The 144,179-nt window shown below is 38.7% G+C and overlaps 3 protein-coding genes and 1 pseudogene across 3 annotated transcripts; 3 read left to right on the plus strand and 1 right to left on the minus strand.

Annotated features, from left to right (window-relative positions):
* The first annotated feature begins 2,872 nt into the window (after positions 1 to 2,872).
* On the plus strand, positions 2,873 to 19,853 carry ppp2r2aa (protein phosphatase 2, regulatory subunit B, alpha a). Its single transcript, XM_052108283.1, has 10 exons — positions 2,873 to 3,112; positions 3,571 to 3,642; positions 7,842 to 7,939; positions 8,470 to 8,635; positions 10,665 to 10,777; positions 10,916 to 11,093; positions 11,408 to 11,572; positions 14,688 to 14,857; positions 15,324 to 15,415; positions 17,892 to 19,853. Exons 1-10 carry the CDS (start codon positions 3,106 to 3,108, stop codon positions 18,178 to 18,180), a joined length of 1,350 nt encoding a protein of 449 aa, XP_051964243.1. The 5' UTR covers positions 2,873 to 3,105; the 3' UTR covers positions 18,181 to 19,853.
* A 4,667-nt stretch (positions 19,854 to 24,520) lies between these two features.
* Positions 24,521 to 40,247, plus strand: bnip3la (BCL2 interacting protein 3 like a). Its single transcript, XM_052108295.1, has 6 exons — positions 24,521 to 24,651; positions 30,380 to 30,614; positions 32,798 to 32,879; positions 33,008 to 33,114; positions 34,791 to 34,946; positions 38,848 to 40,247. Exons 1-6 carry the CDS (start codon positions 24,597 to 24,599, stop codon positions 38,894 to 38,896), a joined length of 684 nt encoding a protein of 227 aa, XP_051964255.1. The 5' UTR covers positions 24,521 to 24,596; the 3' UTR covers positions 38,897 to 40,247.
* A 7,074-nt stretch (positions 40,248 to 47,321) lies between these two features.
* Positions 47,322 to 79,878, plus strand: dpysl2a (dihydropyrimidinase like 2a). The gene is made up of 14 exons (XM_052108280.1): positions 47,322 to 47,595; positions 56,332 to 56,420; positions 56,514 to 56,698; positions 58,649 to 58,813; positions 64,231 to 64,292; positions 64,606 to 64,686; positions 64,904 to 64,972; positions 67,293 to 67,413; positions 70,265 to 70,421; positions 71,429 to 71,570; positions 75,986 to 76,156; positions 76,572 to 76,751; positions 77,652 to 77,817; positions 78,116 to 79,878. The coding sequence occupies exons 1-14, from the start codon at positions 47,554 to 47,556 to the stop codon at positions 78,205 to 78,207; spliced, it is 1,722 nt and encodes a 573-aa protein (XP_051964240.1). The 5' UTR covers positions 47,322 to 47,553; the 3' UTR covers positions 78,208 to 79,878.
* Positions 79,879 to 94,484: 14,606 nt separating this feature from the next.
* On the minus strand, positions 94,485 to 111,694 carry LOC127630646 (alpha-1A adrenergic receptor-like; annotated as a pseudogene).
* Positions 111,695 to 144,179: the final 32,485 nt, after the last annotated feature.

Consider the following 144,179-nt stretch of genomic DNA (forward strand, 5'->3'; position numbering starts at 1 on the left):
AGCAGTGCTGATGTAGGGCCATTTCACACTCTTGCTCGTGTGATATTGCTTATATACAACAGTTCAATGAACAAGCACATCTAAAAAAATTGGGAAAAACTGAGTACGGTCATAAAAACGTATTTGTGCATGGAAATACTTTCTTATGTGACTGATCAGAATCTGCCGTTGCTGTTCAAAACAAATGATGCGTCCAAACCTTCATTAGTCATTCAAAAATGTCACTTCAGAAATAAGCTTGTGCTGTTTCTAACAAGTTATTGGATAAACGAGGATAGATGGATGGATATGTGTGTGTGTGTGAGAGAGAGAGAGAGAGAGTGAGAAGGAGTGTGTGTGCTCCATTTTGTAATCACCTGTTGCCACACCCAAGCAGAGATGCTGTCAGCTTTCTGAAGATCAGCTTTCTCAGTGGAAAAATGGCATCCAAGCGGGTGTATTTCTCCCTATTTCGCCGGTGTGCAAGAGTCATTCGCTAAAGAAACCACAATGTCCTCAATTTTAAACAGTGTGTCCACTCCAGTGTGGAAAGTCCGATAAGAAGTAAGCGCCTTCAGTTTTTGTAATTAATCAGTCTGTTGTGTCTTTCAGCTGTGATGAGCGAAATTCTGCAGTTGTTTTTTTTTTTATAGCAGTTTAAAGCTATTTCCTAGTTTTAGTAGTACATGCAATCACGAAGAGCTGTTGTATGTAAACGGCTGAAGCGGCTTCACTTCACGTCACCTAACTGGCTCATATTACACATAAAAATTATGTTTTGCCACCACCTGCTGTCTAACATATGTAATGTTAAAAAAAATGTACAAAAAAAAAGACAAACAGTAGCTTTTAACACATCTGCACTGCTCTTACACTTTAGTTTAGAATGGCACGAACACAACAGGAGTGATGCACACAGTGAAGCGTCCGATTACTGATGGTGTCAGACCATCAGTTCTCATGGAACTGTTGTATATATATATATATTATTCACCAAAGTGGCATTCAACTGATCACAATGTATAGTCAGGACATTAATAACGTGAAAATGTACTATTAAAATTTGAAGAAAAAAATTCTGAACTTCTTAAACTACTTCAAATTGTTCCTCCATGTGCACTTCTCACACACCTTACAGTCTAGCTGATCCCACAAAAGCTGTCAGCAGAGGACATGTGTGGCGTCTGTTTCTCAAACTAGAGACTCTGATGTACTTATTCTCTTGTTTAGTTGCATCTGGTCTTCCACATCTCTTTCTGTCCTTGTTAGAGCCAGTTGTCTTTGAAGACTGTAGTGTAAAGCTTTATATGTAAGCTCCAGTTTTTTGACAACTTCAAGCATTGTATATCCTTCATTCCTCAAAACAAGGTGTTGGAGTGATGCTGCTGTCTAGATTTGATCAAAAATAAAAACTTTCAAATAGCGATGGAGCTGTTTTTTTACATCAGTAATGCCCTGACTATTGTGATCAGTTGAATGCCACTTTGGTGAATTAAAGTACCAATTTCCTTCCAAAACAGCCAAATCTGTACTTTATTCCAAACTTTTGGCCACCAGTGTGTATATATATACACACTCACCTAGAACTTTATTAGGAACACCTGTACACCTACTTATTCATTTGATTATCTAATCAGCCAATCATGTGGCAGCAATGCACTGCATAAAATCATGCAAATATGGGTCAGGAGCTTCAGTTAATGTTCACATCAACCATCACAATAGGGAAAACTGGTGGCATGATTGTTGGTGCCAGACAGGCTGGTTTGACTGGTATAACTGCTGATCTCCTTGGAATTTCATCCACAACAGACACAACAGTTTACTCAGAATGGTGCCAAAAACAAAAAACATAACAGTCAGCGGCAGTTCTGTGGACAGAAACACATTGTTGATGAAAAAAGTCAACGGAGAATGGCTAGACAGGTTTGAGCTGACAGAAAGGCTACAGTAACTCAGATAACCACTCTGTACATTTGTAGTGTGCAGAATAGCATCTAAGAATGCAAACACATTGAACCTTGAGGCGAATGAGCTACGACAGCAGAAGACCATATTGGGAACTATTTTTAGGACCATACTGTTTCTAATAAAGTTCTAGGTGAGTGTATATTGATGTTCAAATGCACTTTGGATTGCATCATTTATATATATAAATGTTTTCCATTTGAAAGGACTAAATATTAAATGAAACAAATGACATTAAAATGCAAAGTAATCTCTTCAGTAATCAAAATACCTTTTGAATGTAACTGTATTCTAATTACCAATTATTTAAATTGTAACTGTAGTAGAATACAGTTCCTTATATTTTGTATTTTAAATAAGTAATCCTATTACATGTATTCCGTTACTCCCCAACCCTGTGTGTATATACGTATATTTGATGTCACTTCCTAGATAATAATTAAATAATTTAATTTCAAAAATATATTTTTTAGAAGTTAGTGGATGGCCCAGTATGCCAAAAATGACAACATTTGCTCATGCCGTAGAGGTGAAAATACATAAGATTCACGTCTTTGTTCACTTTTTACAACAGTTGCTGTATTGCGTAAAGAGAACTACATTTCCATATTTAAAAAATAATAATAAAAGTCATATTTTATCCAATATATAAAAACATTAAAATGTCATGGAATACCTTAGGAGGAACGACCCAGCTATGATATTTTAGCGGAAACTATGTTTTTTTTTTATTGAACAAAAGACATACATAAATCTTACACAAATCACACACAAAAAAAAACACTTAAAAAAAAAACAAAAAACTCAAGGTAGAGCAAGGCAATAAAATACATTTTTAAACGGAAACGATGGTTACCGTGCTAATTTTTTACTGCGCGATCAACAACACGTGGTCACTGTCGGGGTTCCTGCGTCGTGACGTCATCAGCTCACGCACGTCCACATCGTGTGTGCGTGGGAAATGTTTACTGTGCGGATCTAATAGAGAGACTAAACGCGCTTTTGTACTGAGGGAATTATGAAATCAAACCTCTTTTAACAAAAACGCTATTCTCTAATCAAAATATCTTTCTTCAATAATCGAGTAAGAACAATTGACGCTTTGGAAATCAAGATCGAAAATAAAGAGGCCCAGGATTGATCGAGGTCCCTCCCAGCATGGAAGGTACGTAAAACTTATTATTAGTGAACTCTTAATATTTCATTTAATACATGCATGAATGTAATGTTCAGCTATGCGTTGCACTGCAATTAAATTGAGCCTTTATTTCGAGACGCCTGATTAGGTCATTTTAAGTATGTTGTATATGAGGAGTGATTGGGTTTGTTACATTTGATTTGAATTGCACCTCTTGTTCATAGAAACAAAGCCCCACCTCTCAATGTTATTATTCATGTTCAGATAATCACATGTTTGATGCTGTTGTGGTCAGATGTTTGGCAGAGGCTACTGGACTAAACAGCTTTCCTCCAAATCCAGTCAATCTTAGAGGATATCTTTTTTTTTTTTTTTAATCAATTTTATCAAGATTTTAAAGACTTAAACTACGTAAACCTACAGAATATTTCTTTCAATGTGGTCTTCATGTTGGACATACAGTGTGAATGTGTCTTCGGTTTCAGGAGATGTAGACGGTCCGAGCAGCTGGTGTTTGTCCCAGGTCAAAGGGGCAGTGGATGATGATGTAGCTGAAGGTAAGACATTCCTGATGTTACCTGCAAGATTCCAGGGATACAAACAGGCTGATATTTTCTGTTGTGGAATTCTAAAGGCAACAAAACATGTTGACTACTTACATGATGTGATAATCGTAGTACCTATAATTACACATTTCTAAAATACCACAGTTCAGTTATAGTACCAAATAGTATAAAAACTTAAAAAGCTTTCAGAAATATTGTCATTTTGTTTAATTTCTTGATTTGAAGATTTCTTTGGTGGCTAATACCAAGTTACTACAGTTTTACTAATACAGTTTTTTTTGTAATTATCGATAATATTTGTTTAATAACTGAAATAGGCTTGTAGAAATTCTTAGTAGAAATTATAGACATTTTTGGGGGGAAACGTAGGTTTAGGAAAACTTGGTTGTGTTTGTTCTCTTTTGCCGTAAAGTTGGAAACATTCATGGAAATTTCTATGACGAATACAGTTTCTTCACTATAGTAAGTTATGCTAAATCGGACATATTTTATTGGTGAGAAATAGCTCTTTGCGAGTGCAATCCTGATCCAGTATTTTTAAATGACTACAAAGGTCATGGAAAATTCAAGGATGTTCATTGCTGAAAAGACGTGGGAACCCTGTTCTTAAAAGTGGCTTTGGTTTTACAATCCCAACTCCGAAAACATTTGGCCATCATTGAAAAATCCAATTCAATCTCATGAAAAGTCGTATGAATTTGTAAGAGGTGATTAATTCGTATGAAGTCATACGAGGTTGTTTCTATACATTTGTACGACTTGTTGACGTGCAAATCCCTAGATGTGTAAGGCGGAAGTGAAAGTTCAGTGTGTCAGATGTTGTGTACGTGTTTCTTAATTGTATATCCATACCCAAACCCTAGAATAGAGTCCCAAAGCATAATATGAAGCAGAAAGAATATGTAATGTATGATGGATTGTTGTGTTTTAGAAGGAGAATAGCGAGAGTCACCTGATTGGCTGTTGTAAAACATGTACAAAGTCGTACGACCAAACTCGTACAATTTTATTGATTTATGCAGCTCTTACGAATCCTTACGATTTCTCTGTGAGAGTACAGTCGCCACGGTGTTACCGATTTTACTCTGTACAAAGGGCAACACTGGTGTGACTTTTTATAATGGGGAAAAGAGGGAAACATTAAGAATGGAACTTCCAATATCAATAAAATAACCTTAAAGAATAGTTGCCTAAGAGTTTGCGACACATAATAAATGAATCTAAATAATGCATTGAAAGATGTCAGATGTTATTTACCAACGTATCAGATTACACGGCAGCAAAGTACGCGCACTGACAGATGATGTTTAATTGCAGCTAGTGAATATAATGTGCATGGTGAGTAACTGTAAGACGTCTTGGCTTCAGAATGACACAAGAAATGCTGTTAGACACACAGACACGCACTTGAAGAAACAGAAAAGCCGTCTATGCTCATGTCTGATGTGCTGTTTGTTTGGAGGCTCGCCGTCTCGTGGAGCACGCGTATGTAAAGTGTTCTCAATCTTTGTTTCAGTCTTCGGAAAACATTTTGCAAGGATAGTATCGTCTATGAGAATGCTGCAAATGACCTCAGACATCTCAGCTCAGGAAGTGCCCTGAGTTCAGTTCATTGTGAGCGCAACTCTGCTGGGCCACTTTATATTAGCCTCTATACATCTGTGATTAAATCATAAAATAATACAAAAACACGTTCAACGTGAACCATGAATTATTGCAACATGATTATTTCAATGATTATTATATCATTATAATTATTTTGTTTACATTTAAAATAGTTTTTAGATCTTAATTTGTATTAGTAATTTTCCACCTGTTGTCATGGATGGATTCTTGCGTGACGGTACGCAAATATGTCATATCGCAATATCGTGAACATATTTCAGCCCTAGCAGGGAACAAAACAAATGTATTCACTCACATTCAAAGTCATTACCCTACTGAAGCAGCTAAACTGGGTCCTGGGATGAAAGGGAATAGAACACCTGCATTAAACCCGCAATAATTGATGTATTTGCACCTGACTGGTGGCACATGATGGAGAGACTGCACAGATGAAGTAGGTTCGTTGGCAAAGAGATGTTGCCCTTCACAACTGTTGAAAAGCCATTTTCACAACTCACATTTTATTTGCACTTCATTTTTTCCAGTTCAAAGTTTGAAATCATGCTGCCTTGCGTTTTTGTGTAGGCTATTGCTTAACGAAAATGACACCATAGTACCTCTTAGCATTCAACCAGAGGTAATACCGGTGTTATTCGGTTTGAACATGAATACAGCACCAGTGTGAAAATGATGGTATCGTGGCAATGTGTGAGTGTGATGAAAATGCTAATAAAAACAGAAAGGACTGATTCATAAATTCGATTAAACCTGTGCTATATTGAAAGCCCTACAACAACACATTATTTGATGTTTTACGTTCTGAATTACATTTATATATATATATATATATATATATATATATATATATATATATATACACACACACACACACACTAATTTCAAATCGGACGATTGCAACATGCTCCAGCAAAGTTCAGACGGGCAAATTAGGACTATTAACAATCTAACGAGTTGAAATAACAACGTGATTTGAATCATGAGATGTTAAACAGGTGAGGTAATCACCTCCTAAAAAGCCTGATCCTTTAAGAGCAAGGATGGGTTGAGGCTCGCCAATTTGTCAACAGATGCGTCAGCAAATAATCCAGTGCTTTAAGAACAATGTTCCCCAAAGTCAAATGGAAAGGATTTGGGGCATTTTATCCTCTACAGTGCACAATATAGCCACTTCTGAATGCGTCTTCTGATCCCTCAGACGTCACCGTCTTAAAAACAATCATGAATCTGCTATGGATATCATCAACATGAGCTCAGGAATACTTCGGGTAAACCTTTGTCAAGCAAACTCCAAGACTTTTCTATGTAAAGCAGAAGCTGTACATCAACACTGTTCAAAAGCACTGGCGACTTCTGTGGGCTTGGTCTCATCTGAGATCGAAAGTAGAACAGTGGAATCGGGTTTTGTAGTTCGACGAATCCACATTTCAGGTTTTTTGGGCCAAAGAGAAAAAGGGCCATCCAAGCTGTAATTCAGTGTCTGTCATGGTATGCGGGTGTGTTAGTGCCCATGGCGTGGATAACTTGCACATCTGTGAGGGCACCATTAATGCAGAAATATCTATACAAATTTTAGAGCAACATACTGCCATCTAGATGCAGTGTTTTCCAGGGACGTCCCTGCATTTTCCAGCAGGACATTGGCAAACCACATAATGCCCGGATTGCAAGTGCATGGCTGTGTAAGTAGATGGCGTGTGCTAGATTGGCCTGCAATTGTGAATGTGTGGCACATTATTGAATGTGAAGTACACAATACGGCAACGAAAACCCCATATAATTGTGCAGCTGAAGACCTGCGTAATGGATGAAATCTAAACAAACTTGTGTCTTCAGTGTCCAAACGCTTAAGTGTTATTAGAAGAAATGGTGATGTAACATAGTGGTAAACGCTCAACTGTCTCAACATTTTGGAGCGGGTTGCAATCATCTGGTGTGTAATGAGCGTTTTAATAATAATAATTAAATTCACAAGGTAAAACATCAAATAATGTGCTGTAGTAGTGGATTTGAAATAACACAAATGTAATGCAAGGGTGAATATAATTTACAAATCAGTCCTTTTTGTTTTTATTAGCATTTTCCATACTGTCCCCTTTAATATAATATAATGTAATACTTTTGATGTATTATATTATATTATGAATTAGTGAGAGGTCCTGTTTAACTTTATCTGCATTAGGGGACTGTAGACGGATCAAAACAACATATGTTTCTCAAAGTGTAGTCATATGAGGGTTTATTGTGCATGTGTTGTAAACAAACGGCCTGTTCTTCAGAGCTGAGTCAGAACATGGCACTGCCCAGCACCACCCTGCTGCACACCACAGTAATACGAGAGAGAGCGAGAGAGAAATTGTTATTCTTAGGGAGAGAAGGGTTGGGGGTTGTTGGATTGTACTGTGCCTGCAGATGCCAGAGATGCCTTTTAATGCCAGGCTCTGCATATGCCCACACACACAAATACAAACAGTCACTTATGTTCTTGAGAATACTCAGTGAAATAGTATGGTTATATAGTTGCTTTTTTCAATTATTCAATCAGTATTGTGTGTGTGTGTTGTTAGCTGACATCATCTCTGCGGTGGAGTTTAATCATTCCGGGGAGTTGTTGGCCACAGGAGACAGGGGTGGAAGAATAGTGATCTTCCAACAGGAACAAGAGGTAAGACGGATTACTGAAGGATCACTGTAAATGTAAAGGAATAGTTCACCAAATGTTAGATTTTAGTCTGTACTCATCCTTGTTCCAAACGTGTTTTGAAGATGTTTTAAAGATTGTAAACACTGCTCTTTTCCATAAAATGAAAGTGAATGGGGACTCGGGCTGTCAAGCTCCAAAAATGTATTAAAAAAGCTCCATTAAAGTAATCCATTCAACTACGTCTATATTCCAAGTCATCTGAATCCATATGATAGCTTTATGTGAGGAATAGACCGAAACCATTTGAGTTCTTAAAAGTCTGCTTTTATGTTTCTCTTATGGTTTTCGTCCATGACAGTTGTCAGACACTCTGTGCTTTCATTGCATATAGAAGAGCTGAATTAACACAGTTAATGGTTTTGGAGTAATGTGGAGTGTAAATAATGACAAAATGTTTATTATTGAGCGGACTATTCGGTCAATGATGCCAATTGCCGGCACCATTGAAGACATGCTGCTGAATAACGAGTAACATCTGTGTTTTTTGTCAGAGTAAGAGTCTTGCGCAGTGCCGTGCGGATTATAACGTCTACAGCACGTTCCAAAGTCATGAGCCTGAGTTCGACTATCTGAAGAGTCTGGAAATCGAGGAGAAGATCAACAAGATCCGCTGGCTTCCTCAGAAAAATGCTGCACACTTCCTGTTGTCAACAAACGGTTAGTTACAAATGATGTGTTTGTTTTAGGGATGCACCTATGTATCGGCCGCCGATATTGAATGACCCATTAAAACCCGTCTGCAAATCGATTTAAATATGAAAATGTAGATATGAAAATCCTATGGTTTATTTACAGTGTAATTATCATCACTCATCAAAACTCTGAATGCAAATGCACTATCCAGAAATAATGATAGCTACAGAATGTAGAAGGGTATTGGCATTACTAAGAACATGTCATATTAAATTTATCATCGTTCTTGTTTTCACATTGACGAAAGAAAACTACGTTACAGATGTGACCGTTGTGAAAGCAGCAATTACCACCTATACATGATGGGATAAAACCATTGCAAATGCTTTGAAACCAGCAAACTTTGACTTCTGAGACATTGGTATAGGTATTCATTAAGGCTACACTATTGATTGAGTTCAGATTGAAACCGAAATGTGGTCTTAAGCGATTAAGCTTGAAAGGCTGCATTCACGCTTCAGGCCACATTCACACTAGTATGCTTTCGTTTGAAAACGCATCTTTTTCTCTACGTGTTGTCCTTCCGTCCACACTGAAACAGCGTATTTGTCAGCGAAAACAGCTTTTTGAAAACGCTCTTCCAAGTGAATACATTTGAATACGCCATCTTCGCGTCGTAAAAACTGTGGTCTGGGAAAACTATGATTTCTGAAAACAATTTGTGGTCATGTGATTCATTTAATCAAAGCAATCAAGATGTTTGCGCCCTGTGTAATAGCAGTGCTGTTGTGCCTGATATTCACTTTGATAGCATTGTTAAAGATAAATGTTACTTTTGTACATTCACATTGCATTCCTTCAAAGGCAACGGGAATTCTAATCGGAATTGGCAACGGGAATTCTAATCGGAATTGGTGTCCGGCGACAGAACACGAGAACAATTGTGTTTCAGACTGTACATGCAACGTTGATTTGCATGCGCCGTGAGGGGATTTAAGCGCATTCACACGCTTTCAGTGTGGACGAGCAACTTTTGAATAACGCTTGAAAGCGGCCGAGAGCGTTGAAACTGAAACACTTTTTTCAAATGTATCCGGATTAATGTAGACAAAGCCGTATTGAGCAAAACTCAATGAAGCCCTTTCAGTTTCTGTGTGTATTTGACTAGTTTTCCACCCCCAGATAAGCATTTTGCGATATCGCCTATTGATAAAAAAAAACGCAACGGCTTTGTTTTAATTATAAAAATAAAAAGCCTGCATGTGCAGCGTGCTAATATCACACTAGGACTGTGATAGAGACCGGAGCGGTCACAAGGAGAGATCACACCAGGAGAAGGAATGGCGTTCCAAAATATGTTTAATCAATCAGAGGTGCAAAATGTGCATGTTTAAAAGCGAACATAAAACCAAGGTCGCATGCCTGTTTTTGATACTAAGAGCGCATTACCAACTCACCACCCTAAACAATGGAGGCCGGAGTATATTGCACTCAAGCAGCGTGAGCAACCTTGTCCATGTGCTCCAAACACTCATCGTCCATCTTTTTTCATTGTTCCTCTCCACTAGTGGCAGCTGGTTTAAATACAAAATGTTCCCACCTTTGCTAATGGCAACAAACCATTAATTTATATCAAACTAACCCTCAATTCCATTCTTAAATAGAATACAGTGGAATATATACATAAGAACAAGAGATAAATGAGAGTTAAAACGCCAATGAATAGGACGGATACAAATATTTGGACAATAAATCCCAATAAATATTGCAAAATGGAGTGTCCTTGGAACACAGTAAAATTCCATGATGGGAGACTGATCCACAGGCTCACCATCACAATGACATATTGTGATTTGAATTTTGATTAATTGTGAATTCATACATTATGCATAAGGCTTTATCCGATATACATGTCAAATTCCGTGAAGTACTGTAGTTGATTCGATTTTCACGACTGGTTGCCGCAAATCATAGAGCCCTATTTATGTTTTCTGCTGTGAAATGTGCAAACAATGTTTTTTACTAAAACACATCACCATTGCCTTGTATGTAGACAAAACCATCAAGCTATGGAAAATCAGTGAGCGAGACAAGAGACCCGAGGGGTATAACCTGAAAGAGGAAGATGGGCGCTTCAGGCATCCTTCATCACTGACAACACTACGGGTTTGTTCCGACACGAACATGCTCTTGTTTACTTTGACTGATGGCACATAAAATAGGACTCTTATCAATAATAACATCACTGCTCTCTCTCTGTATCATTAATCTCCATGTAACCGTAGCCCGAATGATTCCTCACAGGTTCCAGTATTCCAGCCGATGGATTTGATGGTGGAGGCGAGCCCAAGACGCGTTTACGCCAATGCTCACACGTACCACATCAACTCCATCTCAGTAAACAGTGACAACGAGACTTATCTATCTGCTGATGACCTCCGGATCAACCTGTGGCACCTGGACTTCACCGACCGAAGCTTCAGTATCCTGTTTTTTCGTGTATGTGTTGACACACATATAGCGACGCTAACAACAGGACATTAGATCTGTGTCGTTTCCAGCGAGGTCTTTAAACGACATGAAATAGGATTGACCCACATTTAAGTTCCATAATGTGATGTGTTTATGGGAAACTGGATATTCACCGGTGAATAAAGGAGGGCGGGTTTGTGTCCATCTGGATTTGATTAGATGATGTGAAGTGGGCTGTGATGCTATTGGGCAATATTGTTTTGAATTGCTTTAATATTTCATGTTTTATCTGAAGTTTAGCTCTTAACCACTGACCGCTCTCAGACATTGTTGATATCAAGCCGGCTAACATGGAGGAGTTGACAGAGGTGATCACGGCATCAGAGTTTCATCCGCTCCAGTGCAACACGTTTGTGTACGGCAGCAGCAAGGGTTCAGTGCGACTGTGTGATATGAGAGCGTCGGCTCTGTGTGACCAGCATTCAAAATGTTAGTGACATCCTTTCACATACACAGTAAAATCTTCCCATATTTCACAGCCTTTTAGGCCACATCCACATTAGTGATGAACCAATATATCATCCAGGCCGATTAATTGGCATACAGTATATTTGGCCATTTTGCAAATAAATAGATAGAATAGAAGTTTTTAAATCAACTTTAAGTGATATTGTAAATATTTTATGGATGTAGACAGTTAACCGGCATTAAGAATTTGCTCGATTAATAACAACGGTTAAAAATGAACCGAGAGAGCGGTTAACTCAGGAAATAACAGAGACCTAATTTGATGGGGTTTTCATATAGGGCATGTTATGTACACAAGAGAGAGCTGTTAACTTTCTGCTGTTGGCTGACAGAAGTGGAACCCAATTTGGGCTTCTGCATTTGTAGACCATTCGCCTCAAGGGTTGGCATGTTGTGCATTCTGAGATGCTATTCTGCTCAATACTATTGTACAGAGTGGTTATCTGAGTTACCGTAGACTTTCTGTCAGTTCGAACCAGTCTGGCCATTCTCCGTTGACCTCAAGGCGTTTTCTTCTACAGAACTGCCGCAATATGGATGTTTTTTGTTTTTCACACCATTCTCTATACACGCTAGAGACTTGTGTGTGAAAATCCCAGAAAATCAGCAGTTACAGAAATACTCAAACCAGCCCACCTGGTACCAACAGTCATGCCATGGTGCAAATCACTCAGATCACATTTTCCCAATTTTGATGGATGGATTTGAACATGAACCGAAGCTCCTGACCCATATCTGCATAATTTTATGCACTGCTGCCACATGATTGGCTGATTATAAAATCATATGAATAAGTAAAGTAGGTGTAAAAAATTTAGTCTGCATATATATATTTATATATGTGTGTGTTTTTATATATATAAATGTATTAGGACTGTCGATTTAACACGTTAATTCGGTGCGATTCATTTTACAAAAAATAACGCGTTCCAAAAATTTACGAAATTAATCGCAATGCCCCCGGACTGTAATAAGGAGGATTCCTGAGTAATGCAAGCTTGTAGTACCACCTGTTTACTCCAGAGGGCAGTATGTCAAATTTCAGCTGTGTGAGCAATGCGCAGTTTATACAGCGAAGAAAACAACCCACAACACATACATGCATTACGTTCTTGCATTCAAAACACTTGAAGGAGCGCAAATGCGAACAAAGGGATCAAGATGCGTTTAAAGATTGAGTATTAAACTAGATTTAACTTGACACAGTGACCTAAAAGTTTTATTTTTATGACGCAACGCACCCGAGACGCTACACAAGCATGTCTGATGCAGTTGTACATTGACGGGTCCTTAAACAAGCCCTCATAATAAATCTCCAACTGATTGACAAATTCACTTGTGTAATGATTACTGTGAACTGTGTGACAATGATCTTATGATCAATAATATGGTAGTAAACAATACATTGTATTTTAAAGCCGCTTTTTGTATCTTGTTAATGATGAACTCTTCTGCTACAAGAATGTAAAGCATTTTAATTATCTGAATATTTTTTAGTTATATATATATATACACTCACCTAAAGGATTATTAGGAACACCATACTAATACTGTGTTTGACCCCCTTTCGGCTTCAGAACTGCCATAATTCTACGTGGCATTGATTCAACAAGGTGCTGAAAGCATTCTTTAAAAATGTTGGCCCATATTGATAGGATAGCATCTTGCAGTTGATGGAGATTTGTGGGATGCACATCCAGGGCACGAAGCTCCCGTTCCACCACATCCCAAAGATGCTCTATTGGGTTGAGATCTGGTGACTGTGGGGGCCATTTTAGTACAGTGAACTCATTGTCATGTTCAAGAAACCAATTTGAAATGATTCGAGCTTTGTGACATGGTGCATTATCCTGCTGGAAGTAGCCATCAGAGGATGGGTACATGGTGGCCATAAAGGGATGGACATGGTCAGAAACAATGCTCAGGTAGGCCGTGGCATTTAAACGATGCCCAATTGGCACTAAGGGGCCTAAAGTGTGCCAAGAAAACATCCCCCACACCATTACACCACCACCACCAGCCTGCACAGTGGTAACAAGGCATGATGGATCCATGTTCTCATTCTGTTTACGCCAAATTCTGACTCTACCATCTGAATGTCTCAACAGAAATCGAGACTCATCAGACCAGGCAACATTTTTCCAGTCTTCAACTGTCCAATTTTGGTGAGCTCTTGCAAATTGTAGCCTCTTTTTCCTATTTGTAGTGGTGATGAGTGGTACCCGGTGGGGTCTTCTGCTGTTGTAGCCCATCCGCCTCAAGGTTGTGCGTGTTGTGGCTTCACAAATGCTTTGCTGCATACCTCGGTTGTAACGAGTGGTTATTTCAGGCAAAGTTGCTCTTCTATCAGCTTGAATCAGTCGGCCCATTCTCCTCTGACCGCTAGCATCAACAAGGCATTTTCGCCCACAGGACTGCCGCATACTGGATGTTTTTCCCTTTTCACACCATTCTTTGTAAACCCTAGAAATGGTTGTGCGTGAAAATCCCAGTAACTGAGCAGATTGTGAAATACTCAGACCGGCCCGTCTGGCACCAACAACCATGCCACGCTCAAAATTGCTTAAATCCCCTTTCTTTCCCATTCTGACATTCAGTTTGGAGTTCAGGAGATTGTCTTGACCAGGACCACACCCCTAAATGCATTGAAGCAACTGCCATGTGATTGGTTGATTAGATAATTGCATTAATGAGAAATTGAACAGGTGTTCCTAATAATCCTTTAGGTGAGTGTATATATTATTAGTTTTTAAATATTTCAAGATAAGTATGTATAATTATTTCATTATATATTGAATTATTGTTATATGAGGGGTTTTCTTAGCAAATATTTGTATATGCGATTAATCGCGGTTAATTAATTGGGACACCATGTAATTAATTCTATTAAAAAATTGAATCGATTGACAGCCCTAAAAAATATATATATATATAAAAAAAAAAGACTCCAATTAATTGGTTATCTGCTTTTTCCACCACCTTGTTTATCGTTATCGGCAAAACCACTATCGGTTCGACTTCAAGGCTTTTTCGGTGTGCTTGTAACTATTTTATCACTATGTTCTTCCACGTCTAGCGTTCGAGGAGCCTGAAGACCCCAGCACACGCTCTTTCTTCTCTGAAATCATCTCCTCCATCTCAGACGTGAAGTTCAGTCACAGCGGACGATACATGATGACCAGAGATTACCTGACCCTCAAGATCTGGGACCTTCACATGGAGAGTCAACCGGTGGAAACTTACGAGGTATGACGATATTGCGGCTTGGTCTACTCTGACCACCAGATGGCGACAGGAATCCATTGCTGGTATTTAATGGTGAAATTTCATGGATACAATTTTTTCAGTCACTGTGGATTTATAAAGGTTAAGATAAAGCTCAGAATGTTAAAGACAACAAGAAACAGCATATGCATATGGGGTTTCATGCTTTGGAATTTGAATGAAACATGAAAAGTTGTCTGTAATATAAAAAAGGCACTTTTTTTACTTCCTTATTGTGAGTAGAAGGATGTTTAGAAGGACGTTTATTGGCCTAATTGTTTGATATTACTGTAATGTGGATCTAATTGCCCATTTTAAATACTTTATTCATTCTGTAAACATCCATTCATTGAAATATTCATGAGTAGCTTTCCCTGCTGCTGTCTTTTAAATGTAAACTATGAATATCGTACAAATGTGACATTAATGTTTCTTCGTCTCTCATCAGGTTCATGGTTATCTCAAAAGTAAGCTGTGCTCTCTCTATGAGAACGACTGTATCTTTGATAAGTTCGAGTGCTGCTGGAGGAGTGATGACAGGTGAGATGATGTTTTGAAGTTAGACTCATGTACCGTAATGTTCAGTGTGAGCCGTCACTATGAAGTGTTACCCCGCATATCCCATTCAGCTATGAGCTCCTGTATATTTTGATAATGATAAAAGCAAATCCAAAGCAAACCCCAAACAGACATGAACTGTGTATAGAGAGGATCTATTGAGGATTGATGCTTTTATCTGTCACTAACAGAGTGCTGACTTATACAGACACACACACACACACACTGCAATTGGTTGGATGTTACATTCATACACTTTGTTGTGTTTATTTGGAGTCTTGCAGCATCCTTGCATCTACAACCATCCCTTCCCCTATTACTAACCTTAAACACAAATATTAAAAACTGAATTAAAAAAAATTAAGAGGAGAAAACTCTAGTGGTTTGCTAAGCTAATAGGCTAACCGGTTATCTTGTGAGCTAAATCGAGAAAACAAAACAGATAAATGTTTAATTTCAGCATTTATATCTTCGGTTTAATAATATGATATGTGACAAATAATTTAAAAGTTATTTTATGTTATATTTACACAGTTAAGACAACATAATTCATACAGTGATTGAATAGGATATTAATTGTCCTTTTAACCAATAGAATTGCTTTATGATCCAATGGGGCATTACTTGGAGCATCCTTATAGTGCGTTCACATGCAACACGAAGCAAGCGTTTCGCACGGCGCGATTACATACAAAGTCAATTCTAAGGTGCGAATTTGCAGCGTGAACGGCACGACTGGAACACGCGAAATCGCTTCATTGGCTTAATTCGTGTAAAAATCCGCATGACACGTTGTCGCGAAAGCCTATCAGTATTGAGATGGTCCGGATGTCACTGACGTAATGACATAATAGCAGAAGAAATCTGGAAAAATGGATGAAAAAATTGTTGTAGCGGTGTGTGGGCACCCGGAGTTGTATGACACAACGTCATACATGTACAGAGATCGGACGAAAAAAGATATTGCTTGAAGGAAATTGAGCGAGGAAGTTGGACTACCTGGTAAATTCTGAAAATATGCGCATCTACTTGATACCAGCTATTGGTTGAACTTTACTATGAACCAAGTGGTAGAAGCCCCTCATCCTGTCCTTTTCCAGAAGAGAAGGGGGAATACTCGCGGGTTCACGTTACCTACTTCGCATGAACGTGAGTTTAAACACATTTATAATGCAGCGGTCAAACTCGCGCGAGCAATGCGAGGCAAAAATGTCCTTTGCCTTGTATGTGAATCACCATAACACCTACAACTATCCCTATTTCTAAACTTAACCACAAAGATTAAAAACGGCAAAGTTTATAAAATTATTGAATATACCGCAACTTAAAAGTTCTATCGAATACAATATCACATTATCACTAGGTGGCGACAGTGAGGAGAAATATGTTAAAAATTAAGATGAGAAGCTAGTGATTTTCCTGATTTCTTGTTGTTTATTTTTTAGTTTTTTTTTTTTAACCAAAAAGTTATCCAACACCTATATAACCCATGTGAAAAACTAACTGCCCCCTTAAACTTAATAGTTGGTTGTGCCACCTAGCAACCACCTAGCCAGACCTTAGCAACCAACCAGAACAACCTAGCAACAGCATATTAATCGTCAAATGTAAAAAAAATTCTGGATTATCATAAAATGTGCAACAACAAAAAAATCCATAGATTTCTGTTGAAGGTGGAAACTGAGTCATATACACCTAGCAACCTCCCAACCCACCTTAGCAACCACCAAGAACAACCTAGCAACAGCATATCAATACTTAAATGTACGATTTTTGATGTATCGCCATAAAATGGGAAATAACCCCAAAAAAATCAATAACTTTCATTGGAGGAACCAGAGTCATATCAACCTAGCAACCATCTAGCATCGTCGTGACAACCGACAAGAACAACCTAGCAACCGCATATCAATCGGCATATGTAAAGATTGTGCCACCTTTTAGCAGCAACAACTGCAACCAAACGCTTCCTATAATTGAAGATCAGTCTTTAATAAACCTGTGGTGGCATTTTGGCCCATTTTTCTTTGCAGAACTGCTTTAGTTCAGCCACATTGGAGGGTTTTCTAGATTTGATCAAAATGACTTTTTTCAAATAGTGAAATTGCATCAGTAATGTCCTGACTATACTTTGTGATCCGTTGAATGCCACTTTGGTGAATTAAAGTACCAATTTCCTTCCGAAACAGTAAAATCTGTACATTATTCTACATGTATATATACACATACACACAGAAAGAGAGAGAGAGACTGATGGATAAATAGAGTATCACTCTTCCTTTGTTTATTTGCTGAAAAACAGCGTGGCAAACATGCTTCGATTTAAAATGAAGTAAAACAAAATGTTACAATGGCTATTTGGTTTCAATGATATTCCAGCTATACCATTACCTTAAACTGTTGTCCATTTTCATATAAAAGTCAAAAATCAAAAAACATAATTCATCTCCTCTTTCAGTGAGGTCATGACCGGCTCCTATAACAACTTCTTCCGGATGTTTGATCGTGAAGGCCAGCGCGATGTGACCCTGGAAGCCTCGTGGGAGAACGGCTTGCCTGGCTGCCCGCTCAAGACCTGGCGGGTGAGTGCGGGCAGCAGGCGCAAGAGAAACGAGATCGGCGTGGACTGCCTCGACTTCAGCCGAAAGATCCTATACACATCCTGGCATCCTCAGGATAACATCGTTGCCTTGGCGACAGTCAATAACCTTTACATATTCCAGGAGAAACTGAATCAGGACTTTTAAATTGGTTCATCCCTGTTCCTGGCTCTAGGAGTTTGGCGGGATCAGTTCTAACCTAGTATCCATGCACAACTTTTCTCCTGCAACTCATAGTCTTACTATTAACTACTGTAGTACGAGAGAACCTTTGGATTATTATATTATGTTAATTGAAACACTGTTGGCCGAAGGGATTTTTATTTTGTTTGTTTGTTTTTGTTTTTCATATTTCTGTATTTGGTCTTTATTTTGCACGTCATTGACCTGTCAGTTTTAGCTTTAAAGTGATAGTTCAGCCCCTCCTCAAACAAATGATAATTTGGTCATTATTTACTCACCCTCATGGCAAATTCCAAATTCTGTATGCTGTTTTTTTCCATCTGATTAAAGTGAATAAGTCCTCCAAATAAAAACAAAAGCACCATTAAGTAGTCCAAACGACTCCTGCACTATTTTCCAAGTCTTCCGAAGCCATACGATAGCTTATGTGAGGAACGGACTGAAATTGATGTTGTTATTCACTGAAAATCTTTCCCTCTGCTGTAGATAAAAATATCAAATCTGTTTAATCACAAGACTTATCAGTGCACATTATTTGTAATCTTTTTGTTTTATTTTCAGTGAATAACAACTTAAATTTTATGTTGCTCACAAACTGCTGTCGTGTGGCTTTAAATGACATGGAATATAACACACAAGTCACATGGACTACATTTATGTTGCTTTTTTTGATAAGTTTTGGAGCTTGACAGTCCCAGTCCTCATTCACTTTAATAAAATGGAAAAGAGTGGCCGGTACGTTCTTCAACATTTCTCCTTTTGTGTTCCATGGAAAAAGTCATATTGGTTTGGAACAACACGAGGTTGAGTAAATGATGACTATTTAAATTTTTTGGGTGAACTATTCTTTTTAACAGGAACACGTTCAAGTTATTTTCAAAATCTCAAACTCTCAACCAAACTGACCTACGCAACCCTAGAATCCTGTTTAATAAGTTTGCATAATCATGATTAACACTGAATCAATTTCTTAAGGTGAAACTCATGCGCTGGTCTCCCCCCAAAATAACCTTCTCTTTTCCCACTTAAAGTACATTCTCCTTCTCAGAACTCAGGCCTGGGCAACAGGATTTTTCCCGCACCCAAAAGTCTAATGCCTGATATTCGTACACAAGTGCAATTGACTTGAAGCAGGGTTCCCAAATAGCAACAGTGCATTATTTCTGATAAAGTCCCTAGTGGATACAACTAATTGTGGCATTAATTTTATGCAATATCGTTGTGGAAACGAGACTTTTGATCTGTCTCTTTTTATTGTTTTATATGGAGACACAAATGTTTTAAGTCTTAAGTAAATGTTGGTGCTGATGTGCATGTTTATAATGTCTTATGGTTTTGGCATCTAGTGTATCTTTTTATTTGCAGCTTTTTAATACAGGATGGTTCTTATGAGGTAAAGTGAATGCTCTAGATATTTTTATATGAATTTTCAAAAATCGAGAAATTATCTCCTTGACAGTGTTCATTGTATTTAATGCAGTCATGTGACTGTCCAAGAGCTGTTGAGTGGTGCAGAATGATACTGTAGCGCGTTTACATGATCTGGCCTGCTGTATATGAACAAACCCTGATATATGTTCCCTTTTATCCTAATAGTTGTAAAACCCAAATGTAAAATAAAACTTAAATTTTAAGTCTAATAACCAATTTTGTTATTTTTGCTTCTGGATGATGTTTAAGGAAAACACATTAAAGTGCAATTTAATTGTCATTATTGTTAAAATATCATCATAAGGCAGATTAGAGAACATTACACAGCATATCTCCTAAAAGACATCATTTTGGTGGATGACAACAGTGATGATGGTGAGCAATAAATTAAGAGAAGAGAACTGTTGCTTTGATGTACAAAAATGATGTTTCAAAAATGTACAAAATCATATTTAATTGTTATTTAGTGGTTAACTAATGAAAAGCAAGCAGAGGTGTGCTATCACTTATAAGCGATCAGCCATATTATTTTTGCTAAGTGACCATAAAATGGATAGACCAGAGTATCATAAATACCTAATGTTTTTTTGTTTTTTTACTTGGACCAGTAAGCAACCACCTAGCTATGCACATCAACCATCAAGAACAACCTAGCAACAGCATAGCAACTACCAAATGTGCGAGTTTCGCTGGCTGACAATAAAATGGGCAACAACAAAAAAAAAGTCCATAGATTTAAGTTGGAGGAACCCGAGTCATATCCACCAAGCAACACCTTAACAACCTAGCAAGAGCATAGCAACTGTCAAATGTGCACTGATGGTGATCTACTTTGACTTGGACCAATAAGCAACCATCCAAAACAACCTAGCAACAGAATTTCAATTGCCAAATGAACAATTTTTGCAACAAAAAAATCCATAGATTTATGTTGAAGGTGGAACCTGAGTCATATATGCCTAGCAACCACCAAAGAACAACCTATCAACGGCATATCATTAGTCAAATGTTCTATTTTTACCTATATGACTATAAAATGGGCAAAAAATATAAATTTACGCTGAAGGAGGAACCTGAGTCATATCCATCTAGCAACGCCACAGCAACCAACATGAACAACCTAGCAACAGCATATCAATCGTCAAAAGTCACATTTTTGCTGGCTTACCATAAAACATGCAGCAAAATTCTGGATTATCATAAAATGTGCAACAACAAAAAAATCCATAGATTTCTGTTGAAGGTGGAAACTGAGTCATATACACCTAGCAACCTCCCAACCCACCTTAGCAACCACCAAGAACAACCTAGCAACAGCATATCAATACTTAAATGTACGATTTTTGATGTATCACCATAAAATGGGAAATAACCAAAAAAAAATCTTTAACTTTCGTTGGAGGAACCAGAGTCATATCAACCTAGCAACCATCTAGCATCGTCGTAGCAACCAACAAGAACAACCTAGCAACCGCATATCAATCGGCATATGTAAAGATTTTGCTGGCTGACCATAAGATATAAATAAAATGTGCAACAACAAAGAAATACATAGATTTATGTTGATGGTGGAACCTGAGTCTTATAGACGTAGCAAACAACCAGCCCACCTTAGCAACCACCAAGAACAATCTAGCAACAGTATATCAATATCCAAATGTACAATTTTCACTGTATGACTAAAAAAAATTATCCATAACTGTACATTGAAGGAGGAACCTGGGTCATATAGCAACAACCAAAACCAATCTAGTAACAGCATATCAATTGTCAAATGTAACATTTTTGCTGGCTGACCATAAAATTGGTCAAATAAAATCCAAAGACTTGTGTTGGAAGAACTGATCCACCTCGCAATGCCTTAGCTACCACCAAGAACAACCTAACCACAGCATATCAATAGTCAAATGTACGATTTTTGCTCTATGACCATAAAATGGGCAAAAAAATGCTATAAACTTACCTTGGAGGAAACCGAGTCATATCCACCTAGCAACCACCTAGCCAGACCTTAGCAACCAACCAGAACAACCTAGCAACAGCATATTAATCGTCAAATGTAAAAAGCATTCTGGATTACCATAAAATGTGCAACAACAAAAAAATCCATAGATTTCTGTTGAAGGTGGAACCTGAGTCATATACACCTAGCAACCTCCCAACCCACCTTAGCAACCACCAAGAACAACCTAGCAACAGCATATCAATACTTAAATGTACGATTTTTGATGTATCACCATAAAATGGGAAATAACCCCAAAAAAATCAATAACTTTCATTGGAGGAACCAGAGTCATATCAACCTAGCAACCATCTAGCATCGTTGTGGCAACTGACAAGAACAACCTAGCAACCGCATATCAATCGGCATATGTAAAGATTTTGCTGGATGACCATAAGATATAAATAAAATGTGCAACAACAAAAAAATACATAGATTTATGTTGATGGTGGAGTCTTATAGACGTAGCAAACAACCAGCCCACCTTAGCAACCACAAAGAACAATCTAGCAACAGCATATCAATATCCAAATGTACAATTTTCACTGTATGACTAAAATAAAATTATCCATAAATGTATATTGAAGGAGGAACCTGGGTCATATAGCAACAACCAAAAACAACCTAGTAACAGCATATCAATTGTCAAATGTAAAATTTTTGCTGGCTGACCATAAAGTTGGTAAAATAAAATCCAAAGACTTGTGTTGGAAGAACATATCCACCTCGCAATGCCTTAGCAACCACCAAGAACAGCATAGCAACCGTCAAATGTATGATTTTAGCTGGTGGTGGGCTCTTTTGACTTGGGCCAATAAGCAGCCACCCAGAACAACCTGGAAACACCATAGCAACCGTCAAATGTATAATTTAGCAACAATTAATAGCATAGCAACTGTCAAATGTATGATTTTAGCTGGTGGTGGGCTCTTTTGACTTGGGCCAATAAGCAACCACCAAGAACAACCTAGCAACAGCATAGCAACTGTCAAATGTATGATTTTAGCTGGTGGTGGGCTCTTTTGACTTGGACAAATAAGCAACCACCCAGAACACCCTAGTAACCACCAAGAACAACCTAGCAACACCATAGCAACCATCAAATGTGTGATTTTTGTTGGTGGACTCTTTTGACTTGGACCGATAAAAGCAACCACCCAAGCAACCCCCTAGCAGCCACCAGTAACAATCCAGCAACAGCATAGCAACCGTCACATGTTTGATTTTCCATGGCTGTCCATAAAATCAGCAATATAATTCCTTAGGTTTTCATACAGTGTATACAGGTCGGGAGAAAGATAGACAAAATTGGTACTGAATGATAGCATATTAATACTTACTTCAAAGAATACCGTCCCATTGCATATGTCCAAGAAACCATGGTGAAATTAAGACACAATACAGTATTTTTACATGGTACTCTAATAATGCCTTACCTTGGTACCTTTCCAAAACCTACATTACCATGTAACAATGTTCACACACAAATAATTGCTTATCCATGGTATTTTTTTGTTCGTAAAGATATAGGAATTGTCCCAAAGTTTCTATGTTCATAAAATTACTTAAACTACATGAACTATAACATGTTCTTAGAGTACAAAGGTTTGCTGCCTCTACATTAGGGGCAAGTGGTGGACCAGAGGTGGCACTTTTGTGCAAATTGCATGGCATCATCATTTTGATGTGCAACTAGCGCTCAATGATAGCCTGAGGGGAAGTTTGCCTTTGCCCCTGAGCCAATCAAAAGCTTTGATCATATTTATGTCAGCTGTTACAGCTCTTGACTGCAGACCTTCATAGTAAACTTCACTGGAAAGTTTTAAAAGCAATTTATTTTCTAATGTGCTGTTGGTTGGATTAGTTAAGCACTGTTCATTATTTCAATGAATTGTATGCCATTGCATTGAGTTGTTGTGCGTTGATGCATTGGTTTGTATTAGATATCAATGACTGCTAAATTTTGGGAGTCTGTCGTTTTGATTAGCTTTGTTATGCTGTTCATTCGAGGTAGTGAGATAAGATGCACAGCCTTTTACGATTTGCCTATTTGTGGTTTACTTTCACGGTCACTTGAGCTTTTTGAAATGGATGTGCACGTCTTAGTGGTGTTTTGTTCTGAGATTAAATTATTTGGGATGTTTGTGTGGCATCATGTTCAGAGGTTGCATAAAAAAAAACATTCTTTATTCGTCACTCTCTGTAAAATTTCTGTCATTGTCTATTTTTATCAGTCATACTTGTTTTAATTTTATAAGTACATAGGCATAGAGGAGCGTAGCATCTATTATAATGGCACATACATGACAGTCCATAGGCTTTTATGATTTTTTGACTCCCCTTGTTTGAGTCCGGTGAAACCAATGAGTTCTGGTGTGTAACATCTGCCTGTCAATCAAAAGCTGTGCTAAAACATGGTTTTTAAACTTCACATTTAAAGTTCACATGCATAAGTTCACAGAACTACATAGTCCTGATGTGAACATAAAGTGCAATATGAGAAGCACATCTGTGAAGCTCAGTTAACACAGTTACTCCACTAAAATAAGTGACAATTCTGCTCTAAACATGATGTTTGCTCTTATTACATGCATGCATAATTGGCTGAAACAATGCACTGCTTTTTTTAAACGTAGCACATGCGCAGTGGGAATACACTAGGTAAAAAAAAAATCTTGTTTCTTTTTTGAAATAATTTATAATTATTTGTCAGTGTTTCAAAAGATAGGTCAAATAATTGATTGTTAAATGATTGTTTATGCCCCACACTAAATAATGACCCTGAGACGCCACTGCTGCCAACGCATTTTCACAGTGGTTCTGAATGTGCTGACGTCACACGTGCGCTCAGGTGGGGCCATTCAGGGGCCGCAGATGGTTGTGCGCGCTCACGAGGGGTTGGCTGTAACGCGCTGTGTTGACGGGCGCAAGTGACTGGAGAGGTAACATGTCCACCGCAGCCGCCGCGCAGCTCAACAACAATGAAGAACCGGGCCTCAATGGTAAACTTTTGCATTTCTGCAGGAGAAACTCGGGAGGGGTTCTGGTTTCGCTTTAAAGTCGCGTGTTTATGCTTCTCTTGAGCTTTAAAACGCTGTTATGCAACATCTATTGTTTCACTTCGTTCATTGGCTGGAATTTCCTCCTTCGCTCGTGCGTTCGGTTAGGGTTGAGAGGGCGGGAACGCGTGGTTACGTCATAGAGCGAGCGCGAATGAGAACGTGTATGAGCGGGAATCGCTGTGGCGTTGCTTAGCAACTTGGAATGATTGAAGCAACGCAAGCCAATCACTAGTTCCACAGTAGGTTAATATGCATAAGAGGCGGGGCTAAGCAAATATCAAAACAAGGCAAAGAGGGGAAATGATAAAAATGGAGACGGCGGGCGGGCGTGTGAGTAACTAAATAAACCGATACAATTTATTTGGGTTATTGGCTGGGCATTGCATTTTTGTGCCTTTCTGAAAGGTTGTTCATAAATTGTATAGTAGTTACACTTTCACAAAAGCATTTTTTTTTTAGGGGCAACTACAAGACCTAGCAAATTTGTACAGCTATTTATAACAGTGAATTATTCAGGGTTTTTTAGCATATGTTATAAGTTACATTTATGTAGTAGAATTGTACATAATCACTTTTCATCAGTTGTTTTGATGTGCTACTGTCTGCAAAGTATAAGAATTTGTTAAAAGACTGTTTTTGGTATGTCCAGTGAGCCCAGCCTCAGCCCATTTTATTTTTTTAGTTTTACCAGATTTTTCACATTCCATCTTTGCCTTCAAAAATTGGTTGCACAAGCAAAGAGCAAAGTATTTCCTCAACTATAACAAGTACACTTTCTAGACTTGTTCTAGCATGCTGCACTGACTAAAGTCTAGAAATATTGGATATAGCTTTAAATGCATTTATTGTTACAGAAGTTATAGTCTATTTTAAAAATGTACCAAATTAATACTCTTAGTTCTTGGACAATCATTACAGATTTGAATGGAATTTAGATGGAACTTCTTATTCATTTACACTGGTGGGCAAAGGTTTGGAATAATGTACAGATTTTACTGTTTCGGAAGGAAATTGGTACTTTTATTCACCAAAGTGGCATTCAACTGATCACAATGTATAGTCAGGACATTACTGATAACAGCACCATCACTATTTGAAACAAGACATTTCGATCAAATCTAGACAGACCCCATTTCCAGTAGCCTTCACTCCAGCACCTTATCCTTGAGTAATCATGCTAAATTGCTAATTTGGTACTAGAAAATCACTTGCTATTATATCAGACACAGTTAAAAGCTATTTGGGTCATTAAATGAAGCTTAACATTGTCTTTGTGTTTGTTTTTGAGTTGCGACAGTATGCAATAGACTGGCATATTTTAAGGTCAATATTAGGTCAAAAATGGCAAAAAAGAAACCGCTTTCTCTAGAAATCCATCAGTTAATTATTGTTTTGAGGAATGAATGCTATACAATGCTTGTAATTGCCAGAAAACTGCAGATTTCATACAAAGGTGTACACTACAGTCTTAAAAGACAAAGGACAACTGTCTCCAACAAGGACAGAAAGAGATGTGGAAGACCAGATGTGCAACTAAACAAGAGGATAAGTACATCAGAGTCTCTAGTTTGAGAAATAGACACCTCACATGTCCTCTGCTGACAGCTTCATTGAATTCTACCCGCTAAACACCAGTTTCATGTACAACAGTAAAGAGAAGACTCAGGGGTGCCGCCTTATGGGAAGAATTGCAAAGAAAAGACACTTTTGAAACCGAAAACAAAAAGAAAAGGTTAGAGTGGGCAAAGAAACACAGACACTGGACAACAGATCATTGGAAAAGAGTGTTATGCAAAAAGCTCTTAACCCCATTGAGCTTTAGTGGGATCAGCTAGACTGTAACGTGCGTGAGAAGTGCCCGACAAGACAGGAAGTGTGGGGTGAAAGGTCACCTGAGGATCTGAACAAACTGACAGCTAGAATAACAAAGATCTGCAAAGCTGTCATTACTTCACATGTTGAGAACTCTTTGAAGTAGTTTAACTTCAAATTGTAATAGTAATTGTTCACATTATTAATGTCCTGACTATACATTGTGATCAGTTGAATGCCACTTTGGTGAATAAAAGTACCAATTTCTTTCCATAAGAGCAAAATCTACATTATTCCAAAATTTGGCCACCAATATACATATATTTCTCTACTGTAAGTCATTTTTAATTATGATTAATAATTTATGTAAAAAATATCCAGCCTAAACAACATAACAGAGAAAAAATAATGACATTGATAGGTTGTAGGCTAAATATCTCTCTGCAATTTGTGTGGTTTTGATTTGATTTTAATTCGTTATATGATGTTTGAAAGGATATAGTATCTCTGAAGCTTTATCAGGTAAATGCTGTCTAAGTAGGGAGCTCACTACATTTATAGACACAGCCTCTGACAGTCTGCTCTTAGCTGTCATTTTGTCATGTTTATGTAAATATAATGGATTTGTTTACTCCGCTGACACCATCAGAGATCTTTCAGAAGGTGCAAACTCTTGAAAACGAGCGTTAGTATTTGACAGTATTCAGTGATGTAGGTTTATCTATTTTGGCACAGAGACAGATCTGGGTTACAAACACAGCAGAGGAAGGGAGGGAGAGTGAAAACCAGTGAGTTGACTGATTTACCTCGCTGTGCTCGAGATTACATAATCCTCTCCAACCCGCTCCACTGCTGCGGCGGATTCCATTAGAGCAACTCTAGGATCATCGCGCTAACGGTGCAGCAGCAGATAGAAACTCTTGTAACTCGAGCTTGTGTGTACTGAATAACAGTAAACTGGTGTATTATCTGTGCATTCATTTGAATATTTTGACACGTGATGTAGTACGTCACCACCTTGTGTGGAAATGTGGCCAGGATGTTTCCAAGACTCCAAAACAAATAGCTAAATTTGTAAAAAATTTTGAAGGAAATCTCGCCGCCACAATGCTAGAGGATTGTGGGTTTTTGCTAAGATGTTTCGATGTTGTTGCTAAGGTGTTCTAAGTGGTTGCTAGGGTGTTCTAGGTGGTTGCTTTGTGGTTACTTACTGGCAAAAGTCAAGAGTCTATGCACAATTCTCTATTTTGATGTTATTATTTACATTCTGGTCTGTATTTATGGGTCGGGTCACTTTTTCAATGTAAGACTCTAGAATTTTGGGCTGTTTTATTATCTACCCTGTAAAAATCATCAGTCGGATCACTGAGAATAAAATAGCACACTTTTCAAGCCGCACGATTTGAAAATAAATTGTTCAAAAATACAATACAAATGCAATTCACACAAAACAATTTACTTTAATACACCTCTTGGTGAGCATGTTTTCAATTACTGAGTTTCTGGGGCTTAAAGTAAAAAATATCATGTGGTGCAACCGTCCAAGTTGTGCTGAATCATCTTTTATTGTTATTATTATAATTGTTTAATTCAGTGAAACAATTTTATTTTAAAAATATGATTAATATTTGAAAAACTTTTGTCCATCTAATCAATGTCATGTGGCACAACCAACATGTAGGTAGAAATGTTGTCAAGTGACAAAAATCATAAAACAAAAGATCTCTTTAGACCCACAAGAATGTGTGTGACGATTTAAAAACAAATACTTATTTTGTCATATAATGAATTGCCAATATCATTACATTTGAATGAAAAGAGACATTTGGTTCAGGTCATTTGGTGCAACCATGAGAAAACGTATCAATATTCTTGACTTATAAATTCATGGAATTTAAATGTATTTATTTTTTTAACTTGAAACATATGTTTGAAAATGTTTTTTAATAGTGATGGAGTTGTGAGCACTCATGTATTCTGGGTGCAAGGAAGCAATTTTAATACCTTTTACTTGCACCACATGATATTTTTAAAGTCATTCAATAAATGTTTTTATACAAATTGCTATTTATGTTTTTCAAAAAATGTGTAAAAACAACATGAACTCAAAAATTATATGTCTACGAACTTGACATGTGTTTTTAAACCAGATTTTTGAAAAATATTTCTAATATGTATCACCTCGAACAACGTTATTATGTCAATGACCCATTTATATCTGTGGGCACGAACTGTGCAGGGATGAGCCTGTCTGCCACCAACAATCATGCCATGGTCCAAATCACTGAGATCCCAAAAAATATCCCCATTCTGATGGTTGATGTGAACATTAACTGAAGCTCCTGACCTGTATCTGCATGATTTTATGCACTGCACTGCTGCCACACAATTGGCTGATTAGATAATTGTGTGGATGATTGTTGGTGCCAGATGGGCTGGTTTGAGTATTACTGGGATTTTCATGCATAACAATCTAGAATTTACTCTGAATGGTGCCAAAAATTTCCAGAGAGCGGCAGTTCTGTGGATTGAAATGCCTTGTTGATGAGAGAGGTCAACAGAGAATGGCCAGACTGGTTCGAACTGATAAAGTGTACGGTAACTCAGATAACCACTCTGTACAATTGTAGTGAGAAGAATGCTATTCTGAGATGCAGGTTGGTGCTGTTTTGGTGGTACGAGGGGGACCTACACAATATTAGGCAGGTGGTTTTAATGTTGTGGCTGATCGGTGTATGTATATATATATAACAAAGAAATCTAGAAAACACCCAGTTTTATTTCGTGGTTTGAAATATAAACAGCAGAAACAGATAAATTAGCACTGTTACTGTTCAAAAAAGAAGGCAAAGTCCCTTTTGTTGTTGCACGAGGCTCAGGTGAATTAGTGCACCATCATGTGAACTAGTTCATTTAATCCATCACCCTAGACCGTTTCGCTGAATAAATATGGGACAAAATTTGAATTTGGGGCAAAATACGGGACAGCCTGGCTTATGCAGTACAGTGGGCTTTGTTGAGATCAATAATAGTATCAGCAATTGTAATAGGGATGCTTGCTGAAATATCTCTAATTCTAAAAGTACATTATTTTTTTTTAAATACATTTATTAAGATGTTCCTCTTTGCACAGTGTTTGGGATTAAGTGAGCTGTATATATTGCAGCTGGGGGCTTTGGGAGAGTTTGTTGCTTAAGTTTGTATTGTTAGGATCCAATGTGACAACAGATGCCTCTCTCATGGAAAGCCTGTGGAATTTGGGACTGTCATGGCAACAGGCCCATATCAGAATATCACAGAGACTCTTTTGACTTGGACTTACTAAAGCAACCACCTAGAACACACTAGTGTCATGACTCGTGGCAAAAACAATCGAGTTCAGTCTTTGGTGTAGTGTTCTTTGTTATTATCAGCTACTAATAAACTGAACTTGATGAAAAACAGCAGATGCATCTCGCAAAGGGGAAACGTGTTCAGATGTCTTGAGGACCGCACATCACTCCAGATCATGTTATTAAAGCATCGTGGGACCTGTCTGTGTATCTTTCGGTGTTGCCTGGCAACAGTGAGCATCAGTCGAGATGCTATGTGTCATGTTTGCACTGTGTCAACAGAGAGATGTGTTCTCTTGTACTGCTTTATTACTCTGAAGTTCCTTATTGAGCAAAACTTTATTTGCGTTTGTGTCTCTGTAATCTGAACACATTTTTTAAATAAAAAAATCAGAAATATTTAGATAGAAAACAAATACTTTTGAAATAAAGTACAAGCATTTGATCTAGACAAAATCGGACTTCCAGAGCTCAAAGCTTTCTCCCCAGTCCTCCCGGATCATTCATTCATCATTGGTTTTCAGGGTCCTGGGTGGAACTGGAGATGAATGGAAACACTCAGCCACAGAACCCCTGTTTGCTGGAGAATGGGAATGAAGGTGAGTCCCAGGCCCTGGAGGCCGTACAGGAAGAAGAGGAGGTTCTGACAGGAGGACTGGAGCATGTACCTTCCTCCTCCTCCATCCACAATGGAGATATGGAGAAAATCCTGCTGGATGCCCAGCACGAGTCCAGCCCCAGCAGCTCATCCTGCAACAGGTAAGATACAAAATACTGGATTCTTGTTTTGTTATTGAATCAAAAGCATACAGCACAATCAATGTTGTTCAATTCCTGAACAAATAATTCCTATGAACCGGTTATGTTTATGAATTCAAAATGTGTTGTGCAATTCACAAACAAATGACTCATATGAATCGACTCCTATGAATCGGTTCTTTTTAGTGAATTCAAAATGTGTTGTGCAATTCACAAACAAATGACTCCTATGAATCGACTCCTATGAATCGGTTCTTTTTAGTGAATTCAAAATGTGTTGTGCAATTCACAAACAAATGACTCCTATGAATCGACTCCTATGAATCGGTTCTTTTTAGTGAATTCAAAATGTGTTGTGCAATTCACAAACAAATGACTCCTATGAATCGGTTCTTTTTAATGAATTCAAAAGATAAGGCTCTACCAGCGGAGTGCCGATTGTCGTATTTTATTTGTATGAATTTTAAAAACAATACGACCATTGGAGTCATGACATTGGTTGTAGGTTTTTATTCACTAAAAAGAACTACCACATAAAAATAATTCCTGTGGTAGTTATTTTTAGTGAACAAAAACCTACAACCAATGTCATCCGATTCCTGAATAAATGACTCTTTTGAACTGGTTCTTTTTACTGAATGAAATAATAATGTGTTGTCTGATTCACAAACAAATCACTCATGATGAATGGGTTCTTTTAAGTTAATTAAGAACATAAGGCACAACCAGTGGAGTCTGATTCCCCCAACAAAAGTTTCGAATGGATCGGTTCTTTTTACTGAATTAAAAGCATACAGTGTGAACAGTGTTGTCTGAGTCCCAAACAAATCACTCTTTTTAGACAGTTTTTGCTAGTGTATCGAAAACATACTGCGTAACCAGTGTCGTCAAGTTCCTGAACAAATGTCTCTTTTGAACCGGATCTTTTCACTGAATTAAAAACATGCATTGTCTGATTCACAAATGAATCACTCTAATGAAAAGGTTCTTTTAAGTTAATTAAGAACATAAGGCGCGAACAGTGGAGTCCGATTCCCCAACAAATGTTTCTAAGTAATCAGTTAATTTAGCGAATTAAAAGCACAGTCTGGTCTGATTTCCAAACAAATTACTCTTATGAGCCAGTTCTTGTTAGTGAATCAAAAACATTCAGTGAAACCAGTGTCGTCTGATTCCCGATCTAATGACGCTTATTCGTCTATTCTTTTTAGCGAAATAAAACCGTACAGAATGACCAGTGTGGTTTGATTCCCAAATAAATGACTCTTCACGAACCATTTCTTTTTTTAGGAAGTAAAAATATACAGCATGACCAATGGTGTCTGATACTTAAGCGACTCATTCTCAAACGTATCACTCAGATCAGCTTTAGTGATTTCCAAACACACTGCAAAACACTGTAGTCCGATTCTCAAACGAATCACTCTAATTCGGGGTGGCTGTGGCTCAGGTGGTAGAGGGGGTCGGCTGCTAATCGCAGGGTTGGCGGTTCGATTCCCGGCCCACATGACTCCACATGCCGAAGTGCAAGACACTGAACCCCAAGTTGCTCCCAAGGCAGGCTGGTGCCTTGCATGGCATCTCTGCTGTCATTGGTGTATGAGTGTGAGTGGAAATGGGTGAATGGGACACAGTGTAAAGCGCTTTGGTAACCTCTAAGGTTAAAAAAGGCGCAATATAAGTGCAGACCATTTACCATATAATGAGCTGGTTCTCAGACTCTAGACTTTTTATTTTCCATGAAATGCCTCTGTTATCAGTTATCTGTTTGCATAATTTTAAATGGCATTTAAAAGTAACGAGTCTGAATGGAACGAATTCATTCACCGTGCAAATAGTGCAAACACGTGTGTGCAAACATGCTGTGGAATAGAAGGTTTTAATCATGGTCAAAGTTTCCATGTGAGCAGGTTTTCATTCCAGCAGAAAGAGCGTTCCATAGAGGGCACGTTTAATAGGGAGGAGAGAGTGGAAAAACCTTCAACGATGCCCTCATTGTTCTTTATATAGTTAGCAGATTGAATAAGGAATTTTATTTATCAGATTCAAAGAAGAATCACATTTCTTATTCTTTATTACAATGCTAGCTTTTAGCTTAATACATCATAATTTACTCCAGACATTGTTGGCAGCAGTTATGTCTCCTCTGATCTGTATTTTACATTTGCTCTGTGTTTTTACAGCCCACCACGACCACACAGTCCTGATCAGGATGAGGGACAGATCATGTTTGATGTGGAGATGCAGAGCGAGAGAGACTCTCAGGTGAGCGCCACATATAATATAAGAATCTACTGGAAGAGTCATTATTCGACTGCAGTCTTATAGTGATAGAGAATGGAAATAAATATGAAATAAAACTGTGTTTTTACAACTCGTCTCGTCTCTTGCAGTCAGATGATGACAGTGTGGAGAAGGACAGAGATGAGGATATTCTCATGAATAAAGGGGAGGGTTGGGTGGCAGACTGGTCCAGTCGACCAGAAAACATTCCTCCAAAGTAAGTAACAGTATTCAACACACAGCCATTAATGTGTAAACCGCTGGCAACAAAAGTGAGTACACTCCTAAGTGAAAATGTCCAAATTGGGCCCAAAGTGTCAGTATTTTGTGTGGCCACCATTATTTCCCAGCACTGCTTTAACCCTCTTGGGCATGGAGTTCACCAGAGCTTCACAGGTTGCCACTGGAGTCCTCTTCCACTCCTCCATGACAACATCACGGAGCTGGTGGATGTTAGAGACCTTGTGCTCCTCCACCTTCCGTTTGAGGATGCCCCACAGATGCTCAATAGGGTTTAGGTCTGGAGACATGCTTGGCCAGTCCATCACCTTCACCCTCAGCTTCTTTAGCAAGGCAGTGGTCGTCTTGGAGGTGTGTTTGGGGTCGTTATCATGCTGGAATACTGCCCTGCGGCCCAGTCTCCGAAGGGAGGGAATCATGCTATGTACAGACCATGACACTCCCACCACCATGCTTGACTGTAGGCAAGACACACTTGTCTTTGTACTCCTCACCTGGTTGCCGCCACACACGCTTGACACCATCTGAACCAAATAAGTTTATCTTGGTCTCATCAGACCACAGGACATGGTTCCAGTAATCCATGTCCTTAGTCTGCTTGTCTTCAGCAAAATCATCTTTAGAAGAGGCTTCCTTCTGGGATGACAGCCATGCAGACCATTTTGACGCAGTGTGCGGCGTATGGTCTGAGCACTGACAGGCTGACCCCCCCCACCCCTTCAACCTCTGCAGCAATGCTGGCAGCACTCATATGTCTATTTCCCAAAGACAACCTCTGGATATGACGCTGAGCACGTGCACTCAACTTTGGTCGACCATGGTGAGGCCTGTTCTGAGTGGAACCTGTCCTGTTAAACCGCTGTATGGTCTTGGCCACTGTGCTGCAGCTGAGTGTCAGGGTCTTGGCAATCTTCTTATAGCCTAGGCCATCTTTATGTAGACCAACAATTCTTTTTTTCAGATCCTCAGAGAGTTCTTTGCCATGAGGTGCCATGTTGAACTTCCAGTGACCAGTATGAGAGAGTGTGAGAGCAATGACACCAAATTTAACACACCTTCTCCCCATTCACACCTGAGACCTTGTAACAATAACGAGTCACATGACACCAGGGAGGGAAAATGGCTAATTTGTCCCAATTTTGACATTTTCACTTAGGGGTGTACTCACTTTTGTTGCCAGCAGTTTAGACATTAATGGCTGTATGTTGAGTTATTTTGTTATACAAGCTGTACACTCACTACTTTACATTGTAGCAAAGTGTCATTTCTTCAGTGTTGTCACATGAAAAGGTATACTTTTCATGTGTACTCACTTTTGTGAGATACTGTATATCCAAGCATATCCAAGATAGGGTGTTCAGCTGGAGATAAAGGGTGTTATAGCACATGCTGCTGGCAACACCAAGGTTATAGGTTTGATTCTGTATACCTAGAATGCACTGCAAAATCACTTTGGATAAAAGTCTGTAACTTAACAAATATTTCTTAGTTTCTAGGAAAATTAAATGTTCCTTGCAAGGTATCAAACTCAAAACAGAGTTACTGTAACAGTTGATACAGTTTTTTAAATGAAGATTAAGTTTGTAGTAGTACTTGATTGCACAGTCATACAGTTCAACTGTAAATATAAACATCATCTTTTTCCTGTCGCAGGGAGTTTCATTTCCGTCACCCGAAGCGCTCTGGATCAGTGTCTCTAAGCATGAGGAAGACTGGTGCTATGAAGAAAGGAGGCGTGTTCTCCACTGAGTTCCTCAAAGTGTTCATGCCATCATTGCTGCTCACCCACATCCTGGCACTGGGATTGGGGTTAGTGCCCACACACACACACACACACACACACACACATACACCATATTGCAGCTGTACATGTGTGTGTACTGTAGAACACTAATAACTTCATATACTGTATATAGAACTGCAGTGAGCATGCGTGCAACATGCGGATACATTTTAATTACAATATAACGTTCTGAGATAATTTGCTGCAAAGTTAATAAAATAAGTTGCATATTTATATTGTTAATATATACATTTTGAAAAGAAACAAAAATTAAAATTATGCATTGTCTGATTCACAAACAAATCACTCTAATAAATAGGCTATATTAAGTTAATTAAGAACACAAGGCATGACCAGTGGACTCCGATTCCCCAACAAATGTTTCTAAGTAATCGTTTAATTTAGTGAGCCTGGTCCGATTCCCAAACAAATGACTCTTTTGAACCGGTTCTTTTTACGGAATTAAATAAAAATGTGTTGTCTGATTCCCAGACAAATCACTCTAATGAATAGGTTCTTTTAGGTTGTTTAAGAAGATAAGGCACAACCAGTGGAGTCCGATTCCCCAACAAATGTTTCTAAGTAATAGGTTAATTTAGTGAATTAAAAGCATACAATGTGAACAGTCTGGTCCGATTCCCAAACAAATTACTCTTTTGAACCGGTCCTTTTTATGCAATTAAATAAAAAGATAAGATAAGAAGATAAGGCATGACCAGTGGAGTCCGATTCCCCAACAAATGTTTCTAATGAATCAGTTCTTTTTACTGAATTAAAAGCATACAGTGTGAACAAGTCACAGTTTTCCAATTTCTCCAATCGGATAAGTTATATGTAACTAAAGAACACTTATTACATGTGTTTGGAGTAGGTCTACTTTTTATAACCACAAAAATGCCATAATTTGTTTTATAGAAATCATGTTACACCTAACCATGGTAGTGAAGAAGATCCATGCTTCCATGTGCTTACTATTGTCTTGTTACAAATACCACTGTTAAAACTATAACAATAAATCAATTAATTCATTTACATTTTCACAAGGGCAAATGCAAAACACAATTTTTGTTTTTTTCAGATGAAATAGAAAATCCTAAAAATAAAAAATAGGCTAAAATATGTTTGTTTGAGTGCAAGCAAATATAACTGATTTTGTTATACTCATTTGAATCAATAAAAACCTGATGAAAGGAGTTCAAACTCAGTCACACTGTTACTCACATGAATTAGGTGTTAACTTTTACTTCTTATAGATGTTATAGATAACCTTACTGTTGTTGATACCAGTAAATTTACATCTACATCCAACTCCAAATCAATGCTGTAATGTAGAATGAGCATTTCAGTGGCACAAAATCTGCAATATTATTGGTCTTTTCACTTATTTTTGAAATGTAATAACAATATCACTTTTATTATTATTTTCTGGCTTTGCATTTTCATTTTATAGGCCCCAAATATAGCCCTCCATCTGCTTGAATTTAAGAAACACAAGGTTTGGTCTCACATTCATGATACGTAAGCCTGCTGAATTTATTAACAAAACTTTTAAAGTATGCAACGCATCGTGCAAATAATAATAATAATAAAAAAAGGCAGTTTTGTTTGCCAAAATAATGATGTAAAAATGTAAACAACTTCACAGAACAACCTAAAAAAAATTCTGTTCAATTTACAGTAAAACATAAAATTTATATTAACTGTCTGAAACTGTAAAATCTGCTTTTTACTTTATAAGATATTGTTAATCGCCATAAAAATTACAGAAGAGCACATGATGACATGAAGTTCATCAATAGTGGCTCTTCCTGGAGTAATGATCAATAAACATGTAGAGACAGTCACTCACAGAAACAATAAACACCATCAGGGTAACACATGTGAGATTTAAATAATGCAGTAAACATGAACTAACACCCCCAATATACACTACCGGTCAAAGGTTTTGAAACACTTGACTGAAATGTTTCTCATGATCTTAAAATTTTTTTGATCTGAAGGCGTTTGCATAGATGTTTGAAATTAGTTTTGTAGACCAAAATATAATTGTGCCAACATGTTACTTTATCTCATTATAAAACGATGACTTGGACCAAATAATAAAGAAAAGCAGCTAATAAGTGCCTAACATAGAAGAGAACTCCTTCAATACTATTTAAAAGCCTCCCAGGGTGATACCTGATTTCTCAAGTTGCCTGAGAAATGCCAAGAGTATGTTTCTGCAAATTCTAGGCAAAGGGGGACTACTTTGAAGATGCTAAAATATTTACATTTATGCATTTGGCAGATGCTTTTATCCAAAGCGACTTACAGAGCACTTATTACAGGGACAATCCCCCCCGGAGCAACCTGGAGTTAAGTGCCTTGCTCACGGACACAATGGTGGTGGCTGTAGGGATTGAACCAGCAACCTTCTGATTACAAGTTATGTGCTTTAGCCCACATAAATAGTTCCATTTATGTTATTCCATAGTTTTACTATTATTCTAAAATGTGAAGAAAACAAATGATAATAAAGAATGAGTGTTTCAAAACTTTTAACCGGTAGTGTATATAACTGATATTAAAAATAAGAAGAAACATAACTATTCCCATAAAATACCTTGAAATGGACTGGGTCATGCAGGGAATTCTGGGAATGCCTGATTATTGTTTTTTTATAGCCATTTTTACATATCTTATGTTTTTAATACAATGTCCCCCAGGGGCCTGGGTAGCTCAGTGTGTAAAGACACCGACTATCACACCTGGAGTCGCGAGTTCGAATCCAGGGCGTGCTGAGTGACTCCAGCCAGGTTTCCTAAGCAACCAAATTGGCCTGGTTGCTACGGAGGGTAGAGTCACATGGGCAGGGACGGATTACCTACCGGGCCAATGGGTCCTGTGCCCATGGGCCCTTGACTACCAGGGGGTCCTTGGCTGCCCGGGGGTGCCCTGGGCTTTAAGGCTGCATGACCCCTGCTTGAAAACCCTTTTGGCAATGAACTCAACAACTTCTGGGTAGAGGAGGGCCCCAGGGCCTTTGCAAGTCATAATCCATCCCTGCACATGTGGTAACCTCCTTGTGGTCACTATAATGTGGTTCGCTCTTGGTGGGGCGTCCAGTATATTATGCATTTGTACATCTCTGCATGTGTTTAATTCTTGCTAATATCCTGACAGATGATTTGATGTGGAGACCATTAAAAGCTTAAGGTTTTGCAATTTTGGGCTTGGACCAAAATTGCAAAACCAATTTGTTGGTGCCCAGGAGTGTAGGCAATAGTAAAATGCTAATTTGCATTTGGAAACCTAATGAGAAAACAAAAATAAAAAAATGTACACCTAATGATATGCTCATGAGATGATACACGATACTGGGTTCACGAGAACGGGGCGATATTTTAACACTATATATATATATATGAGTGGTCTTTTAATTGCGATACCACAATTTCCTTTTCGATCCAAAACCAAGTACTAAGTAAAAGGCAGAGTTGATGAGCGCAAAGCGATCATCTGTGTTCCGCAACTGCTTTCGGGTCCTTGAATAACGTATAACGTGCGAGTAAGGGCAAAGTACTTTCTAGTGCCCTCCTAGGGTAAGATGGTGCCCTCCTAGGAAGTTGGTGCCCTACGCAGACTGCGTAATCTGCTTATAGTGAGCGCCGGTACTGCATGAGTCTCTTCAGACCTGGTGGATTTTAGTTGAGAGCTGTGGTGGTTCTGTAGGTGTCTTTGCATAGTGCTTGTGTTAGCCGCGGTGTATGGCAATATTTTTTTACAGTACTTGCATATTGTCACATTGTAATATCGAGAGATCTCGTGGCATGAGATCTCGTCACACCCCTACTAAATACCAATTAAATATAGATTACAAAATAAAACTTTATATCAGTAAAAATATTTATTTATGACTTATTTGTTTATTTTTAATTTTTTTGGTAGGGTCTACATTGGGAAGAGGTTGACCACACCCTCCACAAGCTCATTTTAAACCCAAACAGAACCCAGTGCCTGGATGCCTCTCCTGAAGCAGTGGTGGCAAAACAGTGGCCAAACGTGTGATCATTTCTCTCCCCTCCCACATACTGCCAACTGTCCTTTATTTGATTCCACATTCCTGGTTTTATTCACACACACACTGCTGGGAGAATTTCTGCTTGTTGACCTTTGACTGTGTTACCATTCCTTGCCCTCTGATGCTTACTTGTTTTAGATGTTTTTATTTCATATTCATATTCCTTGCCTTTTCATTTATATACAGTATTATACAAGGTAGACAGTAGTACCAGCTATAGCTCCAGTTATCACTCCATCACTACAGCAACATGCATATTATTCATTCAATTCTGCATGGCGCACTTCATATGCAATTGATGTATGCAACTTTGCCGTGGTTTGTAGTTTGAGTAAGTAAAATAACTGAGAATGGCATCGCTGAACCGATAAGCATGGACATTCGTGTCCACACTTCAGTTTAAGACCCAGTTTGATTGGGTTAGTTGAGTTGCTATTAAGGCCACACACACACACACAAACACAAACACGCACTTGATTGCCTTGATGCGTTTCCTGCTGTCTCGTACCAGGCTCACAGCAGTGCCAAAGGGTTTCCACTGTGATGGTGCACCTGCCAACCCAACAAGAGCTTGTCATACCTCTCGTAGACGTGTTTAAATGAGGATCTCTGCAGACTCTGTTTGACTTGAGCTGATTATTTTATCCTTCAAAAACACCTTGCAAAGCCTTGCGGTTTTATGGTGAACACCCGTAGTAAGCGTAGTGTTTCTATAGTAGTGTATTAAATGCTATTATATGCACATTTGTCAAAACATGTGACAGACTGTAGAGGCAAATCTGGTGACCCCACATACATACTCGTGTGCATATTTGATGTGTTGTGGTGTAGTTTTACAGATCAAACTACTCATTTAGGATACTCTTAACAGGTTTACATTCAGACACATACAGGTGACTTTTCACAAAACCGGTCATATTTCACCTCAAATTCAGATGCAAAATACAACATTTTTGCTTTAAGAAAATAAAAACAAAAGTTTTTTTGCATTGTGACATTATTATCATGACAATTTACAACCTAAGTCTCATTATTGTAATGTTAAATAGTCTGATTCTCATTCATTTGATGCATTAAAGATGTATTATTTCATTTGTAAAGTATTTGTACACTCATAAAGTTGAATTTTAAGATTAACACATCGTATGACAAATTTCCGACAAAACGAATATAGTCTTTAATGAAATGTACATATTATGAATTAAGCATAATGTATTTATTTAAACTTAAACTTTGCATTTACACAAAAACAGCATATTTACATATTTCAGTTTCATATCAAAATGCCATTGAATTTGTTAAGCATTAATCTTTTAAATTCAAAGTAATAAAACTTTAAATATTTTTTATTTATTTTGTTTATTTTTTAAAGATTACTTATTAATTTGATGGATTTTTGTTCTGAAATTTAAATGTTTAAACCTTTAAAAATGGCAAAAAAATGTTAGTGTAAAAGTATTTATTTAATGTATGCTTGATTTATAATAATGAAGATTATTTTCATTTTACTGCCCCTAATTTATTCTAATTAGAAAAATTATAATTTAAAAACAATCGCTTATTATTTATTATATATGAAAAATATATGTTAATATAAATAAAGAGAAATTCAAAATAAAAAGAAATATAAAAAAAAAAAATCATATTATAAATGAAGCATTATGTTAAGTATTTATTTAAACTTAAAAATGTTCGCATTCATGCTTCATTTATATTAATGTAGATTATTAAAATATTTTTCAATTCAGTTTGATGGAAATTTGTCCTACAATTGAAATGCCTAAATCTTAAAATAGACAAACATATGTTTACGATATATTATGATGGGAACATTTATTGTATTTAGTTTTTTTTAACATACTTTACATTGATTCGAAAAATCACAATTAAAAAACAATCACATATTAAAGTAATGATAATCATCATAGAGAATAAGAAGAAGAATTACAGAAGTACTCCTTTCAAAGACAAGGACGTATAACAATCGGGTAGACTGGCCTTATGGAGAACCGGGACTTTTCCTGGTGGGCCGGCTGTGAAACGGGGCCCCCGCACCCAAATACAGGGCCGATTTCTCTTTCCAGTCTGCTTCTGATAACAATAATGAGAATTTTGTTGGAAAATGTCCTTAATTGTCTTGAAAATAATGTCACAAAATGTGAAAAATATATTTTTGGTGAAATATGAACTGCATGTTTTCTTGACAGGTTCGTGAGATTCATCCTTACGTTATCTTAGAAACACATAACACTTTAAATTACTGTTTGTTTGAAGTACATGTTCTATGAAGCAAAATGTGTTTGATAGACCCTGAAACCTCAGAGTTGAAGAGTTCAGCAAACATAACCAGTTTAAGGTCACCCTTCCATTGAGGCATAATGCAATTTCACCCCCAGCCTGCGTCTGTGTCATTGTGCCAAACTTTCTTCACCATTTTCATTCTTTTTCTGTCTCCGAGAGGGGAGATACAAGAGGCCAATTTTGTGTTACACAAGCCATGCCTCAAGTTATGTTTGCACCTATTCTGAGCCCCATTGCATGCATGTGTTATGAGAAACCACACAGGACGAGCTGTGGATGGTAAAATGTATCCCTGCATGGGACGGAATCAGAACTGTGAAGTTGTAGCTTCTGTCAGCAGTAATAAACGAACCCGCTCTGTTTCGGGTAGGTACACCATATGATATATTTGATGCACATTATTACTGTTTTCTTTCTCTCTTTTTTTATTTTAATTGTTGCTTTAATCATGTTTGTGAATACTGGAGGGCGAGGCCCTCGTGACTGACAGCTCCTGGATGTGTTTTGGTTTGAATTCTAATACCGGAGTGATGAAGCAAAGATGGTGTAGTTTCTTTTATTTCTCAAATGTTAGAGGAAAACTGATATTAAAATGACAAATATAAACCTGACTTTCTCAAGAATGCATCATTCCTTAGTTTGTGTGTCCGTGCTATTCGTGCACTTTATTTTTCGGCATGTTAAAAGGAAACTGTATAATTAAAGGAACGTTTCGGGTTTAATACAAGTTAAGCTCAATTGACAGCATTTGTGGCATAATGTTGATTACCACAAAACAATATTTTCGACTCATGATGAAAAGCATCGATCACGATAACAGTAAGGCACTTACAGTGGAAGTGAATGGGGCCAGTCCTTATAAGTTCAAATACACACCGTTTCAAAAGTATTGCCTAAAAGATGTAAAGAATATGCTAGTTAACATAATTTTAGTGTGATAAAATTGCGTGCTAACCTTATTTGTGTAAAGTTATATCCAATATTACAACTTCATTGCCTTAACGATTCAACACCGTAAACCCAGTAAGCGTTTATCATGCTGAAATCATGTTAACATGTATGTGTTTACATCTTTTGAAACAATGTGTATTTTAACGTTAATGCACTGCCTCCATTCACTTCCATTGTTGTAGCTATTCCATTGTTTTTATTGAGAATCAAAGGCGTTAATTTGGCTTAAAAATTGGGGGGGTTGTGGCTTGAAGCATTGACCTACTTTTCCATTGATCATCTTTAAATATTGAGCTTGTTTTGATTAATGGGGGGTAAAAACATGGTTACATTGCAAGATGACATGCTATCATTTTCATTTGACATGTCAGTCATATCCATCCATATGTCTTCATACTATCTGAAGGTAAGAAAAACGTATCAACCAAATTCTCCATGTAAAGGTGACGGTGGGGTTATAAATGTCGATCTACAGCATGCATGAGTGTGTGTGGTGTTTGATAGAGTAATTGGCTTACAGTCAGTGCGGTGTGTGAACTGACTGTGACTGCATGATGTTAAGCATTGTGAATGTTTTATGGTAAAATATCTGCACAGACAGGTAAGCATGTGACCTGGCTCTGATGATGGTCTCCTGTGATGCATGCTACAGGTACAGATTGTACAGGAGACATCTGTGCAAACTTTACAAATGGAAAGCATCAAATCAGCTGCAGCAGTTATACGGTGTGTTCAGGAGCAGATACAAGTGTATTCACTCAAAAGTTTAAATTCTGTCATCATATCCTCACCCTCATGATGTTCAAGTAAGTCATATGGGGTTGGAACGACATGATGATTTTTCATTTTTGGGTTAACGATTAATTTAAGAGCTTTCTCCTACTGGATCATTGTTAGCAGATGATCTTTGATGTTCATAACCATCTCATTTTATAACGGAAGTGAAAATTCATCTGCTATTTTTTTATTTGTATTTTTTTTAGACTTAAGGTGGTCTGTGTCCATTACTGTTATATTGCTTTTTTTTTTTTTTTTTTGGATGGTTTGAAACAAAACCAGCTTTGATTCTCCTGAGTCCCATCAGCAACTGTGAATAATTTGACTCTCTCACTCGAAGGGACACACATTTATAGCTGATCTAACAAATGGACAATTACATTGCAATGTAAACCTATTGTGTTTATTTGGTGTACTGAAAGCTAGAAGTATCCCAAATGCTATTTTGATTTATTCTTCCTCCTTAAGTCTTGTTCGTAGGTGGACGAGTTGTGCACTTTTATTTGCCAATGCATTTTTAGCCAACCTTTGTAAGATATGTACTGACAGATTCATGACACTTGTGTAAATCATGTTTTGTGTATTGTTTGCATTAAAAGTAGAAAAATTATCAACTTTTTTTTATGTTGTCTCTCTTTATGCTGATTGCAGCTTCTGAATTTGAGTGCGTTACTTCACATTCATTTGAATATTTGTGTGACATTTTTACAAGATGTAAATCTCTTAGCTACTGCATTTGCGAGCCTGATTTGGCATACTGGTGTACCGTTTACTGTATACTGTCTATTATTCTTTTAAAGTAGTGGGTGAAAGTTTAAGTTGAGTCCAGTTATATCAGAATATAAAGAGTTATTTTGTATTTTTAAAAGATTATTCCAGGTTCCTTACCAGTTAAGCTTAATTGACAACATTTGTGGGATTGTGTTGAGTACTGCAAAAATGGCCCTCCTTTTGTTAAAAAAGAAGCAAAAACTTGGGTTTCAGTGGACCACTTACAATGGAAGTGAATGGGACAGTCCGCAAACATTCAAATACTCACTGTTTCAAAGGTATAGCCACAAGACGTACACAGTATTCATATTGACATGATTCTAGTGTGATGAGATCACTTACTATCCTTTTGTGTTTAGTTATATCCAATTTTACAACTTTGTTGCCATGATGATGTAATGCTGTAAACCCTGATATGACCATAAAAACAATGATTTAAACTACTTTACAGCTCAGATAACACATGTTTAAACAGAAGAATTAATGTAAGTGCTTTTATTTAATTTTAAACTTCAAATTTCTGCCTTTTAAACCCTCCAAAAATTGGCCCCATTCACTTCCGTTGTAAGTGCCTCACTGTAACTCTGAAGTTTTTGCTTATTTTAAGAAAAGGAGGGACAAATCGAAATTATAATAATCCTAATATGTTCCCGGAATATTCCTTTCAATCAAAATCTAAAATTGAATCATAAGAGGATTTTATTTATCACAATAGAAATTGAAGAGCAAGTTGAGCACAGATGTACGTTAGATTGTATCGTCTGTCTGTCGATCTTAGACAGATGATATATGATAGATAGACAGACAGGCGGACAGAGACAGACAGATTGATAGATTAGAGACAGATAGATAGATAGATAGATGGATAGATCAGAGATAGATGGATAGATTAGAGACAAATAGATAGATGGACAGATGGATAGATAGATGGACAGACAGACAGACAGATAGATTAGAGAGACAGATAGATAGATAGATAGATTAGAGAGACAGATAGATAGATTATAGACAGATAGATGGATGGATAGATAGATAGATAGATAGATTAGAGATAGACAGACAGATAGATAGATGGACAGACAGAGAGACAGATAGATTAGAGATAGAGATTATAGACACAGATAGATAGATTAGAGAGAGATAGATAGATAGATTAGAGAGAGATAGATAGATTAGAGACAGATAGATAGATTAGAGACAGATAGATAGATAGATAGATAGATGGACAGACAGACAGATAGATAGATTAGAGATAGATAGATTATATATATAGATAGATAGATTAGAGACAGATAGATAGATTAGAGATGGACAGACAGACAGATAGATAGATTAGAGATAGATAGATAGACAGACAGATAGATAGATAGATAGATAGATAGATAGATAGATTAGATACAGATAGATAGATAGAGAGATAGCTAGATTAGAGATAGATAGATTATAGACACAGATAGATAGATGGACAGACACAGATAGATAGATTATAGAGATAGATAGATAGATAGATAGATTAGAGAGACAGATAGATAGATTATAGACAGATAGATGGATGGATAGATAGATAGATAGATAGATTAGAGATAGACAGACAGACAGATAGATAGATTAGAGAGAGATAGATAGATAGATAGATTAGAGACAGACAGATAGATAGATGGACAGACACAGATAGATAGATTAGAGAGAGATAGATAGATAGATTATAGAGATAGATAGATAGATTAGAGACAGATAGATAGATGGACAGACAGACAGACAGATAGATGGACAGACAGACAGATAGATAGATTAGAGAGATAGATAGATAGATTATAGAGATAGATAGATTAGAGACAGACAGATAGATAGATGGACAGACACAGATAGATAGATTAGAGAGAGATAGATAGATAGATTATAGAGATAGATAGATTAGAGATAGATAGATGGACAGACAGACAGACAGATAGATAGATAGATAGATGGACAGACAGACAGATAGATAGATTAGAGATAGATAGATTAGCTAGATTAGATAGATTAGAGATGGACAGATAGATAGATTATAGACACAGATAGATAGATGGACAGACAGACAGACAGATAGATAGATTATAGAGATAGATAGATAGATAGATAGATAGATAGATAGATAGATAGATAGATAGATTTAGAGACAGATAGATAGATAGATAGATAGATTAGAGATGGACAGACAGACAGATAGATAGATTAGAGACAGATAGATAGATAGATAAATAGATTAGAGATGGACAGATAGATAGATAGATAGATACATAGATAGATAGATAGACAGATTCATAGATAGATAGATAGATAGATAGATAGATAGATAGATAGATTAGAGATGGACAGACAGACAGATAGATAGATTAGAGACAGATAGATAGATAGATAAATAGATTAGAGATGGACAGATAGATAGATAGATAGATACATAGATAGATAGATAGACAGATTCATAGATAGATAGATTAGAGACAGACAGTAGATAGATAGATAGAATGATGGAACTACATTAAAATTATATAAAATTACCATATTAAATCTGCTATAAATTAACCTAATTTAGACTAGAGTTTTTATTTATTTATTTATTTTTGCATTTAATTGTTCAAACTATTCTTTATTCTATTTATAATGTTGAACCCCAGGAGGGTGGTGGGCAACTCTTTCCTGTTACATACTCGAGTGTGCTATTCCATACATATTCCAATGCAGTATCAGTTGGCACACTACTGCCTCCCAATGGCTAAACACATGTGCTGGCAGTAACCAAACATCTGTTCTGTTCTATTCCAAGAACCACCAATTCAACCATCTGCACATTTTACAATATTAGAGGGTTGAAAATAGTTTGTGCACTCATTTTTCCTTTGTGGGTCAACATGCTCACATTGATAAAGAAGGATTAGACACGCCAAGAGATCCAGTCCATGAAATATCAAATTATCCCAAGGAAGAGGAATCCATTATGTTGGCTCTGTTATTCATTGATGGAGGACAGCAGTAGAGCACCAGCCTCCCTGTTACCCACGGCAACCATACATACTCAGTGGGAGGAGCCTATAGGCTTCCATTCAAGCGATTGGCTGCGGGCAGGTGTTCTGAGGTTGCATGTACAGAACGGGAGGGACTATAAGTGAAATCTAAAGTTTAATTAATTGCTTAAATAATCAATTATATATTACCATATTGTAAATTCCTCCATTTAAGCTTTTTGATTTAGTCGCCACATTTATGGGAATGTCTGAAAAAAAAAATCTGACATCAAACACTTAATACGTTTAGCCTACCATTTAAAATATGAACCATTTATGCTCAAAATATAATGTCTATTCTATAGAAATAAATAGAAGAATGTATAGAAGTTTTCTAAAAGTAATTATTATTTTTATAAAATAATAACAATAATTATTATTATTAATGATGATCATTATGTACATGTACATTTATTTAGTAGAGCAGGTTTTTGTGCGCGCGTGCGTGTGTTTTGATCAGGGCGGGGCGCTGCGCATGCTCGGCGGTGTAAATCTCTCCATCGGTGACTGTCTATCTGGAGCGTCCTGGCGCTGCGCTGGAACACAGAAAACCTCGTCACCTTCAACACTGGGGAATTTTCTCTATTCGTCAACAGAATATCTGCCTTCTCGTCCCGACAGCCTTCTGCCTTTGCATTCGATTGTTTTGCCCGGCGGGTGTCATTGACTCGGTTCTCCAAACGCACATCAGGAACAATTACGCACGGATCTCCAGCCATCAGTGCCGAGATGTCCGGATACCAGGGCAAGAAGAACATCCCCCGCATCACCGTGAGTAGAAATGAACACATAATTGATGGGTTGTAAATACCCAGAAAGTGTCCTGACCTGGCATATCATATAGGCTGGTGAATGCAAGGCTTCCCAAACCGAGTTCATATAGCATTACATAAGGAGACTTGATCACATTATATGCAGCTAGACTCCGTGGTTTCATAGTGGCCAAAATGTGTCAATAGAATTGCTCAAGATGCTGGATTAAAGTCATCTCTAATTCCTCTGTGTGGAAAGAGCTACTGTATGGTCAGGCTTTGAAATGTGTCTTTGTGGGACAGCACCTACAGGATGTCTATTATCTGCTCAATTTTTATAGCCTGCATGTATGCATGCTGCTTGCAGACATGCTAAACTAGCTTATGGAAGCTTTTAAGCATGCATGTATTCTTTTACCATCCTAGAAATACACCATGGCCTCAAATGGGATGCAATAAAATATAACATTGCTTGTCGTAAATATAACCTCCAAATATGCATACATTACTTTTTTCATTCTAATAGCAGACATGTGTCTTACTTATTCATTCAAATAAGGTTTACATTTCTTTATCTTATTTAGTAGCTTGAATGCATCTATGAATAAATATAAAGTTATCCATGATAAGAGTATCTTGAAGAATAAGTTTAGCATGCGCTTATAAAACATTAATACATTATTCCGCGTCACCAACGTAACCTCCCAGATTTATTTGCTTATTTCTAATTGCTAGTGAAAAATGTGTATTTGCAATCTGTCCTATCTCCAAAGAACTTAAAGCACCCCTTCATTCTTAGAAACATATCTGAGAATGATGCATTGCATGCACTGAAAAATTCACCTTCAAAATTGCATTTAATTTTATTAAAAACCAACCTCAGTTCAGCTTGCCGGTACAATGGCCTGTGCACCCACCCCCACTACAAGCCGGAGAGTTGGTTTGATATCCATGCTAAATGCAGAGACCTGTCTCCAGAGTAAATGAATGAAAATCCTCTTTTGGAAAGTAGGTCAGTGGATGTAAAGTGCATATCATGGTATGGAGTTCTACATACGGTAGATTCAGGCCTTGTGCATGCACAGCCCATCAATGACCTAATATAGAACAAAGACAGTGTGCATCAATTCACTGTGATTTTACAAGCCGCAGCACTGATAGGTCATAAAAGTGGCCTGCAGGAATGGTCAGATCTGGAACAGGAGAAAGAGAGATGAGAAATACAGGGAGACACTCTATGCCTTTGCCTGTAGATGTTGGCATTAGCTCTTGGCCATTTTATGGGATGGTGCTAATTCTGCCAGTGGGTGGCAAACTCCATTACTGTCTGCTCTATGATAGTATTAATTGCATTTTTTGTCAGAAGTGAATTGAAAGTATGAAATTAATTCCAGGTGCAATGCACGTTAAAGGAATATTCCGGGTTCAATACAAGTTATGCTTAATCGTAAATGGGATAAATGTATAAACGTTAAAGAAGACTATGGTATGTTTTGTTAAAGCATTATATTATGGGAAAAATGTGATTTTGGCATTTCCTTTTGGTGTCTGTGTGTCTCACTTTCTGTCTCTCTCTGTCATCTTAGCATTGTCTGACAATGTCACATCGCCACACCATCCTTTTCTCTCTGAAACACACACATACACACAGTCCTGGCCCACTTTAATGCCAAGACATGTTTCTGCAGCGTTTGCTGTATTCCTGCATTCCAGACAATGTTCCGCTTCATATGACTTACAGTATATCGAATGGCCAAGAGATCCATTGGTGGAATCCTTTTTAAGTTGTTCTCCCACTCTCTGTGGATCAATTTAACTCATTGATTAGATAAAAGTGTGATGCTCCATTCCACGTTTCTCTGACCCCCTGTTAATTTAATTCAAACACATGTGACATTCTTTCCATTGTGGAACACAAAAGGAGATGTTACTTTAGGCAAAATGACAGCCTCATTCATCATTCACTTGTGTTGCATGGAAAAAATGATGCAATAAGCCTGAATGGTGACTGACACACTACCTTACATCTCCTTTTGTGTTCCACAGAAGAAGACTAAAAAGTAATACGGGTTTGGAACAAAACAAGGGTGAGTAAATGAAGATAGACTTTCATTTTTGTGTTCAAGTTCACAAAGTATTCATGTTATTTTTTTGGAGAGGCCTGAAACAGTCCTGATCAGCCGCAGAAATTCTTCTACTATCGCTAGACGTGACTGAACCCTCAAGAATCTGGGAGTTTTTGACCCACTTACAGGACTGAAGGTCTCTTAGCTCATAGCAAAACAATGCACTTCACTTTCAGAAAAGGCAATTTGTCTCGTGCATGCAGGATGGTTGTCTACTTTATCCAGGGACCATTATAGCTTAATGTCCATTGGAGTAGCTTGTCAGTGTTTATGTCTTTGGGATGAAACTATGCACTAGATTCTTTGTAAGTGGGTCAAAGGGATTTGGTGCGGGAAGGATGGAACCCCTTATAGACCATCATTAGCAGCCACTAACTTGATGCAGTATACACTATGTTCGCTGAGGATAAACATATGGACAATATGCCATCATTTACTCACTTACGCCAGATGAATGATTCTTAACATGCTGATTCTTTACTGTGAGGTGTGTATTGACATTTCGACCACACTTATGATATGCTGAGTGGAGTGTTGTCCGATTTTGTGGGGGGGTATGTGGGTGGAGCACGGGTGTTATGTCATCTGACGGAGGGGGTGGGGAGGGATGCAAGTGTTACATCATCCAAGGGGCGGTCTGTGAGTTGGGAGGCATGTTGGGGGGCTAGGCGTCTGTCAGGCCCCTCCCTCTAGACCAGCTGGCTCCCATTACACTCATTCCCCTAAACCTTATTCCCGTCCAGGTCACGGCACCACTGTAATGGTCCTGATTTGAACTGGTGTTGCCGGCATGGGAGGCGGATGTGCTAACAAGGAGGCTAAATGCTACAGCCCATAGCGTTACTCGCTAGTGCACCACTTGAAGCCAGTGGAATGAAGTTTACACACACTGCACAGCTATCACGTACCAGCTAGCTCCCGTTACACATGCACTATACGTATTCCCAGTCTACTGAAGCCATATGATTTGCTTGAGGAAAAATGCCACAATTTAAATTGTAAATTTGAGTCTGTTTCATACAGAATGCAATTATATGAATTCAGATGTCTTGATATAGTCAGAATATACCACATGAGTTGTATGCACTACTCTTGCATCCTTTTTGAGGCTTGAAAGCTCCATTCATTAGAACAGGGGGGGGGGGAATGATCAGTACATTATTCAAAACATCTCTTTTCCACACTAAAGAATGTCATACAGGTTTGCAACAACATGAGGGTTCCCCGTCAGATTATAAAATAAATAAAAAAAATGTAATTCTACATGTATTCTATACTTCGATACTATAATTGCAACTTTAGATCTCACAAATTTTTAATTATGACTCGTTCATACAATTGCGACTTCATTTCTCATAATTGAAACTATATCTCACAGTTGTAACTTTATCACATAATTATGAGATTTAAACTTGCAGTTGTGACTATATCTCGCAAGTGCATTTTTGTATCCTGTAATTACGAGATTTAAACTTGTAAGTGTGTAAAAAGGGCATTAGCACCTATCGGTCCGGAGCGGAACTTCAGTAGATTGCCCTTTGAAGGTCTCTGCATTGTTCTGTCTTTTCTGAGCGCTGAAGTAACGCAATTATTGTTAATTTACACTTTACACTTACACTTTACACACCTCTTCTATTCATTGTCCTTTCGATCAGTATAGCCAAATCTGTTCTTAGTCAGCGGTTGTAGAGTTAACTAATATCGTCTGGTTTGGCTTGTCTCATAACCAGACGATATTGCCATTTAGTCACTGTGGAGCGGAGGGGGGGGCGGAGCCGGGTCGGAATATCACGCGCCCGGTCCCCAATCGGCCTGATGAGGCACGCGAGGGATAAAGGCGGCCGGTGACGATGGTTCGAGAGAGAGAGAATAACGGGCATGTCCGTCGTGGCTGTGTAACGTGATCAATGGAAAGGAGGAGGCGAGAACCGGCTTTTCAATATAAATAATATTTTAATGAGAAACTTAAAAGACAACATAAACACACCCACGATGGACATGCCCGTTATTCCGACCCGGCTCCGCCCCCCCCTCCGCTCCACAGTCACATACATACAACTTGCAAAGATGGGTGGTGAGCAGTGACTGAGAATCTTTAAATTACTTTTCTCCTACCTGGCTGTCCTAGGTGGCTGTCCTACCATGTTGTCCTGAGTGGTTTACTCGATATTATAGCTCCAGTATTGATCATTATCCTGGACATAATTTTGCCGTAACAAGAATAAATGATTTCAGATGAATACAGAATAAATAAAAAATAGCAGTTACAAAATCAATCAAAGCCAAATACACATATGATCAGAAAAACAAACATTCCTAAAAATAAAATACAAGTCAAAGAAACATACCTGGCAAGACTACATGCAATGGCAAGCATGGGAGATCTGGCGTACAGATTCCTGGTAGAGAAAACGAAACACATCAATTGTGTGGGATAATCTGACTACAGACTCCATGAACAATGTGTCACATTTCCTTAAATGCCCAAACCAGAGAAAACATAAACAGAAGGGAATTTTGGGAGTGGATAGGTTTGGATGTTCTGGGATCATACTTTATCTGCATACAGGAGGTAATTTAGATGAAAGACCCAGGAGGTACCACCAAGCAATGGCCAGAATTTGTTTACATTGTTAAAACTGTATTACCAGATATTGTCAGTTGTGGGGATGAGACCATAATACCAGTCGCACTGAGACCTTTTGAATGTTACCAAACATGTATTATCAAAAAACCTCTTACATTACAGAACAGGATAAGTCATTACTTAGTTTTAGGTGACTCTAAAATGACCTGAAGTGAGGTATGTAATAGAGGGGGTGCAGATGTGAGTGAGAATTGCATTTTATGGTCCTTGCTCAGTAGGGTGTCTATAAGTCTAAATATTGCAATTATTCCTATTCAATTATTCACATTGGTCAGAGTTACCTTTTTATTTTGTAATTCCGAGGCGTGATCCAGCTTCCATTCGCAGCTAAATTATGAATTTTGAAACAATTTTTTTCTTTGTGTTATTTGTCTGTTTACTCTTAGAAGTCAAAAATACATGTAGCCATTTCAAACGCTTAGTTCCACATGAAACCTACAAACCCTTTCCATCTTTACCGATTGTCTTGATTGATGTGTCATGTTATGTAATGACCCATTTAGCCCATTCACAGACTTTACGATGGTAAAGTGGTGGCTCAGCGGTTAAGGCTCTGGGTTACTGACCGAAAGGTTGGGGGTTCAAGCCCCAGCACTGCCAAGATACCACTGTTGGGCCCTTGAGCAAGGCCCTTGACCCTATCTGCTCCAGGGGTGCTGTTTCATGGCTGACTCTACACTCTGACCCCAGCTTAGTTGGGATATGCGAAAACAACTGCATTTCATTGGCTCTGTACTCTGCACAATGACAATAAAGTTGAATCTTATTCTTAATTAATACCATAAGTACGGTCGAAACGTCAGTGCATGCATGACAGTAAAGAATCAGCATGTTAAGAATCATTCATCTTGCGTAAGGCCCACTGAATTTTCATTTGCACGTCTGTTTGTTCCTAAATGTTGTGCTTTGCAAGCTAGAAACAAATCACTTCATATTTACAAAGGAAGGAATGGTTCCTTTGTTAGTTTTGTGTTCCTTGCTACAGTCACCTTCAGCTTGCTCACGGGGGTTCTAAATAGAATTATAATTAAATTTCTATACATATTTTACAATCATATTTAATCAAACTACACAATGGTCAATGTAAGATATTTTAGATATAAAACCAGCACCACTGGGCTGGTCCAGTCACTGTGGGATACTTCTATTACCCCCATATCAAGCATGGCCTTTAATTCTTCCCGAACCACTTTTTTTTGTGCTCGGGTAATAGGTAGGGATGACTACGCGTGAGAACACATTGGAAAATTCTGCTTACAACCGTGCAACCTCCTTGACTTGGGATGGTGAGAGTTGATCTCAATAAGTGACTGGGGTAACTCAATCGTTGGCTTTTAAGTTCACCTCTGGTTCGAACTCCTCCCTCTCCGGAACGACCTTTATCAAAATCACGGGGGTCGCTTATCTCCATGGTTTTAAGAGTTTGAGGTGGTAAATCTGATGTGCTCCGTCTCTATCCATTCGTTTCACCTCGTAATCGATTTCCCCAACTCTCCATGTGACCTCAAAGGGTCCTTGCCACTTGGCGAGTACTTAAAAGCTCGATGTGGGGAGCAATACAAGGACTTTATCTCCCGTGTACACTCACCTAAAGGATTATTAGGAACACCATACTAATACTGTGTTTGACCCCCTTTCGCCTTCAGAACTGCCATAATTCTACGTGGCATTGATTCAACAAGGTGCTGAAAGCATTCTTTAGAAATGTTGGCCCATATTGATAGGATAGCATCTTGCAGTTGATGGAGATTTGTGGGATGCACATCCAGGGCATGAAGCTCCTGTTCCACCACATCCCAAAGATGCTCTAATGGGTTGAGATCTGGTGACTGTGGGGGCCATTTTAGTACAGTGAACTCATTGTCATGTTCAAGAAACCAATTTGAAATGATTCGAGCTTTGTGACATGGTGCATTATCCTGCTGGAAGTAGCCATCAGAGGATGGGTACATGGTGGCCATAAAGGGATGGACATGGTCAGAAACAATGCTCAGGTAGGCCGTGGCATTTAAACGATGCCCAATTGGCACTAAGGGGCCTAAAGTGTGCCAAGAAAACATCCCCACACCATTACACCACCACCACCAGCCTGCACAGTGGTAACAAGGCATGATGGATCCATGTTCTCATTCTGTTTACGCCAAATTCTGACTCTACCATCTGAATGTCTCAACAGAAATCGAGACTCATCAGACTAGGCAACATTTTTCCAGTCTTCAACTGTCCAATTTTGGTGAGCTCTTGCAAATTGTAGCCTCTTTTTCCTATTTGTAGTGGAGATGAGTGGTACCGGTGGGGTCTTCTGCTGTTGTAGCCCATCCGCCTCAAGGTTGTGCGTGTTGTGGCTTCACAAATGCTTTGCTGCATACCTCGGTTGTAACGAGTGGTTATTTCAGGCAAAGTTGCTCTTCTATCAGCTTGAATCAGTCGGCCCATTCTCCTCTGACCTCTAGCATCAACAAGGCATTTTCAGCCCACAGGACTGCCGCATACTGGATGTTTTTCCTTTTCACACCATTCTTTGTAAACCCTAGAAATGGTTGTGCGTGAAAATCCCAGTAACTGAGCAGATTGTGAAATACTCAGACCGGCCTGTCTGGCACCAACAACCATGCCACGCTCAAAATTGCTTAAATCACCTTTCTTTCCCATTCTGACATTCAGTTTGGAGTTCAGGAGATTGTCTTGACCAGGACCACACCCCTAAATGCATTGAAGCATCTGCCATGTGATTGGTTGATAAGATAATTGCATTAATGAGAAATTGAACAGGTGTTCCTAATAATCCTTTAGGTGAGTGTATATTCCCATAGCTTAGTACCCCTATTATATAGCTGGCTTTGATGTTCTTGAGCCTGGAGCAAGTTCTCCTGTGTTAATTGCCCCAGTGTGTGGAGTTCGCTCTCAGGTCAGGAACGTATTTAATTTGGTTTTTGCTGTTTGAAGGTCCCTCCTACCAATTTTCATTTGTTACTTAACATCTAGATTACTGCAACTCGCTTTATTATGGTGTCGCTCAATCATCCCTTTCCCGATTACAGCTGGTGCAAACGCTGACTTATCACGGGGACTCAAGTATGGGTCAGTCACACCTATCTGAATTGCGTTGGCTTCTGGTTAAGTATAGAATTGTTTTTTCAAAATGTTATCGTTTGTTTATAAAGCCCTTAATAATTGGCCCCCAAATATCTGATTGATTTGCTCCATTCATATACTCCATTGAGAAATCTGAGATCTTGTGATCTTGGCCTACTTTCTGTTCCTAGATCTAGATTTTAAAAAAGAGGCGATCGTGCATTTAGGGTCGTCGGTCCGAAACTATGGAGTAGTCTAGCTCTCCACATCAGGCTAGCCCCTTCAATCTCAGCATTCAAATCTGTCCTAAAGACTTACCTGTTTTCTCTGGCTTTTAATATCCCATAATCATTGTGAATTGTCAATATTTGATGTGTATTTACCTTGTTTTCAGTTATATCTGCTATATCCCCAAATGTCAAAAGTCGTGAAAACATATTCCACCAACCCAGGTTGTTTTGCAAAGAAATGCAGATTTTATTCTAGTGATGTAAGAGGAGGGACTGACAGGAGTTTGAGTGTTTTAGCAGTTTTCTCCCTTCACAGTACTATAAACGGCATGTCTCTACAGGACTGCATGCATGTGGGCAGCAGTTGATTCCAGTGTCCTGAAATGACGTTTGGCCTCATGATAGCGTGTCAGAATTGATTTACAATGAGAATCACACTTATCATGGTAAATCAATGTGCCTCAGCGATCTTTCTGCTTCAGTTATGATTGAATCTGATGTCCAGGGCTTGTTGGACATTTATTGAACGCTGTTGATTGTCAGTGGTTTTGCATCTCATTTGCATATTTACTGCAGTGACTGCAACTGTAATATTGTGATGTAATAAATGTTACACTAAATAAGTTCATAAATATATGCACACAGCTGTTGGAAATAAACTTCTCTCTTTCTCTCAGAGTGACCGTCTTCTAATCAAAGGAGCGAAGATAGTGAATGATGATCAGTCTTTCCATGCGGATATCTACATGGAGGATGGAGTCATCAAGCAAGTTTATTTGGATTATTTTGTCATTTTTCTAATCTGTTCCTTTGTCAGAATTGAAGACAGTAGAGTTCAGACCTCTGTATTTCTCTCCAGGCAAATTGGTGATAACCTCATAGTTCCTGGTGGTGTGAAGACCATTGATGCCCACGGCATGATGCTGATACCAGGTGGCATTGATGTCCATACCCGCTTTCAGATGCCTGATCGGGGCATGACAGCAGCCGATGACTTCTACCAGGGCACGCGAGCTGCTCTGGCTGGTGGCACAACGATGATCAGTATGTTCAAAATGAAAGAATATAACCATTAATAGTATGAAACATAAAGCTGTCAGTAGATTAAAATAAAATAACACTTTACCTTAGTGGGGTTTATGTAAACATTAACTACATTAGTTTACTTTTACAGAATGTATTAATCTTAGTTCATGTTAATTTCAACATATACTAATACATTTTTAAAATCAAAAGATGTGTTTGTTAACATTAGTTAATGCACTATGAACTAACAATGCACAACTAACATTAACAAAATATCTTTTGACAAAAATATACACAACGCATCAACTATTGTTAACGAATGGAACCTTATTGGAGTATTACCGATTACATGAACTGAAAATTCACATATCATTTACTCACCCTCGTGCCATCCTAGATGCAAGTCAATGCATGTCAAAAACATATTTAAAAAAAGAAAAAGCATATAAAGGCAGCATAAAAGTACCCATATGTTGTTAAATCCATATCTTCCGAAGCAATAAGATGTTTTTTGTGGGTGAGAAAACAATACATTTCTACTTTCACGTTCTTTGAATTTTTTGCGATTCACATTCTTCGTGCGTATCGCCACCTACTGAGCAGGGGGGAGAATTTATAGTATAAAAGGACTTAAATATTGATCTGTTTCTCACACACACCCATCATAGTGCTTCTGAAGACATGGATTTAACCACTGGAGTCTTATGGATTACTTTTATGCTACCTTTATGTGCTTTTTTGAGCTTCAAAGTTCTGATCAGCATTCACTTGCATTGTATGGACCAAAAGAGCTGAAATATTTTTCTAAAAACCCTCATTTGTGTTCTTCAGAAGAAAGAAAGTCTCACAAATCTTGGGTTGGCATGACTGACATTCATGAATTGTTTTTATCCAATCGGAGACAAGACTAGAATACACGAAACTCACACACTGACAAACTTTACAAAACAATCTGGCACTGGACTGAACATGAGAGGAGCTTAAATAGGGGGGAAACAAGAAGGGTAATGAGGAAGGCAGGTGCAACTAATGAACTGATAACAAGGCAAACGAAAGGCCAGTTTTATTCATAGATATTATTATATTTCATGTTGAGCTTCAATGATAATCAAATTCCGCCATACAAAGAATTTAAATTACTTTACTTTTGGTATAGCTCCCATCTGAATTTGATTTACAAGTACTTTTATTTATTTACTTTATTTTGCATCCCTAATAAATGTAGAATTTTCTGATTGACACATATTACTTTGTAATATGTTTACCTTGTTTTTATTTTTGTACCATGGTATTTTTGAGTTGGAATACCGTGTAAATACAATGGTACAAGTATATGGTAATTATAAAGTACCAAATAATAATTTCCCCATCTGATAACATTTGTGTCATTGATCAAAAACAAAGCCAAGCGAAACATTTATTCCAACTTTTTTTGTGTGTGTTAAATCTGGCTATATGCTTTGAACTTTGGAAGCATTTGGAAGCTTACGGTCATCGGAATTTAGAATCTTCCAGTTGCAACACAGTAATGTAACACAGCTGTGTTAGTGAGATGAGAACAGTTTATGATACAAGCCCAGCGTCAGTCACTACCAGTTCAGACAGAACAACATAATTAGTCACAGTTATCATGTCTGATGTCCTATTAGCAGTTAGCATTGGCTCCAGCTCTGACCGTGTGGTCTGTCTAGGACCTAGCCGATGCCACGTTTGGGTTGAGATCTTAGACCATCTGACAGACACTAACACCCTCAACAGTCTGCTGGGACAAGGGTCGGTCACGCCAGGCATGTGCGGAATGTGACCGAATGAACTTCAGATGAGCAGTGCCTCCAATTAGCGCTTCCTGGAGTTTTTCCAGGACTCCTCTCCTGCCTGTTAGACTGTTTGATTTGATTTTTTCCAGCTGCAGCGGAAGACTGTGACACAGTCAAGTTGGTTTTTATGTGTGTGTATTTGTGTTGTCAGTTGATCATGTGGTTCCCGAGCCTGGTGTTAGTCTGATTGCCGCCTTTAACCAGTGGAGAGAGTGGGCAGATCATAAATCGTGCTGTGATTACTCACTCCATGTGGACATCACGGAGTGGCACAAGGGCATGCAGGAGGAGGTCGAGGCACTGGTCAAAGATCACGGTACGAACCCTCAAATTTCCATTCTATTTCAATTTAGTGCATTTACTGTATTATCAGGTCATGTACTTGTAGAAAAATAAATGTTGTTGTCAACATGTACTGCTGTTGCTATGTTGCACATTTGACAAATACAACTTTAATAAGTTAAAGGTGCAGTATATTAGATTCAGAAACCCTTGTTATTAGTGACACCTGTGGTCGTTAAGTGAACTGCAGCCAGCTAACTGCTGCTCATTCTTGCGCTCGTGCACACACTCCACAGGGACACGAGCGAGCATCGACCAAAACAATGAGGTAACGTACAAAGACTGAGCTTGATTCACTGGCATCATGCTGACAGATGAGGTAGCATAATTAAAATATCAGTTATGATTTTTTTACTACAAACTTTGAGACTAAACTAAAACTACTTATCAGCTAACATAGCATAATGATACACACATACAGCTACTTACAAGCGAACTACACCAGACAGTTTACTGTTGCACTATTGTATGTCTTGTATGTAATATGTTGTACTACGATCAAGAAACCAGCATATTTGCTTAAATTGATCATGTATACCTGACTCCAGGAATCAAATACCCTGCCGATGTTCATTCTAGTTTTTGCTCACCCAAGATCACGTTCCCGCTTAGCCAGACGGGATTCAGTAGAATGCTTTGGGAGCGCGCATAAACGTTACATCCTTTGGATTTTCCCAGCAAATGTGACCCTCTCCCTTTGCATGAAAATCCGTCTACAGGCTTTAATAGGCAACCTAGGAAGTCCGGGAAGGGCTCATTTTTTAAGTTGCATTACAAGCTGTTCACACATTGCCCAAATAAAGGCGATTATTACATGATATTGTTACATACTGCACCTTTAAATAAGTACGGTACATCTACCACACTTAAAGGGATAGTCAACCAAAAAAATTTAAATTCTCTCATCATTTACTCACCCTCATGACATCCCTGAAGTGTTTAAATTTCTTTAATCTGCTGAACACAAATGAAGATTTTTAGAAGAATATCTCAGCTCTGTAGGACCATACAATGCAAGTGAATGGGTGCCAACATTTTTAAGCTCCAAAATCCACAAGGGCAACATAAATGGAATCCAGTAATTCATTATTCAGTAGCGATATGCAGTACCGGCGCTCCCTATAAGCAGACTACGCAGTCTGCGTAGGGCACCAACTCCCTAGGGGGCACCATCTTACCCTAGCATTGGGTAATTGGGTATGGGTACCATAATGTCCACCGGCTGCCCTTACGTGCACATTATACATTATTCAAGGGCCTGAAAGCAGTTGCAGAACACAGATGATCGCTTCACGCTCATATCACGCGAACCCCCCCACGCCCCCTGTCAGTTGATTGCTTCACGCTCATATCACGCGAACCACCCCCTTTCCACCTGGAACTTTATGTAGGGCATCAATTTGGCCAGTGGTGGCGATATAATAGGTGTGGATGGAAAATAGATAAATATTTAAATCCTTTTTCCTTCACTTTCACTTTCTCCTTCTGTTTTTGGTGATCCACTATAGAATCAATTCCATGCCACATATATTTGCAAAAATATAAAGTATTGCAAAATAAAATAAAGTTTTGCAAAACAAAAAAAGTATTGAGCAAACAAAAAAAAAAAAAATGTAAAACAAAAATTAAGTATCACAAACGTAAAATAATCGAGAGAAAAAAAGAAAGTTTTGCAAACAAAAATAAAGAATTGCAAAATATAAATAAAATATAGCAAAAACCAAGATGTAATTAATTGCAAAAATCAACGACTGTTGTAAAATAATCTAAAGATCTTTTATCATTTTTTATCTCTGCAACAGATTTTTAGGCAGCAATGATTTTGCCACACATCTTTTTCTTTACAACGCTCCTTTTAATCTGCATTTCCATCACGTGTGAGCTCGTGATACCGTTTTGCCTTTGCGCTTCACTTTTCTCTGCGTTTCACTTTATGGCACTGTTTTGACGTGGGGGTGGAGTCAGGGGATTGGGGCGTGTACAACGGGCTCAGTGATGCCTCTCTGGAAGTTACGTCATTAGCTTGAGACACGGATCAAACATCATGGCTGAGCACAGGCATGCAGGTGGATCTCAGGTATATAAAGTTGATTGTTTAAGGAAACTCATTTTAAAATATTCAATGGGGTATACCCGTCAAGTGAATTTTTAAGACAACGGTTTAATTTTGAAGAAAATGCCTGTACTTTTTGTCAAATTGACAGAGACGTTCTGATCATCTTTTTTTCTCGTTTTTCTTCAAATACTTTTTGGGAAAATATGTCTTATTGGTTGGAATCAAAGATTCACTCACTGCCCACTTTTGCTAGGAAACATGTTATGTTTGGAGTGCTGTTGGACGAGAAAAGAAATGAATTTCTTATTAATGTAATGTTGATACTGGGCACATTTTTCATTCATAAGTCCAAATGTATGAAGACGAAACCTTATTTTTCTGTATTTAAAAGAGAATTGATTTGTAATTTCTTTCCAGCGTTGGAATGTAAAGTAAAAAGGCCCAGAAATTGGCTGGAATAATAAGAGACCTTGAGCTCTTAAAAGAGGAATAAAGAGACCCCTCTGTATTTGTATTTTTTATTTTATACATTTAATTTATTTATTTTATTTTAACTGATATGTGCCTTGCTTAATACTCATTTACCTGTACTTACCAATGCCATTGTAGATGTACATTCTGTTTTTGTTCTGTACTTGGTGTTCAATAAAAAAAAAAAAATTGTTTCCTTTTATTTAATTAGCATTAAATGTGCTTTAACAGCATTTGCTTCAGATAAAGAAGTTAGAGATCAGTTAAAGCGGTGGATTTATTAGCCATACTCGCTAACATAGCCAGAATCTGCAGTTTATTCTCTCTCAGTTGATTGGACTATTGATTGATTCTTATGTTTATTTTATAGATTATAATTGTCTATACCATAGTATGTTGTCTTCTAAAAAAATTTAAACTCCATATTTAAAAATATATAAATAGATGTTACATTATCACTGTTAAAGGAGATATAAATAGATTACAAATAAAAAGTTAAAAAGCTTACAAATAAGCATCCCAGGAAACGATCTACAAACAATAAAAGAACATCACTTATGTTAATTGTGCAAAAGCAAAACAAATTTAACAGATTGATTCTTAAGAGTAGGTGCCGATAACCTGGTTATATCCTGCTGAGTATAGGCCTACTCGAGGCAGAGAAACAGCAGGAGAAAGCTGTTGTTGTTGCTGCTGACCCTGAGCTGCCTGAATATGACCGAAGCTTTGAGTCAGAACACTAATAAGATTCGTCACGACATCTGGATATTCTCTCTGCTAAATGTGACATGGCAAATCAATACATGAGATGACCTAGATACACGTACATTTACTGTGAGCATTGTAAGAACTTAGGTAGCTTGTGAACAGGTTCGTTGAACAATGGAGGAGTCAGAAGACAGCGAAGCAGGTTTGAAATCAGCACTTTAATTTCTTTCACGAACATACGACGGTCACCGCCGTAGAAATGTAAACATAAACAAAACAATATCACACTCTGTGGAGCTTTCTGGATCCACTCTCTCTCTCCCTCTCGACACTTGGCGTCCCTTTAAATGTCTTTCTCCGTATCACTACAACAAGACACAGGTGTTAGAGATAATTACAAACCAGGTGACAAGCCTTACCGCGCTCTCTCTCCCGCAGACTGACACACGACCACGCCCCCCATGCCACATAGCTGTATAACGCAGGGTTAAGAATATAGGGGATGTGAACATTTTATATTTCAAAACTTTATTTTTAAAGACAGAACACATGCACGTTTGTTACAATCGTTTAACTTTTTATTTGTAATCTATTTATTGTCTCCTTTAACAGTGATAATGTTACATCTAAATATGGAGTTTACATTTTTTTAGAAGACAACATACTATGGTATAGACAATTATAATCTATAAAATAAACATAAGAACCAATCAATTGAGAGAGAATAAACTGCAGATGCTGGCTATGTTAGCGAGTATGGCTAATAAATCCACCGCTTTAACTGATCTCTAACTTCTTTATCTGAAGCAAACGCTTAAACAATCAACTTTATATACCTGAGATCCACCTGCACGCCTGTGCTCAGCCATGATGTTTGATCCGTGTCTCAAGCTAATGACGTAACTTCCAGAGAGGCATCACTGAGCCCGTTGTACACGCCCCAATCCCCTGACTCCACCCCCACGTCAAAACAGTGCCATAAAGTGAAACGCAGAGAAAAGTGAAGCGCAAAGGCAAAACGGTATCACGAGCTCACACGTGATGGAAATGCAGATTAAAAGGAGCGTTGCAAAGAAAAAGATGTGTGGCAAAATCATTGCTGCCTAAAAATCTGTTGCAGAGATAAAAAGGATAAAAGATCTTTAGATTATTTTACAACAGTCATTGATTTTTGCAATTAATTACATCTTGATTTTTGCTATATTTTATTTATATTTTGCAATTCTTTATTATGTTTGCAAAACTTTCTTTTTTTCTCTCGATACTTTATTTTACGTTTGTGATACTTAATTTTTGTTTTAAATTTTTTTTTTTTTGTTTGCTCAATACTTTTTTTGTTTTGCAAAACTTTATTTTATTTTGCAATACTTTATATTTTTGCAAATATATGTGGCATGGAATTGATCCCATAATCCACCTTCTTTGTGCATATCGCCCCCTACTGGGCAGAGAGGAGAATTTATGACAAAATTATAACTTAATTCTCACCTATCATATCATGTCTGAACACATGGATTTAACTACTGGAGTCATATGGATTACTTTTATGCTCCCTTTATGTGGATTTTGGAGCTTCACAATTTTGGCACCCATTCACTGTATTGTATGGACATAGAGAGCTGAAATATTCCTTTAAAAATCGTGTTATTTTGTTCTGCAGAAGAAAGAAAGTCATAAGCATCTGGGATGCCAGGAGGGTAAGTAAATGATGAGAGAATTTAATTTTTTTGTGAACTGTCCCTTTAACTTTAAAGTTTTTAATTTCAAAGGGTCGTTCACACTGATAGCAATTTTAGCACAGGAAGTTGCCAATTCTAGAGGGAAAGCATTTGCAGAACTACACATTTTGTAAAAAAAAAAAAGAAGAAGAAAAGAAATAAAGAAATTATGACAAGAATCCATCTCTGATACATCTGTGCTGTGACAGATGGGTTTGGCTCAACGATGCTTAGATTTGAAAATATTTATTAGATTTTTTTTTTTTAGCACTAAATTTATTTCAAATTCGCCACTTTGCTTGTCAAGTAAATGTATCTTTTTTTTAGAATGTTCAAATATTTCTTTGCAGTGCGTTGTTTGCGTTTGTAGTTTCTGTATTTGTGTTATTCATGTCTGATATCTTACATCCTGGTCTTTATTCTCTGCCTTCTCTGCAGGCGTCAACTCTTTCCTAGTCTACTTGGCTTACAAGGATGTTTTCCAGCTGACCGACTCCCAGGTATGACGGTAGTTCTCATGCATGCATCTTTAAATGCATATACTCTAGATTTAGATATGATATCTCATGCATGTGTTTTAAATCATGCAGATTTTACTGTCAATGCAATAGTTTGTGACCCATAGTGTAAATGGTACAGACTGCAGGAATGTTCTCCATGCATTGGTGTGATTCGAGTGTGCAGGACTGATGGTCGCAGGGCAACGGTCCAGCATGCTGTGATCTACACCCCATTTCCTGTAGCTTTTGATCCACAGCAGATGATAACACACACACAGCACTGCATTGACAAACAAAACTTCTGTTGTTATAGATGTATGAGGTGTTCAGTGTTATCAGGGATCTGGGAGCCATCGCACAGGTGCATGCAGAGAATGGTGACATCATCGCTGAGGTAAGCCCACCTTTCCTCTCTCTATCAGGTGACTCTCAACGTAAAGGGACAGTTCACCAAAAAAGACGATTTTGTCATCATTTACTCTCCCGTATGAGGATAAGTTTTGAAGAATGCTGCTGCTGCTCTTTTCATTCCATTCAATGAAAGTGAATGGTGACTGAAGCTGTCGTTTCCCTAACATCTGCTTTTGTGTCTCTGGTGGTCATGTTTTCAGGAGCAGAAGAGAATTTTGGGATTGGGTATCACTGGTCCTGAGGGACATGTCCTGAGCCGTCCAGAGGAGGTACTGCTTATAAACTGTTAACTATATAACAATAGCACGAATGAGTTAAATCCAAGTCTTTTCTGCGCTCATTTACAGACACTCCTCACAGAACTGACGGATTTCTTAAAGAGACAGTACCGATTTTTAGCTTGTGTTCTACAGTACAAATCAATGTAAAAAACTTTTAAATAACATAAATAATACAATAAACAAAAAGATGTATCAAAATATGATATATCATATTTATAGATTTAATACATTTTTAAAAAGCAAAAATGTGACAAGTGGAAAACAAAGTAAATATACTTTGTAAAATTAATATTTTAATAATGCACCTAGTTAGAAGGTCCCCTGAATAATTAACAGCATTAGCTGGGAGAGAATTTCTTACATATGTAAGCAAAATGGACATTATTACTATACAATAAACACATATGAATCTATATCGAATCGAATCAAGATCGGGATCGAATCAAGAGCTTGTGAATCAGAATCGAATCGAAACAGGAAATCGGTTTCAATACCTAACCCTAATCACAACACGTTTACATTTAAAAAAAAACATCTTTGGACCGAAGGGTTTTTAGCACATTACTGGTACTATAAGTGCATCTAAACATAAAAACACTTCTAAAATAACATTCAAATTTGCTGTTGCTGTATATTTTTGTTTGTAGTGAAATTTACTCAGTTATAAACACAATGTTTGTGTTTTATATTTATTCTTAAATACTGTTTATTGGTTTTGGGCAAGATACATTTTTTGATTTGTCCCCCAGGTGCCTGGCTACCTCAGCGAGTATTGACGCCAACCATGACCACTGGAGTCACTAGTTTGAATTCAGGGTGTGCTGAGTGACTCCAGTCAGGTCTCCTAGGCAACCAAATTGGCCCGGTTGCTAGGGAGGGTAGAGTCACATGGGGTAACCTCCTCGTGGTGGTGATTAGTGGTTCTCGCTCTCAATGGGGCGTGTGGTGAGTTGTGTGTGGATCGTGGAGAGTAGCGTGACCCTCCACATGCTGCAAGTCTCCGCGGTGTCATGCACAGCGTGTCACGTGATAAAATGCGCGGATTAACTGTCTCAGAAGTGGAGGCAACCAGGGCTGGACTGGTAATCTGGCATACCAGGCATTTTCCCGGTGGGCTGACGCACTTTTGGGCCAATCAGGGGTGGACTGGCCATCAGGAGAACCGAGCGGGCCGGTGGGTCGTCCGTGAAATGTGCCGGATGGGCCGCGACAAGCAAAAATGAGCCACAAATGTACCACAAAACGGTAGGGCACTATGCAGAAAATGCCCCCTCAACAACTTTTGGGCCAGTTGCCATGTAAAACCCCGTGCCGATTTCTCTCCCCAGTCCAGCCCTGGAGGCACCTGAGACTTGTCCTCCGCCATCCGGATTGAGGTGAGTAACCGCACCACCACAAGGTCCTACTAAATTAGTGGGAATTGGGCATTCCAAAATTGGGGAGAAAAGGGGATAAAAAAATCTATAAATAACTAGCTTCACTAGTAACTATTTACTTTGCAGTGTTGGGGAAGCTACTTTGAAATTGTAGTTTGTCAAGTTATAAGCTACTCATCATATATAGTTGAGCTACAGTCAAGCTACTCCTTTGAAAAAGTAGCTAATTACTCTACAAGTTACTAACAAAAAGTAGCTTAAGACATTGAAGCTATTTAAAGAAGAGAACTGTAAGATGATTTAATTTAATTCTGCAACCAGAACAGTATTTATCTGGCATAAAAACCATGAAGATCATCATTTAAGTTAATCATTTATTTGAACTGGTTCACTTACATGAATAATTACATGATTACCTATTTTTTTCAGAATGCTACACATATGCAAATTTTTACCAGGTTTATTTACAAGAAGCATCCAAATGAACCGATTCACTTTAATGTTTTGGACTCTTCGTAAAAACAGTGAAGTAGCGGTTTGTGATGCTACACCTTTACTCGTGGTTAAAAGTAGCTTGTTACTGGAAAAGCTACTGGACTATGTTGCTACTTTTAGTTACTTACTCCTCAAGTTTTAAGTAGCTCACCCAATAATGCTTCCCAGTTTATATTCTTTGGAATTCTGCACTAAAACACATTTATGGTTGGTTTCCTTTTAGGTGTCAGGGGATTTCACAAGCACTTTTCCATTCTCAGTGCTTTTTGCTGCCAAAGTCACTGATCAATAGTATCAAACACGCATAAACCTTTCAGAAAGTTTCAGCTGAGTCGTTTGGCACACATCAAGTGCAGTAAGCATTCAGGATGTGCTTAACAGCACTTTACAGTGGATGCATCTGTAATTTGAGCTGAAGGTCTGTTGTTGTTTTATAGGTGGAGGCTGAAGCTGCAAACCGGGCCGTAACTGTGGCCAATCAGACCAACTGTCCCCTCTATATCACCAAGGTGATGAGCAAGAGTGCTGCTGATGTCATCGCCCAGGCCAGGAAAAAGGGTACGACAGTTGTGTGATCTGAAAGTACCAACGATTTATCGCTATTTAACTAAATCAAAGAACTAGAAAACTGGTTCTAAAATGATTAAAGATGCGACAAATGTGACATCGGCTTTGTTCCAAAGCCTTATAAGGTGCCTTCCTAGATAGCATTTTTAGGTATCACAAAATCACGAAGTAGAGAACGAGCCGTTCTTGCAGCTTTGTTTCATTGCAGAGGAAGATTTCAGTTCTGAAACTTACAGTATGTTTTTGTAGTACAATGACCTTTTATGTCAAAAGACATGTCATGACCCCTTTAAAGGGAGAGTTCACCCAAAACTAAACATTCTCTCATCATTTACTCACCCTCATGCCATGCCAGATGTGTTTGAATTTCTTTCTTCAGCAGAACACAAATGAAGATTTTTAGAAGAATATCTCAGCTCTGTTGGTCCATACAATGCAAGTGAATGGTGACCAGACCTTTGTAGCTCCAAAAAAATCACATAAATGAAACATAATATGAATCCATACGACTCCAGTGGTTAAATCCATATCTTCAGAAGCGATATAATAGGTGTGGGTGAGAAACAGCTCAATATTTAAGTCCTTTTTTATTATAAATCTCCACTTTAACTTTCACTTTCAGATGTGAAAGTGAAACTAAACAAGTGAAAGTGAAAGTGGAGATTTAGAGGTTTAGAGAGGGTTTCTCACCCACACCTATCATATCGCTTCTGAAGATATGAATTTAACCAATAGAGTTGTATAGATTACTTCTATGTGTCTTTTATGTGCTTTTTGGAGCTTCAAAGTTCTGGCCACCTTTCACATGCATTGTATGGACCTACAGAGCTGAAATATTCTTCTAAAATTCTTTGTGTCCTGCAGAAGAAGAAAGTCACACATCTGGGATGGCATGAGGGTGATTTAATGATGAGAGTGGGTTTTTGGGTGAACTAACACTTAAACACGTGTTTTAGCCCCGATTTGCAGTCGGGTCGAGCACTAATTGACCCCAGTTTTGGACCAGTCATATTTTGCATAGTATATAACGGGTGCAGACTCTGATTTCTCACCTTTAGACTATGATTGCATCTCTTCAAAGGTTATCAAATATGTTTGATATTTTAGAGCCAAATTTCCACGACAATCCATTTTATTTCCTCGTGAAACGTGAAAATGTGCAGAGAATGTGATGTTACATTTTACGTTTTACATTTATTACAGATTACTTGTGTAATATATTACTTTACAATGAATCATGCAAGTAAAATATAAAATGTTCTACGTTTGATAAATAACAGAATTTTAATAATGGCGATTAGCCATCCATAATTAGAGTTCGACATGTTCGGGGTTGCCAGATTTCAATAGGTTAAATATCCCCAATCAGACTTTTACACTTGCACAGTTTGAAAATATTCTCTCAGCGTGACTTTTATTTGTTCAATCTGGCAAACGTGAGCACGCGAGCTCTCTCTCTCTCTCTCCAATGCGAAAAGACGCCGGTTTTCTGAAAACACCTGCAAAAAGGTATTTTGGAGTTTGATGGTTTGACCTGTCCTTTCTAGTGTTCATATGAAACTTACGCCACTGACAGTCATGCAAGTTTTCAAAAGTTTCTCACACTTTCAAAAATGGCCAAGAGAACAAATCAAGAAAACCTTTTGTCTTTCTTTAAAAAAAGAGAACAGAAGGTAAGATATTGCTATGTGTAGAGTTAGACATACAATACATACATGTTTTTAACTCATAAAACTCAAAATGCTTTTGTGTGTAGAGCAAATTTGTTACAACACTGTTTAAGCATCCTTCATAGAAACAGCCCAAACTTCCGTTAGAAAAAAATGCATGTGTGACAGTGAGCCAACAGTCTACATTTACATTTACATTAATGCATTTGGCAGACGCTTTTATCCAAAGCGACTTACAGAGCACTTATTACAGGGACAATCTTTTCTAATGCCCTCTGATTGTAGAAAAAGGCTTTTATTGTCTTCAGATGACTGTATTTTAATCAACAAGATCCCCATAAAAAGAAAGAAACCGTGAAAGAAAACAAATCAAGTGCTAGTGTGACAATCTGTCGAATTTAACACACCGGTGCTCTCATTCTTAAATGTTAGTCTGGAGCCGTGTAAATAAATAGATTGCTGTGTCATTGCAAGAATTAATTTGCAAGAATCAACAATGGTTATGTGGGACAGTGGGATAGAAGTGTGCCATGGTTGGGAAACACTAGTCTAGAAAAACCTTTTTCCATGATCATAACGTGGATTATTTTCACAATGCATCCTAAAATACAATAACAGAGGGTAACAGGTGCGTATTATGGCCACATGTAATGAAGGGTCAATGACAGGATGCACCCGCCCCGTCACTATACTGGGGCATTAGGACCCACAGTGACCACAGGGTGAGCATCCCCTTCTGGACTCCCTAATACCTCTTCCAAAACAAGTATGTTACAAATCGACCACTGGTCATGATCACGACCTTTTGACCATTCCTCACCTGGGTAGATATCATGAAGTGATGGCCTGAGGTTAGTAACATTGATATAGTATAACTACTACGTTGCTATAACTACTTTGAGTTGTTATAACAGCCGACAACTGCACAAGTTGAGCCTGAACGTATTTTACCTTCTATCAACACTTTAAAATGGTTGTTGTTCTTTATCTGGATCGCTCGTTTTGGTAGTTTTAACATCGCTTCTTGTGGTTTACGGAACCAGAAAACAGTCCAGCTGTGATCGGAATCATCATACGCCGCCCAATGTTTGGTCGGGAAAACTGTGGCTAGAAGTGCCAATGAGCTTTAAAGAAACGTAACTCTTACGTGTCGCTGCTTTGTACCTTCACAGGTACCGTGGTGTACGGGGAGCCCATCTCAGCTAGTTTGGGGACGGACGGCACTCATTACTGGAGCAAAAACTGGGCCAAAGCTGCAGCTTACGTCACATCTCCCCCCCTCAGTCCCGACCCCACTACACCGGACTATCTCAACTCCCTGCTCGCCTGGTGGGTGGACACAGCTGCTCCATTGCCTTAAATGAGATTACGGTAGTTATTTGGAACCCAGTGATTTTTTTGTAAAGCTTAGGAATAGTCCCACTGTGTATAAACATGCCTGCTGATTTGTTCATAAATATTGAATGAAATACGCAAAGATAACAGTAGTATGCTACATTATTAGCACATGACTTCATTCAGCTACATTGCATGCTGACATACAGTTTCATTTAATATTAACATTATCATTAATGCTATTTATTTTTGCATTTTTAGTTAAATTTTGTGGGATAATAAGCTAAGCTTTGGACAGTCCCAAATAATGAGTAGGGTTCCCATGTACGTGGAATACATGTCAATAATCTTGTTTTCTAGGGCTGAAAACGTAATGGAAATCTCTTTATTTTCTAGTTTTTCTCTGCTCTGAAATATTTCATGAGCTATATTTTTTCTTGTGTAGATTAAAATGTACTTGCAAGCCATAGTGATGTCCCATTTGTCAGTGGATCTTTCTTTTTCAATGAATTAGTCGAAGGGGTTCACAAATCGGTTTTCATTTGCAAATTAAAATTTCAGAAATGCCAAGAAATCTCATGGGAAAACATTCTTCACACTGGAATTGGAAATTCGAGATCACTGCGTTGTGGATACGGTATCCCACGCAATGCGTTTGGAATGGCATACTACCATACTACTCATACTATCTTTGCATTATGAAGTATGTATAAAAAGCAGAGTGTGCACACTTTCAGCATGCATGAAATATCTGGGTGACTTAAATGGACATTTACCATTAAATGTGCAGTATACACCCAAGTCAAGTGTTGTGTTGCTGTTAATGGGCACAGAGTCATGTGCGATCACTAGAGGGCACTATTACACGTCATAACATCCTCTTATGATGAACTAGGAAAAGCTACAAATGATTAAGAATAATATCTCTTAATGATCTTTAATTGCTTGTAGGGTATTTGATGAGCGCTTTAATCCTCTTTTACAATCCTGTGTTTGTGCAGTGGTGATCTGCAGGTTACTGGCAGTGCCCACTGCACCTTTAACACCTCTCAGAGGGCCGTTGGCAAAGATAATTTCACCTTCATCCCAGAAGGAACAAACGGCACTGAGGAGAGAATGTCTCTCATCTGGGACAAATGTGTGGTGAGTGATGATACTGTATATTATATGCACTACAGCTATTGTACTTTATCCATTAATATAAATTAATACCATCTAGGATTATTATAGTTTTTATTTTATTTGTTTTTAATTGTAATTAAGTACAAGTATTGTTCATTGTTTTAGGTGAACTAATCTAATTAACTAATGTTAACAAATACAACTTTATTCCGTCATTTTTTTTTTTAAATGTACGCATTTTAATTTCATTACAAAATGCCATTAAATTTAATTGAGTAATCTTTAACTAAATAAAATAAACTAAAAACCTAAATATTTTTATTTTATTAATTTAACTGTGTTAAAAATTACATAACTCAATTTGATAAAATTGTAGTTTTTTCTTTTTAATGTAGTTTTTAAATTTAATTGTAAATAAGTACATGTATTGTTCATTTATGTGAATTAATTTAATTAACTTATTGTAACGAATACAACCTTATTCAGTTAAAAGAATATATTTAAACATTTACGCATTTTATTTTCATCACAAAATTCCATCGTATTTAATTGAGTACTCTTTAACTAAATAAAATATCCTAAAATCGAAATATTTAAATTTTTATTAATTTATCTTTTACATAATTCAGTTTGATAAAAAAAAAATTATGAAATTGAAACGTGTAGATCTTAAAAATGGGCTAAAATATATATATATTTTTGGGCGTGTAAAGTGTTACCATTTTTATTTTAGTTTTTAGTATTTTAGAACAAGCAAAAAAAGGGGATTCGCTATATCACAAAAAAAAGATTGTTTATGCTTAAAATGTCAAAGTCCCCCTATAGAGTACATGTCAGTACATATGAAAGTTTAGAATCTAAACTTCTAAACTAAAAATAAAAACCATCACTTTTGCATTTGTTACATAAAATAACAAAATAAGGCCTGAAATCATTCGCGTCACAATTAGCACCCCCTAGAGGTAATAGGGTAGAAATATTCAAATGAATATAAAATTATTTCTCATAGCACCTAAATAGGCAAGTCATATATCAAATGAAAGCTTGCATTCTCGGGAAAGTGACTATAACATATATTTTGTTGCTCTAATACCACAGTTTGAAATATTTTCAAAATAATCACAATCTGAAATATGATTTCCGTAAGACATCAAATACAAACATCTCATTTATGCGCCAAAAACATTTTAGTTCTCTTACAGTACCTTAGGCAGTTTAAAAAAAAAATCTATTTTTAAATTGTCTGTGAGCTTACTTGGCTGTATAATCTAATAAAATTGTTGTATATAATCACAAAGGGGAGGATCTCAGCTTTCTAATGACACCTAAGATTGAGCTAGTCCACTCAAGTGGCCGAGATAGTCAATGAAAATATGAGGCTGGTGCATGAACTTAAAATTAGACTGAATGTCTATGGACAAGCCTATCTGTGAGGGCTGAAATGCATTAGAGTGCCACCTACATTTCAGATCTGTCAGTTGTGTAGAATGTGATAGAGGAAAAGATTGGTGAATTTACATCTGTGCGGTTCCTCAAGGTTCCATTCTAGCTTCTGATAGGCTCTATTTTTAAGAAACATAGTTGGGAGTGGAGGTGGTGTAGTGGTCTAAGCACATAACTGTAATCTTGTAATCAATAGGATGCTGGTTCGAGCCCCACAGCCACCACCACTGTGTCCTTGAGCAAGGCACTTAACTCCAGGTTGCTCCAGGGGTATTGTCACTGTAATAAGTGCACTGTAAGTCGCTTTGGATAAAAGCGTCTGCCAAATGCATAAATGTAGTTGATCTTTTCATTGCTATGCGGACAACACCCAAATCCATGCACCTTGGGAGAAAAAAAAACCCTGATAAATGTAGCTTGGAACCCTTGCTGGCCTGTCTATCAGATTTAAAATCTTGGTTATCATCAAATTTCATACATCTTAATGAGATCATTGTGTTTGGCCCATCTGAGGCCTCAGGTATGCCAACCTTAGGGTGTGTTCACACTTGTAGTTTGGTTCTCTTGGTCCTCTTGGTCCGGACCAACAATGAAAATGATACATTTAGTCCAGGTTTGTTTAGCGTTCACACTGGCTATTTTAACACCGAACCTAACGATACAAAACCGAAGGCATCGGGGAAAAGTCACGACCTGATTGAACAGCTTTTATGACGTATATTCTTTTACTGAACTTACCGAACATCCAAAACAATGCTAGGAAATGCGCTCATGGATGCTTATATGTATGTGGTATTTTTACCAGCTGAGAACAATGAAGAGATAATAAAATGTGTAAAGGATTCAAAACAGCGCCAGTAATTCCTCCATTGTACACACAAACAAAGATATGCTACAAGGACAGCTGACGGTCACCAGTACCGAACTGTAATTGGGAAAATAGCTCCTATGCTTGAGGTCAATATTAGGCAAATTAGTTCCTGTTTTTGGTCCGTTTAGACGTCTTTGGTCCATGTTGTGTTCATATATCAATCGAACCACACCAGAGTTTGTTTGGAAGCGGACCGAGACCCACATTTCAGGTGGTCTCGGTTTGCTTGTTTAGTGCGCACCAAGGTTTGTGTGACAGCGTTCACACTTGTTCAAATGAACCGCACTAACAGAGCAATCGCACCAGAGTTCGTTTTAATCTAACCAAACCTGCCAAGTGTGAACACACCCTTAATCTTGGTGAACTAGCTCCTCATGTCAAACCATTGGTGAAAACCCTGGGAGTATTGTTTGATTGTGACTAAGGGGGCTTTCACACTAGCACTTTTGGTGCGCACCCCGGTTCGACTGACGTCAGAGTTTGGTTCGTTTGGATGATGTGAACGCTGTCTTCCGAACTCGGGTGCGCACCCGCGAACCGTACTCGGGTCCGCTTAAAAAGGTGGTCTGGTGTACGGTTCATGTGAACTCCAGTACGTTTCGCTGCTGATATGAACGCAATCGAACCAAACCGCGGAAGTGAACCGCTATTGATGACGTATAATGTGGTCGTCAGTCTCACACGCGTCACTTTCAAAATGAGCAGAAAGGGTTTACTTTCGTGCGTGCGTGTGTATACACTTACCTTGACAAAAAGCGGGATTGACGCACACGCACTGCAAGCAGAGAGATGATTTCTGCTTGCTTTCGCAAAAATTGTCTTCGGAGGACAGCCCGCTGTCTTTTGAACGATTTCAGTATTTTTGCGGCAGACAGACGCAAGTGTGTTTCTGTATCTTGATGTTGAAAACAAAACCAAAGGTTAAAAAAAAGAAGAACAAATGTGAACCGAGCAAGTCTATTCATTGAATTTTGACGCCTTTTCATTTCGCGGTTATCAAGCAACACGATTACGCACCAGCTGCAGCTTCATGACGCTAAGCGTACCGCTGTTCGGATACAAATATATAATGTGAACACAGTCCATCGGGGGCAGGAGGGGGGAGCAATCGAACTCGGGTTCGGAACAGGCAATCGAACCAAGTGTGAAAGCCCCCTTAAAGTTCGATAAACAAATAAATTCTGTAGTCAAATCTAGTTTCTTCCACTTACGTATCCTAGCTAAAGTCAAGTCTTTTCTTTCAAAGATGTTGAAGGGGTTGGGTGCCTGGGTAGCTCAGCGAGTATTGACGCTGACTACCACCCCTGGTGTCGCGAGTTCAAATCCAGGGTGTGCTGAGCGACTCCAGCCAGGTCTCCTAAACTAGGGAGAGTAGAGTCACATGGGCTAACCTCCTCGTGGTCACGATTAGTGGTTCTCGCTCTCAATGGGGCGTGTGGTAAGATGTTTGTGGATCGCGTAGAGTAGCATGAGCCTCCACATGCTGTGAGTCTCCGCGGTGTCATGCACAAACGAGTCACGTGATCAGATGCACGGATTGATGGTCTCAGAAGCGGAGGTATCTGAGACTTGTCCTACTCACCCGGATTGAGTTGAGTAACCACGCCACCATGAGGTCCTACTAAGTAGTTGGAATTGGGCATTCCAAATTGGGAGAAAATGGGAGAAAAAATATACATATATTTTTGAAAGGGTGATTCATGTCTTTGTTTCATCTAGACTTGACTACTGACATTTACAAATGGTTCAGAATGCTGCTGCCAGGTTTTTGACAGGTGGGCGCAAACGCAAACATATAACCGCTATTTTATTGAACATACTCTGGCTGCTGATTCGCTACTAAATAGTTTTTACAGAATATCTTAGATATGCTTCTTGACTTGTAGAGTATCTTTGTCTTTAACTGCTCTTTTATTATGTACTTATATAGTATGTTTTCATATTTTGCTTATTTTGATCTATTTTATTTTTTGTTGTAATGATAGTACAGCACTTTGGTCAACTGTTGTTGTTGTTTTAAACTGTGCTATATAAAATTAAATTGACATTGACATTGACATTGACATCCCCATGAGAGGTTTATGACCTTGTCTTTATGAAAGATGGATGTTCTGCCTCACAGGTGACAGGTAAGATGGATGAAAGCCAGTTTGTGGCTGTGACGAGCACCAACGCCGCCAAGATCTTTAACCTGTACCCACGTAAGGGTCGCATCGCCGTGGGCTCCGATGCTGATCTGGTTCTATGGGACCCCGATGTCACCAAGATCATCTCTGCAAAGAACCACCACCTGGTGAGGATAGAATAGAGGTTGTAACTCTAAAATAAACAAATGTTAGTCAAGTTTTTCTTGCACTTAAAAACATCATATTTTAGTTCCCCATGAGCGTGCGTTTCCACCCTCTCTCTGACAGACGATGCTGCTGTCCACTCAGATTTAGTTCTGCCAGATTTAAATGCTGATGCGATCAAATATGCAAAGATGAATAATCAAAACTGGCAAGAGTTTTCTCAGTCTGGCCAGCTCTAATTTTTGGGTGCCACAGGCTTTGCAGTTATTTGAGTTTTTCTATGACGGTCTATTATTGTTGTATCACCTTTTTGAGATAACCCCGCCCATAAATAAACATAATGAACTGTGGCTGGTCAAACAATCACTTCCAGTCTTTCAGTGTTAATCTTTTTTTCTTTCTCTCTGTGACTCTCAGGCGGTGGAGTATAATATCTTCGAGGGCATTGAGGTACGTGGAGCTCCTGTGGTGGTGATCAGTCAGGGGAAGATCGTATTGGAGGACGGGAATCTTCACACCACTGAGGGGTCTGGACGATACATCACCCGCAAACCCTTCGCTGACTACGTCTACAAGAGGATAAAGGCTCGCAGCAAGGTGGGGTTATAGATATACCTGTACATATACATTTATATACACATGTTATTATAATTGCTGGAAATTGTAGGGAAACATCAGGTGGGACATTTGTAGATTCCCAGTGTCATTCTATAGCATTTATAGACAAAACAATTCCCTTAATGCCATCAAAGATGTATGTGACTTTCTTTTTTCAGCAGATCACTAGTGAAGATTTTTAAAAGAACATCTCAGAAAGCTCCAGAAAGCACATAAAGGCAGCATAAAAGTAATCCATATGACTCCAGTGGTTAAATCCATGTCTTAAGAAGTGATATGAGAGGTGTGGGTGAAAAACAGATCAATATTTAAGTCCTTTTATACTATAAATTCTCCCCCCTGCCCAGTAGGTGGCGATATGCATGAAGAATGCAAAAAAAACAAAAGAAGAATGAAAGTGAATGTAGAAATGTATTTTAAAAATAACTTAAATATTGATCTGTTTCTCACCCACACCTATCATATTGTTTCAGAAGGCATGGTTTAACTACTGCGGTTGCTTTTATGCTGCATTTATTAGCTTTTTGGAGTTTCAAAGTCCTGGTCACCATTCACTTGCATTGTAAGGAACACTGTATCAGAGACAGGTGTATTTATAATTTAAGAGAGCATTCTCAATCTAGAGAGCTTTTTAACTGGACACATTTTGTATACGTCTCTAAATGTGAGATGGTATCATCAATATTTTGGGGTTGAATTTAGACAAGAGAAACAAACATTTTAATGCGTATATCTGCTAAAGGATTTTTAGGAGTAAACTAGCATATACTGTAGATAGCTGTCTCAAACCTAACAGACATAAACTAAATGTCTGTGATTTTCATGCAATTTTTAACACTTGATGTCTGGTTTGAATGTTTTCAACGTCTCTCGTCACAGCTTGCAGAGCTGCGTGGGGTCCCTCGGGGTCTGTACGATGGCCCAGTGTGTGAGGTAACTGTAACACCCAAGGTAATGACCCCTGTGACTTCCGGGAAGGCTTCTCCGACTAAAACAGCTCCTCAGCCAGTTCGCAACCTGCACCAGTCGGGATTCAGCCTGTCTGGTGAGTAAACAACCGGGTGTCATTTCTGTATCAGGGCTGGATTTGTAATCTGGCATACCGGGCATTTTCCCAGTGGGACGATGACGCACTTTGGGGCCGATCAGGGGCGGACTGCACTTAAACTTTATTTAAATATTTATGATGCATTGAGCCTGCATAAACTAGACTGCGGGTGGTCAGTGCATAGAATGCAGGTTGTTGCGCTGAAATACCATGCGCAAAAATATGCCGAAACTGTTACGTGAATATGTTATCTCTGTGATTGTCATTTAACCCATGCTTTTTTAACATTTTGCAGGGGCTCAAATTGATGACAACCTCCCTCGTCGTAACACTCAACGCATTGTAGCGCCACCTGGTGGCCGGGCCAACATCACCAGCCTCGGATAAAGTCATTTACTCAATAGAAAACAAAAAGATGGGGTGGGGGATTGGGTTAGAGAAACATGGGCTATTCCTCTGGAACCGGTTCTGGACTGTGTCCAACAAGCACACCTCCTACCCTTCCTCATACATTTCTAATCCATTCATCCACCCCTCCTTCCATGCTTTTAACCCCAGGGTCCCTTTCTTTGAATGTGGTTTACTTGGGGGAGGGGCTACAGTCTGGATACGCCCCTCAGTGCAAGATGATGTCATCAATATTTTAGATTCATTTTCCAGGAAGAGAAATAAGTTTTAAATGCATTCTGTATATCTTCTAAAAGATAGTTCACTTGCACATAAGCGACCTCAAAGCTAACATACATGGACTAAAAGCCACTAGACTTCAAACTAAATATTTTTGCCACTGACCCTTGTTTTCAATAAAGAAAAACTTGAATCCTGAAACTTATATGGCTATCCAAGTAAGCCACGTTCGAAGTACCACCCGTCATCTGCCTCCATATAGTAATGTTTTAATATTTGTTTTAATACTTTTATTTTCATTTTGAAAATGAACAGCACAAAACTACCACCCTTTCAAATGTGCTGTTGCCGTTTTGATTTGTTGTTTTTCCTTGTAGGAAGAGCCGATGAGTTATTTATTGTTTCAACAATTATGTTACAAACCACATTTCTTTTTTACGTTTTGCAAAAGTGTCAACTCTTACACAAAAGCCTGATTTATCAAAGGTTTTTTAGAACTCAAAAGTTCAGTTTCTTTGGTATGTATGCTATAATTTAGGTTTCGGGACAGTGTTTGTACTGTAAATCCCTCATGTTTGTCTTCCTCATGTTCTCGTACTTCTTTATTGTTCACTTTATTTTTCAGTATTAATTGACTGCTGTTTCGAGATATTTTAGAGCAAAACAAAAACACCGAAGAGACTAACATTGGTGTCTTGGCAGTTGTGTGCAGTCCTGTGGGGTTTTGTTGTGATTTGAATTGACTAATATTTACACTGTAAATGTCAAACCGTCTGTTCCTTCTTTACCCTGCAGTTTACACAAAGGGGGTTCTCACCAGAAAGAATACAATACAGAGAAAATAAAGGAAATATCTCTAGGCAAGAAAGACGAAGCTGCTCCTTTTCCCCTTGTCATTTCTGTCTAAAGCAAAGAGGGTTACCATAGCAACAGGTCTCCATCACTTGCCGTGCTGTGTTGGGCCATTGCCCCGGTAACCTCTTCACAACGGGTGTTTAATTCGTACTGTGGATCCATGCACGGGTTCATCCGCTTACCCCGGGACATCACAGCAGTTCATACGGTGTTCACCACCATGCCATGGAGCAGCTACTCAACAACACCCCCCTCCTGTACACCACAAAACTCACCTTCACCTTTACTGTAAGGACATTTTGCAGGTTGCAGTGACCACGGTTATTTCAAACCGATTGACCGGCATGTTTAGGAGATTCAGTGTTGAATTAAATGTTAAGTGACAGTTCTTTTCTTCTCTTGCAGTTCTACTTTGTTTTTATAAATTGATTGCCTGCCTTTTCACCAAGTGATACAGTTCTTGATCAGTGTCTGTGAGTGTTGTTATGACAAAAGCTGAACATTTCTCATGGAAGATTATGTACAGAATTCATCGTCCTTCATGTCTTTGATGGTTACAATAAAATGCAGTTGTGAACAAAAGCCTTTACAGATTTTCCAATGTTAAACACAGACTAGTTATTAGTTCATTATTACATGCACATAAGGTGTTTCACAAAAGCATTTGTCTTAAGATGGTTATTTATATCTTCAGCTTTATTGTGTCAATAGGAAATATAAATGTTAGACTCCCAAACTTACATTTGCAAATAGAAAAGATTAGAATAGAAGAACAGGGAGCCCTGCAACAGATGGCATTGCCCTCACAGTGCCCACACAGTGCCCCCACTGAACATCGAGTCAGTCTGAGATTACATGAAGAGACTGAAGCAATTGAGACAGCCGAAATAGATAGAAGAACTGACATCCTCACTTTGCAATATTTTTCATGAGTGCCTAAAACTTTTGCACAGTACTGTAGCCTATAGACTGCAGCACTGAATGATTGCCATATTTAAAATAATGTGGGTCATTCTGCGAAATATGTGGCTTTTCCATTTGAAAAGGGTACAAAGTACAACTCTGAAAGATTTCAAACATTATATCAGACAAAAATGTCTTTGTTAAATTGCACTGTACCATCTCAAACTACTGTAGCCCTTTCAAATATTAGGGTTGGCAGTTGTACAGTTAATTTAGCCATGACTAGAGTTGTGCTTAAAGACACAGCAGGTGTTTTTTACAAAGAATTTTTGAATGCAAATATTTCTAAAAATTTCCATTTTCTTACAAAATCATGGTAACAGTAGTTCCAATTAAAGATCGTCCCGGATGACAATCTAAAAATATAAGATAAAATATTTAAAAACTAATAATAATAGAAAAGTAGACACTTGTGCTTGTATAATTCACATCCTGAGAGGATGATGATGTAATTATGACAGATTATGACAGATTTTAAAAAAATATATTTTTTTTAATTATTATTTATTAAATTGTAAATTGTTTTAATGAGGGGGAGCTATGATGGTAAACAGGATTGACACAACTTTGGGACACAACTTGAAGTCTTCTTGAAAATATTTTATGTCCACTATAGAGAGAATAAATACTTTCTTTTCCCCCAAGTTTTACAACACAAACGTATTTAAGGTAATGTGTAGCTTGTACCGTATATTTGGTATAGCACCTATATTGATTTTTACATAAAAACTGTGTTATTCGAGCTGCTACGTTGTCTGAATAGTCCTTTAAGTGGTGAGACTGCTTTCTGGGCAGATGAGCTTTCCTCTATGTCAGTGGTTCTCAAACGATTTTGGATGAACGCCCCCCTACGTCATTCCCTGACCCAATGAACATTTTCTTAATGTGCAGCACAAATCCATTTGAATTAGCATAATTGGTCAAAACAACATTTATTGTTTGAATTTGGTGATAACATTTACATGGTTTGATAGCTGAAAATAAAATATAATTAAATACAAAACAGTCAAAAATGTTTTTTGGTCTAAAATCCCATTTCTGCATAAACCAGTCATTGTGACTTCAGACTCAACATGAAACCCCCCATGACCCCATAAGACAACAGTGAGGTTATCCCAACTTTAAGATGTTATTTAGGATGATTTTTAAGACATTTTTTTTTAGAGAATTTGAATGTTTCTTAAATTTTTTCTTAAAAACAATTTTAAGAAAAAAGATAAGAACTTTCTTTGGGAATACAAAACATTCTTAATTTTTTTTAGGTTAGAAGTTAAGAAGAAATTTCTTCTTATAAGAAAGTTTCGTAAATCTGGTGTTTTCTGGTGTTGCCGAATTCTGTTCACCCATGTTTCTCCTTAAGGTTAGTGCTGAAGTCTGTTCCCCTTATGTGCCCCCATCTTTGTCAAAGTCAGTTCCTCCTATGTTTCCCCATTGTCGAAGTCAGTTCCCCCATGTTTCCCCTTTGTCAAAGTCTGTTCCCCCTACGTTTCCCCATCTTTGTCAAAGTCAGTTCCCCCTACGTTTCCCCATTGTTGAAGTCAGTTCCCCCTATGTTTCCCCATTGTCGAAGTCAGTTCCCCCTATGTTTCCCCATTGTTGAAGTCAGTTCCCCCTATGTTTCCCCATTGTCGAAGTCAGTCCCCCCTATGTTTCCCCATTGTCGAAGTCAGTCTCCCCTATGTTTCCCCATTGTTGAAGTCAGTTCCCCCTATGTTTCCCCATTGTCGAAGTCAGTTCCCCCTACGTTTCCCCATTGTTGAAGTCAGTTCCCCCTATGTTTCCCCATTGTCGAAGTCAGTCCCCCTATGTTTCCCCATTGTCGAAGTCAGTTCCCCCTATGTTTCCCCTTTGTCGAAGTCAGTTCCCCCTATGTTTCCCCATTGTTGAAGTCAGTTCCCCCTATGTTTCCCCATTGTCGAAGTCAGTTCCCCCTATGTTTCCCCATTGTTGAAGTCAGTTCCCCCTATGTTTCCCCATTGTCGAAGTCTGTTCCCCCTACGTTTCCCCATCTTTGTCAAAGTCAGTTCCCCCTACGTTTCCCCATTGTCGAAGTCAGTTCCCCCTATGTTTCCCCTTTGTCGAAGTCAGTTCCCCCTATGTTTCCCCATTGTTGAAGTCAGTTCCCCCTATGTTTCCCCATTGTCGAAGTCTGTTCCCCTACGTTTCCCATCTTTGTCAAGTCAGTTCCCCTACGTTTCCCCATTGTTGAAGTCAGTTCCCCCTATGTTTCCCCATTGTCAAAGTCAGTCCCCCCTATGTTTCCCCATTGTCGAAGTCAGTTCCCCCTATGTTTCCCCTTTGTCGAAGTCAGTTCCCCCTACGTTTCCCCATTGTCGAAACCTGTTCCCGCTATATTTCCCCTAGGTCAAAGTCAGTTCCCCCATGTTTCCCCTTTGTCAAAGTCTGTTCCCCCTACGTTTTCCCATTGTCGAAACCTGTTCCCGCTATATTTCCCCTAGGTCAAAGTCAGTTCCCCCATGTTTCCCCATTGTCGAAGTCAGTTCCCCCATGTTTCCCCTTTGTCAAAGTCTGTTCCCTCTACGTTTTCCCATTGTCGAAACCTGTTCCCGCTATATTTCCCCTAGGTCAAAGTCAGTTCCCCCATGTTTCCCCGTTGTCGAAGTCAGTTCCCCCATGTTTCCCCATTGTCGAAGTCAGTTCCCCCATGTTTCCCCATTGTCGAAACCTGTTCCGCTTATATTTCCCCTAGGTCAAAGTCAGTTCCCCATGTTTCCCCTTTGTCAAAGTCTAGTTCCCCTACGTTTTCCCATTGTCGAAACCTGTTCCGCTATATTTCCCTAGGTCAAAGTCAGTTCCCCCATGTTTCCCCATTGTCGAAGTCAGTTCCCCCATGTTTCCCCTTTGTCAAAGTCTGTTCCCTCTAAGTTTTCCCATTGTCGAAACCTGTTCCCGCTATATTTCCCCTAGGTCAAAGTCAGTTCCCCCATGTTTCCCCATTGTCGAAGTCAGTTCCCCCATGTTTCCCCTAGGTCAAAGTCAGTTCCCTTATATTTCCCCATTGTCGAAGTCTGTTCCCCCTATGATTCCCCTTTGTCGAAGTCTGTTCCCCCTATTTTTCCCTTTAAGGTTATTGTCGAAGTCAGTTCCCTTATATTTCCCCATTGTCAAAGTCAGTTCCCTTATATTTCCCCATTGTCGAAGTCTGTTCCCCCTATGATTCCCCTTTGTCGAAGTCTGTTCCCCCTATTTTTCCCTTTAAGGTTATTGTCGAAGTCAGTTCCCTTATATTTCCCCATTGTCAAAGTCAGTTCCCTTATATTTCCCCATTGTCGAAGTCTGTTCCCCCTATGATTCCCCTTTGTCGAAGTCTGTTCCCCCTATGTTTCCCCTTAAGGTTAGTGTCGAAATCTGTTTCCCCATTGTCGAAATCTGTTCCCCCTATGTTTCCACTTAAGGTTAGTGTAGAAGTCTGTTCCCCCTATTTTTCCCCTTTGTCGAAGTCTGTTTCCCCTTTGTTGAAGTCTGTTCCCCCTATGTTTCCACTTAAGGTTAGTGTAGAAGTCTGTTCCCCCATTAATATTTAATTGCGCTACGGGGAACACTAACCTAAGGGGAAACATAGGGGGAACAGACTTCAACAAAGGGGAAAAAGACATCGACAAAGGGGAAAAATAGGGGGAACATACTTCAACAAAGGGGAAACAGACTTCGACAAAGGGGAAAAATAGGGGGAACAGACATCAACAGAACGCCGGCCCCAAGGTTTTTCACAGAGGTTTGCGGCAGAGAATTCTGTGCCAATGCAAATGGTTTCGCATCTCGAGCCGTGGTTCTAGCAGCACTATAACGATCAGAGGTGCACGTTTGAAATATTGTGGTATCACCCCGTTGAGAATTGCTCGATGTAAACAGCCCCGTTGTTGTATCCTTGCGCGTATTGAGAAACATTTCTAGAATGTTTACCGTGTTTAACAACTGACTGCCCGTAAGTGCTTTTATTTTGAAAATAACTTGTACTTTTACAAACAATGTCAGTGAGCGATTTTATAACACCAATCTCATGCAGACAGGTATTACCATTATTAATTCTCCATAAAGACTAATTACAAGTTACTGAAAGTAGGGGGTCCTTAAAGCTGGTACTGCAGATCTAGAAGGTTCCTGCAGAGTTTAATTAAATCTCTAATCAAACACACCTGCTATTCAATATCTTTTGAAAATCACAGAGGGGCATGTTAGAGCAGGGTAAAATAAAAATATATACTATACTGCTTACTAATTTTTCTTAATATTAAACTATATAAAATATATAAAGTACTGTTTTCACTATGCAATGATAAAGGTATCAAACATTGTCGTCACGTGACCTCATTATGTTGCATCATCGTTCAGTTATCATCTCCTAAATAAATTGTCTATATGTCTGCACATACAGCAGACTGATAAAATAATGAGTCGAGAAGGAGATGTTAAAATATCACAGCTGATATTACTTCCAGCGTTTCTCAAATGCAACAGGTCATCCGGGTGTTCCGCGCAAACAAAACATTTGCATACTTCTCATAATATACTGCATAAACAGTGTGAGTAGTATGATATTCCAAACACTGCCACAAGTCAAAACTCTTTGTTAGAACATTAGGGGGCACCATAGTGTGAAGAAAATGAGCAGCTCATCTCTCTCACATCTGGACCTATTGGTCATGATAATGTTTGTCAATTAACCTCAATGATAGTCAGTTAGTCCTGTTAAACTGTGTTGAATTATGTCTTGGAAAAGATAAAGGGAACACTGTCCATTTGAAAAGTGATATAGCCAGTGGAGGAACTGCCTTAAATGTTCTGTGGTGAAGAGAAAAAAAAGGCAAAAAAGGTCTCTTCAAGTGTGTCTCCTAGACAGCAATTTCTTTAAGTGGAGAGCAAATGGAGACTTTTGGAGTGCAAAAGTATCCTTTTCTTTTAAGAAAAAGCCCCCAGAATTCTTATGTTGCTCAAAAGTGTCATGAGCTGTGAAACAGCAACATTTAAGCATTAACATTAACATTAACATAACAGCACTATTAACATAAGTACTATATGATTACTAATGTATCTGCAACAGTCGCCAGCTGGTAGGTAGCTGTTCAGTGTGGAGACCTCACTCCCCTGGAATGGAATATGTAATAGGACGCAGATGGTGCAATAATTGGAAAATATCTGAATTAAATTGCACCCAGCCCATTAGCGCTTTGCACAGGCAATGTCACCAACCCACTTGCGCCTAGACTTAGTGCATGCTTGCACTAAAATATCAAAGCTTCATGGTCATGCCCACCGACTTTATGCGTACAACGTATTGCATAGCGATGCGCTTATGGTAAATGGTCTGCACTTATATAGCGCCTTTTTAAACTTAACACACCAATGTCGGCAGAGCTGCCATGCAAGGCGCTAGCCTGCCATTTGGAGCAACTTGGGGTTCAGTGTTGTGCCCAAGGACACTTCGGCATGTGGAGTCGTGAGGGCCGCTAATCGAACCACCAACCCTGCGATTATTGGGCAACCTGCTCTATCAACTGAGCAACAGCCTACACTTATGGCGTAGCGTTCTTAAGATAGTACCACAACAACAACAACAACATAGTATTACCATGGTACATGTTAAAAAGAATGTATATTAGCAAGGTACCATTTCAAGGAAAAAACGTGGCAATACCACAGTACTTTCTGGCAGATTTCATTAGCATGTGCTTGATTGAAGGTGTACTATCAAGGGATAGAGAAAGAGGGCATGGGGCGTTTGCAACCTCCCAAACATGGACATCTGTAAACTATTACAAATATACATGAGCACACTTTTAAAGTTGCTTAAGATCATGTTGTGCAGGCATATCTTCCCCCGCAGAGTCCAGGACCAACAGGTTTTAAATTATCCTCTGCTGTCTTGAGGCGAGAGCCCATTATAGATCATTAAATGACTGCCCATTGTCTGATCTTTTGTACTCTTTATGACCTCTCCAACTCGTATGTTAGTGGTGGAGGTGGGTGTTTGGCAATGTAATTAACTTTTTATCAAGGAGCAATATCATCCCTATGAAAATTATTTTTTACCTTTATGAGGCTGTTATCCTCAAACCATATAAAAACACAGCGTGTGTTGTCCAATATTTTGAATTCAAATTCATTTAAATAAATTCTCAAACTTAACAATTATGACTCTTACCTATAAAATGTATACAAAATTCATTTTAAATAATGGACTAACAGGGGGTCTGGGTACCTCAGCGAGTATTGATGCTAACAATCACCCCTGGAGTCACGAGTTTGAATTCAGGGTGTGCTGAGTGACTCCAGCCAGGTCTCCTAAGCAACCAAATTGGCCCGGTTGCTAGGGAGGATAGAGTCACAAGGGGTAACCTCCTCATGGTCACTATAATGTGGTTCACGCTCTCGTTGGGGCACATGGTGAGTTGTGTGTGGATGCCACAGAGAATAGCGTGAAGCCTCCACAAGCGCTACGTCTCCACGGCAACGCGCTCAACAAGCCACGTGATAAGATGCACGGATTGACGGTCTCATACACGGAGGCAACTGAGATTCGTCCTCCGCCACCCGGATAGAAACGAGTCGCTACGCCACCACAAGGACTTAGTGCACATTGGGAATTAGGCATTCCAAATTGGGGAGAAAAATAAATAAATAAAACACAATAAACAGAAACTATTAGCCAGTCCCTATGTTAGATTATTACAGCTCTCTGCTGTCTGCCATCACAGTGGCTCATTGTACATATCACTGCTATGCTATGACATCTAAACACTTTTACTATAGCCAGGGCTGGACTGGGAAGAGAAATCTGCCCAGGATTTTACATAGCATCTGGCCCAAAAGTTGAGCGGGTTCGCTCTCCTTTTCTTATCGCGGCACCGTTCTGTGGTCCGTTCTGCATAACGCAGTGGCTCATTTTAGCTTATCGTGGCCCATTCGGCCCATTTCGCGGCCAACCCACAGGCCCGCTCGGTTCTTCCGATGGCCAGTCCGCCCCTGATCGGCTCCAAAGTGTGTCGGCCCACCAGATTACCAGTCCAGCTTCGACTATAGCGCATGACTTGTAAGGTGATACATTTTAACGTTTGCATAAGACAACATTTAAAAGCTTATTTGGGTGTGTTTAAGTTGCGCAGTTGCAATGCCACAGTCCCGAAGAGCACGCGAGTCGACACGTGAGCCGAAAGTGCCATAGAAGCACCACAAAATGACAAGATTGCTTTGCTTTTATGCCACATTTGCTTGTTCTGACATTATCGGTTAGGTTTAGGGTAGCGAGGTAGGTTTTGTTGATTTAAAACTCGATAGAGCATTAACCTATTGTTTTGGAGAACATTTAACTCGCTTTTAGCACCACACAGTGGATATTTCACTGCCGCAATATGTGTGATGTAATGTCATTTTGCAAAAAATGTCACCACAGTCACATCATTTTCATGAGATCAGGCTGATTCAAGAGTTGTGTCTGAATTGTTTCATGAAAAACCACTTCATAAAAGCAAAACATTCAAAAACACTCCCCTCCGACAGTGAATAAAGGCCCAGATATAAGAACAGTCACTACAGTGTCTGCAGAGAAACCAAACACATAACATTTTACATTTATGCATTTGGCAGATGTTTTTATCCAAAGGGACTTCAAGCACATTCAAGGTAAATATTTGGTCAGTTTTGTGTCATCCTGGGCAATGAAGTCTTTGACCTTGTTGATTGTGTTATTGCCTTCCAGTTGATATGCAAGAACCAGCAACACAACCATAAATAGAGTGCCCTAGAATTTAATATTATGAAATGTTAAATAGCATATTAAATTCAGACAGAATTTGCTACAGAGGCACTTTCCACTATTTAATAAATATACAAATTGTGGTCAGTTTCTGACCCTGATGTGCGGGAACCACATGCATGTCTCTACAAAGATTTTCAACAAGCTAGTGAAGGAATCAATGATTTCAGGAAGCATTTAGCTAACATGCAATGTGTGTGCATGTCATGTGGATGTTAAAGATTGATTTTTATACGCACACATATATTGTGGACATAAATCACAGGATTTGACGAGTTTTTGATCATCACCGTGGAGAGATTGTGGCTCCGGGGTAAACACACTGCAACCCCTTGTAATTTTAAGCAGACATTGTCATAATGCCATGATTCTGTGGCTGATGGTTTTCTCATGAGCTCTATGTTTGGAGCGGCTCTCACGAAGGGCTGAATGATGCGTTTCTCTGTCCCGTGAGAACACTGCGTCAACCAGACCCGGAAAAACATGCAACCTTGGTGTGTCATCTCAATGACAAATTCAAGACAGACTTGTATGAAGAGGCAAAACTGTGTTTGCCCCAAGAGACCTTGAAACGCGAACCTCTATTTGAGAAATTAATTCCACTGAGGTTGAATCTAATTAAATTTAAAGGAACAGTTCACCCATTTTTTTCTTTTTTTAATGTATTTTAAATATGCACACACACAAATGAGGTTTAAGGAGACTGAATGGAATAGTTCACCCAAAAATTTTAATTCTCTCATCATTTACTCACCCTCATGCCATCCCAGATGAGTATGACATTCTTTCTTCAGCAGAACACAAATTAAGATTTTTAGCTCAGTTGGTTCTCACCAAAATTCTGAAGCTCCAAAAGCACATTAAATCAGCATAAAATAAATAAGCATAATCCATAAGACTCCAGTGGTTTAATCCATGTGTTCAGAAGCGACATGATAAGTCCGGGTGAGAGACAGATCAATATTTTAGTCCTTTTTACAATCAATCTCCACTCTCACATTCTTCTTTTGTTCTTTTGTTTCATTCACTTGCATTGTAAGGACCATAGACTGTAAAAAAAGATGGACGACGCCCCTTCGCTCTTTTCCATTGGTGAGAACTGAAGCCGCCAGTGTCCCGATATGGCGCTGACATCTTGGGACTTGAGTCTGCGCAGTTGCGATTTCGGGACCAGACCTGTGCAGTAGTGAGCAGGAAGTAAAGCCGCGAAATCAAGGCCCCGCCCTCACTCTCGCTGAATCAATCGCAAAAAATAATTTAAATAATTAATTATAGAAATTTAGATATTAAATTTAAAGCTCCAATCTCCTCAGTCCTCCGAAGATCCCGAAAAAAAGTCAGTTGGTGCTTCAGTGACTACTTCGCACAGAGAACCTGTCAATCATAGCTGTCAGTCATGATGTCACAGCAGCGTTTTTATAGCATCAAATAACTAAAAACAAACTTGTTTTGAAAACAAACACTTGAAATTACATCAGCGTGATAGAAACGACAGTAAATGACAGAAACTATCTTTGGAAAAAAGATATGTGAAGTGTAATTTAATTGTTTAGTTGGTCTCACGTCCCGTTGAATAACATGGGGAGGCGGGGTTTATGACCTATACTAGGACCAGTCACCGGGGGGCGATCGAGACGTTTTGGCTTCACTTTTGAGGGCTTGTGCCGCACACTTGGTAAGGACCAACAGAGTTGAGATATTCTTCTAAAAATCTTAATTTGTGTTCTGCACAAAGAAATAAAGTCATACACATCGGGGATATCATGAGGGTGAGTTAAATGATGAGAGAATTTTCATTTTTGAGTGAACTGTCCCTTTAAGGGGCACTAATAAATCAGGTTGTCCAAGGTGATAAAAAAAAAGAATAATGTCAAGTTTTCAGAAATGTAATCTTTGTGTCCATGTTGGTTTCACAATATACACACACACACACACACACATATATATATATATATATATATATATAAAAGATTGAATGACTTTAAAAATGTGATGTGGTGCAATCATCAAGTAAAAGATATTAAAATACTTTCCTTTCACATGTGTATGCAACATCATAATTTATCACATTGCTGTTTCAGTGTGCTAACACGGCAACCACCACCACCCCACCACCACCAGTTGAGCCTTGTCCCGCATGGGGGAGGCTCCTCGCCCCTGCGTCCTATCTCCGGCAGGACATGGCGGTTGCAGGTACAACTCCCTTGGACCGCTGGACGGGGCCTACGCCAAAGAGAGACATTACTTCCTGTTTTACATTTATCAAATAAATGTCATCTTAAACTTCACTCAAGCCTGCGTGTCTTAAGAAGTCCCCTTAAGAAGAGCCTATTCATTTAATATAAATGTATTCAATTAATGGTAATTCATTAGTAATTTAATTGAAATGTAAAAATGATAAAAAATATTATTAATCATTATATAAACAAACAAGGTTTTACAGAATAATTTGTGACATGTAAGCACTTTTACAATAATACAAGCTTAATATTTCCACTTATAAACCTTCCAGAATTCTGGTCTGGTTTATTTACATTGTAAGTGCATGTGTAAGTAACCAGGAACAATTTTTATTTCTGTGTATTTTCTTTGGTATGCCACAAATGCTGTCGTTTGAACTCAACTTGTACTCAACCTGGAACACTATTCACGATCCAATTCATTCCTAGTTGATAAAGTCAAGTCCCTCTTGATAAACACTTGAATAATGTCAGATTATGGAATCGGAGTCCATCAGCCTCTGGTTACAGTCTTCTGTCATTTTAGGGTAAAAGAGCAGTGTGAGCATTCTTCTAAACATCTCATGTTGTGTTCCACACATGGAAGAATGTCAGAAGGGTTTGAAATGACTTGAGGTTGAGTAAACAAAATTTTTCTTTTGGCTATTCCTTCAAGACACCAGAGGTCTAGTATGAAAGGCAAGCAATGCATCATGCCTACATTAGCAGAGCTTTTGTCTGTGCTTAGACAAACCTGCTATTAGATTTAATTCTGAGATACAATGCAATTTATTGTGATTGTATTAGTAGTAGTGTCCTGTTGCGTTCGACCTTCTGTGATTGCACTTGTAAGTAAGATTTTGGCCAGGTGCCAGAGAGAAAGAGCAAGCCAATGAGACAGTGAGACACGTTCACTCGTACAATACGTAACTTTTCCGCTTGAGAATAAGGGGTTCTGATGTCAAGGCACCATCATTCAGACCATTGTCAGAGAGAAGATACCACTTAATGTAAACAGAGCAGGTTTGAAGGATTCTCATCACAGTCTGAGATGTTCTCCATGTACTTCTGTGTTCAGAACGCTGTGAACATGAAGATGATATGGGGGAGGGATGCTAATCATTCAAGTTGGAAACTAAATCCGGAAGCGTAATTGAATTCATTGCACTTGTGAACACACTTGAATACACATGAAGCATAAGTGAATACACTTGCTAAAATTTTAAGTCACCAATATCAAGTTTTCATTTGACCAGAATAATTAAAAATTTAAAAAATATCTGATTTTTTTTATTTTTTAAATATGAGAGTTTAAAGGGGTCTTCTGCACAAGAGAACAAAAACATTTGACATTTTTTATATAAATAGCATTTTTTATTTGAAATATACACTGCTTATGTTTTGCTTATTTCACTGCTTATTTTTTTAAGTAATAACAATTTATAAATTTTTGCATGAATTTCAGCTTTTAATGAGACTTTTATTTATTTATTTTCCGAACGGTTACACCAAACAAAGATGAAAAAAATAAAAATTCAAAATGACTTTTGATATCAGAAATTGAAAACATGTTTATTATATTAGAGGAGTGTTCAAGTGATTGTTTTGTATGAACTGCATTTTAATTGCATTTTTGAGGTCTTTGACCCATCTAACACATACAGGGAGTTAATGAGTTTGCAAAAAGCAAACAGCGAAAGGTTGATCATTAGCTTTATATTAGTTGACTCTGTCGCCAGGGCTGGACTGGGAAGAGAAATCGGCCCGTGATTTTACATGGCAATTGGCCCAAAAGCTGTTGTCCTTTTCTGCATAACGCGGCGGCACATTTTTGCTTATCACGGCCCATTCGGAACGTTTCACTGCCAACCCACCGGTCCACTCGGTTCTCCCGCTGGCCAGTCCACCCCTGATCGGCCCCAAAGTGCGGCAGCCCACCGGGAAAAAGCCTGGTATGCCTGATTGCCAGTCCAGCCCTGTCTGTCATATATGTCAGTGTAAAGCGGTATAAGGGAAAGGAGGAGGCAAGAACCGGCTTGATTATATAAATCATATTTTTAATAAACACCTAAAACCAAAAGACACAAACACACACAGGTGTCAGACAGCTGCCCGTAAACAATCTCTCTCTCTGTCGCACCACCATCCGCAGTCGGCCTTTATCCCTCTCGGAGGCTTGATTAGCCTGATAAGGGACCGGGCGCCCTCCGCCCTGTCTTAGTCAAATAAATATTTGTGAAAAACAGTGCTGTAATTGAAATAATGGTAACATTTTACAAAATGGTTCTGTTTAAATTAGTTAATGCATTAGGTATCACAAACTAACAATGAACTGTATATTTGTACAGCATTTGTTAATCTTTGTTAATGTGAGTTAAAAAACACAATTGTTCATTGTTAGTTCATGTCAGTTCATAGTGCATTAACTAATGTCATTTTAAAAATGTATTAGCATATGTAGAAATTAGCATTAACAAAGATTAATCAATTCTGTAAAGGTATTATTCATTGTTATTTTGTTTTAACTAATGTAGTTAAGTAATGTTAACAAATGGATCCTCATTGTTCAGTGTTACCGAAATAACTTTGCAAAATCGTTCTTTTTCCATCTACCGTGGAGTTGCTTTCCACCATCTTCAATGCCGGCACATCCCTTCCAACGTCACAGCCCTGAAACTCCCATATTGTCAAGAGTTATCCGATTTCCACAGGTATTTTTAGGACTTTGCATAAAGTCACTCACATGCATGTGACTCGTAATTGTAAATTACACTGATTCTGACTCCACTTGAAGGCCGCTTAACTATTGCTCATAGGGATTCCTGTGGCTAAACTGCTTGACACATTGGGCCAAACGGTTCTAGTTGTGGAACAGTGCCAATCTGGGCTGGTACAGTTACAGTTTCTGGTGCTGGTGCTGGGAAATCAGGATTAGAATGGACTGACTGAGCAAGTGACCAATCATGAGTCGTCATGTCAGAAAGGTTGTTCAACCAGCATGGTTTTCAGTCTTGAGTACAGTTAGCTAGCCGTGCTGAAAATTACACACACACACACACACACACACACACACATGTTGTGTTTCCATGTTTTATGGGGACTTTCCATAGACATAATGGTTTTTATACTGTACAAACTTTATATTCTATCCCCTAAACCTAACCCTACCCCTAAACCTAACCCTCACAGAAAACTTTCTGCATTTTTACATTTTCAAAAAACATAATTTAGTATGATTTATAAGCTGTTTTCCTCATGGGGACCGACTAAATGTCCCCACAAGGTCAAAAATTTCGGGTTTTACTATCCTTATGGGGACATTTGGTCCCCACAAAGTGATAAATACACGCTCACACACACACACACACACACACACACACACAGACATCTTTGACCAGGAACACCACAATTCTATTGATTCTATTGGAGAGGGGTCACTGTGGGGCAAAGACAGTTCTGTTCTGTGTGTGTGTGTGTGTGTGTGTGTGTGTGTGTGTGTGTGTGTGTGTGTGTGCGTGCGTGCATGTTTGTGTGTGTGCGCGAGTGCGTGTGTGTATGTGCACGTGCACAGAACAAAGGCCTTTATGTTTGCAAGCACACATGCACATATGTGAGCACCAATATGTAAGAAAGCATGTGATACTCAAGGGTTTGTGCATGTAGGTGAGCATGTGTGTGTTTATGTGTGCTTGCACGTGTGTGTATGTTAGTGTGCATGAGTGTGTGCATGTGTGTGTGTTGTACTGTACCGAACAATGCTCAAGTGGAAATGCTATTGAAACTATGCTCAGAACCGTTTGGCCCAATGGTGGCAAAGCGCTTTATGACTCTAGCAACACAGAGGTCATGGGATTGATTACCATGGACCATGAATGTTCAGTAAGTTTCTTTAGATAAAATCCTCTGCCTAAATAATGTGTAAATGCCACAAGTTACAAGTGGAGTTATAGACTTTTCGAAATATCTAGCATAATGCCACAAATTTTGCACGGTCAAATACCACTCAGCAGGTTCGAGCCCAGAGAGCATGTTTCCCAGATCCAACTCAACCCCAGCATTCGTTGCCCATACACTCTCTACCTTCACTGGCTTAAAGTAAACACGTTTCTCATACTTGATCGATACAATATAACAGTCTGTATGGAATGAGATGTTCTTGGAACAGTTGTTCAATTCATACGTTTTGAAATCTAGGACGCTCAATAAAAAATACACTTGTAAAGTAGGATTTATTGTATATTATCCATACAGGAATCACATAGTGTTGAGCTGATTATCTTTCATTTGAGAAATACTAACCACGACAACAGAAGTGCCACTTGCTATAAGGCATTTAAGAAAAATAATAAAAGGAAGTTGGTCACTTTGAGGTTATCATCATCATCATCATACAGTTTGCTATGTTTAAGGTCCAGCATTCATATTATAAGGACATTAGTTTTGAGAGTTGAGAAAGTTGGTCTTACAGTGAAATCCTTGATTTTGCATTGATATTCGCGTCATATCTAGAGCTCTTGTGGAAAACATTTTGGTGTTGCAGAGGTGCTCTGAATATATGAGTCTAACGGAGGATGTGTGTTATGTTTACAAATATGAAGGAGAAATAGGTTTTCTGTAACAGAACGTCTTTTTCAATCACACTGAACACAAACAACCCATAACAATTTCATATAGTGCAATAGAGAACAGTCAGAAATATAATTGAACACTTTTAAGTCCTCGTGTTTTTTCTCAAATGGAAAGGCTTCATTAGGGTTAATATTCCTGTCAATAAAAATAATTGCTGGTATTTAAGGGTGATTCTCATGAGACGTGTCAAGAAAATGTCCTGGTCGAATTTAAGCCAAAAAAATGTTATATTTAGCATAAAAGAAAATTGTAAAGACAATTAATATATATATATTAGGGCTGTCAATCGCTTAAAATTGTATTCTAATTAATTACATGGTGTCCCGATTAATTAATCGCGATTAATCGCATATACAAATATTTGCGGAGAAAGCCTCATATAACAATAATTCAATATATAATGATGAAATAACTATACATAATTATCTTTATATATTTAACAATTATAGTTATATATATATTTATAAAATTCAGATAATTAAAATGCATTACTGTTACTGTGGCAGAAGAGTTCATCATTGATAAGACAAAAAGCGGCTTTAGAATACAATGTATTGTTTACTACCATATTATTGATCATAAGTCAATCATTGTCACACAGTTCACAGTAATCCATTACACAAGTGAATTTGTCAATCAGTTGGAGATTTATTACTAGGGCTTGTTTAAGGACCAGTCAATGTACAACTGCGTCAGACATGCTTGTGTAGTGTCTCGTGTGTGTTGCGTCATAAACGTACAATTTTTAGGTCACTGTGTTAAATATAGTTTAATACTCAATCTTTAAACACATCTTGAGATCCCTTAGTTCGCATTTGCGCTCCATCAAGTTTTTTGAACGCCAGAATGTAACGCATGTTGTCTTCCAGATGGTTGTTTTCTTCACTGTATAAAATGCGCATTGCTACACAGCTGAAGTTTCACTTACTGCCCTCTGGAGTAAACAGGTGGTACTACAAGCTTGCATTTCTCAGGACTCTTACTTATTACAGTCCGGGGGCATGCGATTAATTGCGTACATTTTTTTTACGCATTCTTTTTTATATATATATATATTGTGGAGTGGTGGTGGTGTAGTGGGCTAAAACACATATCTGTTAATCAGAAGGTCGCTGGTTCGAGCCCCACAGCCACCACCATTGTGTCCTTGAGCAAGGCACTTAACTCCAGGTTGCTCCGGGGGGATTGTCCCTGTAATAAGTGCTCTGTAAGTCGCTTTGGATAAAAGCAACTTACATTATTTCAGGGCACTTAAGCACTTTTTACCCCAATTCTCAATACCGTAACATGCCCGGACAATTACATTTTACTATTCCTACTGATTTAAAATTCAGTTTCAATTATGACAATAATATGACATTACAATTTAAAAAGTACATAATATTGTTCACATTACAGTCATGAAAATATCATAATGACCATCTTTTTTCACATTGGGGTCGTGAGAAAATGTGTGCAACTCTCGGGAAAATAATGTCACAATGTATAAATATTAACGGTCCTAATAGAAGGCATAATTATCTATATGCAAAATATAATGCTTTATTTGTTGCTTGAGATTTTAGAGTAAAATTTGACATTTTCTTGACAAGTTTGATGAGAATCACCCTTATTCTCTCTTATTCATGCACAATTTTGTCCACTTGTAATTTTAAAACACAACCTTTTAAGGAAATAGCTGCCATTATTTACTCACTCTCATGTAGTTCATGGTGAACACAGCTGTCAAGCTTTAAAAAGGACTAAATAACACCATAAAGGTAGTCATTACGACTCTTGCGCTTCTGAAGCTATACAATAGCATTGCATTGTGAACAAAACAAAATGTATATGAATTAATGAAAATAATAATTAATAAACTACATTTCAATGTGTTCCTCTTACAATGCTTTGTATGGCTTAAGAAGAAATATACTGTTGTTGTTGTTGTTGTTGTTGACTGTCCATGGTCTATAAACTCTCATTGTATACGTGGGTTTGGAAGGACATGAGGGTGAGTAAATACTGACAGAATATACATTTTCACAACTCCTTCAATAAGCATCAACACAGCTGACAGTGTTGCAGCCATTTCTGATGTTCCAGTCTGAAGTGGCTTGTCTTTGTTCATTCGTTTGTGTCTTCAAATCTGCGACTCCTTCAAGTCGCAAAACAGCATCACACACAGCATGAGCCTCTTCAGAGTGATTTCCCTAGCGAGCTCATTCACACCGCATCCCCATCCTTGCAAAGCGAGAGCTGATGGATTTTGATGACAGGAAGCGAGTTGTGTGTGGGCAGCTCGGGCTGTGGCGACTCCGTTCTCACACAGCAACAGGTCCTCAACAGGTTCTTACCGCACATTCCCGCCACTTTCGCTCCCACGCTCACACTCACACCGGCAGCGACCCCTGTCGTTCCCGCAGAGGAAGCTCGAGAAGGGGCCTGCCACTCATGCCCGTCCCTGGAGGAAGGGCTGTGGGATAGTGCGATGGAAGATGAGGGACTCAGACGGGAAGCATTTTCGTGGCTCGTAAGGCCGAGGGCGAGGAGCTGCGACTGGGCATGCCGTGGGCTGTGACCCTGGTAAAGCGGGTGGGTGGGCGTGGATCTCTTGCGGAGGCAGTGAGCGCCCAACACGCTCAGGAAAGCTTTCTTAAACTCCTGACTGGAGCAGGGGTAGATGATGGGGTTGATGCAGCTGTTGAAGTAGCCGAGCCAAAACGTTATCTTGAAGACGGTATCCGAAGGTCTGTATGTCGGGAAGATGGAACCTAGGGGAACAAAATAAAGTTAGTTTTTGTTCATGTCGTCTGAGACTTACACTGCCACCTAGTGGCCTGGATGCAGAATCATTAAACATGTAGAGTAAAACAGCTTTTATAAGGTTACTGATGAGGCTGGAGTCTTCATTTCATGTGAGTGGTCATGATTTTATACATATGTTTCAAAATTACAATTAATTTCTATAGGAGTCAAGCACACATGCACATATGTGAACATGAACATGATGAACATGCTACTGAACACTACATTTTATCTTAGTTTGATCTCCCCTATTCATTTTCAATGGCCGGTCATTTTTGGACCTGTGCACATGCACATTCACACACACACACACATGTGCACATGTCATTTAAGTAGCCGATACTGATATTTTGATTACACAACCTGTGCACTTGCACATACACACATGTGCACGCACACACAAAAACACACATGCTCACGAACACGCACAAACTCTTTTGAGATTTACATGCTTTCTTTTTCACAGAGATGAACTTTATCCTACCCTGAACTGCATCCAACATCCATTCATCCATCCAACATTAACACACACACACACACACACACACACACACACACACACCCACATCTTTGAACAGGAACACCACAATTCTATTGATTCTTTTGGAGAGGGATCACTGTGGGGCAAAGGCAGTTCTGGTGTGTGTGTGTGTGTGTGTGTGTGTGTGTGTGTGTGTCTGTGTGTGTGTGTGTGTGTGTGTCTGTGTGTCTGTCTGTGTGTGTGCCTGTGTGTGTGTGTGTGTGTGTGTGTGTGTGTGTGTGTGTGTGTGTGCGCGTGAACAGAACAAAGGCCTTTATGTTTGCAAGCACACATGCACATATGTGAGCACCAATATGTAAGAAAGCATGTGATACTCAAAGAGTCTGTGCGTGTAGGTGAGCATGTGTGTGTGCATGAGTGTGTGCATGATTGTGTGCATGTGTATGTGTGTGTGTGTTAATGTTGGATGGATGAATGGATGTTGGATGCAGTTCAGGGTAGGATAAAGTTCATCTCTGTGAAAAAGAATGCATGTAATACTCAAAATAGTCTGTGCGTGTACGTGAGCATGTGTGTGTGTGTGTGTGTGTGTGTGTGTGTGTGTGTGTGTGTGTGTGTGTGTGTGTGTTTGCTTGCATGTGTGTGTGTGTGTGTGTGATGCACATGTCCGAGGCCTATAAGTCTGCAAGCACACATGCACATATGTGGACATGATGAACATGCTCCTGAACACAATTTAGTTTCTCTTATTTTTTGATCTCCTCCATTAATTTTCAATGGCCGGTCATTTTTGACCGGGAACACCACAATAGTGATTTTGTGCCATTTTGTACAAACTAAAAGCATTTCAAAACAAACTTCCTGGTTATACATGAAAGCACACTGGTGTGATAAATATTACAGAATGTTTTCATATTTTATTTAATATTGCCAAAATTATCCACAAATAATGCTTTTTCCGCTCAAAAACGTTGGTGCATATGCTCAGGTCAATGATGCTAGTACAGCATAATTTGAGATTTATAAGCAATTTTTATAGGACTGTAATTTTTAACTGGGAACTCAAAATGTGTAAAGAAGATAAAAACTACAACCAAAAAAATAACAAAAAAATGGTAAGTTTTAGTCCAATAGGATAACAGTAACTAGCATTTTCAGGCAAAAGAAAATCCTCTTTGGGTCAAAATGACCAGAACACAACATGAAGGTTAATAGATAAGAAGCAGAAAATTAGAAATGTTACAGCCAGATCTGTATGAAAGATAAGAAAACGTGAGTGAAAGCATCGCTTTCGACACCACTGTCTCTGGGTGACACATCAGATATCACGTCATGCATTACAATGCCGGCCAGGTCTTTTTATAGCATCCGATCTGATCTCCTCGCTGGAACGTTCCTCTGTTAATCAAGGTTAATAGTTTTATTCAAATAGCCGTCATAAATCCAGCTCAATATGATCAGAGGATGTCTCTTCAAGGGAAAGGAATAGCAGTGGCTGCAGTCTGGGCTCTGGAAGTATTTTTCCCATTCTTTTCTCTATTTCAGACAATTAATCGATAAAGATTTCTTACCATAAACCAAACCAGCCAGCTCCAAAATGAATAACGACATTATAAACTTTGATTAAAAGCTAAAAACTATTTAAATATCGGGGTAAAAAGGAAATAAAGGACTCACAATAAGGCATCGCAAATGACGTAATCGGATTAAAAAAACTACTGGTTTATAATTATTCATTATTTATAAGTGAATGAAAATGAATTTTGTATACACTGTGAAATACACCACTTTCATATTCCCTTTTCGTATACACTTACATGCACATAAGTAGATTGAGAGTGTAGAGAGAACAACTCTATTATATAATTTGCACTGTTTTATAAGTGTAGATGATTACTGCTTGCCTTTGATGCAAATTCTATTTGTCTATTTCCATGGTAACAGTAACCTCTCTGAATGAGGGTTAGTGGGAGTGTAATGGTGCGTCCATGTCATGTCGGAATTTGTGTTCTTAGGGCTGGGCGATACGGCAAAAAACATTATCACGATATTCTTTTTTATATCATTCGATATCGATATTTATCACGATATTCAATCACATTTTCACATTGCACATTTTTTTTAATTTCCAAAAAAAGATGAGAAAACAAAAATCCGAAGAAGTCTAAATAGTCTTTAAAAAACTGCGTTGGGGGCCCAGACACAGCCAATGCAGTGATGTCTGAGGGATCTTCTATGAAAATATTACAATATTTTCTAGAGTTTATCAATTGAGTGCAGTTGGATATGAATGTTATAAGATGATCTGTTCATTTTGAATCATAATGACAGTATATATATATATATATATATATTTTTTACATAAAATGATTTTCATATATCTTTACATACAGATATCCAAGTATGGGGGCATAGAAGCCCTTGTGACTGAGGAATGATACTGTATGGGGGATCGGGGGCTCCAGTGTGAAACTTTTGGACATGTAAAAGTCTGAATGGACCATCTTTCTATTTTTATTAAAGTGAGAAAGACTATGCTACAAACTAGTAATTGTTTTGTCTTTTATCCTTGTCAGAGATCTAGGGTCTAAAGGCACACCTCATATTTACTCACATATGGGGAAAAGAGGAAGTGGGTGCGGACCGGGACAGGGCATCAGAGAAGCGTGTTTCAGTGCTAGAGAAAAATATTCAAGAATACAGCACAGAAAGAGCAGATATGATGTAACCGGCACTGTTGTTTTGTTGCGCTGCTCACTAGAGGCGAGGAGTGGGCGTAAACGTCGTCATAATGTCTTGCATTCAAGATAGAATCAATCTGGGATCCAGAACGCGGTGACCTGCGTAGTCTGAGGCTGGAAGAAATCCGCAGAAAGCCACTCCCAATGCTAGGGAACCGCTTGCCCAGCGCTGCTGTCAATTTTACAATCCACCTCGTGAGCTTGACGCTCGGCTTCCATAGGAAGGAATTAAAAGCGCTTGCTCACATTCGCTCAGCACGTGCCAGTGGAAACATCTGACAAGTAAGCCAAACTACTAGTGTTTTTAGCAACACGCATGTCTAGATGTAGAACACAGGCTAAATATCGAAAATGACTCAAAAGCTTATCGTCGATATCGTGGAGTTTTTTTATCGCGATAAATATTGATATCGTTTTATCGCCCAGCCCTAGTGTCATTGCAAGATTCCGACTTCTAAAAACAACATCTTTGTAGAACTCTTATAAGTTGTGAACTCAGATTTCTATGAATGCTCTGACTAGACATTTGTGATGTCATGTAGAGAACCAATATGACAAGATAAACATGTAAAGGATTATTCCTGATTCAATACCAGCTAAGCTCAATCGACAGCATTATGCCATAAAGTTGATTACCTCAAAGAAAAATTCCCTTATCCCTCCTTTTATTTCTAAGAAAGCAAAAAACGAGGTTACATAGAGGCACTAAGGCTTTGTTCAGACTGCCACTAAAAAAACAACTTTTTGCATATCCGTATTATGGATATTATGGATATTCAACAGAATGCTGAAATAGAAAACGAAACATACCATTGAGACATTCAGCGTGTCAGTGTACACACACCCGCTGAATTATTTTAATAGCAGATTGGCCATAACATAAAAAACAAATTTAAGTGTCTTGCGAAACTACCTAGCCTTGAAACACAGCATCTCTCTTCAGAGCTAAAAGCTTAAACGGTCTCATAACATGCTTCAAGAGCGAGTCTAGAGGGGGCTTTTACACACACAGGGTAAACGATGAGCTGCAGAGATGGTTGAGGGAATAGCCTGCCTCCAAGCATCACATTTCCATCATTAGTATCCCCCGGCTAAACAAGATGAAGAGCTAAAACTGAGGTTTAGTCATTTACATTCCAGTTAGTCCACCAGCAAGATCACCAAGAAATGTCTGGGTCATTTCAGCCCAGAATCACAAGGTTTAATGTTTTACAAACAGACAATGAAGCCTATTTAAAAAGCATTGAGATATCTGGAATTGTGACAATTATTTTGATGGCAGTTAAGCATATTTGCCCCCCATATACTGTAATGTGAAAAAATCTCATTCACAGCACTGTAATGTGTCCAGATGTATTCTATTGGTAATATTTGGTGATAAGAGGCAAAGACCCAAAGGGGTAAAGCCCCTGTTGTATCAGGTAGTTTTCTATTCATTATTATTATTATTCTTCCTCCACCAATGAAGTCTATGGCAGCCCACAGAACCGTATGGCAAAAAGTTGTGAAATTTGGCACACTGATAGGGGAAAGTCTGAACATCATTGACAGCAAATTTAGGGTATCTATCTAAAACTGTCTAGCGCCACCAACAGGTCAAAATTGCACTTATGTTTCTAGTGTGGGATAGAAATGCCATTTTTTTGGTGCCTGAAATTATTATTATTTTTTTTTATTCAAAATGCAATAAATAAATAAATCTTAAATGTCCTTTATGCAAGCATTCAATTACTTTCAAAATATTTATTTCTGCTGATTTTGGGGTGAAATACAACCCAACATGTTTTTGACAGATTTTGTGAGATTTACCAAGTCACTGATTGTAACGACTCAAAATTACGTTTATCAGGAATCATTATCATAACTGTAATGTTAAAAATCTCATTCACAGCACTATAATGTGTCCAGAAGTTTTCTTTTGGTAAAATTCAGTAATAAGAGGCAAAGACCCAAAGGGGTAAAGCCCCTGTTGTATCAGGTAGTTTTCTATTCATTATTATTATTACTTCCTCCACCAATGAAGTCTATGGCAGCCCACAGAACCGTATGGTAAAAAGTTGTGAAATTTGGCACACTGATAGGGGAAAGTCTGAACACTCCTGACAGCAAATTTGGGGTCTCTATCTGAAACTGTCTAGCGCCACCAACAGGTCAAATTTGCACTTATGTTTCTAATGTGGGATAGAAATGCCTTTTTTTTGGTTCCAGCAAACAAATTGGGAAAATGCAATATATATATATTACATTTTTTCTTCTTCAAAATATTTCTTTCTGCTGATTAGGGGTGAAATATTACCCGAACAAGTCATTGACAGATTTTGTGAGATTCACCCATTCACTTATCTTAACGACTCAAAATTATGTTTTTCAGGAGTCATAATTATAACAAGTTTCGACATATTAGGAGAGGAAAAATAATCAAAATGAAAACATATCATAACTGATGTTCAACAGTCTATCACGAGTGATATGAGCAGAAATATAAATAATGGATCCAACTTAATGATGCATTATATTGAAAGAAACCAAAATGAGAAAACTGAAAAAAAATGTCCATGATAATAATAATTGAAACAATGTGTCGCTTTTTATCAGTTAGAGAGAATCAATTATTTGCACGAGTCTTGAGAGCTTGAGCTGCAACAAAGAGCTCTCGTAAAAACGTTAAACAATAAAAGTATCTTCTTCCTGCAGGCCGTTTATTTAGCGATATTCCATCAAAGGTTATGTACTCAGCTCACTGAGGTGTGAGGGCTCGTTTACGAGGACGAAAATAAACAACTAAGCCATACATCTGACACTAAATCAAGCCACCAGTCCCTTGTTGAAGCATCATGCTGTATATGCACAACTGTAACAAGACTGTCCTTGACTGCTTGATTTGCTGGAATGGTTCTGTTATTCATCATGAGAAAGGGTCCCTGAGGGCCACCGGACGTATCTGGTTTCAAATTCCTGTCCGCACAAGGACCTCTGACATAGTCATGTCACAGTCAGTACTGTAAATGGCTGGGTTATTCAGGAAACTTTATGCCTGGAAATATTTATTTTATTCTACATTTATGTTTGAAAAGGTTACCGCTGAACTTTGTGAATTAGTTCGAGTAAGAGTATGCACTGGACACTTTTACACAAGAAGTCCCGAACGGAAACATGAAAAACTTCTTGAACTTTCAAGAATGACCATAAACACCGTTTTTCATTTTATGATTTCTGGTCAACAAATGTGGGGTTTTCAATAGCCAATTCTTAAATGAACATCAATACAACTTGAATGCAATTGAAGCTCAATTGGAAGCATTTGTGGCATCATTTTGATTACCACAAAAATTTTATTCAACTTTTATTCAAAATGAGCCTCTTGCCTCACCAGAATATGCAAAAAATAGCAATAAACATTTTTGCTGTGTGGGGGATTTATCATCATAGAAATCATAACAAGCATACGGTTAATTAACAGTGAAGTATCATTTTAATTACAGATCTGCTTCTTAGTAAAAACTCTGCAGCATAAATCTGTAATAATGCATCATATCTAACAATAATTCAGTGAAGACTTGGAAACAACTGAGAAACACACTTTTTACCTCTCATAATGTTTTCCTTGTACCTGGATTAGCCGTGCATGTACATAGTTGTTCAAAAGGTCTTCATTCACAGAATGGGACATCCACAATGGGCAATTTAGAATTGCATATATATTTTTTTTCCTATATCAGTTGAGTGACATATTCAAAGTCATAGTGTGAATAAATAACCTAATATTTCTAAATAGCAGTATTTTTGATTTAAATACAGCCGTGTCATAATTATTCAACCCTAATTGCATGTAGCTGTATCTTAAATATGTAAGGCTACACAAGTAATTGTTTTAAAACAAAATTAAGCCATTACTCAACAGTGGCACTTCTATAAGTTTGGAAAATGAAGTTTAGTGTTGTAAGCAAAACTGTATTTCTATGCAAAAAAAATGCAACTAAAAATAAGCTGTCACAAAAGCTATTAGAGGAGATATTTCATTACACAAGAAAAGGTCATGGCTAAAAGTACATTTCCAAGGCACTTCAATTTCCAATAGACAAAGTTGGCAGCACCATTCATACATTTTAAAATATAACAGCAACCTTCTTGGGTGTGGAAGAACGCAAAACTTTACCAAGGGAAATTTGGAAAGGCCTGTGGAGACTTGGAAGAAGGTTTTATAGTCTTAAACTAAACTGAAAGGAGTTTTAGACCCATGACTCAGCAGAACGTCTGGAGTAAGAAAGGCAAGGTCAGAAGGATGGAGGTGGGTCAGTCCTGTTATGGGGTGTTTACAGTGGCAGGAAACGGCTATCCTGACTATGTGACTGACGCCATGGATTCTTTCAGGTATCAGGTCATTTTGGCAAAAATCTGATGCTTTCAGTGTGTAAACTGAACTCTGTGATCACTGGATTTCCAGCAAGACAGTAACATCAAGGATACATTCAAGATCTGGTTCAGGGATGGGTCGTGGAATGTCCTTAAAAGGCCCTTTCGGCCCATTATTAAAATCCCATTGAAAGTCTTTGTTTCAAGGAAGCAGTGGCAGCACAGAAACCAAAGAATATCAATGAGCTGGACGCTTTTTCTCATGAGAAATGTGTACAAATTCTAATAGAGAGGTGTCCGAAGCCTGAGAATGCTGAAACATTTATTTGCTGTTATTAAGGGTAAAGGATGCTCCACAGATGATTGGCTTTGGGGGATGAATATTTTTGACATGACATTTGTGGAGAGAATTGGTTATTTTTTATTTTAAAATGTAGGTAAACTGAACTCTTTGTTCTCAAAATCACACAGATGTGTATTAAAAACGTTGTTTACTGAAGTTTTCGTTGATGTGTTTTAATTCACATCACCAGAACTTGTTCAGGGGGTTTGAATAAATTTGATCGCAACTGTATATTTTTTTGTGTGTGTGTGTGTGTGTGTGTGTGTGTGTTTATGTGTGTGTGTTAGTGTGTGTGTGTGTGTTTGTGCGTGTGTGTGTATGTGTGTGTTTGTGTGTTAGTGTATGTGTGTGTCTGTGTGTGTGTGTGTGTTTGTGTATGTGTGCGTGCGTGTATGTGTGTGTTTGTGTATGTGTGTGTGTGTGTTTGTGTATGTGTGTGTCTGTGTGTGTTTGTGTGTGTGCGTGCGTGTATGTGTGTGTTTGTGTATGTGTGTGTGTGTTTGTGTATGTGTGTGTCTGTGTTTGTGTGTGTTTGTGTGTGTGTGCGTGCGTGTATGTGTGTGTTTGTGTGTGTGTGTGTGTGTGTGTTTGTGTGTGTGTGTATGCGCGCATGTGTGTGTGTGTGTGGGGGGGGTAATGCACAGTCAGCTGGTTGTTATCACACAATAACCCCGTCAGGGTGATCAGGACCCCGAAGTAAAGCGGAGATGCTTATGTTACCCTATAGGGGTATATTTTGCAATAACACCTACTTGACTGTACATTATCCCACTTATTGCATATCTACTTACCAAATAAATAAATCCTTGGACATAAAATATTGATTTGCATTGAAATTATGTGAATTGAGAAGAAAGAAATCACTAAACAGCTGGAATCAATACTTGCCAGATAAACAAATAAATGGACATGAAACATTGATTTGAGTTTAAATTATTTTATTAGCTTTTAAAGATCACACGGTAATCCGATGAGCAGGGGAGATGGCTCACAGTACCCGGATGAGCAGTCTAATACGTGGATGTGCGGTTGTTACAGAGCAATATCAGACCACCAGATGGCGCCATTGACTAATCAGAATCGACTATTCCAGAGAGCTGTGTAATAAATATATATATATTAAATTCTGTACAAACCAGTTATGCTGTGACATTTCCCCTGTAACCTTGTTACATATATATATATATAACCTTATTATATATATATATATATATATATATATATATAATAAGGTTATATATATGTAACAAGGTTACAGGGAAATGTCACAGCATAACTAGTTTAAGCAGAATTTTTAAACATAAACTTTTATTAATATTATATATATATATATATATATATATATATATATATATATATATATATATATATATATACTAATCTATTCATGTATAAAATAAGCTAAATATAGGGAGCTTTTTTATTCTTTTTTATATATTTTTAACTCATTAATATATGAGGGAGGCATGCAAATTTAATGATATTCCTATTTAAAAAATCTATTTAAAAATATTCGACATTTGTTTCACATTACACACTAAACAGAGTTCTATCTATCACATAAACTGACTAAGTTCAATATCCTTTTATTTATATCAGAATAACCTGAGTATAAAAACTAAGCAGAAAAATATTTGCCTACTAAGTGTCAAGCCCATAGGTCGAATGTAATATCAACCACATGAGATACTGATGCTCATTATTTATTAAAGCCCTGCTGCATTTTACTCAATTCTATCCATCAATTGTGGCTATGCATCCAAATATACAAGATGGCTGAGCTAGTTTTCAATATCTTGTTTTTCCAGGCTGAGTAGTTCAGTACCTCTTGCCTTGTTTCCCATGGTTCCTTGCCTGAGTAAACGATCAGAGGAGAGAGATAGAAACCATGTGGGAATTTCAGACATGAATTCTATGTTAAAGACGGATAGAAACGCCTGTTAACGGAGGGCTTATGGTACCGTCACGGTGCCACCGTGTACTACCTGAAATACAAGCCATGGGAAACAGGCCACATACTAACATAAAGGCTGCTTATCATAGGGGATGAGAGAATGTGCTTACACACCAACAAGCTCCACAACCTCTCTCCATGATATTCTGGTCTCTAGACATGACTCTGGCCCCTCCTTCAATGTAAGTCCATGCAATCACTATTTTTAAGATTTATGCATTTCAATTTCATAACAAAATTCCATCAAACATGACTGTGTGAGTTTTAATAAATTACCCTCATGATTTGAGCTGTCATTTATGCATTTGTTCTTACATTCACCTTTGGCTTGGCTTCAGTGATTGTTATTATGGTTGCGTTCTGCACATCTTGTGCCAAATAATGTATTCATGCAACATTAGCACATTCACTTAAATGCAGTAAATGTCCCCAAGTCATCCAGGCATAAAAATGAAACCTTTCTTCAGAGCTCATCCAGTACACTCTAACTGTTGTGGGATTGAGGGAAGATTTAAAAGGAAGAATGTCTGTCTGAAGAGCAAATTCTTCATCCTATTAACTAATACGTTTGTCTGAAAAATCCCCCTAAAATTATACAATGTGTCTCTCCCACACAGTGTTTATATTAGCCCTGAGTCCTTTGTGCCTGACGGCCAGTAGTTTCTATGATGAAAAAGGCATGTAATTGCTTTTCTAGGAAAACGATTGGTTATTTTCTGATAATTATGGATTGACCCTTGACTTTTGTGAATTCATTGTGGGTGACATAAACTTCTCCTAGGTCTCTTAGCTCCACAGTGGGATGTCATACATGCAGAAATAGAGTCGTATTGATCAGAGTAAAATTACATGTATTACTTTTCTATTGAGCGTAGTGTTTTAGATTTCACTGATGTTACAAATGTCGTTGATGGAGCTTGTGTGTGTGTGTTTTTTCTGATAAGGTCAGTGATTCCCTTGAGCTTTTTAAACACTCTATTATATGCCATTTAATTCTAGTTAATTAGCAAGTGTTTGTAAACTTTCACAGAAATCACGTTTCTTTAAAATGTACATGCATATTCATAATCATTTTCGTATCCTCTTGAGAAAAAACACTGATTAAAGCAATCTAGACTGGTTTGCTGGTCTTATCTGGCCTAGCTGGTCTCCCAGCCTGGTCAAGCTGGTTTAGCTGGTCAGCCACCTGGCCTTCCATACCGACCAGCTGAAAAGTGCCTAAAGCCCCTCTAATACAAGCAAATAGACCTGACCAGCTTAAAGTGCCCAAAACCCTATAAAAACAGTAAAAACCAGTCTGATCATGTGAAAGGATGCAAAACCCTTTAAAACCAGCAAACAAGACCTGCCTGACCAGTGGACAAGTCCCCAAAACCCCACTAAAACCAGATAATACCAGCCTGACCAGTTTAAAAGTGCCCAAAACCCTCTAAAATCTACAAATAGACAAGCCTGACCAGCAGAAAGGTACACAAAATCTCTCTAAAACCAGCAAACATGCCAGCCTGACCAGATGAATAGTCCACAAAACCGCTCTAAAACCAGCAAACATGCCAGCAAACCAGCAAACATGCCTGGATTTAAGCTGGTTTAGCAGGTCAGCGAGCTGGCCTTCCACACAACCATCTGAAAATTGCCTAAAGCCCATCTAAAACCAGCAAATACCAGCCTAACCAGCTACAAAATGCACAAAACTAAAATCAGACCAGCTTAAAAGTGCCTAAAGCCCCACGAAAACCAGCTAACAGACCAGCCTGACCAGCTGATAAGTAACCAAAACTTCACAAAACTAGCAAATAGCAGCCTGACCAGCTGCAAAAGGCATAACCCCACTCTAAAACTAGCAAACAGACCAGCCTGATCAGATGACAATTGCCCAAAACCCTCTAAAACCAGTAAGTAGACCAGCCTGATCAGATGACAAGTGCCCAAAACCCTCTAAAGCCAGCAAATAGACCAGCCTGATCAGCTGACAAGTGCCCAAAACCCTCTAAAACCAGCAAGCAGACCAGCCTGATCAGCTGACAAGTGCCCAAAACCCTCTAAAACCAGCAAACATTCCAGCCTGACCAGCTGAAAAGTGCCCAAACACTTGAAAGTGTACATTCAAATTCATAATCATTTTCGTATCCTTTTCAGTAAACAGAATTCAATTCTTGCTGAAAAACCACAGATTACCTGGTCTCTCAGCCTGGTCAAGCTGGTCTTCAGCTGGTTTAGCAAGCCAGCTGGTCATACACACAGATCAGCAGATAAATGTCCAAAACCACTATAAAACCACCAAACTAGACCAGCCTGACTAGCTGAAAAATCCTCAAAACTGCCCTAAAACTACACCAGCTGAAAAGTGCCCAAAACATTTAATAAACCAACAAACTAGACTAGCTTACCCGTTTAAAACTGCCCAGAACACTTCTTCAACCAGATATAGCAAAAACTAGAATAGCTTTTTTTTTTTTTTTTTTTTTTTGGCAGGGATATCACAGATTAATACAACTATTCACTTTGTTTGCTTTGAGTTTCCAATAATACCATTTCCTGGATTCTGTCTTTTTTGTGACTAAATAGACTCATATTTTGTGGTTTAACTCTGACTAACCTTGGACCGAAAGGTCTCCTCACAAGAGCTCTGTTGCTCGGGTGGGAACTGCAATAACAGCTAAAATTCATTTTGGGGGAACCCGACGATCTCTGTGGAGCATTATGGGAATATTGGCTTGTTTTGACTTTGTGAAACTCGTTTCTAGAGCCAAACATATTGCAACAGTTGTTACCCTGTTGTCTCAGAAAACTTTCTAAACAAAGGTTTATACAAACATCTTTCAACCATTGGCACACCAAACACTTTTGTTGCACTTAAATATTTGTGAAGCCGCAAGTGAGTAAAATATTTAGTTCTGTATACACACTAAAATTGCAGGATTTATCTGAAGCACGCATGCCAATAGATGAGGCCTAAAAAAGATATCTTCAAGACAAAAGTCTAGGCGATGCCTGAATGGTACTACTTCCTTTCCTGCTGCAAAAATGAGTTTTGCAATTGTTCCATCTCCTACTTAAAATTCTATTGTGTCTGCTGAGCAATCACACAGCAATTTCATGGAATTTCATGCCGTTTTGTTGCTTGTGCATTTGTGGATATGGTCAGACGTTGATAGCATCAACATTTCAAAACACCAAATTGCTACTTCCTTTATCAAATGTAAAAATGTAAGACACTTACCAATAGGAAGAACCAGGAAAAATGGAAGCCAACATAGGATGAAGCACCCAACCACGATTCCCAAAGTCTTAGCAGCCTTTTTTTCACGGGAGAACTTGAGCAGACGCAGTGTGAAATGTGTCCGGTTTCGCAATGCCTCATCCTCGGATACTGTCGTATGACCACGGTGTATCCGCAAGGTTACACCCTCAGAGGCTTGGTCAGACTTTTCTGTCTTCTGTCCGCTAATTAGTCCACGCGTCTCCCTTTTAGCGACCACATAGACACGACAGTACATGGACAGGATCACTGCCAGGGGGAGGTAGAAGGATCCCAAGGCAGAGAAGATGGCATAGCCTGGTTCCTCGGTTATCTTGCAAATGGTGTCATCCTCGGGCGCAGGTTCCTTCCAGCCGAAGAGAGGCCCAATGGAAATGGTGACGGACAGAACCCATAAGCCAACAAGTGCTAGCAATGCCCGTCGCTCTGTTACAATTGAAGGGTACTGCAGCGGATAGCTTACACCAATGTACCGGTCAACCGATATTACACACAAACTCATGATGGACGCTGTGCAGCACAAAACATCCATCGCCGCCCAAACATCACAAAAGGGCCGTCCAAAGACCCAACGACCCAGAATCTCAAAGACGGCAGAGAATGGAAGAACCGTTGAACTTAGGAGAAGATCCGCTACTGCCAAGTTGACGATGAAGTAGTGGGTAACTGTGCGTAGGTTACGGTGGCAAGCCACGGACAAGATGACCAGGATGTTGCCTAGAACTCCAAAAACAATGAAGACCGCCAACACCATTCCCAAAATGGCAGCCTTCGTGACGTTCAACTCTGGAACGAGAGCATGGCTACAGTTGGTACAGTTTTCGACAAAAGACTCAGGGGTCATGTTGTCTTTGAGGGGAACCATTTATTCAAGACGCCTGGGCATTTAAAAAAGTTTTCATGGTTGGCCACATGGCATCTAGAGACATCAGTTCAGTTTGAACCTTAAAATTAGATTTTTTTCCAGATGCAAAATGCTACTCTTGTACTGGTTGTGGTGCAAGGACATCGGGACATTTCCACTGGGGTGCCCATCTGCTGTTAAGGAACGTAATGATATCTAACCTGTTGTGTCTCTCAATGCCCTAGATGGGATTTTAATGATCTGTTCATGGAAAATTGCTGCGGGTGAATAAATAAACAAGGGGAACTAAACATATTGCACTGCTGAGAGAGTCAGATTATTCTGTCATGAAAAGTCATAAATTCCAAGAGATTGTTTTCCCATGTTCATAACCATGTGCAGCTGGTGTTTCAGATCATACAAAACAATCACAACGACAGAACGGCACATCTGTGCAATTTATGCGATCCATTAAGTTACAAGAGGAGACTGTAGTTTAGAAGCGAGTTCCTTTCATTTCAGGCTTTGGCATTCTGTCAGTACAGATGATCTGTCTTAGATAGGCATGAATGCATTGCTGATGCAGGTGTGCGCAGGTGTTAACAGCTCCAATCACTCTCTATAACTGTTACTCTCTCCACAGATTCATCTGTTAATTTTTTATCTGATTCTTTAAACAACAGCTTCCAGTTTTTCAGCGAACACCTGTGGTTGTTGGAAGGTGTCCACATTGTGCTGACGGTCAAGCTATGATTTCTTTCATCAGTTAAGTCATTGATGCACACCTCAGCGTTGAAGGTCTGCACAGCACAAATTGGTGTCACTGATGTTGAGGTTGAAAAGCCAGATAATAAGGGCAAAGCTAAAAGCACTTCGGCATGCGCTGAGCAGATATTTATGGCTGGAGAGCAGCTCTTGGTGCGTCATGCAAATTTTTGAACAGCTTCAGTCAAGGTACATTTGGCCCTCCATACAGGTTTCGTTTGAAGAATGATTAACTCTGAAACACAGAAAGAGATTGCAATGACACTGGAAATGTATCAATACAGAGAATTCATTTGTCTGAACATATAAACTGATTCTATGTTTTGTGCTCTTGGTCCATGCATTAAAATTGTGTGCTAGTTCCAGTACATTCATTATTTAGTGAAGGATTCTCACCAAACATAAGCTTTTTCCAACAATTACATTTATGTTTTAAATTATTCATGTATCATATCAAACACAAGACCAATGTGGGGAGAAGATAAAATGAATGGTTACACAATTCATTTGCAACTGTAATTTAGTGGTCACTGCCTAGCAGTGCCGATACTAGGATGCAATCTTTGGTGGGGCACTTGTATGTTTAGGGGGGCCAACGTTGAGCATTTTGGCACCAGTCAGGGCGGTGTCATCAGACGTTTCTCGGCGGGCTTGAGGCAAATAGGGGTGCAATAAAAATGAATGACAATTCAGTTTTGAAAAGAGACATTTCTGTACTTCACAGCTCATGATATAGACATGCACAGATCACAGAAGGATGGACAGATGGACAGAGAGTTTCAGCAAACATGTCATGGAGTGGGTGGGAGATGTCAATGTTGTTCAGCAGTTTGGACATCATTCTCCTCTCAGCAAGGGCCTCCAGAGGGTCCAGGTCCACCCCAACGACAGGTGGTGTTCTGAGAGGCATTGATGTGCCTTTGTATCACGCTGTGGATATGGGTGGACCATGTCAAGTCCTCAGAGATGTCAACTCTGAGATGCTGGAAAGTTACTGACCTTCTCCACTGGTGAGCCAGCAACCATGAGGGAATTGTAGTGTGACCTGTCTATTCTCAGCTATGTGGATATACTCTGACATATAAAATGCAAAGCTCCCTTCCCAGTCCACCCAGACCATATATTGAATCTCAATTGTGAAAGCTCACATTAGCCATGGTCACGACCCATTCTGAGAGGGCCTTCTCTGTCCTAGATCACTCACCACACTGATTTGTCTAGCATGTAGTACACTTCTAAAGATTATAGACAAATAAGCCAAACATCTGCAGCACCTTTAAATTGATAAAGTGCTACTTCACAAACGATTTTGATATTTCTAAATAATCTTCAAGGACAAATTGATGTGGGACAATGAATAGAAGATAGAAGGTACAATATACATTGTTTATTTACGACTTAAAATGAGTTTTCAAAGGAAAGCGTCACGATTACTAGTGCTCACAAAGGTTAGAGGTATAAAACTTTTGCATTAAAACACGTTCTGTACCATTTGTTCAACAGACACGAATGATACTTCCAATCACGCGGCTTCTTGAGAGGTGTCCTATTAGTTTTCTAAGAGATTGGACAGACAATTTGTGGTGGAGTGGTGGTGGCGAAGTGGTCTAAAGCACATAAATTGTAATCTGGTAATCGGAAGGTTGCTGGTTCGACCCCCACAGCCACCACCATTGTGTCCTTGAGCAAGGCACTTAACTCCAGGTTGCTCCGGGGGGGATTGTCCCTGTAATAAGTGCATTGTAAGCATCTGCCAAATGCATAAATGTAAATGCATAACAATTTCCGCCTTGTGGACGAAACAAAATGAGTAGAAATCCAATGGACTTAGGAGAAGGAGCTCTCTAATTCCCTCTCCAATCAAGCTCATTCTTTTTGCTGGCTATAAGACAAAGAAAGCAATCTGCATAAATAAAGAAAACATATTTAATAACATTCAAACATGTCATGCTTTCAGGCAAACCTCTGCTGCCAAACATTTTTTTTATGTGTTGACAAAGATGTATTCTTATGTTTTGTTTACTCGGAATGAAACCTGACATTTAGAAATTAGATTTTGACATTGTTGTTGTTTTTGTTTCTTTTGCCTTAACAAATGTTCTGCCAACAAAATGCATGGACTGACAGATTCAGACAGATGCCAAAATTAATCTTTTTTGCCCTCTATGACGTGTCTCTATTTATAATGGTGTTAAAATTAATTTAACTGTGTAAACGGAAAGCAGCAACAAATTAATTTTCACACAGGCAGCACCTTTCTCTGAGCATAAACAGTACGCTTCATTTCATTCTGGAAAAAAAGAGGATCTTTTTCATTACTGTGCTTTTATTACTCCACACTGACGCTAATTACGTCTAATGAAATCGCCCACCAGCCATACGTGTGTCTATCAATTAACTCTGAGGAGAGAAATGCATGCAAGCTTAACGCTCCAACTCCAACGCTCTCAAGTTTCCGTCATTAGTCGGAATATTGACCCGATTTCCAGTTTAATGAAGCACAGAGGTGACTCTCAGAGCTCGCTGGACACCACGGAGGTGTTAGGACACATAATTACTCCTGCTTCATTCGAGTGGGAAAGCGCAAGCTGATGGGTTGACGCTGACACGCGCACATACTTACACAAGGGTTCAGACACAGTGTCTGTCTCGTCAGTGTAATACTGGACTATCTTTATTAACCCATTCAGTCCTCAATTGTGTTCCAGGAACACAACAAATATGACAGTGCTTTATTTCTACTCTAAATGCTGCCATAAATAATAACCAATAAAAAAAAAAGTTGTTGTTATTTAATAGTTACATGGAAAGAAATAATTATTTATGGTGTCCATTACAATGGACATTGGTTCTGCATTAAGTCTTTTGTTTTTTGCCTTGTCTCACATGCATTTTTAATGGAAGATTTGTTTTGTTTAAAGACATAACTGTTTGATATGACACTTGTAGTTTGACTTGGTTCAGTGTTTTGCCCAAGGACACTTTGGCACATTGAGTCGTGTGGGCCAGGAATCGAACCGCCAACCCTGCGATTAGTGGACAACCCGCTCTTCCACCTGAGCCACAGCCGCCCTTGGTCTGAAAGGGTTTTGCCATTGGTGAGGGATGCACCGAAGCATTTATTGTTTCAATCCTCTAGCAAATTGTGATTAAAAGTGATGCCAGATTATCCTTACAAACATATGAAGAGAACTTGAGTTTTGCCAGACTGGCACCCATATGGCCGTGCACATGAAACGAGTCAACAAAACATCTCATCGACTCTAGTCTAGTCTTGTGTCAAATCTACAAACGTTCTCAAGAATTAGACACTTTTAGGGATAGTTCACCCAACAATTTAAATTCTCTCATCATTTACTCACCCTCATGCCATTCCAGATGTGCATTTGCATTTATGCATTTGGCAGACGCTTTTATCCAAAGCGACTTACAGAGCACTTATTACAGGGACAATCCCCCCAGAACAACCTGGAGTTAAGTGCCTTGCTCAAGGACACAATGGTGGTGGCCGTGGGGTTCGAACCAGCGACCTTCTGATTAACAGCCCTGTGCTTTAGCCACTACGCCACCACCACTCTATGTGCATGCATTTCTTCAGCAGAACACAAATGTGACCATATTCTAGTTTTCCAAAAAGAGGACACCTCGGGGGTGGAATAATAGGGTTCAAAACGGTGTTCAAAACAAACTTTAATACAGCGAAAAAGAGACTCTATTAGCATAGCATAAATATATATAAATAAATACAAAATGTACTAAAATAACACATTTGATGCCATGTGTGTACCTTCATATACACGTGTTACTATTACTATTATTTTGAACGGCCATGGAAAATGAGCAATGTGATGACAATTTTACCTGGATGCAAAAAGTAGTCCATTAATTTACCTGATGAACTTTCACCTTTTGCTGACCCTTTATGCTTCGCAGAGCTAATGTGCGCTTCTAAATCACTTGCATCTTTATTAGCAACTGACATTCACGGATCTGGACCTGGATGAAAGCATGGGAATTTTTTGTGCAAATCTTCTTTAAATATGCACATTCGTTTGGGCATTGTTTCCACTCAGCTGTCATTTGCTGCTATTGTCAAGCAACTGTTTGAGGCCGAACACGTTCCCGGTGAGATTGACAGGCAGGAATTTGTCCAATAGTTGCTGCAAGCCTCTTATAATCGAGCAATTGGTGTGTGAGAAGGCGGGAATTACAAAGGGGTTTAAAGCAAAGCAAATATGCGCACGCACACAATGCAGTATTAGACCAGATGCACGTCATGATGCAATTTAGAAATCCTGGCCGGATGCATTTTTAAGGGCTTTAAAGAGGACATGTCCGGGAAAAATAGGACGTAGTGTCACCCTACAAAACTGCATCACAGTTTGGATACTATGCAAAGTATACATACAGTATACTGCAAGAATAGAACGAGTAGTGTTGTAGTATGCAGTACATAGTCTGGAAATGGAGGGAGGGGCTTGGATCATGAATATCATTGGCTCTATCTAATATTACTGGTTATTATTATTTTTCCCTGCCATATGGCCTTGGTTACACCAGCAGTCGAGTTATTTCAATGTCGGAGAAAGTTATTACAATCTGATGAAAGTAAATATTGTCCAATTTGATTTTATGTGGTCTATGAAAACGAACATATACAAAGTGTTTTAGTGCAAATCCCCTGTCAAGCTATCTCCCGTTCAATTTTTTCCTGTGTCTACATTAATTTCCGTCTGGCCTCCCTCTTTGGACGACTCTCATTCTTTCCTTTTGTATGCACAGGGGGCGCGAGAAACCGAATCCCTTCCAGGGTTCGCCAGACTCGGCGTGATAATAATAGTCTAAGAGCAGAGATCAGTCTCTTAGTCTCTGATCTCCCCATCACACATCAACCGGTGTCTGACCTTTGGGCCTCTCCGGTGATCCGAGTGGAACTCCATGCTGACACACCAGCTGCTCGGAACCTCAGCTGGCTGAGCGTGGCGCGCTTTGAGCTGCCATGCTGCATTGCACATCAGCCTGCCTGCGCTACACCGTCCACCCCTGTTGTGCTCTCTCCTGTTATCAGCGCTCTCCATCTTTCACGGCCTAGTCGGATCGAGTTATACATATTAAAGAGCACCATGTGATCTGATCTGTCTCCAAATGCAGCAAATGCAACGAGACTCTTTGATTTCGACATTGGTGAGGGATGCACCGTAGCATTTGTTGTTTTAGTCCTCAAGCAAACTGTGAATGAAAGTGACACCAGATGATCCTTACAAACGTATGAAGAGACTGGCACCCATATAGCCGAACACAAAATTACACGTTGACTTAGTGAACGGAAGAAAGTCCTCAAGAATTAGACACTTAAATGGAATAGGTCACCCAGCAATCATAATTCTGACATTATTTGCTCACCTCCATTTCATACAACAGCTCATAGTAACCACTCCTTTCATCTTCAAAAACAACAAGGAAAATCACCATAAAAGTAGTCCACACACGTTAATCTCATCAATGAAATGACTGATGGATATGCTTGTTGATGAAGGGGTTTTTGGCGTTATGTGCAGGTGCATCCAACCCTTCTACGTCAGAAGATCAGTTCAATCGGTAGTTGTCCAGCACATAATAGCACATTCAGGGTGATACAAGACGTCCAGATCACCCTGTCAGGGTTTATTGTGTAATAACAACCAGCTGACAGTACATTATCCCTTACATATCCACGACAAAAACTTCATATTACAACTTGCATCTCCTAAAACAATGAAGCGAATGAACAGGTGAACTTGAACTATGCTATGTGCTAGTCAGAATGCATAATTAGCGTTGTGAATATGCTGTTTCCGTTTAATATTAAGCCATATTTCGGGTTCAATAAAAGTTAAGCTCAATCGAAAGCATTTGTGGCATAATGTTGATTAACACAAAAATGATTTTGACTTGTCCTTCCTTTTCTTTAAAAAAGCAACATATCAAGGTTACATTGAAGCGCTTACAATTGAAGTGAATGAGGCCAATTTTAGGAAGGTTTAAAAGCAGAAATTGAAGCTTTTCTTTCGAAAAATACTTTTTTAAAAGTATTTTAAAGTTTACGGATTGGCCCCATTGACTTCCATTGTAAGTGCCTCACTGTAACCACAACCAAAATGCTGTGGATTGAGCTTAACGTGTATCGAACCAAGAATACTCCTTTAAAACACGCTAAACGTAACGCAATATCCTAAACCGTCTAAATGCGAGGAATTCACAATAAAGTCAAAAGTAGCCAATACTTTAGTATATTCATTATATGCTATTATTCCAGGAACTTGGGTTTCAGGACATCTTACATATTAAACTTTTATCTTTAATATGTTTGATAAATGTTTCAGTAATTGTAAGTGGTTTTAAAAATTTTCAAAATATTGGAATATTTGTTTAAAGTTTGGTCTGTTAAAGGTTTGACATGTTTTTGTCAATTTACACATTATCATCAATGTAAATATGCTATTTTTGTAGACTAAAATTATATGCCATAATAAAATTTATGAATGTGACATGAATTATTGCCTACATTTAAAAGACTTTTTCATCAAAAATTATGACTAAAATAGAATTTTAACTCTGCACACATCTCTAAATAATACTTTGAATATATAACCCACAGGACACCTGGTGTGTTTTTGTCTATTTTGGTCCTTTTCAAATGCGGTGATTCTCGATTGATGCATGGAAAAGAGCATATGTCTAATGGCATTAAGGTGATCTATTTCTTAAAAGGACTTGAGAGGAGTCTATTATTCATTAACAGATTCTCAGGAAGTCATGGTGGCCTGCGGGCGATTGGACGGGCTCTCTCATCACAAAGACAGTCGATAAGATCTGTTTCAGCTCGCTGGTCTCTCCGTGGCCCGGAGGCCAGACTCACTCTTTCTGAGATGAAATCTCAGTTATTTGGTCTTCTTTGCATAGTACTTGTCAGAACCCCGCAGTGACACTCAACAACCAGAGCTTCAGTGCTCTCTGTGTAATCTCCAAAGCCCTCTGTTGAATTAATGGATACGGTTGCCATCTTTTACTTAAAGAGGTAAATATTTAGGCATCACCACTGAAAGGTAGTCTTATATGCAGGCTAATATGGAGGCTTCCTAGCATCATTTTAGCATGCAATTCACTAAACAAAACATGCAAATCAGGTAACGGCATGAATGTGTAAAATGGCGCAATTTACCGGTTCTTGGTTGTAGAGGATGCAGCAGTCTACAGTGATCTGGCATGCATTACTGGAACTATACAACATCACTCCAACACTGTGATTCGTGCACCTGAATTGGCTTTTTATAACCTTAAAAGTACATTTGACTAGATATGCAAAACTACCAATTTTCATAATTGACTTGTTGGTTGGTGGTTTGAACGACTTGTAAGGATAATAGTGTTTAACGGGACATGTTTCAGAAGGATATATGGACTCTAAGCACAGCACAACATGGTAACCAATGGATATTCAGCAAATGAATAGGCTAAATTACTATAACATCATATTGCACAATACTATCAGAAGTATGTTAGAGCAGTAAGAAATAAGAAAGGCTCTAATACAGAAAAATGCACATCCTGAACACAGATTGAAAGGCTTCAATGAAACCAGAGCACTTGGGAATATCAGGGCGAATGCCTAGAACTGCAAGATAATGATGAGGGGATACATCTAGTTCACAACTTCAAGCAGTTTAAACCTTTTTTACGGCAACTACTTATTTAAGCAGTATCAGACAGAATCAGCAAAACACTTTAATCTCTCCAAAGGAACATAACTTCTATCAGGAAGACTTGCAGACTTGAGTGAAATTTAAGATGGCATTTATTTGATTAATATAAAACAGAAATGTAATGTTTCTCTTTGGCATAAGCCCCAACTGGTCTGAAGAAGTTGTACTCGGAACCGTCATATCCTGCAGGAGATAGGAAGCAGGAGCGAGGAGGCTACCCCCACGCAGGACGGGACTCAACTGGTGGTGGTGGGGTGGAGGAGGTTGCCGTGTTAGCACACTAAAACAACAATGTGATAGATTGTGAGCAGACATATAAAGCAACGGCTTACATATGATTGGCTAGGAATTACTCAGCTAATGGTGCGATGATGTACAACTGCTAGTCTTCCCTCTAGAACTACGCTGCACATACATTCACAGCAGAGGATTTAATGTCCGACGGTGATCGTCTTGTATTGTTGATGTGCCGCTTTTATGGCTGAAACAGCAGCGGTGCATGAAATGTACTAAACTTAAAGGTGCATTCAGTAGTTCGGAGCCAATTTAAAAGGTTTTGCACATTAACGAATGAATTGTGTTTTTGTGAAGCGTGATCTGAACTCATATAAATAGTGTTTTAATCTACATTGTGCGTGTCACCCCCTTCAATGTGTTTCGCCATGTTGAAATCACATGAGGTGTTTCACTGAATGTCGAAGAACAGAATCCTTGCGCTCACTGGCTACCACTTATGTAGATACACTTGGCTATGCTTATTTAGCACACAGTTTTGTTTTTTGGTGATGTGAAGGGTGAAAAGAACACAATGGAACAAACTATTTATCGTATTTTAGCAGCGGAGACAACAGGAGATTCAGCAGCTGTATTACTGTAGAAGAGAAAAAGGTCCGAAACAAGAAGACAGAAAGACCAGCAAAAAACTAGAGTAAACATTAAGGCATGTTCGTCTTCATTCGTTTAGTGCAAAGAAGATTGGCTCAGCGATTGTTGTGGATTTTGTGTAAACTATGACTTTGGTTGCTTGGACACAAAACGAGTATTCGTGGACTTCCTAAATTTGATCATCCAAAACTATTCTATTCTTTCCTTTACCATGACATACTGTATCGCTGGATAATTAGGTTCATTTTACGCTAAACAGTTCTCTAATAAAGGTAATAACTGTCTTTAGAAATAACGTGAAATATAGAGTCTCCAAAGATTATTGATATGAGGAACAATAATAATCTGCCCTTAACTGTAGAAGTCTGTTCGCTTGAATTCTGACCTTTGTTTTTAGGCAACGCAATTATTTTATAGTAGTAATAAATAACTTTAGAAATTACCTCAAATTCCGACATTTTCCAGATGCAAATGATATCCCAAAGCTGGCGGGGGCAGCAGAGACGATCATGCCGATCCCCGTCAATAGATGGCAGTACAGCGTCTACCACCACTGTCACATCGGTACTTAAAGTGCACGAAAAAGTGCAATGCTAATGCTAGCTATAGAACTACTGAATGCCACTTTAAAGCATTAAAGAGATGAAACATCTTGCAGAAGATTTGCTGAATGTTATTCACTTTAAGTACAGCAAATTATAGCCTAATCATGTAAAAAACGCTCTCCAATTGCATCTCTCAATTAATTTGAGAATTGCATTTCCCATTAATGTTAGTAGTCGATCCCACTAACCGACTAGTCAGTTGTTGGATGACTAGTCAATTAGTTGACTGCCGTGGCACATTCCTAATGCCAGGTTAAAACACTCATCTTCATCATTTGATTACGATTTCATGAAATACTGATGCCCTGATCGAAAATGTCAGCCTGATCTCATGGAAATTACATGGCTGTGGTGACATATTTGCAAAATTATATTACGTGGTTTATTACACGTATCGTGGCAGTTACGAGGTGAAATGTCCGATAAATGTTTTCAAGGTTAATCCTCTATTGAGTTTAAAATCCACAAACCAACCACCCGACTCTAAACCTAACCCTAACCGATAGCGTCATAAAAATCAAATGTGAGATGGAAAAATTAAATTGCTGAAGCAACCACGTCATTTTGTTGTGTTTCTATGATACTTTTGATTCATGTGTCGACTCGGGCGCTTATTTCGGACTGGTACCTCAGTCCATAGCATAGCAAGTGCAACGCTCTGTCAGTTGAGCTACGTACAATTTGATCGCACTCAAACAAGCTTGTAAATGTAGTCGGTTATGTTAAATGGTCTGCACTTATATAGCATCTTTTTTAACCTTAGAATTTTTCAAAGTGCTTTACACTGTGTCTCTTTCACCCATTCACACACACTCACACACCAATGACAGCAGAGCTGCCATGCAAGGTGCTAGCCTGCCATTGGGAGCAACTTGGGGTTCAGTGTCTTGCCCAAGGATACTTTGGCATGTGGAGTTCATGGGCCGGGAATCAAACCGTCAACCCTGCGATTAGTGGCCGACCCGCTCTACCACCTGAGCCTGGTGGTAGAACGTAATGCCCTAGCACGTTATGCACTATAGTAAAAGTATTTAGATGTCATAAAAACGCATTATGTGAGGAATAGGGTGAAATACTAACTGATATTTACTCGTGATTCATGTGAAAGTGAATAAAAGTCTTTGTTTTAGCACCTCCAGTGTTCATTTCACAGGAAATAAGCTGCGATAAATACAACAAACCACGTGCAATAATTTCACTAAAATGTAGCTACAAGTTTCTGAGACCAGGTCGAAAAATGTGCACACACATCTCTTTTTAAAAATAAAGAAATCTATGTGCTGCTTGCCCCAAGTGAAGGAGTTCAAGTACCTCGGGGGTCTTGTTCACGAGTGAGGGGACAATGGAGCGGGAGGTTGGCCGGAGAATCGGGGCAGCGGGGGCGGTATTGCACTCGCTCTATCGCACCGTTGTCACGAAAAGAGAGCTGAGCCGGAAGGCAAAGCTCTTGATCTAACGGTCAATTTTTGTTCCTACCCTCACCTATGGTCATGAAGGATGGGTCATGACCGAAAGAACTAGGTTGCGAGTACAAGCGGCCGAAATGGGCTTCCTCAGAAGGGTGGCGGGCTTCTCCCTTAGAGATAGGGTGAGGAGCTCAGTCATCCGTGAGGAGCTCGGACTAGAGCCGCTGCTCCTTTGCGTCGTAAGGAGTCAGTTGAGGTGGTTTGGGCATCTGGTAAGGGTGTCCCCTGGCCGCCTCCCTAGGGAGGTGTTTCAGGCACGTCCAGCTGGGAGGAGGCCTCGGGGAAGACCCAGGATTAGGTGGAGAGATTACATCTCCACACTGGCCTGGGAACGCCTCGGGGTCCCCCAGTCTGAGCTGGTTAATGTGGCTCGGGATAGGGACGTTTGGGGCCCCCTGCTGGAGCAGCTGCCCCCGCGACCCGACTTCGGATAAGCGTTTGAAGATGGATGGATGGATGGATGGATGGATGGATGGATGGATGGATGTACCGCTTGCCTTTCTTGAGTGGCAATGGCGCACCAATAATTGTGCTCCACTCTTAAAATTAGCTGATCTTACATAGACGAAAAATACGTTTTCCATGAAAAGAATTGCAAAGACTCATAGCGCCTGGTCAAACTCGATTGTGGGTGGTATGCAAATAAGATGCAGGTTTTTGTGCTGAAATAATGTCTGGGCGGCTTCGAACAAGATGATAATTCCATCAATAGCCATTCATACAGAGAAAATGCCCAAGACACTGAATAGTCTTTTATGTGTCATCAAAGCGCTGAGCCCACGACATATGATGAAGAGGTCATGCAGGCAGCGGCGTATCTCTCCTGATTAAAATGGCTTTCTAGAAAATGCACTCTTCAAGAACTGAAGAGAGGGCACGCTGAGCGACTCTTCATCGCATATTATTCTGTCCTCTTTGGCATGCAAGCGAGGAGGAATACGAGAGATTGCTGAACCCCTGAAACCGTGAAAATGTCATGTAGCTTTCCAAATATCAAAGTGAACATCACAGACTTGTGACTGTATTTATAAAAGTAGTGTATCTTACTACATTCTACACTATGTGTGACACTGACAAAAGTGCTAACATTGCGCACGAGATGCTCTTTGGAACATTCAACAAGGTTCGGCATGTTTTGCGCAAAGTTGTGGAGTTCATGCCAGCTCGATTGCATGGTGAAGCAAAAGTGGGACATTCATTTCGAAATACTAAGACATTATCAAATGTATGTACATTTTTCAGTTGACCTTTCCACTCAAATTGTTATGCTGATAATATACTGTAACTTGTAATGGATCATTATGTAATCAACTGGAAAAATAGATCCAACTAAATCAATTCCACAAGGTTACTTTTCTAATCCCACTGTGTAAATATATGCTGTGTTATCTAATCTAATGCACTGACATTCAAACGTTTTATATGTGTAAAATACCAATTAGAAAATCATTTAAATAAGACAACTCATAGAATATTATGCACAGCATAAATTAAATAGAGTTCAGATTTTGTTTTCTGATTCAACAGTTTGCAGACGGAGATCCTGGAGAAATTCTGTTCTACAATCAAATCATTTTGGGTAAACTCAATATAAGACAACAGAAACCTTTTCAGGATGCCCATTGACAGCTGGGGAAAGAAGCAGTAATCTCTTGAACACAAAGCTAATCAATGCACTAGAATGCACCAAACACAACCTCGGCATATATGCATAAGCACTAACGTCAAACAATTTCCCAATTTGACATCACACCTTAAGTTTTTATTTGATCATGTTCCACATCACTGAAGCTACATGTAGACTGTGCAATGCCATGCAATATAGATTTAATGCATGCTCTTTGCATATTCTGTTGCATTACAATAAGTTTATTCAAGGAAACACACTTTGCATAATGACTGCATGTATTATTGCATCACCACTCACCTCAGTTGCGTGTTAGTGAAGGTGAAATCTCAATCCCGATGCGTTTGTGTAGATGGAACCGCCGCGCGTCTTCGGTTCATCTTTGCGCGAAAGTCTCGTGTCATCACCGCTGGAAACAGCAGCGGCTAAATTCAGCGAGTCAAGTGCAGATCTGAGTTTAGACAGTGATATATGCGAGTTCCGCTCCACAGGACATCAGTATTTCTCTGAGGAGGGTGACTGTGAAATGACTCATGGCTCCCCGCGCGCGCCGCCTCCTTTACGCACAAACTTTGGTGCTGCGCGCTGGGCATGTGGATTGTGGACGTGACCGTTTGCTAGTGATGGTTACACATCACCTCTAAAGGAACAGTGAATCAGCGGGTGACGCGATAGAGGGTTAAAATAGCTTCCAACGTCTGGAGATGTGAGTGGTAATAGGTATAGGTGCGACACAGGTGAGTTGGAGTGTTGGGGTTAAATAAGGATGAGGGAAGTTACTTTTAACTCCAATTAATATTTCATTGGGTGGTTTTGTTTTTTGGAAGTCTGTTGCTTTATAGACAAAAAAACAAACAAATAAAACATGGCTATCCGATATGATGCAGATAAGAAATCATTTAAAAATTCAGGCGTTTTTTGCTTAATTAGTCTACATACTGTACATTATAGCAGAGGTTCTCAATCAGGGGGTCGGGACCCACTAGAGGGCCCCAGCACACTTCCAGGGGGTCCTCAAGATCTCTTAAAAGTATTTAAAATGTGATAGATTGTTGTCATTTTTGTTTCAATATTATAATTCAATTTGCAAAAAAAAAAAAAAAAGGCAAAAAATTTAATAACTCCCTTCAACGGCGTGATTTTTATGAAGAATATACAGTTCTAGTAATTTCTGGAATCACAATCTTATATGTTATATCTTATAATAGATATATATTATAATATAAGGATCTAATAGCATACATGGGGGGCCTTTGAATATTTTCTCAGACAATGGGGGGGTCTTAGAGTCAAAAGGGTTGAGAACTACTGCATTAGTGTGACGGTAGTTGATTTTTTGAATGTTATGTTGCCACCCAAATCAGTCATGTGTGATTTCACCTTCCTTGACGCCATGTGAGATCAGGAGCGGTACTGAGTGCGTTTATGACTAGAGACTAAAAACGAAATGTTTTCATTTTGGTTCGGCATGAGCAGGGGTGTAGATTCCAGAGGGGATGGGTGGAGGCAACCCCAATAATCAAAAGAAGTAAGTACCCCCCCCCCCCATATTTATACCATGATTAATGCAAACAAGTAAACGCTTCATGCCACAACCCCCATTTTCCAGATCTGGTGTTTTTACGGTGCCTCTTTTCCAATTGGTAACCAGTTTGAATGGAATTAAAGAACCATTAATAACGTTGTTTATTTTATTTTAAATAAAAATAGAATTACTATTATTTGCCAGTTGCAGTGTTTCCATATCTCTCAAAAAATAAAGGGACCTTGTCTGCAAAATCAAGTTCAAAATAAGGGACTTGCCTCAAACAACATAAGTGAAAACAAGCAATTCACTTTTTCCCATATGGGGAATTATCAGCATAGAAATCATAACAAGCAAAGTATATAGTAGCCTATGTAAAATAACGTCTTTTCAATAAAAGCATTCTTAATAATTAATAGATCCCCCAAAATTTGTATTTATAGTATTTTATTTACCTGCCCAGGGACTGCAGATGGAAATTAGCTAGTAGCTAAATCAGGTGTAAAGCATCAAATACATTTTTGCATGGTCCCTGACAAATAAATGAATAAAATAAATAAACAAATAATAAAATAAAAAAATACATCTGGCCAATTGAAAATCAACGAATACCCAAAATCTCTCTCTTCTGCATACAGGCACACACTGCTTGGGATTGTTTGGACTGAACATGGTCTTGCACGGGCCAAAATATTCTATTTTCAACATTTTAGAATGATACATTTATTTATTTTTATGATTTGTTTTATTTCCAGATCTGCGGCTTGCACGTTTAGTGCAACAGACTGTCAGAGCTGTCATCACGGTTTTCAAAGCATTTGAATTCTCAGCAAAGATTGAAGGGACTCACGATAAGCTTCCGGTTCGGTCTTCTATTATTTGACTATACACTCAAACTGTCCAAAGTTGTGAGATTGCACTTAAATCTATCCTAAATCTAATCTAAATCTCCTTAGCAAGTTGTGAGTACTGAGCATACCTCTTTCGATCAATATTTCTTAAATCGTGAATAATGTATGTCCCTAAAATATCTGTTAAATAATTTAAATATTTGAAACATAATTACGTAAGTGTCCCTGACATAAAGCTTGTAGTGGGTGTACACATTTTGCATTTACTGTAACAGAAGTATTTGGATATCAGAGTAACTCCATGAAATAATGAATGTTTTTGCATGACCAGTTTCTTGTTTTGGATGTCTGATCAATGTCAGGGAGAGAAGATCTGAATGCCTGAAGCGCACAGATGCTGATAATGATTGTGATAAGCTGTCACCCCTCTCCTTCACTCACTAAAGCTCTGTTCCAAAACCTAGTGAGCTGCCTACCTAGACAGCAGTTGAACCAGCCTATGCATGAATTATTGAATAAAAAGGAAACAAAATGTGCTTTTGCTTCAAAACAAGAATGCAATCTTTTTTTATGATGTATTTCAAGACAGTTACACATCTGTCCACTGCAGCAGAAAATAATAGTAAATATAAGGTGGTGGCGTATCCTTGACTCCGCTAGCAAGTGGGAGACCCTTGGGCAAGGTTGAGCACCCACTATGCCCCCCCCATCCCCCCTCAGGGCCACGAGACCCCCGGTGCCTTGTGGGTCAGGTGTGGAACCAAATGCTATAGGATGTAAAACCCAGACAGAAAAGCCAGGCCAAGAGACAACCTTTAAGGACGGTTGTGCTCGCGAACTCCGCAGCATCTCCAGCCAGTCACTGCGACCACTGCTGACCTTGTCCTGGATCCCCTTGCCAGACCAATATGCAACCAGTGGTGGAAAGGGCAAATCAGTGTATCCTTAAAATCTTGCCCGCAAGCCTACGAATCATGATCTTGGCTCATCACCACTTTTTTCAGCCTTTTTGAATTTATGTTTTATGGATTTTAATTTATATTTATATTTGGTACTTTTCAACCGTTTTAGCCTTGCCCCAGACCCAAACTCTCAATATTAAACTATGAAAATCCCCTTTAAATATACAAATCATTCCATGTTTAAAACTATGATAATCTAAGCAAAAAGGGAAATAAACAAACCATTTCAATATTTATTGTATGAAAATGATTTCTATCGGTTTTTAAATATGATGATTGTCCTACAGCTGTGGCGTCTTTCCACCACACCAAATAATTTTGCCCCTAATAAAGTTTTTCAAAAGTTAGTGTACTTGTTAACCAAGTGGACAAATGTATCAGTGAAGAGTATGCTTGTGATGAAATATGAGACGAGCGTGATGTTTGAAGAAGGCAAATAAAAGTTAAAGTAAATCATTTGTGAGCAGATCATTATTATTATTTTAAATCAAGCTGTAATTTTGCCAAAATATGCAAAATGCGTGAAAATATTATTTAATTGTGTGGACACATATAATGTAGTATAATATTAGCCTGAGCAAGACAAAGGAGCCATTTTATTTCAAAAAATTCAAAAATTCAAATTTGCATCAGCTTCATTTTCACCGCAGAATTCCATTTGAATATTTTGTCAATGTACATCTATGGGCTTGTAGGAATGCTTAACTGCTGGCTATAGGAAAACTGTTTGTCCGATAAGTTTGAAAAGACATATCCTGAGTCTGAACAGTCTGAAGGTCTGTGCCGAGTTTGGTGGATGTAGCTTTAAAGCTGTGGGAGGAGTTACATGTAATAATTTTGGTCTTTAATTAGAGATTTTGGAAAACCTCAAATAAGCCTAAAGGACCATCCCAAACCACAAACCTCTGCACCATTGCATGTCATTTTGCAGTGCAAGTAGTGTGAGTAGTATGTTAACCCACACACACACACAAAAACATTAAAAGGAAGTGTACTTTAAGTACCCAGATGATGCACTTCAACTGTCAAAATGGAGTGTGGAATATTGGACACTTCGTGCACTCTGTGCTCGTGGATTGCCATATGTAGTGAAAGGGGCGGCTGGTACCTGGCTGCGTTGCTGGTCTGACAAAACAATGGAGAATGTAGCAACACTGAAACTTCAGTGAAGACAGCACTTTATAAATGTAAAGTAAACACTTAACCATCAACCCAAGCTTTGTGAATATGGACGTTGTTTGAGATACAAGTCTTGAACTGACATTGGCTAGCGCGTTAAAGCTAGCGGTAAAACAGCGTATCATTTGAAACATCAATTCCATTAGCTTTAACATGGTGAATGTGGTAAAAAAAACAAAAAAAAAAACATTAAGTGTTCTATTTGGAGCGATACTCAGGGACGGATTATGATGTGCAAAGGCCAATTATCTCCAAGGGCCCCCCTCCAAAAGTTGTTGGTTGGGGGGAGGGAGGGGGGCATTTTCATTGTTGATGGGTTTTCGAGCAGGGTGGGGGGTTCATCGCCAAACTAGATCACGCAACCTTAAAGCCCAGGGACCCCCCGGGCAGTCAAGGGCCCCTGGTAGTCAAGGGACCCTGGGCACTGGCCCGGTCAGTAATCCATCCCTGACGATTCTACATGATGAAAATAGTGTATAGTGTATTTTTTAAGTGGAGAGTGTGTGCACGTCCTGATTTTGCCAAGTGGTTGTTGTCCTGAGACCACCATTCTGTATGATAACCCTGGGACAACAACTGCCTCAGCCAATCAACGTTTGTGATGTCATCACGAGTGTGTAATGCGTCATTTGGGACACAGTTTAAGTGTAGAACATAATTAGCTACTCTTTGTAATGAGTGGCACAATACTATCTTTTGTTAAAAGTAACATTCCTCAACATTGCTGGATGCTGCTGATATAATTTTTCACATTCTTTCAGGCTCTTCCTTTCTCACTTTTGGCCAATCTTGACGAACACACGTCTCTCTTCCTAAAGCTCAGGTCAATCTATGATTGGGTCCGCAGTCTTTTAGCTTGGCTTGATCCAGAGCCATATTTGCTGTACAGCGTCCTGTTATTTATCGACTCTCCTTGAGGCGATTTACTTTAGAGTACAGTGAGTCATTGCAGATATCTGTTTATGTATTAATTGAATGACTTGCAGAGGTCGCAGGCACCCACTCTGATCTCGATCTTGCATGTGTTGTTTAATAGTTGAGGCAATCAGATTGTCATGTGATGTGAATCTTATCGGGATCCCACACGTCAGAGATTTCATTTCTTTCTGTGAGATATAGGTGAGCTGCTCAAAGAATCATTCTCAGGGGCGTGACACTGAAGGAGACAGGATTTATTCTTGATATTTTAACTTCCCTCTTCATCTGACCATGGGTTGAGTCTCCCTTAGTAGTTTCGCTGTCCGACCGAGGGAGCACAAGGAATCTAAAAATATGCTTTAGTCAAGCTCAGGTCATTCGGCACATTTCATGAACGCACCACTGGCACCCTCGGTTCCCCGCTGTCCAGTCCACCCATGACCGGCCCCAAAGTGCGTTGGCCCACCGGGAAAATGCCAGGTATGCCAGATTGCCAGTCCAGCCCTGATTATAGTATAGTTTTAACTCTTCATGTGATGGATTGCCTGATTCCTGTTTCGGACGGTTCTGGTGCTCAGAGCTCTGTAGCGCCTGCCAGACGGCAATAGTCCAAAAGGTAGTGGGCAGGGTAAGTGGGGTCCAGAGTGATTTTTCCAGCCTTTTTCCTCACTCTGGAAGTGTACAGTTCTTGAAGGGAGGGCAGGGGGCAACCAATAATCCTCCCAGCAGTCCGAACTGTCCTTTGTAGACTTCAAATCTATATTAGCTTACTGCGTTTTGGACAAAGACCTTCTACAGGACCTCTTGGACACTTTAATTCATGAAAGAACATCAGATGAAAGAGACAGGACACACCAGTGTGTCTGCTAAATTAATATTTTACGCTTGGAATGCACTTCACTTAAAACCCTTTTATTACTGTTTGGCATGGATGTTAAAAGCTTCCTATTCTCAATTACTTGCAATTCGGATGCCTTCCTTTCATGCGGTTTTCCTGGGCGTGAATTATGATAATTGTGAATGAGCGTTTACATACACATATGTTTTCGGTCCATTTTAGTGCAAATGACTCCCAATGTACTCATATAATTATTAAGGTTTCGTGAATGTGGCCAAATGAATGTGTTTACATGCACACTTATGGGCTGATTACTACCGAAAATCAGCTTGGTGTCTTCAACTACTATATTCTAGCATTAAAAGGAATATACCAGGTTCGATAGAAGTTAAGCTCATTTGTAGCATAATATTGATTACCACAAAAATGTGTTTTGACTCACCCTTCCTTTTATTTAAAAGGCACTGTAAAGGGGTTCAATGGGAAGGAGGAGGCGAGAACCGGCTTTACAATATAAATTATATTTGAATAACTAACTTAAAGACAAACACACATGGACGGACATGTCCGTAAACTATCTCTCTCTGTCGCACCACCGTTTGACATGGCCTTTATCCCTCTCGGAGGCCTAATTAGCCTGATGAGGGACCGGGTGTGTATAATCATGACCCGGCCCCGCCCTCCGGCCTGCCACAGGCACTTACAATGGAAGTGAATGTTAAAATACTCACCGTTTCAAACGTATAGCCACAAGATGTAAACAATATGCATGTTAACATGATTTTAGTGTGATAAACTCACATGCTAACCTTTTTTGTGTAAAGTTATAGCCAATTTTGCATCTTTGTTGCCATGACGATGTAATGTCAACAAACCCTAAAATCCTAAAATGACTGTAAAAAATACAAATTTAAACAACTAGAGATTTAACCACAGAATTAATGTAAGTGCTTTTATAAAACTGCACATTTAATTATTTATATATTTCTTTATGCACAAATATGAGTATTTATCTGTTTATTTATTTATTTAAAAAAATTGTTTTTTTATTTAAAATAAAAAAATAGGTTTCATCCTCCATTGGCAGCATTGCCAAAATGGAAACATTCACTCAAACCAATGCAGTGCCATTTTTCTACATTACCCCCTTTGTTCACTTAATTGCAATATTGTGATAGCCTGTCTAGTCTTTTTAATACACAGTATATGATTTCCAACTTTTACAATTGAGTGTAATTTTTATCCAATATATTAAGACGCATGATGGGACATGAAAATATTCTGCATTGTAGGAATACCTGTTAACTCTATTAAACACCTCACACTTGGCTTCTCTTCCTCATTGTATTTCTCAGTATCCTCTGCCTCAGGAAGACATCGTCTTATCTCCACCTCCCAAGACTAAATCACCATGACAACTCTTACGTTGTATTTATCTCCTAAATCGCTGCTCAGAAGTAGCTTTATATATAGGGGTGTGGGGGGGGGTGCATGCATCTTAAAGAAATGATTGCAGTTTGGGGCCGTTGTGCAATCAATACCCCCACCCCACCACCCCCACACAAACTCCCACATCCCAATCCGTGAGGACATCCATCAACAGCGGTGCTTGATTCATTCCGCAATTGGGTGAAAGATGGTGAGACGGAAACATAATGTTTCACCGCCGAGTCATTTGAATTAACAAATGTCACGGGTCGTGGTTTTGAACATAAGAGCAGGTATCACCAGCCAAAGAAGATATTAGGTTTTAAAAGGAGATCAGAGAGAATATTAAAGGGTAACTGTTTCACAAAAATGAACATTCTGTCATGCACTCATGCTCATGTTATTTCAGTCCTGAGTGAGTTTCTTCCAAAAGAAAGAGTTGTCTTCCAAACGGAGACATTTTGAAGAAAGTTCAAGCTGTTATTTTTCATACAATGAAGGCAAACAGTGACCAGTCACTGTCAAGCTTGATACGGCAAGTTTGAAAATGCTAACCTGGTCTTATAAAGTCACGTTACTATACCGAAATTTTAGCAAGCTGATTTTGGCATGGCTCGTTGTACGTATTGTGGCAGTTTTCTGGTGAAATGGACACTTTGAGCATTGCAAGGATAATGCCTTTTATGGTGCGAAAGTGTCATAGATGCTGGACAAAATGATGCGGTTGCCTTAGCAATTACATTTTTCATCACACATTTGCTTTTTATGAAGCTATTGGTAATGTTTAGGTCTGAGGTTTTGATTGGGGAGGTCAGTTTTGTTGATTTGGACCATAAAAACCAAATCTGTTTGGGAGAAAATTTGACTTGCTTTTAGCGCCACTCTGTGGACATTTTACCTCTGAACTGCCGCGATACGTGTAAGGAGTAAAGTTTTTTGCAAAAATACACAGTCTCTTAATTTTCATTAGATAAGCCTAAAACACTATATCTGCATACCCTTATGAGATTACCATTAATTTAGCAGACACTTTTATTCAAAGCGACATTACAAATGTGATTTGAGAGGTGGAAGATTTTCAGCGTATATCGAGATCAATGGCTTCAGAGTCGTATGGACTTTTATGGTGCTTTTATGTCCTTTTGGAGCTTGAGAGCCCCTGGAACGACATGAGGGTGAGTAAATGATGACAGAATTTTCTTATATGGGTGAACTGTCACATTGAAACCCTTGACTGCATTGATATACAAAAACATTGAGATGGTTTTAGTGGCATTTTCTCAAATACAAAAATAAATAGCATGGATCACCAGGAAGAACCTTTACTCTATCTGCGGGAGTGAAATTAATCTCTGCCCCCACTCTGACCTCTGTAGATTGAGGGTTACTCTTTCGAAAGACCTCTATGACCCTGTGTTGTTTAGCTTACAAAGCCCTAAAGAATGCCTGAAGTTTACGAAGTGAGAGAAATCAAGATACATCCCCAGCAGCAAGATCTTTCACCCCAGTATTTTGGAATTCATTTATCTGGAAGTGAACGCATGCAACAAGAAAGCGACATTGTGTGTGTGTGTGTGTGTGTGTGTGTGTGTGTGGGTGTGTGTGTGTGTGTGTGTGTGTGTGTGTGTGTGTGTGTGTGTGTTGCTGCTCGTCAGACGGTTGAGGTGAGTTTTCTTTAGAGCAGACAAACGTTTCCAAAAATATTTAAAATCAATTTCAGGGGACAATTCTCTGTTAAAAGTTAATGAATGGAAATGCATGCAATGCCAGTGTGGCCTCATGCAAATGCTGGTGAGAAGACTATTTAATTCCTTATCTTTAGTTTTGTGGTTCCTTACCGTGTGGACAACATTTTTTGACTGAGTTTCAGGCACAAATTAACTGTTTTCAACCATCAAATGTTGCTAAACACATTTATCACTCTTTTCAGGCAAAAATCACCTTGTTGCATTAAAGCGACAGTTCACCCAAATTTCAAAATGATGTCATTATTTACTCACACTCATGTTGTTCTAAACGTCATACCTGTATGGCTTTCTTTCATCTATAGGACGGAAGGAAATGTTAGACTCAGTCACCATTCACTTTCATTAAATGGAAATAAAATGCAAAATGAGTGACTGGTGACTTAGTTTAATATTCTCCTTTAATGTTCCACAAAAGAAAGAAAGTCAAAAATGACTTGCAACAACTTGAGAGTGATTAAATTATGTTGGGATTTTCATTTTTGGGTGAATAATCCTTTTCTTCTTCTTCTTCTTCTTCTTTCTGTTTTAGAAGTGTTCAGTTCTGAAAGTATCATAGAACAATGTACATTTAATTTAAAAGATGAAGGAAAAGTTGTTTCCTCATGATATGAAACTACTGTCATTCAAAGTGATGTGAGTAAATGCAGTAAATGATCGTGAGAGGCGTTCATTAGCCCACATACTGTGCTTTGATGAACACATGTTGCCTCTTCATCGGAACGGCAGGGTGGCCGACTGAAGATAGAGAGACAGTTCAAAGACACAGCTGTGTAAACTGATCAACAACACACACACACACACACACACATTCAATACAATCATACCTATAATCTGACAAACAGTTAGACAACACATACTGAATATAGATGCATAAATGCATATAAATAATAACATGCATTCTAACTAAAGTTAAAGATGATAAATCACTGCAATCTCCAAAAGCGGCAGCAGCCTTGACGATAGCTCAAGAAAGGAGAATTTACTAAATAAGAATGTGTTTTAACATCAAACTATAGAAAAATGTGTTTCAAAGAGTCAGAGTTCAGAGGACATGATGGAGTTTCCATATATGTGTTATTTAAAGAGATAGTTCACCCAAAAATACAAATTATCTCATGATATTCTCAACCTCTTTCCATCCAAGCTGTGTATGACCTTCTTTCTTCAGTAGAACACAAATACTTTTTTTTAGAAGAATATCTTAGCTCTGTATTTCCACACAATACAAGCTCAAAAATCACATAAAGGCAGCATAAAAGTGATCCATAAGACTCCAGTGGTTAAATGTATGTCTTCTGAAGCTATATCATAGGTTTGGGTGAGAAACAGATCCATTTTTAAGTCCTTTTTAACTATAAATCTCCACTTTCACTTTCACTTCCACAATGATCCTCTTTTGCTTTTGGCCATCTACTGGTCAGGGTCAGATTTTACCTTAACAAGGAATTAAATAATTATCTGTTTTCTCACCCACGCGTATCATATCGCTCCAGAAGACATGGATTTAAACACAGGAGTATTATGGATTACTTTTATGCTGCCTTTATGTGCTTTTCAGAGCTTCAAAGTTCTGTTCACCATTCACTTGCATTGTGTGGACCTATAGAGCTGAGATATTCTTAAAAAAAATCTTTGTTTGTGTTCTGCAGAAGAAAGAAAGTCAAAGACATCTGGGATGGCATGAGGGTGAGTACATGGCATGATTTTCATTTTTGGGTGAACTGTCCATTTGAGTGTCAATTTTGTCTCAGATGTTTCTTCTAATATTCTTTAAAGGTGACATAGAGAGACAACTATAGGTAAGCCATTTGTTGGTTTAAAAGTGTTGATTCTGTGGCTCTGTCATGCTATCAGAATATTTAACTTTTTCTCAAGCTACCTGACATGTCAACTTCTGGCTCAACCAACTACAGTATGTGAGTTTGGGGCGGACTATCTGTTTGAAAACAGGTGTTCTTTTTTCAAGTCTGTTTACTGATGCTAGTGGAGCAGAAATGATACTTCTCCATGAAGAGAAATGCAAATGAAGCAAATGAAACAATTGATGATGTTTAGAGCTGTAAAGTGTTGTGGATAGGCAGGAGTGTAGATTCCAAGGGGGTTCATATGTTAACCATGATCAATGGAAACATGTAAATTCTTCCCCCCATATATCAGATAATCTGGTCTTTAATAAGAAATGTTTTGTGGACTTGGCCCAACCCCCATCTGGAGTAACCCCACCTCTAATGGAGTTACCCCGCCCTCTTTTGGAGTTTCCACCCCTGTTTGGAGATCTCTGGGCTACTGCAAATCTGAGCACAGTTTGAGACATTTTTGAGATCTCATCTGTCGATCTCACCAAGAGAAAACACGTGAGATCGGGGGCCGTTCACACCAAAAGTGTTCTTTGACCATCCAGTCTCTTTATAATGTAAATATATGCATGCCGAGTTTTTTCAGCTGGAGGCTGAGCTGCAAAAAAAGGGCAAGAGCTCCAAACTACCAGCAAAGATATACAAAAACCCTAACCGTGTGTGGAAATGTCGCCCCCTTTTGGAGCTGGTTCAACCCCCTTCTGGAGTTACCCCTCCCTCTTTTGGAGATTCCACCCCCATTTGGAGATCTTCAGGCTGCTGCTATACTCCTGCTTGTGCAGTAGCATTCTCAATGTCTTTAAGAAATAGCAAGATGGAAAAGGAAATCTTTTATATTGGTGCAGAGAATGTGAACAGCATCTTGAAAACAACACAGCAAGCTTAGGCGCTTCCTCATTAGAAAAGCCGTATAAAAGCACAAGACCAGTCATGTGAGGAGAATCTCTCATCCTTTACAAAGCTGAAGAGGAAATCAGGTTTTAAAGCCATCTTAAACCGTCTTTAACTACCACTGGAGAAAACTCAGTGAATGTATTTGTGTGTTCTCCACCAACCAATTAAGTTCTTGAAATTGGTGTGGGCCCCTGCTGATGTGGGCCGTATATGCACATAGATGAGCGACTAAAAATACCTGCACTACTCAAAACCATGACACTCTCTGGAATATTCCAGGTTAAATGCCATCAATTACTGCAGAGAACTTGAAGTGTGAGTAGTGTTGTGGGTGGTTGCCAGAGTTTTGCCACAGTACTATATGTGGTTGCTAGAGTGTTCTGGTTGGTTGCTAGGTGGCTGTTTATTGGCCCAAACCAAAGGAGCCCACCCAAGTCTCTAGATATGACTCGGGTCATTCCTTCAATGTAAGTCTGTTGGATTTTGCACCCATTTTATCACTCCTCAGGCGAAAATGATTGTTTTGAATTCTGATTGTTTTGAAAAGAAATGGCACACCTTTCCGCAACAAAGTCGCAGGATTTGAGGTATAATTAATATCCGTACACGCAGAAGTTTTACACTCAGTGTTAGGGCTTTTAATACCCCCATTAGCAAGCTGATAAAGCAAACGAGAAATGAACAGTAGTATTACATAACAGTAAAGAAATGTATGGTAATGCACTTACAATGGAAGTCTTGCGTTAGTAACACATAACCAGAAATGCATCCACCTTGATAAGTAGTTTTGAAACAATGATTCAGACCAGGGGTTTTTAAACTGAGGTCTGCAGAAAATTTAAGAGAGAAAAAATAATAATAATATATATATATATATATATATATATATATATATATATATATATATATATATATACTAGGACTGTCAATTTAATAAAAGAATTAACACAATTAATCGCAATGCCCACGGACCGTATTATGGAAGATTCTTGAGAAATGCAAGCTTGTAGTACCACCTGTTTACTCCAGAGGGCAGTAATGGGAATTTCAGCTGTATGAGCAACGCGCAGTTTACACAGTGAAGAAAACAACCCACAACACAAACATGCGTTACCTTCTTGCGTTCAAAACACTCGATGGAGCGCAAATCCAAACTAAGGGATCTCAAGATGTGTTTAAAGATTCAGTATTAAACTATATATAACTTGACACAGTGACCTAAAAGTTCTACGTTTATGACGCAACGCACCCGAGACGCTACACAAGCATGTCTGACGCAGGTGATTGACGGGCTCTAAAACAAACCCTCATAATAAATCACAAATTGATTGACAAATTCACTTGAGTAATGATTACTGTGAACTGTATGTCAATGATTGACTTATGATCAATAATATGGTAGTAAACAATACATTGTATTCTAAAGCCGCTTTTTGTCTTATCAATGATGAACTCTTCTGCCAACAAGAATGTAATGCATTTTAATTATCTGAATATTTGTTATTTTATATATATATATATATATATATATATATATATATATATATATATATATTATTATAATATTTTTTAAAGGTCATATTTACAGAATTTGAAATAATTGAGGTTCCTAAAGGTTCCTAAAATCGTAATTGTGATTATTGTGTTCTGTTAACTTATTTCACACATTGTTTTGTAAAGCGTTGTTCTCTTTAAATCTATTTTTCAAAATTGTGAAAAGTGGTAATTAAGTATATTTCAATTCAACTGAAAATGCTCTAATAAAGATAATTTTTTTTTTACATATTTTAATAATATATATTAGATTATTAGAATGCGTATAATAATATATGCATTTATTGTGCAATTAGTACAATGTCATGGTAGAAGCCAACTAATTACATTTTATATCTTCAAAATATTACACTTAAAAGAAAATTATAAATAGGTCTTACTTTTTATGTTCAAATATATAGCTGCTTTTCAATTTTAGGACAGAAAGGGTGTCATCATATTTGGGGGTCCTTGGCATTCAAGGAATATAATAATAATTTCAACTCATCCCACCTTTTCTTTAAAAAAAAAAGCAAAAACCGAGGTTACAGTGAGGCACTTAAAGTGGAAGTGAATGTGGACAATCTTTGGAGGATTTAAAGGCAGAAATGTGAAGCTTATAATTGTATAAAATTATTACTTTCATTATTCTGCTAAAACTTGTGTGTTATTTAAATTGTAAAGTTGAAATCGTCATTTTTGCGGGATTATAGGGTTTACAGTGTTAGGTCGACATGGCAACAAAGTTGTAAAATTGCATATAACTTTGCATAGAAATAGTTAGTAAGTGATTTTATCACATTAAAATCATGTTAACACACATATTGTTTACATCTTGTGGCTGTACTTTTGAAAAAGTGAGTATTTTAACATTTACAGACTGGCCCCCATTGACTTCCATTGTAAGTGTCTCACTGTAACTGAGATTTATTTTCTTTATTTTTATAAGAAAAGGAGAAACAAATCAACATAAATGTTTGTGTTCATCAATATTATGCCACAAATGCTGTCGACTGAGCTAAACTTGTTCTGAACCCGGAACATTCCTTTAACAAGTTTGAAAACCCTTTATTTAGACAACTTTACAGAACAAATAATCTATTTTTGACTGAATAAATCATGTGTTTAAACATAAATATAAGCTTCACATTTCTGTTTTTAAATCCTTTGTTATTTGCCGCATAGACTCCCATTGTTAGTGCATTAACGTAAAAGTCATTTTTGTTAGATTTGAAACTGAGGGCCAGGTGCGGCTGTGGCTCAGGTGGTAGAGCGGGTCGGCCACTAATTGCAGGGTTGGTGGTTCGATTCCCGGCCCACACGACTCCACATGCTGAAGTGTCCTTGGGCAAGACACTGAACCCCAAGTTGCTCCCAATGACAGACTAGCGCCTAGTGCAGCCACCATTGGTGTGTGAATGGGTGAATGAATCTCAGTGTAAAGCGCTTTGAATACCGTTAAGGTTAAAAAGGCACTATATAAGTGCAGACCATTTACCATTTTCTCTGGATTTTGACAAAATGCTACAGATGCTATCCATCAAGCTTAAATTGTATTTAACCCAGAATATTTCTTTAATGTTCACATCGATGACTTGAATTCTTGGGCAGTTTAAGTATCTTACCTGTGCAACCTTTGCTTTGGAAAGTACATGTACCTTGAAATAAACCCCATTCAGCTGAATTACTGACAAGCACCATCCCCCATCAGACATTTTCGCATCAAGTCAAGCTTGAACAAATTTCCCAGTAGCGCTTCTGACAGCACACTGCGCTAGGGTTCTGGTCTTATGGGAAACAGGAAGTAATTGCAGTCAAATAAGCAATGATGATTGCAATTCAGAGGGAGCATTTTCTGGTTAGGTTTAGGGTCAGGGGGTAAAGTTAATAAAAATGTGCCATCCAGTTGCACTAAAAATACAACTCACTTCTGATGCCACTCAGACAACTAGAGCTCACACGTGCTTACACGTTCAACAACACTTCCAGCTTCGGCCACTGGGGGCTTCCAATTTCAGTAAGCACAGACTGATTTCAGCAGCAACATTTTCAACCTCCTGTTGCCAAATTCACAGCGCGATCAGTCTGCAACCTCTGGGGTGATATGTCGCCCTAGTCATGAATGCCTACAGGGGGCATGCCAAACCTCCGAGCAACAGAGTAATATTCTTTGCAGTGGCAGAACAAATCTCTGCCCACAGCGGGAAGATGGTTTCAGTCTATCAGCTTGGAGAACATCAATTATTCAACAGGGGGGCAAAGTTGTGCACCATGAGATTAACTTTGGTTGTTATTGTTATTGCTTTTTTACCCACCGACCAAAAGCAGACCAACACACAAACACACACACATTCACTCACGTCCACAGCACATACACAATAATACACAGGTCATAACCCAGAGAGACTGAGAAAGATAATAATTAGCTTGGCACAGTGTGTTCACAGTCCTGAGGCAATATAGGATGGATGAATGGACAGATAAACAATCGTACTATATTCAGAATCAGAATCAGAATGAGCTTTATTGCCAAGTATGCTTACACATATAAGGAATTTGTCTTGGTGAAAAAATCTTCCAGTGCACAAACAATACAGCAACAAGACAGAGATAATAATAATACATAAATAAAGAAATAGAATAAAAAGTGGATAGAAAAAAGTATATATAGAAATACAAAATAAGACTCATATATATATATATATATATATATATGTACAAAATACAAATACAAACCTATTATATATACAGAAGCAAGGGAATGTAATGGCAGAAGAGGTATGGTATGTTGTATAAATATAAATAGACTAAGAAGTGTATTGCACATACTTCAAAGGTGATCAGAGTTGGTGTGTTCCTCCTAGTTCACCATCATCTCCACTGTTTTTAGTGTGTCCAGCTCCAGGTTGTTTTGACTGCACCAGACAGCCAGCTGTTCAACCTCCCTTCTGTATACAGACTCATCATCATCTCGGATGAGGCCGATGACAGCAGTGTTGTCTGCAAACTTCAGGAGCTTGACAGAGGGGTCCTTGGCAGTGCAGTCATTGGTATACTTGGAGAAGAGTAGTGAGGAGAGCACACATCCCTGTGGGGCACCAGTGCTGATTGTGCAGGTGCTGGAAGTGAATTTCCCCAGTCTCACAAGCTGCTGCCTTCTGTCAGAAAGCTGGTGATCCACTGACAGATAGACATGAGAACAGAAAGCTGGTTTAATTTAGTCTGGAATATAGCTGGGATGATGGTGTTGAAAGCTGAACTGAAGTACACGAAAAGGATCCTCGCATATGTCCCTGGTCTGTCCAGATGTTGCAGGATATGATGCAATCCCATGTTGACTGCATCATCCACAGACCTGTTTGCTCGATAAGCAAATTGAAGGGGATCTAGAAAGTGTCCAGTGATGTCCTTCAGGTGGGCCAACACCAGTCTCTCAAATTACTTCATGACCACAGACATCAGGGCAACAGGTAGTCATTAAGTCCTGTGATTTTGGGTTTCTTTGGGACAGGAATGATGATTGAGTGTTTGAAGCAGCATGGGACTTCACATGGGATCAGGGCTGGACTGGGAAGAAAAATCGGCCTGGGATTTTACATAGCAACTTGCCCAAACATTTGAGAAGGGGGTGGTTCGCTGTCCTTTTTTTAGCATTCGTCCCATTTCGCAGGTTGACCCACCAGACCCCTCAGTTCTCCCGATGGCTAGTCCTCTCCTGAACGCCCCAAAGTACGTCGGCCCACCGGGAAAATGCCCGGTATGCCAGATTACCGGTCCAACCCTGCATGGGATATTTTGTTAACTCATGCAATGACAATAAGTGGCGTAAGTGTGGCATAAGTGGGCTTTTTGGGATTCCTGTAATGAATTATTCATCTGTTTTAAAAAATATTTACTAAGCAATTGATTCTTTCTAAGCATATTGTTCAGATAGTCCTTCAGTTTCATGACAAAAATGCTTTATAATGAAATAATTATATTCTATGTATGCAGTCATGACCTCAACGCTGCAGCCAAGAATGCGAGAAAATATGATGGGCGATATACAGAACGCTCCCAAATAGACATTACTCACACTGAGTGCTATTTTCATTCCTGTGTGGAGTGTAAATTAAATGGAGGTGACTGTGCACAGTGAGGCAATATAAAACAGTCTGCATAATTTGACTATTTATATAAAGCAATAAGAAATAATGATTATGAAAATGATTATTTTGGCTGCATAGGGACATATGCATGTGAAGAACATTTCCAGGTCACTTTTCACCACAAATGTTTTTATTTTCAATAAAATCCATTCATCCATTTTCCACAGCGGCTTGTCCTATATAGGTTTGCGGGTTAATAATAAAATGAAGTATTTTGCTTAAAGAAAATGCACCTTTTTTTTAGGACCATCACAATGTTTTGCATTGTAACATTATTTTCCGGTGAAATGTGTCCTGAACATGTTTTCAAGAGATTCATCAAATTAAACACCTATACATGAATATGTATCAACGATATCGACTGTATGCAGAAAGCGAAAGAACAAATTTCTCAACTTTCACAGAGGCCTCTGACTGCGTTCACACAGTAGGTGACATGATGCATCGTGGAATGCATGTTTTTGGACAATGTAACCGTCATGTCAGCGTTCTTCATCATGAATCTGATGATGTAGCTGATGTGAGCAGCGAAGAGAATCATTTTGGCCGCTGCAGTTGCCCTGAACTTCCAATCGACCCCTCAGATAATTAACCGATGCTTATCAGAGGAGCAGTAATAATGCGGGGCTTGTAGTGGGAGAATGCATTTGAACCACAGCTTTACCATGACCTCTGTGAACTGATTTGTTTTCATGTTAGATAATAACAGATTTAGGCATGACCGCTTGATTCCATTCAGCTTTGGTATGATTTTGATTTGCATGGTCAATGTGTCAGAAATTATCTTTTTTAAAGGGGCAAATATTGCAGTTTGGAGCGAAGGCATTTATGCGGCATGCCATCCATTTATGTCAGATAATTAACATTTAAAATATCTGGGACATTTTTGTCAGCGTTTTTGCCCTTGTTAATTTTAGCAGCCTGGTCTCATGAAATTTACGTGACTATTGCAACGTTTTTGCATAGCTGAAATAAACGATGTACTTCATCACACATTAGGCTGCAGTTTTAAAGTGAAATGTCCAGCAGGGGGTGCCAAAATCGAGCAAAATGAGGTTGTAATCAGATGAGGGCCTATATATTTTTTTTACTGAACACATTTATGTTCAGTTTAATTGCACAGTTTATGTTGGGGAAAAAAATGTTACAGCCTTTATCTGGTAGCAACAATTTCACGGACAATCTCTTGAGTGTGCATGGACCGTCGGATTTCAGAATGAATGACACAAGTTTGGACTTTTATGCACGAGGTTAGAGCACATTTATTTTCTGTTCTGTGGATTGTTGGGGATTTTGTGGTTACATCAATCAATGGATGGTGTTCTACACTCACCTAAAGGATTATTAGGATCACCTGTTCAATTTCTCATTAATGCAATTATCTAATCAACCAATCACATGGCAGTTGCTTCAATGCATTTAGGGGTGTGGTCCTGGTCAAGACAATCTCCTGAACTCCAAACTGAATGTCAGAATGGGAAAGAAAGGTGATTTAAGCAATTTTGAGCGTGGCATGGTTGTTGGTGCCAGTCTGAGTATTTCACAATCTGCTCAGTT

This window comes from Xyrauchen texanus, chromosome 37 (assembly GCF_025860055.1).
Source record: "Xyrauchen texanus isolate HMW12.3.18 chromosome 37, RBS_HiC_50CHRs, whole genome shotgun sequence".
Taxonomy (NCBI): Eukaryota; Metazoa; Chordata; class Actinopteri; order Cypriniformes; family Catostomidae; genus Xyrauchen; species Xyrauchen texanus.

What these genes read in the sequence shown, in the direction of transcription:
- dpysl2a (XM_052108280.1), top strand. Translation starts at nt 47,554, where the DNA reads ATGTCCGGATACCAGGGCAAGAAGAACATCCCCCGCATCACC. An exon ending in AGAACATCCCCCGCATCACC is followed by an intron (nt 47,596 to 56,331) that starts GTGAGTAGAAAT and finishes TCTTTCTCTCAG; the next exon opens with AGTGACCGTCTTCTAATCAA. An exon ending in TCCAGCTGACCGACTCCCAG is followed by an intron (nt 64,293 to 64,605) that starts GTATGACGGTAG and finishes CTGTTGTTATAG; the next exon opens with ATGTATGAGGTGTTCAGTGT.
- ppp2r2aa (XM_052108283.1), top strand. An exon ending in CTTCACCGACCGAAGCTTCA is followed by an intron (nt 11,094 to 11,407) that starts GTATCCTGTTTT and finishes GACCGCTCTCAG; the next exon opens with ACATTGTTGATATCAAGCCG. An exon ending in TGCTGGAGGAGTGATGACAG is followed by an intron (nt 15,416 to 17,891) that starts GTGAGATGATGT and finishes CTCCTCTTTCAG; the next exon opens with TGAGGTCATGACCGGCTCCT.
- bnip3la (XM_052108295.1), top strand. Translation starts at nt 24,597, where the DNA reads ATGTCCACCGCAGCCGCCGCGCAGCTCAACAACAATGAAGAACCGGGC. An exon ending in AGCAGCTCATCCTGCAACAG is followed by an intron (nt 30,615 to 32,797) that starts GTAAGATACAAA and finishes GTGTTTTTACAG; the next exon opens with CCCACCACGACCACACAGTC. An exon ending in CCAGAAAACATTCCTCCAAA is followed by an intron (nt 33,115 to 34,790) that starts GTAAGTAACAGT and finishes TTCCTGTCGCAG; the next exon opens with GGAGTTTCATTTCCGTCACC.